General features: G+C 42.3%; 1 protein-coding gene across 1 annotated transcript; it reads left to right on the plus strand.

Moving 5' to 3' along the window:
- Positions 1-2980: 2980 nt before the first annotated feature.
- Positions 2981-7014, plus strand: TSHZ1 (teashirt zinc finger homeobox 1). Its single transcript, XM_050891837.1, is given in 2 exon segments — positions 2981-3064; positions 3066-7014. Coding segments are annotated over 2 exon segments (3285 nt in total). The 3' UTR covers positions 6267-7014.
- Positions 7015-144179: the final 137165 nt, after the last annotated feature.

Below are 144179 nucleotides of genomic sequence, written 5' to 3' on the forward strand. Positions count from 1 at the left end.
ATTATTTCTTTGTGTTATTTCAGATAACAACTGTAAAGACATGTAGGTGTGCACATCATGTAAATTCAGGTTTTTTTAGAATCTGGGTTAAAGTCTGAAATCATAGAAAATCAGAGTCCTGGCCAGTTGTACATTCTTAATTCTTATATTGCAGTATATATTAGTAAGGGAGTGAACTCAATCATGTAGTAATCTCAGCAGAACCTAAGACTAGGAAAGTAAGTGAAAGATGGATATTTCACCCTAACACTCAGTTTCTTTGCTGTGACAGTTTAACACTGACCTTTCATGTAGTTTTAATGTTTCTTCTGTGGTTTAGGTCCTTTTATTTTTATGGTAAAGTGCAAAAATACGAGAATAGAGAAAACATACCGTCATAAATAAATAAAGGAAAATAAAAGATAGGGCAGTGGCTCAACTAGAGTTTCTACTTAAGCAGATATTTAGATGGTTATATATAGCAATTATAAAAATATATATTTATGCAATTTAGAATTAGGTAAAGAGATGTAAGCAGATAATTCACATGGATTCTTACAAAATGCTGCATCAACTATAGCAACATTCAGCATCTTACAGCAGTTTTTTATATCTATTTATTAAAATATTGGGATGTGAAAATTAGAGAAAATTGGCATAGTTCCACTGAGGTTAGTAAGAAGATAGCTGTTGATAAAAAGCTCAGAATGCAGGCCCCCTCAGTTTTCAGCTTCTACTTGGTGACTGTCTGCTGATCATTACTAAGTTTTGTTGTTTGTTGTTTTTTTTTTTTTAAATAAAAATGCCAGATGGTAACTGTCCATTTTTAGGCATTTTAGGCCTCAGAGTTTTTTTATTTTTTATTTAAAAGTAATTTCAGAATCAGAAATTATATTCTTCTATAACTGTTCTGTACTTTTCTGAAACTTAAAAATATATTGTCTTCTGCTGTTATAAATGACTGAAAACAGGTGTGTTTAATGAGAGAGCTAAGAGATCTTAGACTGTAGCTGTGGGAGTGAATTCTACTTGCATACCTAGAGTTCAGAACTGCAGTGGTACTACTGTGCTCAAATACCTGCAGAGTGTTTCAACAGCAGCATTACTGCAAGACTGGGAAGCTGACTGACTTCTTAGTTCTTTTACTATTTCTGTATTTTATTCTTCATTTTATTGACTAAATGCATTTTTAAGATTTTTTTTTTTTTTTCTGGTTTTATTATGCTTTTCTGGCATCTTCCTGACCTTTGGCTCCAGGATGATTTCTGTAGTGACTTCTATTGTGCTTGGTACTCACCAGTGCTTTTAAACATATTAGAAAACACCTGAGGCTGATGCATCTGTAAGGAATTGGGCCCTGCTTAACACTTTTTTAAAAACCAAAAGATTTTTAGTTTTTAATGCTAATTAAAAACCAAATTATCTTCTGAAAGCATTTGACACTTAGAGGACAGATGAAAGATGCAGTGGGCATCTTAAGGTTCAGCACTACTCTGGTACTAGATGGACTACTTTCCTAGTTTATCTTAAAAGATCAGGCTGAAGTAGTTAGGGGCTGCATTAAGACTGAATTGCAAAGGTGAATACAGAATGCAGTACTGGCCATAGTACTGTTACTTTTCTTAAAAAAAAAAAAAGATGTTTCAAAGAGTGTTCATATTACAATGAGAGAAGATTCCTTTATTTTTCAGAAAAGAAGTTTCAGAATATATTAGCAACTGTGTACGAAAAGAGGCTCAACTTGCACTTATGCTCCCCCCAGTTGAAGAAGACCTCAGCTTTGTTAACATGATAATACGTATTTTCTTCATATCACATAGGAGCAGAAGTGCTTCTTTTTCTGGCTTTCTTTCAGTATTGTACCATGGAAGGACATAGGCCACATTTCAGCATCACTTGCTGCTGCACAGTTCACCTGACAAGGAGGCATTTTTTTATTCAATTACTGAAAATTGTTCACAATCTATGTTTTCTACCTTGACATGCTTATAAATGATCTACGTTCCATTATCATTGTGATTTTTTTTTTAAGCTTCTTTTACAAAACTGGAGGGAAATGTGTACAAGTATGTTTTCTGCTTTGCAATGAAAGTGTACATTTATCACTTAGGTACATGCAAGCCACTTCTGTGAATTGGGCCCTTGGAGTAAATGTGTTTTGATGTAATGGCCATCTGCTCATGAATATCACATTTGCTAGTTTATAGATAAACACATAGTTTGGTAAGATTATATAGTTTCACCAGGTAGCAATACAGTAGCAAAGTTTTATCTTTACCATAAGCCAATAATCAAGCTGGGATGGAGGTCTCAAGTTTTTTGTTTGTTGCTTTTAAAAATTAATCTCTAATATTTACTTTTAGTTTCCGACTGCTGTTTTCAAAATGGTAAATGCGGGACCCACATCAGATCATAACAGGAGGCAAAGTATATCCCAGCCATTTCAGAAAATGATCATAGTCTTGCTTCTCTTTTCATCTTGTAAAAATGAAAGCTGTTCTGCTCTCAGATGGACCCAATACGGCCAGCCACCAGGACACCCTGGCTCTGCTGACCTGACACACTTGCCCCATATAGCTCCATTAGAGTCAGGTGTCAGTGACACAGAAATGGCCCTGGAAGCTGTAGCTAAAGCCAGTTAGCCAGAAAAGACAGCACTGATGAGATGGAGTTGGTCAAGCCAGTGGTTCTGAGTGCCTAGATCTGAGGGGTGCAGGTCAGCTGCAATGTGTTGCGCATACGTAGTGCAGTAAATATAGCTCAGTGCTAGGCCATTTTTTAAGTTGATAAAAACTGGTTTAGTAGGCTCTTTGTTTGATTTTGATTTTGATACTGTGGTATCTACTGTGGTCCTGGCACATATTTTACTGCTGAAGTCAAAGTTTATTCTTGGGTAGCACTGATACCAAACTGTAACCAGGACAGAGTATGTGGATTTATAGGTGGAGTGTGTGAGTGATGGTGAGTTTGGTTTCTGGATGTATCTTCAAAATTTGTCTTTATGGTTACTGCTTTTAGTACAGAAGACAGCAACGATGTAAAATGTGCATGTTCGATAACTTTGTCTTGTTTTTCCCCCCCGTCCCCCCTCCTGTATTTTAGCATATGTTCCTGAGGAGGAATTGAAAGCAGCAGAAATAGATGAAGACAGCGTGGAAGATGATGGGCTGTCTCTGGACATCCAGGAGAATGAGTATTTGTGCAATGAAGAAGCGGAGATCAAAGAGGCTCAAAGCTACCAGAACTCCCCAGTCAGCACTGCAACTAATCAGGATGCAGGCTATGGTTCGCCGTTTAGTGAAAACAGCGATCAGCTGGCCCATTTCAAAAGCACTTCCTCTAAAGAAGAGAAAGAGGATCCTCAGTGCACAGACAATGTTTCCTATCCACAGGACAGCTTGGCACAAATAAAAGCTGTGTATGCAAATTTGCTTTCAGAGACTTGCTGGTCCAGTTTAGCTTTGGACTTAAAGAAATCCAATCCAACCACCAGCAACAACGGAATCAGCCAGAATGAAAACTCCACCAGTACTGACACCAATGCCAATTCCCAGAGTACTAGTACTACCAGTACCAACACTAGTACCAGTACAACTACCAGTAATACTAGTAACAGTAATAGTAACAGTGGTGGCTCAGGTTATGACTGGCACCAAGCTGCATTAGCTAAAACTTTGCAGCAGACCTCATCGTATGGACTTCTCCCAGAGCCTAGTCTTTTCAGCACAGTACAGCTTTATCGGCAAAACAATAAACTTTATGGATCTGTGTTCACCGGTGCTAGCAAGTTCCGATGCAAAGACTGCAGTGCAGCCTATGACACACTGGTGGAGCTAACAGTGCACATGAATGAAACTGGACATTACCGTGATGACAACAGAGATAAAGAAGCTGATAAGACCAAACGGTGGTCAAAGCCTAGAAAACGATCACTTATGGAAATGGAAGGCAAAGAGGATGCCCAGAAAGTGCTGAAGTGCATGTACTGTGGGCATTCGTTTGAGTCTTTGCAAGACCTCAGCGTCCATATGATAAAAACAAAGCATTACCAGAAAGTGCCTCTGAAGGAGCCAGTACCAGCCATCACTAAATTGGTCCCTTCTACCAAAAAGCGAGCACTTCAGGACTTAGCTTCACCTTGTTCACCTGAGCCAACAGGGATCACTGCAGAAGCTTCACTGGGTGACTCTGCAAAGGATCAGAAAACTGCCAACCCCTACGTGACTCCAAACAACCGCTATGGCTATCAAAATGGTGCTAGCTACACTTGGCAGTTTGAGGCACGCAAAGCCCAAATACTGAAATGCATGGAATGTGGCAGTTCCCATGACACTTTGCAGCAGCTCACTGCTCACATGATGGTGACTGGTCATTTCTTGAAGGTGACCAATTCTGCTTCCAAAAAAGGCAAACAGCTAGTATTGGACCCTGTGGTGGAGGAGAAGATCCAGTCTATACCTCTTCCACCCACCACCCACACAAGGCTACCAGCCTCCAACATTAAGAAGCAGCCCGATTCCCCAGCGGGCTCCACAAACTCGGAGGAAAAGAAAGACCTAGAGAAGGAAAAGGTGGTGGTCAGTGAAACAGAGAAAAAGATAAAAGAAGAGAATGAGGACTCTACAGAGAAATTTGAGCCAACAACTTTGTATCAGTACCTCAGAGAGGAGGACCTAGATGATAGTCCTAAGGGCGGAATAGACATATTGAAATCCCTGGAGAACACGGTGACAACAGCTATCAGCAAAGCTCAGAATGGAGCCCCTTCCTGGGGAGGATATCCCAGTATTCATGCAGCTTACCAGCTCCCGGGAACAGTCAAACCCCTTCAGCCAGCGGTGCAGAGTGTTCAAATGCAGCCGTCTTACGCGAGCAGTGTAAAATCACTGTCGTCAGAACACAATGCGCTCATCCATTCCCCAGGCAATCTCACACCCCCACCTCACAAGAGCAATGTATCTGCTATGGAAGAACTGGTGGAGAAAGTTACAGGTAAAATCAACGTGAAGAAGGAAGAAAAGCCTTTGGAGAAAGAGAAGAGTTCTCCAGTCAAACCCATGTCACCTGCTGCTAAAGAAAACAAGGACTTCCCAAAAGCAGAAGAAATAAATAACAAACAGCAGCAGAAGAAGAGCTCTGAGACAGAAGTTCAGAAGGTCAAAAAGGATAGTCCAGCAGAAGCACATACACCAAATGGTACAGAGCCACTTAAAACAAAGGTTGCAAATGGCTGTAACAATTTAGGAATCATCACAGATCATTCACCTGAGCCATCCTTCATTAATCCATTGAGCGCTTTACAGTCCATTATGAATACCCACTTAGGCAAAATTTCTAAGCCGGTAAGCCCCTCTCTGGACCCTTTGGCCATGCTGTACAAAATTAGCAACAGCATGTTGGACAAACCCATTTACCCAACCACTCCGGTCAAGCAGGCTGATGCTATTGACCGGTATTACTATGAGAACAGTGATCAACCTATTGATTTAACCAAGTCCAAAAACAAACCTCTTGTTTCCAGTGTGGCTGACTCTGCTTCGTCCCCTCTAAGGGAGAGTGCCCTGCTGGATATTTCCGATATGGTGAAGAACCTCACTGGGCGTTTGACACCCAAGTCTTCAACTCCGTCTACCGTGTCAGAGAAGTCTGATGCTGACGGGAGCAGTTTTGAGGAAGCTCTGGATGAACTGTCGCCAGTACACAAGAGGAAGGGCAGACAGTCCAACTGGAACCCTCAGCATCTTCTGATCCTTCAAGCCCAGTTTGCTTCCAGCTTGAGGGAGACCCCAGAAGGCAAATACATTATGTCGGACCTAAGTCCACAAGAGCGGGTACACATCTCTAAGTTTACTGGTCTTTCCATGACCACGATTAGCCACTGGCTGGCCAATGTGAAGTATCAGTTAAGGAGGACAGGTGGAACTAAATTTTTAAAGAACTTGGACACAGGACATCCTGTTTTCTTTTGCAATGATTGTGCCTCTCAGTTCAGGACTGCTTCTACATACATAAGTCACTTAGAGACACACCTAGGGTTTAGTTTGAAGGATCTGTCAAAGTTGCCACTTAATCAGATTCAAGAACAGCAGAATGTTTCAAAAGTCCTCGCAAACAAGACTTTGGGCTCACTTGGAATTGCCGAGGAGGACTTAGGCTCCACATTCCAGTGTAAGCTCTGTAACCGAACTTTTGCAAGCAAGCATGCAGTCAAACTGCACCTTAGTAAAACACATGGCAAGTCCCCAGAGGACCATCTGATCTATGTAACCGAGTTAGAAAAACAATAGCGTCCAGGTAAGCAGCCAGGTATGCAAGTGACCACAGGAACATTGCACTAAACTTCTTCATAGTACTGCACTAGGCCTGACCTGAGCCTCTGAAATCAGTCTTACTTTTGTTGCTGAACTGCCTATCTGGACCTTGGTTTTTCTTACACTTATTTTGTAGTTATATTTATATGCTCTTTGTCTGATCTGTGCATGGTTATTTTTTGTTTCTGTTTTTATTTTTTGTGAGTCAAAGTCTGACCTTTATTTTCAACATCTGTCCTTGATGTTAAGCTATCTTTTGTAGAATATAGTGGGAGACACTATTGAGAGACATTAATTTAGCCGTAAAGAAAGACACAAAGAACAATGATAAAGAGACATCCTAAAATTACAAAGTTGCCATGACAATAAAGGTCACAGAACCTGGTAGTGTCAAGTTTTAACCCTCTGAGAACTGTAATAGCATTTCTGTGCCTTTCCCAGTGACTAAATAAGTAAATAAGGAAAAACAAAACAAAACAAAAGGCTTAAAGGCATTTCATTCAGATAAAAGCTGTGTCAGAAGCAGAACTTATTTTTTTTAAATGAATGAGCTTCTTTGTTTTTTTTAATGCAGAACTGGTTTGTGAAGAAATTGTGCATGCAGTCCTTGGAAGAAGGAGAGCTGTGTAGTACTCAAGGGGTTAGGAAGCCACAACTGTATAAGTTAAATAATAATTTAAAAAAAAAAAGCAAACCAAGTTGCCACTATGCCCAAACCCTCTGGATGCTGAGAATTGCCACTTTTTGGCAAAAAAAAAAAAAAAAAAAAGTATGCAAGCTGTTATTTAAAACAAGTGTAAAAATGCTCTTTTCTTTCCTTTTTTTTTTTCCTGTAAAATACTGCAGTTTATAGTTATTTACAAATGTTAAGCTTTGGTACAAGCTGACCTTTCTATAGTGTGCTGCATTGGTAAATGAAAACAAAAAAAATGGGGCAAATGTTGGATTCTGTTCCTTGTAAATTGCCAGCATCAGCTTAAAAAAATACATGTTACATATCGTACCATTTTAAACTGTTCAACTTTATTTGTACCTTCTGGCTGTATGCTTTCTCTTTTAACTTTTTATATTGTCATTTTATATTCAATTTCTGTGTATATAATGTAAAACCACACTTTTTGAATAAAATTTAGTTCCTGCAGCTTGATATAAATAGAGGAATTTTACTGGCACCTGCATCTTTCCAGATGCATGTACTTAAAGGAACTATCTGACAAAAAAATAAATAAATAAAAATAAAGCAAGCAATGCACTATGAATTATACATTTTGATGTTTTATCATTAATATTGTACAGTACATTTTGGTTCACACAATTAAATCCACTGTTTTCTCAAGTGTAAAATAAACCCACATGCAGTTCTTGATTTACATACATTGTCATGTCGTCATTATATTGCCTTTGAGGTGTTATTCCAGCAGTAAGAGGCATCGTTTATATAATCAACCGGCAAAAATCTGTTCAGAATCATCTCTCGTGATCTGTATGCTGACGTGTTTCATTCGAAGCCGTAATACTAACAACCTCTTAAAAGAGATTTGCAGTAGGTACGTACTGCGAAAGGTGCAGAATCGGTGGGGCGCCATCAATTAGCAACGGGCATTCTGCTCATCACTGAAGTACAAGAAGGGCTGCAAAGGTTTCGGCCAAGTTAATTTTCCTGTGCTGTATGACTCTGCCCGTAGTCATTTTCTGTGTGCGTTCAAAGACCGTCTCCTCCCTTCCTTCTCAGGCAAAACACCTTTTGTTTTCAACAGTTGCATAGTCCGAGGCAGTGGCTTCTGCCCCTGTAGTCTGTTGAATGCTGCGGTCCTTGCCTTTCTGGCAGCGGTGAAGACCTCTGAGGCTTTGACACTAGTTTTTACTTACAGTACAAGAAGGCAGACCTGTGTTTCTCTGTACTTTTTAAATATTGCATTTTGAGGTAAGCTGAGTGCTATCATATCAGGTGCTTCCCTTAATCTTTATTTCTGTTCTGTTGAATGCAGATGTCATTTAGAATGTAAAAGAGAGCTGTCAGAGCCTTCACTACTCTATCTCCTGAGTGCTTTGACAGTTACAGTGTATGAAAGCCTGGGATCTGCTTTTTGGAGGGGCTGTTAAATATGAGGACCTAGAGGGGTTTGCTTTCACATGGTATTAGTGAAACTATTGTGTTACGTATGCTTCTGTGTACATACGTATATTTCTGCTCCTTCTTCTCAATTCTTCTGAAAGTAATTCGAATGTAAGACCTTTGCTTCCAAATACAGCACAGTTCTACATTTAATCTTTACTTTCGTTACGATCCCAGAAATACCCATGCGTTGTTCTGTTTTCTGCAAGAGCCTAGCAGGTCCAGGTCAGTTACATTTACATAGTATTTCTAAGTAGTGCAGGAAAGTGCCATGAGGTTTTTTTCAAACGTCCCTTACTTTCTTTGCTGCTAACTACCTATGTCCTTCAGGGGATCGAGCCATTTAGACATTTCAGTTCAATTACTGGATGATTATGTACTTCGGGCCCTAGGGGTGGTGAGGAAGAATAACAGTCAGGCCTACGGCTGTAATACAGAGTCTTTAAATAACAACCCTTTGAAGTTTTGTTTACTTTACCACGGGCCTGCAAACATGTGATTATAGAATATGCTGTATTACATTGCAGCAGTGGGTGAAAAGGTTGAAAGGGAGAAATAATAGCTCTAAAGTGAGTTTGAATCTAATGTAAATCCATTAAAACTCATTTTGAAACACGGCATGTAAAGTGACTTCTCAACACCAGGTGACTCCCTCGAGAGGTGTTTATGACATTGCTAAATCCGTTCAGTTCTGATAGCTTCAGAATTGGACAATCACTCATCATCTGTGCCAGTGTCTGAAGAAAGTCCATTTAGAACAAACTAGCAGCTTTACCTGGCGACTATGCTGATGTAACACTTTCTAAGACTGAAATATGAAGTAGATGAAAATTTGAGGGCTCTAATGTTTCACTTGCTTAACAAAATGAGGCACAGCGACAGTATGATCTTTATTCTTTGGATTTTTGCCACTTTTGTTTGAATATCGTATTTCCGAAAAATTTCCTTTTAAAAAAAAAATTGCACAGTTTAAACGGGAGTTATTCTTTTCCTCAAAGTTGGTTTGCAGGTTTATTTCTTCTTTATTTCAATAAGATTTCAACAAAGGTAAGTTTGTGCTGTTCTACTGGTAGCTACTAAAGCTCCTACGTGGAAGAGACCACATAGCCTTTCAGGACTGGTCTTGAAGAAGGGGGATGTAAGAGCCTTAAAACCCGTAGTAGTCTCTGTAAGCCTGTATATCTGTTTTGTGACGTAGTCAAAATCCATTGTGTCTGATTCTTTTCAGAGATGTATAAAGCGACTTTTTTTCAGCATTACATTGCTGGTGTTCACCTGCTTGCTTGTATCTGTTCTCAGAGGGGAAGGTCTCGGTTTGTCTGTTTCACAGATTTGATTGCTGCTGCTGTGCATTTTTCTGTATTGCTGTTTTGAAGCTGATGCAAACCACTGCAAATCTGAGAGATCTGTGTACTGATGACATTAGTCCCGAATGAAATGACTTTTTTTTTCTTTTTTAATAGCATTTGGTGGGATATTCACTAATGTCTTCTGCAACATAACTTTGTTATGGCTTTCTCTGGGTAGTTACGCTGGTAATAATGACACCAAACATAATCTGTCCTGATCATGGAGGCCGCTAAAATGCAATTGCAATTAAGTAGAAAGGCATAAAAATATACACATTATCTTGCATTAGACTAATCAAGGCACGCTGCATCAGCTTCTGCCTGCAATTTCCAACGCCATCTCAGATTTGAGCGTGTGATAGTCTCTGAATAATATGGCAGGGGTCCTGGTTAGGTGACCTCCAAGGAGAGGCCAGTTTCCATGTGGAGTGTTCTCGCAGCTCTGTAGGTGTCAGTCTCCTGGCTGATGCGGTATTGAGTTACTCTCCCAGCATGAAAGTAGCAGGAAGTGGGTTTTCACCATCTGTTCACTGAAATTTAAAAGCAGGGTCCTTTTCTGTCCGTGTATGAGAATAGAATGCTAACCCCAATTTACGGGCCAGATACTAATCTAGATAATACGATTCTTCCAAATTTTTGTTTTCCCTGCTGTTCTGATTGAGTTTCTTCTCATAATGTTTCATGTGGCTTTGCATAGTTTCTCTTCATCACTGTGTAGTCTCCTTCGTCCTACAGGTAGGTGGAGTGACCACATTTTGGGATGAAAGATGCTCTTCTAAGTAAAAGGTGATATCGTAGCTAAGTGAAAATATTGATAGCCAAAACTGGGTGTATTGTAAAAAAGGAGAACACTTTACAAGTCTGTTTAGATGATGCAGATTACCTGAGGTTAGTCTCATATATGAAACGTGCTTCTTTAGCCAGCATCTTCATTAGGTTTGGGTTTTTGACTAGTGATGTAGCAAAACTGATCTTAGAATAGTTGAGCACCAAGAGATCAGAACTGCAAACACTGATACATGGCTAACGGGCCTGTTTATTTTCAGACAACCAATATTAGAACAGGTGATGATTATAAAAGCTGAGAATGAGAAGCTCCAGTTACTCTGTTGTGAAGATCACTTTTTTTACACTCCTCTCTCCAGTCCTGTCTAGTGACCTGCTGAATCAGGGTCAGCATGGTCAAAACATGTCTAGTAAGTTTTTATCCTAACTACTGTAGTTGTTACCTCTGGTTTTTTCCCTTCCCTGTAAAAAATACGAAGTTTAAATTTGATTAGCTATGGCCAGGTTGTCAGGATTTTTATGGTTTTTACTTCTGGATAAACTTCTTAGTGTAAAAAATGCAGGGGAGGATTAGCTGTTAAAATTATTCGTTCTTTTTAAAGAAGCATTTCTCTAAATAAATTGTTCAGGGCACAATGGGGTGACCATCAGTACAGCATAATTCTGAACAAATTTAATATAGTGACAGTGCACTGTACTTCTGTCCAGAGTGGTTGTGTCAGCATTGTCTGAAGATGCAGGTTAAAGCCTGACAGGTGCCTGACCGGGCTTGTCAGATGTAGGACACCTGCGGCTAAACGCCACGTGGTCACTTGAGGAAGGAGGGTTGGAGCCTGGTTGCCTGCAACCCATCTGCTCTTGTAGGAGTCCAGAGCTGATTCATTTGCTCAGAACAGCATACATTATGAAATCCTAAGGGCTGATGGGACGCATTAGGCAAATATAGGCCAACCTTCAGGGTCATGCAGGTGGAAGTCATCTCTCTTGGTACATACGGCAACTTGTCCAAAGCCGCCTCCGTAGAATGTGTGCAAGTTGAAGTTTGTATTAGAGCTTGTCTGTGAAGCACAGAAGTGGGGTGGTGCCCGTAGTTCCTACCCAAAAGATGACGCACGTGATGGTGGAATCCGGAAAGCAGCATGCTAAAAATCATGTAGTCAGAAATAGTGCTCAAAGCTCCTGACCAGCAGGTAGAGGTTTAGCCACTAAAGCATGCTCTCAGGCACAGTTCCTTACTCCCCAGAAAGTTTATAATCAGACTAAGTAGTTGAGTTCAGTCCAATATAATCTGGGATGGACGATCCAATAGCTAAGAGCAAGCAGTTTCTTTCAAGTAAGTTCACTAGTGGAACTCATGGAAGCACTGCTACAGGCTCAGTGTCAAGAACATCCTCTTCTCCTCGCTCTCCCCTCGGTCTCCAGCATAGCAAGGAGAACTGGCAGAGTGGCTCTGCAATTCACCATCGTTCTGCAAGGAGTTTGAGGGCGGTCTGGGAGGGAGAGGAACGCGATAGCAGGGGATTTTGATCTTGATAAAGGGGTACAAAGTTTTATGTTTTCAGACGACCTCTTCACTTCAGCTTAACCCACTATGCCTGGCAAGACAAGAAGCGGCTCTTGAAAACGCTGCCCTTTGGCTTCAGGGTCTTTGACATCTCATTGCTTAGTACTTACAAAGGTGAAAAAGTTGTGTAGTAGATCACTTCTGTTCATCCCGTGTTCCAAGGGAAAGCTAGACCCGTTTTAGGTAGGATGTGAGATTCATTAATGGCTTTTCTCACTGGTATAAGTCACTCCCTAGGCATTTTCATTCTGGACTTTTTTTCAATTTAGACTGAAGTACTGTGGAAGCAATTTAAGCCAAACTGGAAAAAGCCACTTTTATTCTGTAATAAGAAAAACTGCCCAGGGCTGCTGTGGCAGGGAAACTGCCTAATGCTACCAGTCTAACTATAATGGTTTAACCGGAAAATTCTCACAGTAAACAAGCTTTAAGTTTATTAACGTGCAAATGCTGTCTCTAAAAAACACTGCAGCCTCAGACACTGCCCACAATTGGTATATTACTTGGCAGTCCAAGGTCAAACACACTCAGCATGTTTGCAATGGGCATGCTGTATTAATAATTATATATAGTAGTATCCGAGTGTGTAGCATGATGATAAAATGTGGTTCAAGGATGCACTGTATAGCACATTTCTTTTTGCAGTCATGTGTGTCTTTATGTTCAAGGGAGAGTTGTATTCTTAGCTGCCTCTAAAGTGCTATCTTGCTAAAGTTTGTAGCATTTAGCATTAACTGTCTCTACTATTTCTTATCACTACTTTTCTGTGGTGGGATAATGTGAAAAATTAGATAGCTTTGCTCTAAAAAAGGCAGCAGGTCTAGACTTAACATTGCATGGGGATCCTCCGCCCGAGTTTTGGGGGTTGGTGAGTGTCACATTTCACATTTTTAAAGTGTGCTTTGACAACTGGGAATCTGGAAAAGTGCAAAGAAGAAATAAGACCGAGGAACGACTAAGAACAGAGTCTAACGATCAGCAGCCATCAGAAGGGTAAAAGCAGCACAAAAAAGAATTGGAGCTTGGAGATCCACTGTGAGAAGAAGGAAAAGATGGGAGAAAGAAATGATAGCAGAATAATTGCTATTAGCAAGAGCAGACGGCAGGGGTTTTGAAAGCTAGGACTGAGAGGGGTGAAAAGGGAAAGGCTGGAAGGCCTGTTTGCCTGTTAGGAAACAAAAGGGGACCTAGCTAGGTAAAGCTCAAAGGGGCTCTGTGCTGGGAGATAGGAGCATGCCTGAGTGATGTTTGGGAACCTCTCTGACCTCTTGCAAAAAACATGGAATGAGGCTGAATTTGTCTCGGGAAGGAAACAAGGTTTTGTAGTGGACAGCTGAAGTATTCAATGTAAAGACTTCACAGGACTGCCTGTTCAAAAGCTGGAGGATGAGGGAGAAGGAAGAGAGATAAGGAGGGAAGCCTGAGCAAACAGTTTGAATGAAGTGTGATGGTGAGTGCTCTTTACCTGCTGTTGCATAAGACGGGGAGAGGAGCAAAGAGGAAAGCTTTGCATGCGGGAAACTTAATGGTGGTTTTGTGGCTGGTGGTTGGGTTTTTTTCCCACTTCAGCCTTTCTAAGAGCAATAACTACATCCAGTTTGTATTGCAATAGCAATCAGGGTCCAGGGCCCTGAGTATGCTGGTTGCTGTAAAAACACACAGTAACAGTAGCTGCCATCTCATTTAAGACGAGACATAACAAGTGGGTGTAAAAGCCATCAGAAACAGGGGAAAAGATGGTGCAATTTCATAGGCTACACATGTACATAAATTGAGCGCTTGCGAGTCATTTAATTTTTAAAGACATCATAATAGATGTGTCGCAGTCTCTACTGGCCATCCACCTAGCTGCTCTCAGTTGGCAACTTCACTATTGATATCTGGGCATCATTTTAAGTGAGCACTTAAGGTTGAGTATCAAGGGAAGGTATTTATAGTTTCAGCAGAGTGGGTTGATAGCTATTCCAGCCCCAGATGGGAATTGGGTTACATGACAGATCAGGCTGCCTTCCAATTTTATCCAATACTAGCGATAAGGGGAGGGGGGGAGGGAGGACAGCTGCAACTGTATAGTCCTTCTAGGGTTAAAGATCCTAATGCTTTAAAGAGAATGTCTAAAAGAAAATTTCTTTCTGAAATAATTTATGGAAATGCCGTGCTCCCTTTGAAGGTTCCATGTCACTGCATGGCACTACGCAATGTTCTCTTTCTTCACCTGTCAGGCAAGGACCACCTCGAAGAGTCTCACTGCTGATTACTAGTTAATTGTCATTAATAAGTGACAACTGACATTATGGGGGCTTAATGCAGAGAGAACAGAAAAGAGCCACAGATATTCTAATGAGCTGACTCCTACGTGCCCTCTATTGTTGTCGAAAATGAGGAGCTGTCGTCATTGTTCAGGAGATGGGCTTCAATTGCTCTGGAAAAATATTCTCTTTTAATTTCTTTATGCATAGATAATTCCTGGTGCACTCTCTCTCCCTCTCTCCGTCTGTCTCTCTTGCTCTTTCTTTCTCTCTCATACACTCACACAGAGACACACACACCTTTCTATGAACACAGTGAAAACTTCCACTGACGATATACAATATGTATTAAGACACAGTAAAGCTTAAGTACTTTGATTTAGATATGCACATGTGCAAGCATATGTGTACGCACATACACACAGACTATCTACACATAAATGCAAATCACCAAGATGTTTATTTTATTTTAAGACTCAGGAAAGGGGTGGGCACGGACAACTTCACTAAGAAAAGGAACCAAAAGGGGATGGTCAAGACTATGTGAGCTGATGTATGAAGTTAGGATTGAGGAAGTCCTGTTCTGTCCCTAGTGCGAGGAATTTTGAAATGATGGCAATGAGTGCACACAGATTTCAGATATAGGTACCTAAAATTAGGTCCTTGCTCTTAATTTAAATAGTAGCTTAATGACTTGATGATTTTCAAAACTGTCAAACAGGCAGGAGCTCCCTGGGAGGCGGTGGTGGCTGCGGATGCTCAACACTGCCTGCTGAAAGTCAAATCCATTCTTTGCACACTTTCTGAAAATCTCAGCCAGCAGAGGGCCAGAAATCTGGGGGAGATGATTTAATTAGGCATCAAACTCCTGGTTGCATTTCCTGAGAATTTTAGAAAGCTAGGAGTTCTGCTTACACCAGACAAGTATGATCAGTCCAGGATAAACTGACTTCTGCCAGGCCGGATGAAATGTATATATACATATAAAAGAGACTCTCTTACTTTGCAGATTTGGGATAAACAGGGTTGCTGAGGGTGATGCTGACAACCACCACTGAGAACCTCTCCAAATGTCAGGAAATCACCCATGATTCTTGAGGTAAAAATTTAGGTGAAACAAACTGAAGCTGGAGGTGTTGTTATGATGATGCCAGCTTCTCCTACCAATTCTGAAGCAACACAATCACCTGTATCAAATCTCTAAGTATGACTGGTACTTGAGGTCTAAATTGTAGAAGAGGAATTTTCTATTTTTACCAATAAATATCCAACAGTTTCCATTCTGCAACAGTAAATTGCATGTCTGTATTGCTCTCTAACGTTTAAGGCTGTGTGGGTTTGCCTGAGAAGTGGCTTATCCAGTGTCTTTCAACTATCTGCACAAAGGGGAGAGCCCATCATTTTAAGGGGAATTTCATTTCCATTGCACAGCTCAAGTTTAAAACTCAAGACTCACAGGAAAGAAAATGAAAATGAGATGCCTCTCTTATATTGTGCTCGGAGCGAAGACATTCATTAGCATTCTCTGTCTTACTGCCTGCCAAGGCCCAAACAAAAGATACAGTCTGGAACAATGGCCTGAAATGAGGAACACAACCGAAGCAGCCGTGCAGGAAGCCTACCATTTCCCATGGTTTGGGGACCTGGAGCCAATATATAGTGCCCTGAGCACATGTGTGGAAGTGGAAAACTCAAATGACAATAGGTCATCTTTTTTTTTTAATGCTGGGCTTCCCACTGAAGTCAACGGATACCATGTCTTACATTGCCGTAGTGCAACTTGATGGGTCCTAATTCCCAGCTCTGTATGTAACTTTGGATACGACCTCTTTGTGGCTGAACCTACCCATCTTTTAAAGAGATGAGATAATGCCTGCATGGCAGAGAAGACACATGCTGTAATTTGTGGTGAAAGAGTTTGTAATAATGCATAGAAAGCATTTCTTGACATTGCCAATGTCTTTTCAGTTACTGCACTGTCTTCAAAATTTCCTTTTGGAGAAGGCAGTTGAAAAGATCACAGTCCAAGCCATTTCGGTTCCTGAGGCAAGACGTCAGCTTGATGCTCTTTGTGGTGCTTCTCTACCTTCTTACCCTCTGGGTTAGGAAGCTCCCCACTGCCCACCACTAAGCTCAGTCTAGGGTCACAGCTGCCAAGGCAGTTTCATATCCAAATCTATCACAACAGTTGTTACTGTTCTCATAATTCTTCCCTTCTTGCTTCCTTTCTAGCTGCAGCAAAACAGTTTTGGCAGCTTCTGGAACTTCTCTGCCCCCTGGACCCCAGCAAATCTGATGCTAGATACCGGTGATGTCAGCTGAAGTTAGTACGTTGAGTGGAGCAGGTAAAATTTGGGGTCCTAGGTAGACTGGGTGTTTTATTGCTTTTAATACCATTGATCTTATTAATGCTACTGGAACGTAGCAAAAATTAATGAAGTCGTTCCTGAGTGGAGTCGTTCCCTTCTTTACCGAGAGTCCTGCAGCGTAAAATTGAACAATTGCTCTCCTGCCCTATGTACTTCTTCCCTCTCAGATGAGAGTCATTAACCTTATTTTCATTGCGTGTGTGTACTAGAGATTGTCACTCAAGACCTCTTAGACATTTTAGCAAACACTTTCAAGTGACTGGGACTCTGGCTGTGGTATTCTTCTTTAAATAATTTACAATCATTAAAATGACATCAGACTATCTCCAGTTCTGGCATTCTTTCCAGTCGCTGGCTCTCAGATGGCTATGTGGGATGAAGGTAAAGCTGGGTCTGTAATGATGGATGTCCCTTGCAGAAAGTGGTTTAGAATAACCCAGGACACACAACAAAGCCAGAACTGGAGATAGTCTTATCTCACTTTTAGAGCTGTAAATTATTTAAGGGAGCGCTCCAGCTCCAGGAAACTGAGGTTACAGCAAATATTAAGCTTCCTGTATGGCTATTTTTCTTGTGTCAGGTGGGGTGGCAGAGTTTATTCATAGGCATTCAGGGGCTGTGGAAATAATCAGCAAATGAGGAAAATATTTCATTTTCTTTTGCTATTTCTCATGTCAGATTTCTAGAGAACTAAGGTTTGAGGTTTAGGGCCCTTTTTGCATTGAATTCAGATCCATAAAAATCCTCTTGATGGCTGGAAAACATTGTGCCAAACTAATAGATGCATTGTCAATAGGGATTATTACGACTTCACAAAATGCTCCAAGTAACAACGTATCTTTTATCTAATCAAATGCAAGATGCTCCAATCCAGTGACTGTTAATAAATAACTAACTCAAGAAACAAAGCGATGAAGTTGCAATGCATGAAGTGCTCAGTGATAGCTTGTGCAGTCTATCTTGCTTCAGTTGGCATCGAAAGCTTAAACATGCTCCCTTCTTTCCTTGCACATCCTTGCTTGGTACATAAAATATACATGAAAACAAGCCGGGATAACAAATACCTACATGCACTGCTGATACTGAAGAGGAAATTTCTGAATTATCTTGGAGGGGGCTCCTTCACGTGATAGCAGCAGGGGAGGGGGTGCTCCTGCGTGCCCTCCATGGGCAGCATCAGGGGAGAAGGGGCCCCTCCACAGGACAGGGCAGGGCAGGGCAGGGCAGGGCAGCAGCTCCTTTAGCCCCTCTGAAGTCCATACCTCTCTGCTGCCTATCCTGGCAGCTCTACAGAGTAAGCTAAAGCTAGTCTTTCCTTCTCCTCCGTCCCCGAGGCAGCGGTGAAGCCTCCAAAGACACACGCAGCCGATCAGTGAGGAATGGGCACCTGCTGTCTCTCATGGGGGGATGCCTCCGGGATCCTTCAGTCACGGCAGAGCATGTGGGCATCCCTGATCCTTGAAGGAAGCATAAAATCCTGGCTCCTTTACTAACCGACACAGGGACAAGGAGGAAGAAGAAGAAAGGAGGAGATTTGATTGTTCATATCAAAGCATTAATTTCTTGAATTTGGAGGTGGAAGAAGTGTGGCTTTTGTTCCGGTTACAACTCTTGCCTTTGGTTTCTTTTTAACATTACGCTGACAGTAAGTAGGTAAAAATCATACTCATTTGTGAAAAAGCATTTTTACGTAGTGTATATAACAATATCAGGAGATGGGGGTAGAATTTCAAAGTGGTACTTTTCTTTGGTTCCTTCCCTTTCAATAGCTGTTGTTTTGATTACTCTGTGCCTTAGGCTATCATTAGAATCTTTTTGTGTGTGGAAGTATTAAGTCCATAAATATGAAAATAAGCCTGTAATTGACCCATGGACTGAATTTATTTCCATTAGATTCTTCTGCTAGTATAAAAAGCACAAACTGGAAGAGTGATATTTATGTGCATATGAAGCTCCCCAGCTCTGATGGTATATCATATATTTGATAACAAGGTTATGCTCTTAAAGGGACTACTCAGCAAGACAGGGTGGGGAAAACAGGTGTCTTATTTTAGTTTTGAAAGCAAAACTGGGTACAGCCATAAAATACATGCACAGCACATACCATTATTTTGATTAATCGGACTGCTAGAGAACAGCTTATAATGAAAGCTGATCAGCATGTCCCAATCAGTCTCATTAGGTTCCTCTGCAAACACCTGGAGAAAGGCAGCCAGCGGAGGGTACTTTGGAGGCAAGAGGAGCCGAGTGATCTACCACTGAAAGCACCAGGGTTGCCACACCTGCTTGTGTGCTTTAATGGAGCTTTACGGTATGCGGGGAGGTTTCTCAGTTAAATGGGACATAAAGCTCAGCTGCCTTCTGGGGAGGCTGTGTGCTGTTGCCGTGCCCTATGTATCATGCGTAATATTCCAGTTGTTGCCTCTGTTTGTGGCCACAGCTGTAGTTCTGCTGAGCTGCTACATAAAGTTTGCCAGGGTTGCTGTTGGGTTTTTTTTTTCCTTCTGGATTTTTCCCCCTTCCCGCTGTGCGAAGGGACCATATGGCACAGCTATTACATCAGGACCTGCAGGCAGTTCCCACTCAGGCAGTACACCGGAGCAGGGCTGCACGTCGAAGAAGACGACGAAGGAGGGAGGGAGGGAGAGAGGGGAGAAGGTGGGCGAGATTGCTTCCAAGAACAAAATCTCAGAATATTCAGGGCTTGTGTTGTGAGACAGGCAACTCTCCCCCCTGCCCCCATGAGCCCCGTTATTGTCCACCACAGCCTGCTCTCTCTGCGTGGTACAAGATGCTGGTATGGTCACCTAGCCCTCTGTTCCTTACCAAGGTCAGCTTGGCAGGAGGACCGCAGCTTGCAGGGTCCTCAGTGCCACGGCCTTCCTCAGGGAACAACTCTGGGCAGCCTCCTCTGGCTGTAACTTGGAAGGTATATGGCATGGCATGGCATGGCATGGAAGGTATGTAAGTGTTCCTAGATAATTCCCTCCCCCACCCCGCCCAGTCTCTCTCTTCTTTTTTTCCTCATGTGCTGGGGACTGACCATTAATATAGGCCAAAGGGAATCATATGATTAAACAAAGTATAACTGAGACATTGAGGTTTTTGTTTGTCTGACTTACTTAAATGTAAATTTGTATCAAGGGCGTTAAAAGTGGAGACGTCTTTCAACAGCCTTCCCATTTGTTTCTCCTAGTAGCTGTAGCGACCATTATTAGCACTGCTTTGAATTAATGGCCAATTTTCTTATCATAGTTTAAGAAATATGATGGGCTGTGAAACCAATCCCAAACAAGATTCCGAGTACCTAACACATCTAATTAAAAGGAAAGACATTAAATGGTGGCAAATAAAATTGGTATCTGATCTCTAGCCAGTGCTGCAAAAAAAAAGACAGGAGGCTTGGTCGTGAAGTTCTTCCTCCATCATGCAGGAGGTCTCTGTGGTACAGGTTACAAGGATGACCCTACAAAAATTAACTGGAACATCAATTACCTCCTTGGCCACACGTTTCCCTCCATGCAAGACCTTCTTGCTGTTATGTGGGATCTCATTACTTCATAGAGAGGAGAGCCTGTGTGAGGGGTGGTCTCACATCTGCATGTACTAAGTTATGCTTTCTCTCCATGGATGTGGTCCATTCACAAATGATGTCCAACCAGTACTGAGAGGGAGGAGCACCTTCTGCATTGCTGATTTTTTGCACTTCTTGGCGGATAAATAAAAATAAGATTATAACATTGGCTAGATGTTGCCAACGTCTCTTTTTTGAAATGCTGTGTGGTATTGTGACCAAGTTTAAAGAAACCACTGCTCGACCCTACAGACCTCAGAAACCAGAGCAGAACACCTGACTTCATGGTTGGAAACACATTAACCATCAGCCTGGCACAAGTGGACTTCAACCGCACCTGTCAGCAACCCAAGCACTGGAGCCCTCTCAACTACACTTCAGGTCAGGGTGTGATAGAAAGACGGGCTCTTGTTGCCTGGGTGGGTGCGTTCCTCGCCGCAGAGGGCAGCTACACATCCAGTCTTATAACCAAGCATGGGGATGTAGTAATATGGACGGTGTGTGACCAGCTACCACAAAGCTCTTGTGGATGTTCACGCTCTCAGAGCAAAGTAGCTTGCCAGTGCATAGCAACTTCTGGTGTTGCTGACATTCACGATTTTGCAATATCTGGCGTGGTTATTCAGATCCTAGTGCCTTTAGCCAGGTGATTAGGGGAGAAACACATGCAAGTGAAGTTTCTAGCCCTTAGACTTGCTGATAAAAGTTTTAGGATGTCACCCTAAAGCTTAGTTACTGTAAAGAAAATCAGTCCTCTTTTGTAAAGTCTCATAATTATCGGCAAGTTTTTGTCAGTTGTTACCTATTTTCAAACTATCATTTCAACTCATAACCCTCCTGCGCTGGTCTTAGTTCATCATGCTGGAGTCGTGACTGGATGGTTATTTGGATGCAGTGCAGCCAGCATCGCTAGAGAAATACCACGGGGGTAAGAGCTGGAAACAGGCGCCAAGAAAAAAAATCTGTTAGCAGCAAAATCAGCAGAGGCAAGACCCTCCTGCTGTTGGTTACACCCGAGGGAAAAGAGGGCCACAAAGACCCGTTGGAAGGTCTCCGGCACTTAAACCACAGCGGAGACGGTGGCACGTTTCTGGGCAGGGAGAGAGGGAGGCACAGGAAGGCTCACCTGCAGTCAGCAACGGGGAAAGGGCAAGAGCATCACGGATGTTGTGCTTCCCATCCTGCAGTCCTTACAGGCGGGGAGGGACATGCCCTCCCAACGGTTGTGTCAGTGGCGCGATGGGAGGAGAAGACGCAAGGCGAGGGTTTTCTGGGCCACTCTCCATTGCTCCTCTGGGACTGCTGACGGAGAAGAAGAGTGGGAGCAGGAGTGGTCTGCAGATGGTTAGCTTTCTACAGCAAGGGGCACATTTTTAGCACTCAGTGGAAGAAGTAGCCACACAAGTCCCATTAACAATAACACGATTGCGTGTGTGAGTTCCTATTCACTGTACTGAAAATTTACCCCTAAGGGTCCACATAAATTTGAGCTGTTGACCGTGTGAAATGTTCTTTTATGGGCAATAAGGACACTGAGAAGCAGCTACATGTTTTCCTAAGCTCTGGCCACATACCAGTATTTGTCTGCATAATTCTTCAATTTTTCTTCCCAGATTCTTCATACAATGCACACATTGCTTATAGAGCGCAAGCAAAAAATGGTTTTAACAACAGTATACTTTGTTATTAAATTAGGCCTTGGAACTATAATTCCCCATCTCTGTATTTCGATGAGAAACCCTCTACAATGTTATCAAACTAATATATTGTAGCAAATTCTATATCTGCTGCCTGTGCCACGTATAATATGAACTGTATGAGAAAGAGCTAACTTCCTAAAGAATTTTTTTTTCTCTCTCTCTATTTCTCACTAAGAAACAAACAGCTTACTGGCAGGTTGAGTATTCATGCTGCTGAATCTTACCTTTTATTTGATTATGTAAATAGAGAGGGACTGTACTCTGGTACATCTTGGCAAAATTTAATTTCCAGTTTAGGCCTAAAATGCCACTCCCCCCCCCCCGCCCCAGATTAGCAATTGTCAATAATGCTGTGTATTCTCACTCCCTCTCTTTCTCTCCCACTTTCTTTCTTTCCTTCCTTTTCTTTTTCCTTTCCCCCCCCCCCCCCCGCCTTTTTTCCTTGCGGTATTATCAGGCTGTCTTTCAAATAACTAGAGCAAAGAGTTTTGCAAGGGAGGCGTATATCCTCTCAGCAGACACGTTCAGCATTTTGAACTCTACAATCGTAAACAATGGACATGCATATATTTTAAAAAGAAACTTGGAGTAATTTATCTTAATTTAAAACTGACTATTCCTGCTCAGGCTTTTTCTTTTTTTCTCTTGGAATACTATACATATAAATCCTCAGACAATCTCCTGGTAATTCATATTAATACACTTGGGGAAATGGTTTGGATTCAAAACAAATGTTCTCGCAAATGTAGTTATCTCATCCTCCTCATTTTCTAGATCCCCAAATCCAGCTGGTTTAACTGTTTAACACCGGGAAGCAGAAATGGATTTTCCCTGCAATGCTCGGGAGCGGCTGTCTGGACCCAGAGGGCAGAGTCGTCTTCCTGCGTGTGCCTGAACTCCACCGAAGGGACCCGTAGAGGTGGCTGCGGACACCCGCGCTCCCCGAGAGGCAGGCACGCGGGGGGAGCGGCAGTGGCAGGAGTTACAGCAGGGATGCGCAGGACTGCTGGGGTTTGCTTGTCTTCTGGGGTTATTCCCTGCCCTGCCCCCAGGCTGGTGTCTAGTAGTAGCAGAGGAGTTCGGCAGCGAGCAGTTAGGAAGCCTAAACCTACGCTATATCTAGACTGACCTGCTAGAACAGCAACTCTCATTTTGCTTGACTAACACCTCTCTTATTTTCTTGGTGGCTTTTCTTCCTGTTTGTCTTCACTCGGGAAGAAAATCATGTAGAATGGGTTTCTCCTCGTTAAGCCAACTCGTGGTGTGTCAGACAAGCCTGACCACACATCTGCGAACACCAAACGGGATAGCTGTTTCATTCTGGACCTGGAAGGGAGTTTGGAAAAAGCACCATCCTGCCTTTATTTCTTTTGCTTTTCCCCTGCACCGTCCTGGAAATAATAAACCAAGAAATCTCATGTTCTGAAACAGTGCAACAATGAGGTGCGTGCACAGTCTCATTCTGTATAAACCCTTTTACTTGAAAATTAAACTTTAATTGAAAAATAGGTCTCTGAAGAAATCCCCAGCCAGCGTCTGCCCAATTACAGCAATGTAACAGTTGCAGTGGAAAGCTGTTAGCTGCAGTCCATGTGATATGTAGAATATACTTCAGATTTAACATCAGCATTCAAGGCCATGACTATGTTTTGATGCTCCAAGCAGGAGATTTTATGCATTTAACATCAATTTTATGCATTATAGATCTTGCTGTACCTGGGCGCGGAAGTAACCATATGACTCTGTGTTACTCATTCTGAATTAACTGTGAACAAAATGTTTGCATCAACTATTCATACAGTGGCTGCTTTTGCTATGTGTCTCTAGGTGGCAACTGAGTGACTCGGTGTCTTATTTGATTGGCTTTTCGGCAGAAGGCTTTACAGGTACTATAAGCCACGAAAGGAAAGCGCTTGGTTTGGTAGCCGCATTGACTCACTGACAAAACCCTACATTACTGCTCACATCAGTATGGTGTAGGCAGTTTCTTTTGTGATCTCTTGTTTGTCTCTTGAGCGAAATGAAGCTAACATGCTGAGAGCTGTCGTCGGCTAGTCACACTTTGGCATGTATGTGTGGGTTGTTTTTGTGGTCATAAAATTTTGAGTGGTGTAGAGCAGTGAGTGTGTTAGAATGATACCTGATAACAATGCTGCATCTTTACAATGTGTCAGGCTCTGTCTGATAAATTCTCTTGCTTTCCTTTCTCTTCCTCAGGATGTTTTAACTTCCAGAGGAAACACTGATTTTTACGGTAGAGGTGGGGGTGCAACTACTCAGCCTACGCCAGGAGCAATGTCGTACCCCGAATTAAAGCAATCTATAAGGTAAGTAGGGGTTGTAGCAACATGGGAGCTTCCCAAAATAACCGTAGGCACCTTTTTTCCATTTTGCTATTTCCAGGCCAGTTGGGACTTTCTACAAAAAAAAAAATTAAAACAATTTAATCATCAGCACCTGGATGTGCAGGGCACTTCCCACCCTCACCCCCCCTGAAATTTCATAAGAGATTTTAACATGCATATTTAGAAAGCGCCATCACAACAGCTCCAAAGTGGCTGTTACAATATTGATGTTGGTTTATACAGTCAGTTGTAAGTTATAGTCAAAAGGAAAGGTTTAGGGCAAGATATAAAAACAGGATGTGACTGAGTGATTTAGAAGGAAGAAGGGAGGAACTCCTAGGAAATGGCACAATGCTGCTCTAGGAGGAAAAGGAGGCAAAGACTGAGCCCAAAGGTGAAGTCTAGAGCAGCAGAAGAATGAGTGGGTAAGAAAGTAGGTGCATTTTTGATCAGAAGGGTTGTGAAAACACCGTTCATAGTCAGTTTGGGGCTACAAAGACTGTTTTTCAAAGCTGCCCGTTCTGTGAAGAAAACCAGTTGCCACAGTGCGCAGGCTACCTGCTAGATGGATGAGCGGAAAATAGCTCAATGATGGTGATGCAGGATCACAGAAATAACCTTACTTCCCGCCATGGGTAAAAGGACCGTATTTGGGTGCAATCATAGGTTAGGGAATGAGTAAATTGGGCTATCCCTCAGCTCTGCTGTTTATTTCTGTGAAACGCAGCAGTTTCTTATTCCCTACGCACAAAAAGCAAGAGCCCTGCTTGTTCCCACACTGGCTGAACCTTTTCAGCTTTAACGGGCGCCCTAATGTTCTGCTGCACGCTGCAGCAAGTCCGCGTGCGGTGGTCACGGCTTTCTTTGGGCTATGAGGACATGAAAGAAAAACATTGCCTGAACATCTTCAGCACGGTGAGTCTCACAGGCAAAGAGCCAACATGGGAGTCACCTCAGACACAATCCCCCTATCCCCTTTTGTGTATTCAGGAAGATATTTTGGAGTAACGTGTTCCTCTGCTGATTCATTCTTCTAGGAGATAAGCAGGAATGCTTCTTTCAGAGGGAAGTGACAAAGAAAACTGTTTTAATTTCTTTTCCAAGTACTTGAAAAAGGGTACTTTCCTAATGTCAAGCTGGGTGCTTTCAGAGCAGTGGGATTTTAGATGTACGAGAGCAGAACAAGTCTTTTTTATTGGTAGGGTGGTCATGACGGTTCGGGAAGTGCAAAGGCTGTTCCTTCCACACCATGTCCGAGGTGCTCTCGGCTCCTCAGAAGTAGAGCTGCGTATATTTGGAGTTTTCCAGCCATCCCCATGCGCACTCAGCCGCTGCTGACTCATATCTCGTCTCCTTCTCCCTCCATATTCCTGCCAAGCAGATACGTCTTGCGGTTGTCTCATCCACAGATCAGTCCATGGTGTAGGTTTCCAGCACAAAGCGATCTGTGACAGGCTGTATGGTGCGATCACTGCAGGCAGCCTGACTTCACATTAAATGTAATTCTTTCCATAATTCTTGTTGCTTATTAACACGTTGGAGGCCTGATCCTGATTCCTTTGAAGGCAATGACAAAGCTCCCACTGAACGTAGCAGGAGGTGAAGGGCAGCCTTTGCTGCTTGACAAAAACAAAACGTTATGGTGCTGGAGTTGCTTGAGAAGCATAAATGCAGCAGTTCTTAAACTTCGCGTTTTTTTCTTCCCCCACATTTTTTTTTTTTTTTTTAAAGCTACACCTCCTCATTACGGTGTAATTTTAAAAAAACCGTAGAGCTGTAATCTCAACCCTATTCCTGGCCATGCCGGTGACCACCTCCAGGTGGGCCGTGTGTGGTGCCGGGGATTTGGCAGCTGTGGGCACTTGGGCAGCCCAGGGAGGCCTGCTCGGCATCCCCTTCTGGCGATGGTGGGCAGAGGCAGCGTGCTGCCCCAGCTGCAGCCTCCAGTTCAGCCTGGGTGCCGCTGGCCTTTCCCCCTCATGCTTTGCCTCAAGCTTCAAGCTCTCCTGGGCCTGAGGTCTGCAAGCCTGGCCCGAGGCCCCGTCAAGCACCCGGGGTTGGGCGGGCGGCGCCTCCTTGGGAAATGGCCGTGTGGGGAGCCTGGCGGTGGCTGGGAACTGTGTCTCCCGCCGTCTCTGGTGCCACTGCAAGAGAGCCGCGCCTCTGCCCTCGCTCCTTGGCATCCTCTTCGTCCCTCGGTACCCCTGGCCCTCCCTTGCACCCCTGGGGTTTGCTTTTCGAGCAGCCTGCCCGCCTGGCTTTTGCAATTGCCTCGTGCAAGCAGAAGTAGGACTGTAATGTGAGCGAGCCCACAGCCTCGAAAGCTGTCTGCCTGCTTCGCTTGGGTTTCAGCGTGCTGCCACCTCACCTATTGAGCTAAATTTCCCATTACAACTTGAATTTAAATATTCTAATAAATTTGTTTTAGAAACTCTTACAGCTCCCTTGTGCCATTTGCAGGGAAACACTCTCTGGGTTTTTTTCTGGGAGATGGAGATTTCTTTGTGCTTGGGGTGACTGATTGAATTTTACCTGCGCTAAATTATATTTGCACATTCTAGTAATTGCAAAGGGCCACACAGAGAAACAAAGCATTGACTGCCGTTGTACTGGGATTTCCCAGATGTATAATTTCAAATTGATATGAAAAAAACCCTTGCAATGCATTAATAATAGCAGAAAATGTAACTCAGTTGGCCAAGGGTGAACAGAGGCTTTTTTTTTTCTGAGCTGCAAAACAAGCTGTAGACCTCAGGTGACTAGCATTTATTGTTAGAATGGGTTTTCTATCGCATACCTTCTGAAACACAAAATAAAAATTTATACTGACCAACTTTGCTGTATATAACAGATCTGGATCATACCTGGGAAGCAGTGTGGGTTTTTTTGAAGTGAAAGCAGAAGGTTTTTGTCTAATTCAAAGGCACTTTTCGGTTATTCAGTCTTCTGGCAGGTCACCTCTCCCTTTTCTGCTGCTCAATATTATCTCATGGTTGGAAATATTATGACATTGAAAAAGAAATCTTTGGCAAACAGCACATACTTTTCAAGTAATGTCATAGTGCACCGAGAATGAGAGGGAATGATGCTCAGTAAAGATACCAGTGGTGTACTTACATATTTATTAATAAAGCACAAAGATTAGCTTTTTAAAGGCATAGGCCAGTGTCGGACGACTGGTTTTCCCACTCTCCACAAAATCAAAGGAGACCAAAAGCCCTGGTACACATTTAGTAATAATAATACTACATCTAACATGTGTTATAATAAAGTGCTTATGCATACAGCTCTGCCTGGCTGCCTGATTGACTTCAAGGTGGTTTCTCACAGGCCTGGAGTCTACACATATGTCGAGCATAAATACTTCACTGAAATGATGCTGGAGGAAGAAGGTACCGGCTCAGAGGGAGAGGGTCACACAAATTATTAGCACATCGGTCTGAACAGGAACCTCAATATCCTGCCAAGCTGCGGTGGTATTTTCTAAAGGAAGAGAGGGTACTCACAAACCTGAATTTTAGCCTTGGGATAGCGCTACTTTGGGGGTCTGACTCACACCCCGGTGTGGCCAGTCTCTCTCCTCCGTGGAGCAGACTGCGAGCAGCAGCTTAAGATCTCCTTTACGGGCGTCCCTGCTGCATATCACCAGCCTGCATCACATCGCCGCATTGCTCCCCTTAGTTTACAAAGCAAACACTGCAGCCTGGCCACTGGGAAGTTTTGCAGGGCCCTGCCTGAAAGACCTGCTCGAAGGGTGGGAGAAGGACTCCCTGCTTGTGGGTGTTACCACGCCTCCCCAACGCTGATTTCCAAAGGCGGCTTCTGGTGTGCAGCAGGTCTCGGTGGCTGATTGCCGCTGCTGCTCTTACCGCGGCCAGGACGGAGCTGGATCTCTGTTTCTCAAAAAGGGGAGGCGTACGCACCGTTTTCCTGTTTTGTTTTGTACGGTTGGTTTTTTCCAGCACAATACTACCAGCAGCAATAACAAACCTCTGTTATCACCACTATTTTTAATGCTGTGAGCAATTGTAACTGGAAGCCACCTCCTTGTCTGTGCCTTACAAGCACTTCTTCCTTTCCACTCAAACTCTGGGAGTACACAGCTCAACTATCGCTGCCTTCATGCTCTTGCAAATTTTAATGCATTATTAATAATTTTGTAACATATTTCTTCAAGCTCTTTAGCAGAAAATGTTATTTCAGTGCTGCCTCTGATAAGAGTCTTAGTCACCATGTGCACTATTTCCAAGCTACCACACAACCTGAGCTTTTAATTTGTTTCCCCTGTTCAAACACAGGAAGGACCTTCTGAGAATAATATTGCTCATTATCTGATTGCTTTTGTGAATCGTTTCCTGCATTTCTAGGTATGCTTATCATCATATCGTAGACAGTACAGATGGGAGACCTATTAACTAATCTAGCGCACGCTCCCCCTCTTACCCCCACGATGAGACATCATTTAATTTGTGGAACATATTCACATCCAGATAAATCCATATTTGTGCTTCGGAAAAAAATAACAACAATGCCAGGAGGGAAAAAAAAAAACAACCTCAAAGGAGATGTTTCCATAATTGCTGAAGAAGGCAGTCTATCCCTTGGCTCAGGTCACCTTTGCCTATCCATAAATGCCCTTGCAAAAGCAGGGTCCAGAAAGGCGACCAGGGGAGGTGCTGGATGGGGTAAGAGGGTCTCGCTCCCTCCCTTGCCCTCGCTGGGGGGTGCAGGAGGAAAAACACTCAATTAGCTGAAAAACGTTAGCTGGTAAATGATCTTTACTGTGGGCCCAGAAGCTGCTGGATGGCGGTGTAAGGAGCTGGTGAGAGGGAGTCGCAAAAGGATCTGAGAAGAAAAGCAGATTGACAATTTTTGACTGAAAACGTATTTGTTGAAAAATAGTGAGCTGACAAAACTGAAATACTTCAGAATAACATTTCAACTTCTTCAGAATGTCCTGATTTTTCATAAAAAATGTGAAATAGAAAATGCCTATATAATTTTCTGCAAGTGTTAACATTTTTTCAGTTGACAAATCAAATTTTTCTCTCATTTTTATAATTGGATTCTATTTTATTTTCACCAAAAATCTGAAGGGGTAAAAACAGAAAAAGTGTGTGGGAGGAAACGACGCTGGCGCTTTTTTTTTTTTTAAATACATTCTTTCTGGAAAAAAGATGGGGAAAATAATTATTGCCTCACCCTCCCCCCAGGGGAAAAAAAAAAAAGCTTTGTACCTTTGTATTTCAAAATGTTGTGTTCAGACACTGCATGAAAATGCTCAGGAAGGACTAAAATCTTTTGTTTCTTTTTAATACTATGTATTCATGCTCGCATTGGTATATATTATATGTAATATAATAAGTATATGTAATCCTTAATAATTGTAATGACAAATTGCGTAGCAATGGTTGTTCATAGCCCATCTTCTGTCGAACAGGAAGAAAGAGTTTACAGGAATGAACAGGATTTCGTCTGCCCTCCCCAGAAAGTGAGGGGAAGGCAAAAATGCCCCCGCGCCCTGGGGCTGCCTGCAGGGCGCTGAGCAGGGTGTGGGGGGGTGCCCGTCCCTGCGAACCCACGCTCTGGGGGTGGCCAGTCTCAGACTAGCAGAGAGGATCGTTTTGCAGGGTTGGGGTGATATATGTGCCATTCAGGCAGTTACCAGGGGAGTATGAGTCTGTCTGTCTGTCCGTAGTGTGTGTAAGCTGAGGCAGCATCCGGGGGCGGGCAGCAGGATGATTTGGTCAGGATGGCAGCACTTCTGCTGCACTGGTTGCTGTTGCTTGGTAAGGAAGCAAAAAAGGATTAAAAAATAAATAATATTGGTGATGTCCCGCCACTCAGTGCTTCATGAGAGAGCATCCCTTGTTATGCCTAATGCTGCAACATCTTCAAGTCATTACAGTGAGAAAAAACCTGTCATTTTTGAGGTATATTTTTCTTTCTGGAAGTTTCAGAGTTTCACATTTCAGATAAATGAACCATTTTTAACAACCTGGAGTAGGAACCTGTGGGGTCCATGTGTGGTGACCACAGAGCTGATGAAAGGAAAGGGTACTGGACTATCACGGCGCTTCTCCAGCTAAGCATTTTGTCACATCTGGTCTGCTCCAACATCTCAGTTTTTGCAGTCAGGGGATGAAGGGGAACTGTCAGTCTCGGATAACCGGCTTGGCTATATCCTAAGGGGCAGTGCCCATTTTATTCTGTCTTGTCTGTAGCTCAAAAGCCCACCTGCAGACCTTTGCCTGTTCCCTGCCAGCATAGCTAGAGAGGAGCAACCCTTGGGCTATTCCCTTTGTGGATATTCCTTACTGCTCTTTAATTACCAGTGCAGGGCCCTAACGTCGTCCATTTTCATGCTGTCAGCTTGGTGTGGTCATTTTGGTCACAGATTAGCGGGGGTCAGGGTGAGCCCCATGGGGCTTGAACGTTGGCAGGGCAGTGGGGAGCGGGCGGCCCTGGCGAGAGCATCCCAGGATGGGGCAGCAGGCAGCTGCCAGCTCCGGCGGTGCCGTGGCATGGCGAGGACACAGGGAGCAGCCGGGCAGAAAGCAGAAGGGCAGACAGAGGCAGGTGGTGCTCCCAGGGGTATGAGGAAAAGCTCCCATTAACCGCGATTTTTTTTTGTCCTGAAATGGCGTTTGCTTGTCTCGGCCAGATGCATGTGATTGATAGATAAAATGATATTCATAAAATTATATTCATCTCCAGTCATGGCTTCTTGTAGGTCAGGGAAAAAAAGTGGCGATTGCAAGGATAAAGGGAGGACAAGGGGGAAAGAGGAGGGAAAACAGTGCCAGTGGTGAGGATTTAGCCTGCAAATCTGTGTGGCTGGCCGTGACTACTGCAGCAACAGCTACAGTGAGAATACCTTGCACTTTTTTGTTGACTTTTCAGTTTTTTAATTACTGGCAAGTTGGTAATGGCATGCAGAATCAGATCCTGCTTCCTTTCACACTCCAGACACTCATGTCTTGACCACAGGGCCATAAAATTATCAAAGGGAAATATTATTGGCTGTAACCACCTCGGTAATATTTTTACAACTCCTGATTGACCACAAATCTATATTTAATAAGAAAAACAAAGCAAACACACACCCCATTCACTTCAGCTGGTGCTGTACATTTAACTGGGGAAACACATTCATTCTATAGGGAGGCAGGAATTGCAGACCGTGCCTAGGAAAATATGCTTATTATATCCATGACTGGAAAAAAATTATAAATTTTCCTTTTTAGGTATTTTCATAAGTTGTCCCAGGCTTTATCAGCTCAACTGGCCTCCTGCTAAATTATTGCAAATATTGTACTCTACGTATTCATTGTAGTGGCACATTAGAGAGAGACTTTCATGTTTTGAGTACATTACACAATGTAATTCAGAAATTAAGTCTTTACTGGTTAAAAATTCACCCCTTCAGGGATTTGGATTCCTAAGGAAACATAACACAGCCTGAAAGAATCTCATCCTCTCCACTCAGGTTTCAAGGCAGGGAGGTCCTTCTCTTCATGCTTCTAGAGAGATGTTAAAGAACTCTGAGATGATAGCTTTGCGCATTGAGGAAAACACTTGCAACCACTGGGAAGATACTCTGAGGCAGAGCAGAGGCATACAGTTTCTGTCAGGACCTCCATAAGAAAATACATTCCCTGCAGAGTAAGCCTGGGCCTGGACACTGAACTGCACTTGATTCACGTTCAAGCTGCTGCAGGCACTGGGTTTAGCAAGGGCATAGCCTGATGCTCTCAAGGTAGCAAGAGCAGGAGTGTCCCTGGGGGTATTTTACTGTGTGCTGTGGGGGGCACCTGCCTGACCTCTCTGGGTCCAGGTGCAGGAAAGCTCCCCACTGCCAGCTTGCCCACCCAGTACCATGCCCTGCCATGCCTGCTCCTTGCTCCTACCCTCCCAAGGCATGGGTCCGGCATGGGGTGAACTCCTGCCACTGCCGGCTGGTGGCAGCTGGGTGCACAGAGGCTGTGTCAGAGGGGGAGGGCATTTCCACCGTGGCTTGTGATCGCAGGAGGTGGGGGCAGCTTGCTACAGTTAGGAGGTATGTGCTGGAGAGTTGCATGGAAAGAGCTGGCCCTGGCCACAGCTACGGCTGTGCCCCACAGCAGGTTTCCTGGCTGTGGACTGGTGTTTCTGAAACAGGACTAATGACACAAAGTGGACTGGAGCTACGTGGACTGGAAATTACTCTGGACGTTGCATAAGAGTGGACACCTTGGAGAAGCTGTGGCAACTGCCTATGTCAGCCCATGAAGACAAGGGAGGCTGTGCCAGCCCAGGGCTAAGTTAATACAGGTCATGTCTATGGCTAGGAAATTTGATGTTGACAAGTTAACAGATAGTGCATTGCAATTATTTCTGTTGCTAATACACCTGAAATTATAGTGGGTTTAGAGGCCATGTGTAGCAGCTGGCAGGAAGTGGCAATTGGCTCCTGTGGGTCCACAATTCGCTTCTGATCAGGCAAGCATACGCGTCCACTGGAAAGGATGCCACTCCATCACCGCACGGTACTAGGTCAGCCAGAGAGGCAGGTTTCTGGTTAGCGGTGTGGGATACACCGTCACAGACAGGTGGATGTCTCCAGGGGCAGGCAAGAGCCTTATCCCTAACTTCCCATGTGCTCATTAGCAGCCTGCCTCCCCTGGCTCGTTTTCAGGAATTCAAAGTACCTTCTAGCGTGCTGGCTCCTGAAGCCCTAACCTACTATTAGCTACCCACAGCTGATATAATGATACAAGAAATGTTACAGGATAGAAGAAGCGAGCAGTAGATGCAACCTATAAATCTGCTTAGATGGCAGGCAGGACATTCATATGACTCTGGCATGCCACGTCTTGCATAGAGGAGCGGGTTTTCTCTGGGAATGCGTTCAAGACGCTGCCAATATCCACTTTTGTATCATGAGTTCTCTCCTATTGCTACTGGTCTCTGTCCTGGCAAGTGGTGATAAGGACGCCTGGTACGTTCACATCTTTGCAGGGCCAGAGCTCGTGGGTTGCCTGATAGCTCGCCCTCCTGCAGTGGCTGCAGGAGGCATCAGCAAAGCGAGCGTGACGGTACACCGTATGGCACTGGAACCAGTAAAGTAGCTGATACTGGGATTTGTCATACACTGGCCATCTCGAACACTTGCCTTCGCTGCTGCTGGGCCCACGTCCCCTGCTGCTGTTCTCCTTATGGGTATTCGGTCCACTTGGTCTCCATTTGCCTGCTTCTGTCGCTGCCTCCCCATGTCCTTCACCTCCTTTTCCTTCCAGTACATGATCTGCCGCTCTGATGGGTCCTTATCAAAGCAGGTCACTTCCATGTCTTGTGGGATGCTATTTCTGCCCTTGTGCAAGGGTATTTCTCAGCCTATCTTAGTCAGAAGGCCCAGCTAAAAGAGTGGAAAATCATATTGCTATTTCCTGCCTGCACACAGGAAAAATGAAGTCTCTCCCATTTTTCATTCTGTAGCAAAGCAAAGCCAAAAGTTGCTACTTTTATCTAAAACTATGTGCATAACTGACTTTTCTGTTGGCTGGCTGCATTGAAACATTGGAGGGAAACAGTCTTTCTGCTTGATCTGAAGCAACTTTTTTTTTTGGTTTCCTAGGCAAATGGGAAAAAAATCTGAAAAATTTAATTTGAGGCCAAGTAAAACATTTCATTTGACTTAAAATAAACATTTTCTTCACTATAAAATGAGAATTTCCAGTGTTTTCTTTTTGTGAAGGAAACCAAAATTTTTCTTTTTTAGATAGAGCCAAATTTTTTCAGTGAAAAAAACCCTATGATTAATTTTTATCTATGGGATATGCTTCCGTCCTTACCCTCTACCTTCTGCAGGGCTTTTGCATCTTTGGCTTGACTAGAGCTAGGTGAGGACTCTGACAGGAGGGATGTATTTACCTCTCGAAGCAGGAACCAAGCAGAAGAAATCCACATCAACCCCTCCCACTCCCTCAATATCTCATTACGTGCCTTTTCACAATTTAACTCTGCGAATAAAATCTCCTTGAAAAGTGTAAGGGCAGTGTATGACAGAAACAAAATTAAAGGCACATGTTTATGAATGGCTCCCCATCCTTCCTCAATTTAAGTGCTGAAAATATTTTTGTCTTCTGTTTCATGACTTGGACACTGTTAAAAACACTGAAGTACTTTTATTCACACATCATCAACTTATAGGAAGAAAATAAAAAATAACAGTGCCAGCAACTTTGATACCGTATATGTGACAAATACTGTGATGCAGTTAAAAAAGTGCTGTAAAGTATGGCCTGCTGGACCTTACAATTAACCGCTAAGACATGTCCAGCACTGCTTACTGCTGAAAATGAGAATATCTGAGGAACTGAGGCCTCTGAATGTGTCCTTTGAAGAGCAAGCGATGTGCTCCTGATGATAATTTTACTCTGCCCTGCATTTAAGATCATCTGCACCTAGTTCCTGTTAAAAAAGTATTTTCATGTTTTGTCTTTTTGTAAAGGCCAAAGGAGCTTGGCTGCTGCAACTTTTCCTGAGGTATGTTACTGTGATATACTGTGCCATAAAGTTTAAATGCAAATGTGTAGATACATTTGAATATAAAGGTCTCTTATATGGTGAGAGCCACAGATGATCTTATAAATACAGTTAAGTCTGGTTTTCCACTGTAATTTTGTTCCTCTTTAGCTGCATGTGTAGCTCTCCAAGAGATTTGTCTTGGCCCAGCTTCCCGGGGACCAAACAGCACGGTGGGCTAAAGACCCATCCGTGCAAGTGGGCCCGGGCTGCAGTGCCCCTGTGCCCCGCTCCCTTCAACACTGCCTGCGCTGCATCTCTGCCGAGATCAATAAAATGGAAATGTCATCTCTTCATCACCATGAAGGGGAGGTTGGTATTAAGTTTCAGCAGTCAATGTTCGCAGCGACAGAAACTGATACACGTTCCTTGTGTTATTTCAAGGCTTGAAGCTGTTTGCAGCTGTGTCTTTATCAGAAATTCTTGCCTCTCTGCCTCTGTCAAAGGCTTTTAAATTACTTTGTATTTGTAGCTTTTGAGCAGCTGGATCTCTCTGCTCATATCCTTTAATTTGTTGAAGTGCAGCAACAGCATCGCGGCCAAGGTAGCATGCTTGAAAACACCTCCAGCCAGTCCTAGGATGGGCTGAGTATATGATGAAGTAGCTCATAAATATAGCCCCAGATTATTGTTTTACTTATGAAGGTGTAGCCTACTCTGACCAGTTCTGAAAGTAAGATGGGACTAAACATTGGCTGAACAGAAAGCATGGTACAGGGCAGCTGCATCGTCTCTCCCTAAATCTTAGTCCTACCACCCAGCCCCCTTCCTCTCTGCACAAGCTCCCACATGTCCACTTGAAAAGCATTGGTCACCCAGTCTGGGGACAGCAGTAGCACCAGGAGCCTCAGGTAACCCGTTCCTCAGCTGTAAGCATGAGTAGCTACAAGGGGAAGAGAGAGTCTTTGTCGGTAGCTTGTGCACAAACCACCAGCTGAAACATATTCACACAAAGCGTTTGTCAAACAAGTCGGAATAACAAATGCATATATTAAAAAAGCAAAGAATTCATTAACAGAAAAGAAGGCTAAATTAGTCGAATAAATAATTCACCACAAATTTCTCAGTTCTGTTTCATACCAAACATTTACGTTAACCTTCTAATTCTTCAACTTGCTGAAGCTCTGGGAGGAGTAAAGCTGATTGAAATCTGTGGTTATTAACAGAAGTAATAGTCCAAACCCTATCTCTATGGGAAGACTCACAGCTAGGTCTTGTATAATTGTGGGTTTTCACTATTCATACCCCAATGCAGGAAACCACTTCAACACATGCTTAAGTGAAAAGCACATTTATCTATTTTTTCTCTTCTGATGGCTCTGTGAAGAGTTGTAGCTGTTGCTCAGGCAGATATTCTTAAGAAGGGACGTAACTTGTGTTTCAGGATAACTGGAAATATCACAAAATTTTGGGAGAGTTTTTCAAATGACAAAAACCTCACAAATTGAGGGCACAGGACCACTTTATCAAAGTCTTAAGTAACAAAATATTGAAGCCTTTGGTACTTGGGGACGCCGTGCACAGCCTGCAGCATCCTTGTAAGTTTCCTCGCAAAGAGGTTTACTTTGCTGATGGCTGGGTGAAAAGCACAGGTTAACAAAATGCTGTTGTGCTGGTGCTGCCCAGTGGAGCTCCTCAGCAAATGCGCAAATGTTAGCAAATCTGGCTTGGTTCTCATGCCCTGAGCCTTTTCCCTCTTCGTAGGCCTCTGTGTTTCACTAAGACCAGTGCATTGGCTAAGCAATGGTATTTCTAATCATTCGGGTCAATACTGCTGTATCGCCATTGCAGCGTTGATTAAACAGTTAAAATACAGCATTACAAAACCGATGAGAATACAGTACTTTGAAGTTACAGCTCACTACTGCTTCCAGTCACTTCCACAGAAAGCAATAAAAAGTACAATCAATGAATTGGGATTTCATCAGCAAGATTTAAACTCAGCCATCGTCTGTAGCAGCACTGAGGTTTTAAAGTCCACGTTGTGACCCCTCATTATGGCTTGGATACAGAGGCCTTGGCTGAACCAGCGGTCTCTGGTCAGGGATTTGTTTATCATCAGAGAAGATTTTGTTTTTGCCATTACTGAATTCCCAGTGTGTATGTATCTTCTCTTTGTCTTTGCCATTCAGAACAGTCTCCATTTCTTGTTAATTTATAAACAGTGCAATGAAATCAAATGAGACTCCCGTAGGGCTTTCTTTTTATTGTAAACATGGTAATGCTCAGTGAAAACACTGAGGTATTTCAGCTACTAAACCCAGCAGGAAAAATAATAGTTTTGGGGAGGTCGTGGCAAGTCAAATATAGCATTTGTTCAAAGTAGCATCTAAAATACTTAGTTATTTTGCAAGCATCTGACATATTGTTTTTCCCCCAAGAAGGATTTTCTGGCCATATCAAGATGGAAATCTCAGGTAAGCCTCTCTGTGCACAATATATACCAAATGTATGTGTTCCCCATTTTGTGGGAAAAAGAAAAAAAACCAGACAGTAGTTGAGACCTTGTTTCACCTTTTGGACATGTGAGAGATTATGCTGAGTGTCTCTTTCAGGTACTCCAAATAAAACACTGGGATAAAAATGTGCTTAAACACTCTGCAAAGTTCTGCTCCATCCCATCATCAGATGGAACAGCAAATTCACTTTTTTCAAAAATAAAAAAAAAAGCTTTTAAAATATCTGCTCCTGGTGGAACTGAGTGACTGCTTCTTGCTTAAAAAAGGCTAAAAAATAGGAATTAATTACACTGAATACATAAATTCCGATAGAAATCATTTCTGTTTCTAGACATGGGACATTGCTCTTTATTATTTTTATGATGTTGCAGAACTACTGAGGTTATAACATACATTAAAACTAGGCGCCAAGCTTTCTTAAATTAAAGGGTTGGCTATGCCCATGCCTCGCCTGCGATGAGTCAGAATCAATCGCTGTGTGTACCCAGCACCTGTACACCTGAGAGGTTATGGTGGATGTCTCTCTCCTCACTCCATGAAGCAGAAGCACATTTTTTTGTAAAAAGTAGAGCAAAGTGGCAGCAACACAATTGTTCTGCTGGGTGAATCCTTAAACAAAGTGAGACAGAGAGAACTGATAGATTATATTTAAAGTCTATAAAAAGTTAACAGCCTCTTCTCAATAATTATGTATCTATAAAAAAATAAAGATGATACAGGGCCAAAACTTAATGGCGTTTATGTTAATGTGATACTGAACACTCACAGGCTGTAGATATCTGCAAAAGTGGGTCACATATAGCTTAGAAGCTTTATGTTGTATATTCTGTTCAGCATGTGTCTGTTCAAATAAGTTTTTGTGTGTAAAGTGAGCAAGTCACCTCTCGTATTGCACTGCTTCTGTGCATGCTGCCTGCATTTCTGTGAAATCAAGGAAGACTGAAAACCTCCCATTTGTTGCTGGCTGATACCCATTTGTTTAATATTCAAGTGAGGGCAAATCTCCTGGTTCCATGTCCTTATATTTGCCTTTGTTCACATAAAGTCCCATTGCCGACCCAGGATGGGAGCAAATGAAAGCGAGGACTTAATTCCAACTGATACCAGTTCATTGTGTCTTTATACTGGTTTTGCAACAGGCGGGTTTCACTGGGCTGCCCTGCCTTGCCGTTGCTGTGAGTGAGAACTTTCATGTCTGTGTGATTAAAGGATCCCCAAAATCTCTGCAGAGATCAGAGTGAAGGAGCATGGTGGGATGAGGGGAAAATACAAAGACCTTTGGGAATCCAGAGAAATACGTTCTCCTCTGTTTTTTTAACTGGAAACTCTGGTCCTCATTTCCTTGCCACTTTTATGAAAAATTCAAAGTTATATCAGGCATTAAAATGACAAATTGGCTGATTTTGTCTGTTGTTATAAATATGGAGCACTATTTGCTTGTCAGGCAGCTTCATAATTAGCAGCGGTCTATGTGGTATCAAGGCAAGAGATCATCAGATCAAGTTTCATGTTTATTCCACAGCCAGCATCTTCCCTATTGCTAATGAAAGTGTCTCCCAGGGACTGGCGTATCTGAGCCTGGCAGCTATGTAACATCACTCTTTGAGCTTCACTTCCATCCCAACCCTCATTCTCATTTGGGTTTTGATCACATCCCATGCTTATAAATGTGTCCTGTTATCAAATATGTTTTCAATAGTGCTTTTTAAGGCAAAACGAAACAATATGTTTTCTAGTAATTTTTGTTGCTGGTAAGCATAAGCGTGTGTTTGTGGGGTGTGTGTTTATACTATCCTGGAGTGTGGTCAGCTTTGTTATTCTGTGTGGGTAGGGCATGTGCATTCACAAAGGCATAAAAGGCCATCAGGTTCCTAGTAGTTCACAGTTTGCCTCCTGCTTCTTCCCAAAGCTGAAAGATTTTAGTTGGGGAAACTAAAATGTCTCTGAAAAGTCATGATTTAATGAGGAAAAGAATTGCAAATAATGCAAAGATGGAAATGGGATTCCTTAAGAGATTCCATGCTTTCATTTGCTATAATACTCCCTGCAGAAAATCTCCTCATCCTACCTTTTACCAGTGCAGCCTTCATACTGTTGCTGTAACTATTTCTGTATAACGTGAAGAAGCTGATGGTTCAGTATAAGCAATAAGATCACAGGACTTTTGATACTGGAGTATTGCATCAGTTGTCATGTCATGACATACATATTCATAACCTAGCAGGCCTTGTAGTCGATTTATGCATAAGGGACTGATAAGAAAAAAATTGATTTATGATGATCTCAAAAACATGATCTCCCAAGATGTATTCTGCAGCTTTGAGACCTACAGTTTAGGCTCTATTAATTTTACAGGGCTGTCTGGAATTATCCATCTGTTTAAAGGTTAACTGTCTTTACACTTTTGAAATGGGTAGTTCTGTTTTGGTTCTTGCTTTGTTCATGCCACTGATTTATAAATTATTAAATCTATCACTGCACAAAAAGACTGAAATTGGTTGCCAGACTACAACATCTACTTATTTCAAACTTTCTTAAGCAACTTTTTGATATTATCTTAAATACTCCCTGTTAAGTGCTGGGAGGAGGGGAAATGTTGAACCCAATGGCATGTGTTGTACAATTCAATGAACTTTCTGCAAGAAAACACCATTATTATTACACAAATGTCACCATGTGCCCAGAGGAGCACATCAGACAAAGCCTTCAACACAGCACCGTACCAGACAAACTCTAGCATGTGGTCACACAGTGAGAGAGGTGGTGGGGTCTCCTGGTTGAGAAGGAGCTACAGGCAAGACTCATAGATTTTGATCTTTTATTTTTTTGAGTAAAGCAGTCAAGCTATAATGTTTTTTTCCTTTTAGTAGTGTTGCTTGAGTGGGTAGGGCCATGGCCCTGGCTTGCCCCTTTCCCGTCAGGGCAACTGAGCTGGTCTTGCTTGTTTGGAAACTTGTTGGATGAGAAGAAGTGGGGATGGAGCTGTGATGTGCATGGGGTGGCTCTGAGTCCACGTGCCTCCCAGCAGGCACCCACCATCCCTTGCTTGAGAGTCCGACTGTTGTCTGGAGTGAACAGCAGTGTGGAAAATGACTTTGACGTCCATGGTTCCACTCACACAGCCTATTGCTGCATGAGTACAGGTTGGCTTTATGGTGCTTGTTGACAATAATTAATCTATAGGTGACAAACACAAAGTTCTCCATCATCTCTTCTATAGACCACCCTTCTGCCAGTGCTCTTCAGCAGCTGGGCAGTTGGTTTCATTTTTAGCATATGATAATTTGAAAAGCCAATTTAAGTGCATACAGCTCTCAGGGAAGAGCGTCTTAACTTCCACAGAATTTTCTTTTGTGTTGCACGCACATGTGTGGGTTTCTGTACTGCAGCTTCTTGTTGTTAATGCTATCTGAGCGTGTTGATCCGTTGTGATAGGTATCTATCACGGTCTTGGCAACTGTTGGGCAGTGACAGTTTTATTGGAGTTATAATGTCTTGTCTTGTGTCTGTGTATATTTGTTTGTCCAAAATCTTGCAGATAGATCAGAGATTTTTCTGCAGAGCTAAGCTTTAAAAAAATCCCACTATTAATTTTCTAAGTTGATTTTGGACTCTTAATTAACTTTGGCTGCAGCGTACGAGCTCCAGCAGAAACTTCCTTTCTCAAAGCACAGGAGACCTATCCTTACATTCCCTGCTGCTTTTGGACAGATACTAACCCAGGAGAGCCATTTTGCTTGTCTTTCTTGCTGGATCAGCAAAAGCAGAAATATCGCCTATGCAGTATCTCTTGTATATAGAATGACTAGCTCAGCTTTAGCATAGTTCTGCGAGAAGACTATTTCACAGAAAAAATATTCCTTGCAGTATGATTCCATACCACAGCTTGAGAAACTCTGCATGAGCATTCATCATCTGATGATAGTCAGCCATGGGTGAAGAAGTTTGTTACATAAACTGATAAATGTTGAGCAACTACTGTTTCCAGAAAGTCATATTCAGAGGTTCATACACTTAATATTCGGATACTTGGTATTTGCATGTGTAAAACTGGAGAAATTCCCAAGAGAATACTGAATAAATACCTTATGATCTGGTCCATTAACTTCACTCGAGAGGTCAGCTCTAGAACTATTAGAAAATAGCATTATGCCCACATATAATTTGTTTTTCTTTCATTTAAAACTGAAAATGGACAGGCTTTTTCCAAAGATGTTCAATTGTTAAACTAAATGATTTTAGTTTGTGTTGGAAATTGAAGTTCTCAGGTTTGAAGTTCTTGCATTTACAATGTAAAGTTGAAAATTTCTACATAAAAAGACACTTTATGTGAAATAAATTATTTAAATGAACTCCTAATTTTCCAGTGAAAGCCCAATTATGTTGGAAAATTTTTAACCATTTTCTCAAGAGTAGAATCCTCAAGAGAAATGAAATATAGCTGGTATATTCTCACAGAATCATAAAACCCCTCCAAAGTTAGAGGACGCCTCAAGAGTTCACCTAATTTACTTCTCATACTATGCAATGCTACAGATAGATAGAAAAAATGATAATGGTTTAAATGATCGTAATGAAGAGTTTAAATTATTATTATCAATATATTTTAAACAAGCGTTGATTTCCAAACCACTGGCAAATAATTGTTTCAGTGTAACTTCTAATGTGTGACTTTTACCTGAACCAGCCATGTGATTTATTCTGAATTAATATTTCTTTTATCTAGTGCTCAGAGATTCTAGTTAGGAACAGGGTCCTGTTGTGCCAAGGGATGTATGAATATCGAATTTAGCAAGAAGCCCCATGCTGAAGGGCATGTCATCTGAAGAAACCCGTCTCAAAAGTCTTCCTTGAGATCATACTTCTTCCTAGAAGATTTCCAATACAGTCTTAAATATGTTTTTGGCAGTAAATAACATATTCTTTTTGAAGGAGGGTAACATTTGTAATTTCAGTTTTACCAAAGATTGCACACTATGGGTTGAACTTGCCAATGGATAACATCCATAAATGTAAAATGTTAGTCTACAAATTACCAATCTCTTCCTGAAGTGCTGTGGTCTGTGAGCAGACAGGGTTTTGCTTTTTAAGCAAGAGGCGAGTAAGTGAGATGCTGTTGTAGGAGATAATTATGAAAAACAAACCTCATGGCTGTGATTGCAGGAGCTGTTGTGATAAATACAGGTAAAAATTGCGAGTCTGAAAATAAAAATGCATTTATTCAACAGCTTTCTGTGGCCACGATGTAATTGAAAAGGATGCTGAGATCTCATTACTGCTGAAAAGGTCTCCTCACTACGCGGAAATGTGGACATGAAGCAATAGGGGAGAGCTGAACATTAAAAACATTGACCTGCTTCCTTTGGCTCTTGATTAGTCTGGGGATGAGGAAGATCTGCACACCCATCTGGCAATCTCTTGTAAATATTGACTTCTAGGGAGCAATGCCGTCCTGCCAGCTCGCAGCGGTGCCTTCCTTTGTTACTGCCAGATTGTGGCATTTCAGATAATGGCTGCCCCGCACACGCAAAGCTTCATCATTCCTTTAAAGAGCTGCAGATACTTTAGGCACAGCTCATTTGCCTAAACCAAGGTATCTAAGGCCATCTGAGACACCTTGGGCATCCTGCTGGTCCCTCAGCTGCCAGGTCTGGTATTGTCTGGGTCTCCCATAGGTCCCTTGTCATATCTCCCAGCTACCATGTGGATGCCTAGGGCATCTCTAACTGCAGGAGCTACTTATGTCTGGGCAACTAAAAGGTGCCCTTTGTGTCTCTGTGTCTGGGAGCACAGCTGCCACGCAATGGTAGAGCCATAGGCAGTCAGCAACCGGCCCGACTTTGGCATGTGAGCACCCCAAGAAACTTAGAGGCATCATGGTAAAGCTTGTTTCAGTATCATCTCGGCGGAAGTACCCCAAAAAACTAAAGGAATTCAGGACAAACGATGATGGACTCCATGCCACTGGTAAATATTTGGGGCTCTCCTTTAATGATGTTGGAAGCTGCAGTGCTTTGCAGAACGAGATTTGATCCTTCCTTAACTGGTCCCACTGAAGTAGTAGAAATCTGAAAACAGAAGCTAAAGGAAAATAAACCATCAGCTTCCCTAGCAGGGAAAGCGGTGCTGTGAGCACAACGGGAAGATTGCAGGAGACAGGGAGGAAGAGATGGGTGCATGTGCAGCGAAGTGCAAGGCCTTGTCTGCCATTCCTGGCATCCTTGCAAAGGTCTATCGAGCTCTCAGACCGAAACCCTACTGTGAAAAGTGCAGAGTTAAAGCACGTGGCCCCAAGTGCAGCTTTTGAAGTTTGCAAGCGAGAGGTGGAAATTAGAAACCAATAACCACTCTCAGCCCAGACCGGCTGCTTATGTGGGAGGTGGGGTGCAGAGAGAGAGGGACATTTTTGGCTCTAATGTCAAGAAACACACCAAAGCTATTTCTCCTGCATCTGGACTCCAGAAAGTGCTTATGAAAGAGCAAGGAGGACAGGCTGTGCTTGCGGTGTGGTTCTCACTGGGCTGCTGTTGAACTGCCCCTGAGGATGGCTGGCTGGAAAAGAAATCGTGACTGAGCACATGGCATTAGCCTTGAAATTGTTCCTTATGACTTGTATCCTTTCCTGCTTTCAGATAATGCCTGTAAAACATGGCACGCTAATAACAATTTCATTTGTCTGAGAAGTACTTGGAATTACGGCCGCGAGCATCAGCAAACAGCGCCGGTGACCGTGAGCCGTATCCCCTCTGCCTCAGATGCCTGGCTTAAGCTTTACTTACTGTTACTTCATTTGCCTGCCTGTGGAGGGACCTGGGGAGTGGCAGGTCACCTGAAGTGCTTGCTGCTGTCCCAAATTTGGATGCGGCAGCTGTGATGGCACCAGTTATCTACCGTCAGTAGGCAGCCTGAGCACGGCCCCCAGCACTTGCGACACAGAACAGCCTGCTGCTTCTGCTACCTCTGCTCTCGAGGCACTTGCACAGCATTTTGAGTCCAGGTACGCATAGGCAGCACTTTGATATTAGTCGGGAATAAACAGGCACAGGCTCGACTGAAGCCTTATTCTACCACTCTTTCAGTTACTTTATACAAACCTCTTAATAGCTGATGTGATAAGGCCGATGGTCAAAATAAGTTTGACTTTGGGCAAAAAGGCATTAGGAGGAAACTGAGAAAACATGGAATTTTACCACTGAAGCAGACGGCAGCTGACTTGTTATGATACCGTTTACTAACAATAGCACTAGGGGTAGTGACCCGCCTGAGGATATTTTTCCAATTCTTCCACCTTCCCCCTGCTTCTACTCCCTCTTTCTGTTCAAAAAGATGTTTTCTCACTGGATGCTGGTGCAAAACGTCTCCAGCAATCCTCAGAACTTGCTGGGCATGTTTTTTGTTAAGTGCCAGGTGGTGAAATAAAAAAAGACAAGCGCACAGAGACTTTTTGTTACTGTGATTAATTTTCACGTTCTTACAACTCCTGATCCTGGCTGCATCCCGATGTGGAAGATTCAGCATTTAAATAGCATTCACGGGTTACTATTGATCAGGGGGGCTGGGGGGAAGTGCATTTATTCCTCCTGGATTACTCCTTCTCCTGCTTTGTAATTATTTGTTTCCACTTGTAGTGGATTTTGTTATTTAGTGTTTAAAACTAGTTTAATTAATCTCTTCTGTTGTTGTTGTTTTGAAAATGTGACAGACACTCATGAGATAGATAATGGATTGATAAAGAACACTTGAGGGGACCCTGGAGTGCTCATCATTTGCTAGGTAGGGTATGTTAAACATAATACTGGTAAGATCAAGCCCTCCAGGACAAAAAATGAAAGAGGCATTTAATTGGAACACTTAGCAATCACAAAACCAAGACAGAGGTTAAATTGTTTTGAGCAAGAGAAATTAATACATTAAAGGTTACATTTCCAACTGTGAGGCTGCAGAGCCGGGCTCTTATGCAGTGTCAGAATTACATAAGGCAGAAGAAATGGCTCTGAAATGATTGTGGAATCATTAACAAAAGCCAAGGCAGAGTAAGACATTTCCCAGCAGGAGGGTGTGAAGAAGAATAAAGACATGGAGAGAGCTCATTAAGAATGAATTGCAGACCATAAACATTTGAAACCACTAAGTGTGGAGTTCTATCTGTTATCTAATGACTCAGAAATTATAAAACTAGCAATGACTTTCAGAAAAGGAGTTGACTTTGCAGGAGGTTGTTTGCCATTATGAAAAAAAGGTAATTTTTTTTTCTAGTTGGGGGAAAAAAATAAAAATCCTTCATCTTTGTAAATCAGCACAATTTAAGCAACTTCAGCTATACCCCAGAGAGATTTCCTTCTGTATAATTACACATTGTCTCAGATTTAGTAACAAGGATGTTGAAATGGAGGAACTGCATAGAGGATGAAGGAAGAGACAAGAGGTTCATTTCTTACCGTCTGACTGCAAATGATTAACCTCTTCATCTTTGAAAAGATCTAGCAAGTGCTGAGATCTCCCTAATTAGCGGGAATTTCATTTTCTTCATTTTGATTAAGGTCTAGACCAGCCTTTGCCTGATAAACAAATGATAGTCAAAGATACAAGGGTGAATTAAATGCACTGACCAAAATCTGTCTGTTTGGTTTATATGATGCAGCCTCAGCAGATCTACACAGAGCCCAGAAGAAGGCAGATTATCTGGCACAAGAAGCTTGTTTTTCAATAATGATACGTATGACACAACCATTGCACCAAGCTACCAGGACATTCCTCCAGCCTCCCAAAATGGTGTAGAGTGTTTTCCTGTGTATTGAATTTATACTGAAGAGGTTTCCAAACTAAGCATCCTATGGGATGAGTTGAGGGAGGAATAGGACAAAGGGCAAACAAGCCCGTTTAAAGAGTGGCATGAAAGAAATCCCCAGGGGGAAAAGGAGTTAGAGGTTTGAGGAGCAGAACTGTAAGGAAAATGGCTGTTACAGGTTGCTGACAGGTTACAGACAAGTTACAAAAGCAGATCAGTTTGGTTTACCCTGAATTCATTTGGTTTTCAATTTTTCTGCTGATATGAAAGTCTTTTGTCATGAAATAAGATGTCCTGAGTTAAACAAAACATTTCATTATCATTATTTTAACTTTTAATCATTCTCTATTGAAGATTTTGTCCACTCTGAAATAAAAGGTACCTTCAAGGGAAGCTAGTCATTCTTTAGCTGTTAAGATTCAAAAACATCAAAGTAAAATTTTAACAAATGACCCTTTTTAAAAAAAAAAAAGAAAAATTGGTGAGGAGCACACATTCATCCACACATTCATCATAAATTCATGAGTGTTGTGGTTTACTTAAATTTGCATTCTGAGGCAAATAATAAAACTGGCAACCCAAAGTGCCATCCCGCTCCGCTGTGAAAATGGAGAACGACAGGCTCTGGGAGAAGGCAGGCGGGAAAGGTGGGACGACTGCAGAAAGGTCAACAGTGGAATTAGCTTCCATACTGTAGGCACAAAAATTTCTCATTTGTGGTGGATGCAGAGATATCTAAATGCATGCAAGGTCCATTTAATGGATCCGGTTTATGAAATTGGCTGCTACTTTCTGACCAGCATTTATTTTGACTGTAGAATGACTTACAGTTCCAATTAAAAGCAGCTAGATGTCTAACTCGGAGACTATGGCTATAGAAAATAGCTCGCTGATGCACGGTTTTCATTTGTGCTTGTATTTAAAAAGTACACACGTCGGAAGCAGAGTAGGAGCTACGAGTAATTCAGGTGAGCCGAATTTACCCGCTTGCTGGCTGGGCAAGCTGGGCTTTGCTGTCTCCTCCGAGAGGGGAGCTGACCCACCACTGCCTGCACCCGCAACAGCAAATGGGCTCGAAGCTAGAGCTGACATTGAGGCGTCAATCACAGCCCTGCTGCATATCAGCCTGAATGGGAAATACCCTGTCTGCAGCAAGGACCTGGCACGGGAATTTTGCTGCCGGAGAGAGCGCTCCCCGTGCCATCCTGAAGCCACTCACGTGGTTAAATGTTAGTAAACATTTTTCTGCTCCTAATACTTTGCTCCCCTTGGCAAATACCACATCTACCTGTGTGATTAGAGAGACAGCCCCTCTTGCAGTGACAGGGGGGAAAAAAAAAAGGCAGGGAGGAATTATATTAGTTTAAAATAGAGGCAGATGTTGTGGGATAAATTTGGTCCCTTCTGAAAGGAGCGCTCTCCTGTTGTTTCCAGGAGATGTGGCAAATTAAAATCAATGGTCCTGGAAATGACTGGGACATACTGGGGGAAGGTATGCAAGTAAGACGGCAACAAAAGCATACGTCCTTTCTGGCATTGTCCGTCAGCATGAAATAATCCTGTGGAAGTATTCAAAAAGCCGTGTGTTGTAAGGATCTATGTTAATATCACGAAGTTCGGCTTGTCATTCAGACTTCAGAGGGGAGCTCGTTTGTGAACAGAGGAGGAAAAGGTCTGGAATTCATAAGAACGGGAGGAAAAAAAAAAAAAAGACCCTGAAATTTCTTTAATAAATAACCAGGATTGAACAGCTCCAGCAGGCGGACCAGAAGTGACAGTCAAATGTAACGTATCACTCAGGACACCATCAGGCATTTCCCTCCTGCTGCTGTTTGAGGATCTCTCGATGCTGCAGGAAGAGGTTTATTGTGGTGCAGATTTGCTGCAGAGTGTGCAGCGTACTGCAATAACAGAGATCTTTCCAACGGTCTTTGCTGCAATACCATGTACTGTATGTACTTAGCTGAAATCAATGGGACATGTAAATGAGAATAGGCAGAATCCCTTCTATGGCGAGGAACAAAGCATCTGTGCTATCCTAAGCAAATAAAAGGATCAGCTTGTGCAGGATACACAAAGAGCTGTGACCGCACTGTACCGTGAGGGGTCTGTTGTGAAGTTGAATATGTGTAATTTCCTAGTGGCTTGGGCAGGGCGAGGGTAACTTAATACAAAGCAAGCGAGATCTTTGCATGTTTCTAGCAGTGAATATTAGGGAAAAGGCATAAAACAGAGGTTTGATGAAAACCTCTGTGATAGGAAAGCGAAATCTTTAATGGGAGGGAAGAAAAGAAAGGTTGCATATATATAACTACTGAATAAACAAATTATATGTCGAGTCTAAATGATTAATTGCCCTGAAGAAATATATGGAACAGGCCAAACTGGAGAGAAAAGAAAAAGCATATTTCAAGGACAAGACAAAACCAGACCCTAAAAGAACCACAGTTCTCAGAAATCCCCCCCCTTGAAATAAATGTCCTTCTAAACACCCACATGCCCCTGACTAAACAAAATTCAAATAATAGAATAAAGCAAAAAACAGTGACTTAAGGGAGAGAGGAGGGTACGGAAGAGGGAGGGAGGGAAGAAATACACCAGATAAAGAGAAAATATACAGTGTAATATTTCATCTGCTGATATACCACAGTGAAACATAAACTAATCCTCATTCATATGGGAATATTCACTCAGAATTTACTTGTGGCTTTGGTACTTCTTCTTGACTGGTTAGATTCCAGGTCTTCTGGAAGACCTGGAAAATTTGAAAACACAAATGTAGATAAGAATTAAGTGTATCAATTCACTGCTGAGTTACCAGTTCCTCCCTCTCCCATAAAAAAAATCCCACACCTTGCACACTGCATACCTTTGTGCATGCATATAATAAAATAAATATGTTTAATGTAGTCTTACAGCTAGGGGTCATATGGATGTACTTATATACATTCACACACAATACCCGTCGCTCAGTTAAGTACAAGGGGAAAAAGATTTTCTTTGAAGACCAAAAGTCAGACCCAAGGTAACAAAAGTAAAGCGTAATTTACCCTGTAGTTAAAAACCAAAGGAGTCTTTTTACTAGGGGGCTGCTGGTTCTATTCATGCCATTCCAGAAGAATATAAAAGAGACGCTTTGGGATTTTGAAGTAAAAATTCACAACAGTATGTCTTTACTTTTTTTTCCCCTTCAACCAAGACATCTTTTGCTGGAGTCCTTTATCTAGAGCTTTGTATACATATTTTTAATCCTATACAAAAATGATAGGATGTCAAGAAGGATCTATAATAACACCATTTTTTTTATTTCACTTCAAAGACTTGGCAATTTCTGATCCATGTGACATTCACACTCCTTCAGGGTCAAACAACATCTTGCAGCCTTCATAAAATGATTAAATATTTTAAACAGCTCCTGCTTATACCTCCATCGCCCCTCGAGACTGATACTGTTATCGTTTTTGTCAAAGCCAGTTTCCATCCGCATTTGTCATTCCTGCTTGCATTTATGAGTTATCAATCGCCACGTCAAAATGCAAAATAACTGATGTTCTCTGGGCGGGATTGGATGGTCTATCTGGGGCTTTTAATCAATGCTGATTTTTATTTTCCATACCCATACATAAATCTTTACCATTCTGGGCCACATATAATGCGTTTGTACAAAACGCAGTGACAGAAGCAGTAGTTATATTATCAAACATTATACCTCGGGGCTAACTGAGTATCAAGGGCTTTCAAAAGGGAACATTGGGAATTACTGTGCAGGAGAGATGACTGCAGGAGAGAATATAAGGGATTGGTTGTTGCCATTTATAAATCAACATCATGCAAGCTAATCCTTCTCACTTAAATGCAGCCCAAATACTTTTCCTGATACTCTGAAACTCAGCCCTATCTATTTTTTTTAAAGCTTGCATAATGCACACGAACAATGGTTATATGCATTTTCTTATTTCTTGAACTTTTCCCTAGGGATGTATGTAGAAACTGTGCTGCCGTGTTGATTTTTTCTCCCCAAGGCCTACAAGCCAGTAAATATCCTCTTTTTAATCATACCTGAATTATTAGAATTCTCTCCGCCCCCATTTTTTTGCCTGAGCCGCTATAATAAAAGGGATTGCGTTTCATTCATTAAAAAGGGTATCTATCTGCCTCGTTTATTCAATGAAGATTGCAGCCAGCTATAGAAATAGCTCATAGCCCATGCCAAGCAGGCTCCAAGGGCCAGGTCAGGGATAGTTTGGAGTCAGGAGTGCAGAGGAGCTGGGTGCTGGGCTCCCTGGGAAAACTGGACACCTTTGCAAGAAAACAAAGATGAGGGGAAATCTCCCCCCTCCTTTGTAGGGACATCTGCATGTGCTGCATGATGCAGGTCCGGTTACCACACTCCTTGCCAACTGGAACTCCCTCCTAGCTGGAAAATTGTCCGTATTGCTAATAATGGCAATAATTATTTTTACCAGTGTTGAATGAAACTGCTTGGGACTCCCCCAAGCGAGACATGCTTTCAGGCTCAAGGAAAGTTGCAGGGTACAATTGTGCCTGTGAAGTTCTTCCTTCCTGCTTTCAGTGCTGGGAGGGCTGAACTGAAGTCTTGATAAGATCTGCGAGTTAAGGGACTGTAAGTGGTGAGCAGCCTCTTTTCCTCTTCTTTTGTAACTAAGCTTTCTGCCACGGGACCAAAACCTTTTTATCAAGTTTTCAGCAAAACATTTTTCTGAATAATCCACTTCTATTAAGTGATTTCCCCTATTGTGTACACAGGCTTAGAAAAAACATGTTTATAAGCCTTTTTTACTGAACTGCTAAAGGACATTCACTCTGGGCATCTCCCAAAGAAAGGTTACCAAAATTCTCTCCATTACAGGCTAATATGTTTTATTCCTCATTAACTGGGACAAACAGGAGAGTCTTTGAATTGCAGCCCTACTATCTCAGGGGTCACCTTATTTTATGTTTGTGACAAACTACAGTGTTTGCACTACGGCGAAGTAACCTTGATCATCCATTCCTGCTCTGTGTCAGGGTCAAAGAGGCAAGTGTAATGCAAAAATTAGGTTAAGGTGACTGTAAGAGAGGTTTCTGACAACCCTGTGGGAGCCCAGTGCTACCAACCACCCTTTTCCAACGTCTGTGAAACTTTTCCAGAAAAAACCCCAGACAGTACTGTACCATATTGAAGCATAAGAGGCACCAAAGTAAGAACATGGTTCAAAGTTTATTCCGTTAATCTTTCTGAATATCTATGTCAAACCCAAGAAGTACCCAGCTGTAAAGTGTTCCAATTGCCCTGATTCTGCTCTTCAAGATTGGGTGAAATATTATTGACCTTAACCCCCCGCTGCCTTCAGCGCAGATGCACAGCTCGCTTGGCCACCTCCCGAGGCCGGAGTTGAAAACTCCGGGTTGGGTGGGGAGGGCACTCCCGTCATCCCCTGGGAGTCACGCTGGAAATGCTGAACTGGAAGGTAGTGGCAACCGAAAACCTTGTATTTGCAAAGTGGTCTGTAGTCACAAACATCTCTCCGAGTGTTTGGAGAGAAGAAAGCTTAAATGAAGACTAAAACATGGTTTGAGGACTAATAGTTTATATCGCCATGTGTTGAACAAAAATGAATTACACATGGGTGTTTTAATTAAGAGAGGAGAGGTTATCTTTTCTGTAAGTTTCAAGAGGAATCCTTATTGGTACCATCCTTCAGTCTTAATGAATCAAACTCCCTCTGATAATGATACGATAGCATTCACTGCCTCAGTCAAGTTTTAGACCCCCATAGAGCAAAGTATTAGAATGTTGGCTTACCTGCCTTTGAGGATGAACAAATAGCTATCCTACAGCACCAATGCATTTTACACCTCATACCAGTCAGTTTGAAGCTGACTTCAGACATGGGAGTTCTCTTACTGGCTTAACTGAGATGAGTTTTGGTAAATATATGCTCGACTGCTTTTCTAAGGTAGGACCCACAGAACTACACACTTGCTAACAGTGTGGAAAGGCTGGTATAAAACTGAATGGGGTTCAGTGTGGAGGAAACAGCCTTGCTGATCTGGTGATGTGCATAGGACAAGAGTTATGACAGCCTCTTGTCTTTATATCTGCTCTATACCTTAGGGTGCAGGTAGTTCCCAGTATGCGGCCTAGGAGACCTGGAGCCCCAGGAGGCTTTCTGATGGTGGCTGTTCGTGGCAAACCCTCTGGCTGGTGGGGCTGCAGGCCGTACAGGGTTTCCTGCAGCTGTGCTGGGCTGAGGTGCCCATCCAAGGCTGTTGGCCAGCCAAGAGCTAGGAGACCCTGTATTCCAGGTCTGGGCTTTTCCCTCCATCCTTCCTATTTATGACTTTGCACGGCAGCAACACAGCTCTGCTAGATCAACAGGGGTGCCATGTTAGCAGAAATCTCTCCTTTTGCAGGTGGTGAGAGAGGAGGTATCCTGCCCAGTGTGTGTACAGTGGTGCATCTGAAACTGCTCTACAGGTGAGGGGGAACCCAGGAGATACTCCTTGCCCCAAGAAGGGGTGGAAAGGGATTTGTTTTGGGCTAGTCTTGAGCTCTCGACTCAATGTCCACCCGTACCCATTATATGGCGCTGTTTGTGTCATCCATCCTGTGGTGGGTTGACCCTGGCTGGACGCCAGGTGCCCACCAAAGCCGCTCTATCGCTCCCCTCCTCAGCTGGACAAGGGAGAGAAAAAATATAATGAAAGGCTTGTGGGTCGACTTAAGGACAGGGAGAGATCATCCACTAATTACCATCAGGGGCAAAACAGACTCAACTTGGGGAAATTAGTTTAATTTATTAGCAATCAAATCAGAGTAGGATAACGAGAAATAAAACCAAATCTTAAAACACCTTCCCCCCACCCCTCCCTTCTTCCCGGGCTTAACTTTACTCCCGAGTTCTCTACCTCCTCCCCCCAACAGCACAGGGGGATGGGAATGGGGGTTGCAGTCAGTTCATCACATGTTGTTTGTGCCAATCCTTCCTCCTCAGCAGGGGAGGACTCCTCACACTCTTCCCCTGCTCCAGCATGGGGTCCCTCCCATGGGAGACAGTCCTCCATGAACTTCTCCAACGTGAGTCCTTCCCATGGGCTACAGTTCTTCACAAACTGTTCCAGAGTGGGTCCCTTCCACGGGGTGCAGTCCTTCAGGAACAGACTGCTCCAGCGTGGGTCCCCCACAGGGTCACAAGTCCTGCCAGCAAACCTGCTTCAGCGTGGGCTCCTCTCTCCATGGGTCCACAGGCCCTGCCAGGAGCCTGCTCCAGCACGGGCTTCCCACGGGGTCACAGCCTCCTTCGGGCATCCACCTGCTCTGGTGTGGGGTCCTCCATAGGCTGCAGGTGGATCTCTGCTCCACTGTTAACCTCCATGGGCTGCAGGGGGACAGCCTGCCTCACCATGGTCTTTTCCACGGGCTGCAGGGGAATCTCTGCTCTAGTGCCTGGAGCACCTCCTCCCCCTCCTTCTTCACTGACCTTGGTGTCTGCAGGGCTGTTTCTCTCACATATTCTCACTCCTTCTCTTCAGCTGCAGTTTTTTTTCCCCTTTCTTAAATATGCTATCACAGAGGCACTACCACCATTGCTGATGGGCTCAGCCTTGGCCAGCAGCGGGTCTGTCTTGGAGCCGGCTGGCATTGGCTCTATCAGACATAGGGGAAACTTCTAGCAGCTTCTCACAGAAGCCACCCCTGTAGCCCCTCTGCTACCAAAACCTTGCCACGAAAACCCAATACACATCCTCTCTCCAGCTCAGTGTTCAAAGAGCTTGAAAGGAAATTACCACACTCAGGACCCAAATCTAGTGCCTCAATTTATTCTGAATAGGACCTTGTGACTCACATAGTCTTGCTGAAGTCAACGGGATAATTCATATAATATGAACTACTTGGTGTGAGTAAGAATACTGGAATTCAGCTTCTACTGTTTTGCTTGGATTCCTTGCTTGGATTGCTCGGATTTGCTTTGATGATCTTTGCTTGTTTGACCTGAGTAGTCAGCCCTCATTTTTAATTCAGGTTTGGACTCTCTGCAGATGTAGTTAAATTCTCTTGGTTCTCCTGTTTCTGCTGATGGTTGGGATCATCAATGTTTTGGATCTCGTTCGGTTTGTAATGTATTTTATCTGGCAGCTGTGTCTCCTGCACTCTTCTCTGGCTTGCCTAGATGAGTGGGTGGTTCTCTGACTCCTGGCATGCAGAATGATTTTTTTTTTGCCTTCTCCTTTTGGCTTCCCATCCTCTACAGCGGAAGTCACATTAAATTCACTTTAAATAGCTTCTCTCAGTTTTGGCCTTCAAAAAAGATGGATTGTTTTGAATAGTTTTAGTAATAAAGTGCATTTTCTTCCCCCTAGGATTCTGAGTAGCAAATTTCCATCTGTGTAAGAGACCAGTGATGCTGCTAGGCTTCTGGGTCCCTTTGGAAAATATAGGCAAAGATCTCACTAATCACCTTTATATCTGTCTGTGGGACTTGCTTTTCAGTCACTAATCAGCAGATGTTACCTAATGCTTAGATTTTGCTGGTTTTATAGTTAAAATTAGTGTCCAATGGAAAAATAATATGGAGCTTCTTCACTATCTCCTTCTGCCAGATTCATCTACAAGAAAATTAGTAGGAACTATACCTCAGAGTTTTGCATATGGAGTCAACTTTATTTTTGCATGTGCATGGTTCGTGGGTGCTGAAGACATGAATGGTTAAACTAAAGCAGTTATGTTTCGTTGTCACTGCTCAAATTAAATATGAACCTAAAAATTCCAGGATTTGTCAGTCCAACCATCTCGAGGAAAATATCCCAGCACTGAATTTGCATACAGGCTCCTACCAGGACAAAAATAAATTGACCTTCAGACATGTTCTGAGCTGTGTCAAGTCAGAATTTTCTTCCCCACCATGGCCACTCCTAAAAGGATGAGGGTCAAAACTTCCAGGAAATCTTTTTAGAAGGAACTGAGATTTCATAAAAATATGCTTTGCTCATGCTTCTGACTTAAATACTAATAAAGATGTTCTATCTTAGGTCTTTGAGGCAGAGGAAATTTGTAAGCAGAATGAGAGAGAGGTTTACTAGTTTAAACTGAAGTAAGAAATCTCATTGCTAGATTACCAGCAATTTGCAATTTTGCTAAAATGTGTAAAATGACAAGGTTTCTCTTTATCAAAGAAAAAGATCCATCTTGGGTCATTTAGCAGTAGCTATAAATATAGGCATGCTATCAATACCTAATCTGAATAGCTGTTCTTGTCAGTGGACACAGTACTTAAAGTGCTTCATTTTCAGATCCCACTCCCTCCTTCAGTTTAACAACACCTGCAGTGTGCAAACCTCACCGATTTTACAGTCCACTCTTTAAAGGCAAGCCCCCTCCCTCCACCCTGCACCCGCCATCCTGACCGCCCAGTAATACATGCTTGTAGATTAGCGTGAGGGACCTTGATTGTGTGTCACCATCGCTTCTTTGGGAGAGAAACAAGACTTGCGCCAGGGCCTCATTCCTCTGCACCGTACCTGCCCGAACTGCGTGGTGTCCCCCTTGCTTTTTCACAGGCAGGGACTCTGCTGGTTGCAGGGTGTTTGATATTGTCAGGTTCATGCAGAAAATTAGTAAACCTCACATGTCCTACCCATTTGGGAAGAAATAACAGAGTCTCCAGAGACTACACTGTGGCCAGAATTATGATTCTTTATTCAGCCTTTTGGGGCTTTTCAGCTCCGTGATGGGATAGAGGACAGTTAAGTAGCCTCAGCAGTCCAAGGAACGGTCTCTTGATTCCCTCTGCTATGTGATTGAAAGAAGTGGCATGAATAAGCCACTGACTCTACGCTACATGAATCTTAGTGGGATAGGGAAAGAGAAGACTGGTACTAACTTAGTTTTCTGAAGAGGTCTTGGCTCAGTTGTTTTATTCATTTGCATTTAAAATATCATATACTTGCAAAGTAAGCCTAGTAACACAACCAGAAATATCTGCTGTACACCAGAATATGAGAGATATTTTCTGGATTGAGGGATGCAACTCTGAATTGAGGGGTAGATATACTTTTGTCTTTCCTTCTAATTATTATATAGTTTTCCCCCACAAATCACTCCTTTAACCTAAAAATAGCTTTATTTGCTATTAAAATAACAGACTTGTAAGTAGAATGATTCAAATAAATTAAAAAAATAGGATTTCACTGAGTTTAATCCATATAAGTAAGAATAGAGTTAAAGTGAAATTCAGGTCTGTGGCAAAATTCCTCTTCATTTCAGTGGGGTCAGGACTGCACATTTAGATTCATATCCTCCGATGAGATGAAATGTCATAGCACCATTAATTTTTGTTGATCTAAAAAATATCATCATCTGATGTTCTGATCCTGAGCGTCTGAAGGCAAACTCGCATAAGGCTGGTCTGAGTGCAGGAGAGGCATAACATGGGTGATCGTTTTGAACACACCTCTTTTGCAGGAGAAAGGGTTGCCAACATCACATTCCTGGGCAGAATTTACTGCAGAATATTGGCTACATGTAATATGTGACAAAACCAGTTAATTTTACTTGAAAGTGTCAGAATCGGCACGTAGAAAGGCACAAGGACCTTACCAAGATATACCAATGTTTAAGTGAAGAAATACGTTACTGTTAAAAACCAAGGTCCAAACATCTTAAAACTTTAAATATGAAAAATGGAGAGTGTAAAAAAGTAATATGGGAGAACTGCAGTGAGGAGGAAGGGACTGTGGAAGACAGAAGGTCTAAGGTAAGGTGAAGTAAGTCTGATAAATGTGGAAGTGTCAATAGCAAGTAAACAGAAGACAGCCTTGTATGTCTATATATATGTATGTGTTGGGGGATATTAAAAAATCCAAATGAATGCAGAAGCATGGTAAATCCAATAACTTTTGGTCATATACTTTAAAACTCTGAATCTGAACTACACGCAGATACTGTTACAGACCACTGAGAGTCTGACTACCAGGAAATACTGATGTCTCTGTCTCATGGTCCTAATGGCATCTCTTAATGGCATGTAGTCAACAAGAGAAAACCAGCAGTATCTGAAGAGTTTGTGCTCCTAGAGCTTTCTTACCAAACGTATACCTTTTTCTTCATCTGTGGAAAGGACATGACCAAGTCCAACCCAAGGTTTCTCCACAACACAGCAGATAGAAACCTTTTTTCTTCTGAAATGAAGAGGTAGTTATGATTTTTAACACTATTATAATTAGAGGAGTTTGGTGTCTCTGTCAAGTAACATCACCTTCCACCTTTAGGTGGGGGAGGGAACAGCCAACTGCACTTGGGCACCAGAGTGATAGGAACACTGAGGCATTTTAAATAAAATGAAAAACCCTTGTTATGACAAGTGACTAAAACCCACAAATGAATGCAGAAGTCTGGTATTTAATATAGTGTATGCTGATATTTAAGCAGGTCTATATCTGTCAAACAAGCCTCTTTTCTAAGACTGGCACAGACTGTTCTGCGTTTGGTTTCCAGAATCAGCAAATTACATTGGCAGAACAAAGCTGTCATATTTGGTGGTATTTTGTTACATCCATTATCTCACTTAAGTTTAGACATCTCTTAGCAAAATCAGATCCCACTTAAAGACTGCCTTATTTTGCAACATTAAACAAAATGACAGGCTGCTTAAAAAAAAAAAAGTTCATTAGCAAGCAATGAGTTGGTGGAAAAACTGCACGGCTGCTTCAGATATGAAGAATGAAAGCATGAAATGCTGTAACCTTTCCATAGCGGGCCAAGAGCATACATCAGGACTGTATTTGACTAAACAAGGGTATTAAATGGCTTCAATAAACAGAATTAAAGAGAATGAAAAAAATCAAGAATACTTTGGATTTGATTAAGGAGGTGTTACCTCAAGACCTGCTTGGAAGGGATGGTACCATGCACTACTTATGCCTCAGTAGTGACCTATATGGGGCAGTCATAAATAGTGATATTGGAAAGTCTTTGCCAGCCAGAAGACAGCAGGTATACAGCAAGACTGTATGCAGGGCACCCTGCCTTTGAAAAGGAAGGTTATGGCATGGTGTCTATGTGTTTCTTTTTGGTTTTATTTTTCTAAGCCCTATTGAGGGTCAGTTTCTCCTGAAAAGTGAAATTTAGTTTTAACTGACTCTTCAGAAGGATAAAAAGACAGCTGCTATCCTGAGGTTAGGGGTTGAGGGTAATGGTGGAAAGTTGCCACACTCTGGTTTATGTACGGATCAGAGTGATAGAGCCGTTTCATTTTTAAACATCTTCCCATTTCCTTGTCATCTTCTTGGTTTTTCCCTTGGAAGGGTGGACATGTCCTGGTCTGGTGATGAGGGATAATGCACCCATCACAGAGGTGAAGTGATATCACAGGCCGCACAGTCATGACCCAAGAATACCTTTTTCAGCTGGAGATAGAGCATCACTGATACCTTTCTTCTCGGTTGCACTGCAAACATCCGAGCTGTGACAAGCCAGTAGTCTGTAGAGCATGGCCACATATAGGTATGCTACAGAGCAGCTGAGGAAATGTGGGATTTATCACGGGGGTAAAAGCTATACTGCACACCCAGAGGAATGTACTACCAAATTAAGGTGGCCCTGCAAGGCAAACAGTATCCCAAGCACCACCAAGGGCCTTTGCCGGGGCATATCTACATGCAGATACAGGCTTCCACATTTACCTAACACCTACAGAAGCAGGAGTCTGAGCATAGATAGGGTTTTTTGGTCACTTATTCAGCAGTTTTTAACCTCTCAAGGGAAGAAGCATTCTTTGAAAAATTACTGGATGCTCAAAAAAGGTTAATTTCAATGTTCTTTTATTCTCTGCACCTTAAATAGTACAAAGAGTTGCAGTGATATTATGGACCCATAATTACAGGGCTTGGGGGACAACCTGTCTTTTCTGGTGTTTTGAATTCACTTCTGCTGCAATAACACAGACGAGAAAAGAACTTGCTGGCCAACCCTATCATTTTAACGAAATTCACACTTCAGTGTGTGCTCTGAAGAAGTAAGACTCACAATTGCTTACGAGCATCATATGGCCCCCACTCTTGCCACATGCACACACGCATGCACACACAGATGCACGCGCACTTTAGAGGTTACTGAGTTTATAGGCATATAGACAGTACATGTCTACTGAGGTAAGCAGATGATCTAGAGCTGACTAAAATAGTTAATAAAGATTATTTTCAAAGTTTCGGGCTGAACGCATTTACAAATGATGGTTAAAAACTATGCTTGGGTGTGTGCATGTTTATGCACACATGTGTATTAAGGGGGGCAGGAGAGAGAAGTTGCTTTTTTCAGAAAGTGAATAATGTCATCGTTGATTTAATTAGCAAATTCTAGATGTGCTGACAAAGGAAATTTTCTTGGGAGATGCACTGTGTTGTGTCAGTGGTCTAAATGAATAGGCTGAGCTGAGTTCCTGGTAATAACAGATGAACAACACAACTCACCAAACCTCAAACAGTGCATAAATCAATTTGCTGGGAATTAACCACTCGCTTTAAAATTAGGGGTTACTTGACAGGGTTTCAGTGATTAGGTTGTCAGGGACCTGTATTTCTAGCTGGGATTTATCTTTCATTGATATAAGTACATCCCCTCACAGGCAACTGAGTGAGTAGGGGTAGCAATCCAAAGCACCAGGCTAGTTAGGCAGCACGGTTTTATTCTTTGTAAGTACTAGGCGGCATTTGGAGGTGGACAAAGGAGGGCAGAACAGGGACAGTTATCAAAAAGAAAATGTGCTGGCTTTGTGAACTACTAATAATGCCCAGGATATTAGTAGGAGAACTGTGAATGAGGGGAAGCATTTCAGAATCCCTGCACATCACATGGCCCTTCTGTGCAATAAGGAGCTTAACAGTTTGTTAAATGAGATGCCGAAAAATGTTCAATTATACAGAGAAATTAATGAAAAGCAGTAAGCCACTTGGAGGTCACTTCATCTTGTGGAAGTTGAACATTCGTGTAGTATACACAGCCAGGGCCACCATTTTTATGATTAAACTTATATTCCCATATACTTCAAACAATGGCAGATGGTAGACAGAGCAGTGAGATGAGGTACATATGGTAAATGTGGGGGCAGGGGGGGAGGTATGGGACAGACAAAGCAAAGGATCATAGGCTCTGACGGTCAAATCAGAATGTAAAAGATCAATAAAATGTTCATAGAAATTGGCCCAGGAAATACCAGGGGTCATCTGTCAGGTCTATTTATTGCAGCATTCCTGCTTTATTTTACTTAGCCAGTGGGGAATGTCCATCCCCCTCACTTTCCTTTTACTGGTGATCTCTTTCACTGCTCAGGCACACTTATTTTCAGATGGATTTTCTGATGGTTTCCCAGACAGGATGGTTACCCAAGCAGTTCCAGTGCTGTATTCCAGTTAGCATGGTCTCCTTCCAGGCTGCTTCACAGCTTGAATCCTCCTTATGGCAATGGCTCCCAAGTCACCATTTCCTCTCCTTTGGATCTCATCTTGGGAGGCCTGCCGAAGGAAATCACGTACGTACATCCTGCATCTGATGGAACCAGGAGTCTAAGCTCAGGATTAAAATCTTAGTTGCTGCAAAAGAAAAGCAGGCGAGCCCAAAGGCAGTTATTGCAAGGTCTTTCAAGGCAGTAGGTTGCCACTTGCTTACCATTACCAAAAATGTGGCTGGCAGAGACATGTGCCCTCTTTGCGGCTTCCCTGTCCATCCCATCATGGAGAAAAGTCTTTCTCTTCTTTAGTTTTCTCTTTCTTCTCTTGTCCTGCCTTTCCATTCCTTGCCTTGCACAAACCAAACCTGAGCATTTCTGAGCGTTTAGCTGTGCCTTAGTGTTCTCTCTTCTGTTGTAGCTTCTTCTCTAGTTTTGTCCGTCCCTCCTCCGCAACTGCGTTCTCATTTTCCCTGTCCATAGCTTCGATCTCATTGTGATGCCTATTTCATTCCCACCCCCTCCCCACGTGCTGTACGAGTCTCTGCTTTATTTAGCATTTCCTGCTGCTTCGCTTTGATCACCTTCAAGAACGCAATAATTACTTCTAGGTTTTCTGGGCCCTGGATGTTGTACATGCCTTGATCTCTAACTTCTGCCCTTTCATTTGCAGTAACTCATTCTTAGCTGAGTTGCAGGCGCTCGTTTGCAGTCACTAGTTTACCTTCATTTGAACTCGGAGTCCCAGAGCTCCCAGATCAAGCTGGCTACACAGGCAGCTTAGGCAAAGCTAAAATCAGCCAGACACTCAAAAACACATCTCTGCTGTGTATTTAACCCTCCGAAATGTATGACTGTACTCAATGATAGCCTTCATCGTGGTGACTCCTGGCTGGGTCCTGTGAAAAGCACCTAAAGTCCCAGCTGGATTTGAAACGTGTGTTCCTGTGGATACCAAAGCCTATCCTGAAATTTTTCAGTGCTGTTCATCTGTAATTCTTCTGATAGCCTCTGTATAAATATATTTTCCCTTGTTAAGTAGGGAGAAATCTACCAGCAGCGTGAATGAAGTAGTGGTTGCTACAATGAAAGTGGTAAAATCTCCTCCTGGTGAAGTCAGGTGGCACAATCAGGGTCATAAAATCACAACCTTTAAAATCATCCTGAGAATGGATACATTCTGTACTGCTTTCTGTCCTCGTTATGATCTCTGTCACAAGAACAAGTTATCCCTGGATCTCAGTGTCTGAGATGCTGTCTTCTCATTTTCATCAAATAATCCCTGTTCTTGTGACAAAAGATTGTAAGTAACAGGAACAAAAATGGCCCCAAATGAAGCCATTCTCATGACAAAGACTGTAATGAGAACAGAAAATGGCACAAAATCAATTCATTCTCATGACAACCTTAAGATTGTAATGAGGACAAGAAAAACAGTCTGAAATTTATCAATTCTTGTGACAACCCTGAGACAGTAATGAAAGCAGCAAATGGTATGAAATTGGTCCACTCTCGTGATAGACACTGAAACAAAACCAGAAAATAGCAACACGTTTATCCATCCTTTTGACAACCCTGCGAGTGGAACAAGAACAGAAAAGGTTAGGAAAATTAACCCATTCCTGTCACAAACAATCTGATAAGTGTAACAACCAATTGTCCTTTCCAAATGGCATAATTCAGCCATTTGAGCACTGGCTTCATACTAAACTGGAGGAGTAATTAAGTTTCAGAATATCTTTGCATGTAGCTCACATTTGGTTTAGGCATAAACTAGCAGAAACTTCTGGTAAATGGAGAAGGCATGCAAAGTGGGTCCACACCCACTGGTTAGAGAAGCTCTGCCTCTCCAGGGTGCCTATTGCCAATGCTGTTTTTACCAACATCATTTTACTAATTTAATTTCTTTGTGTGTATTCCTGGCATCCAGAGACCTCGGTTAGTGATGAGGTCCTTTTCGAGTCCCTGTTTCTGTGAGCCTGTGAAGCAATTGCCATCCATTGCCATCCCTCTGCAATCACGGATGAGCTGATGACATGCGAATGACATCACACTTACATATTTACTTGTATAAAACGTCAGCAGGGGCAAGTGCACAGGGAGCCAGCTTTCTCCTCAGTTTCTTTGAAGGCAGGCCTGGTTGCATATAAGAAAATGGGAGAGGGCAGAGGAGAATAAAGTCAGGGATGTGGGTGAAGACTTAAGGAATATGAGTATTAGTGGGTAAAAGCTGATCTGGCTGAAGTAACTGGGTATCAGAAAATGATCAGCAGTCGGAAAAAAAAGAAAGAAGCAAGACAGAATTAACAAAGAGTTAGGAAGCAGAAGGGTAGGGGCAGATGGGAATAGGTAAAAGCTACCACTAGGATGAACTCAAATAGGAAAGCAGGTATGTGTGTGAAATGAAGGAGGAGAAAGCAGTGAGCAAGGAAAGAGAAGTGAGTAGCCTGTGGATTGCCAGCTCGTGCAAACAGAAGGAAAAAGGCTGAGCAAGAGACTGATGCACTCAATTGCAAATGGCCACCACAGGGAAAGAAGCGATGAGCAGCTCTGTATTTTCTGGACTGCAAGCTAAAAAGCAATTCCTCACTGAGTGCAAGAAATCTGATTTTGAGGAGGGGGGGAAGAGGGGAAAAAAGACCTCTCTCTCTCTTTCTCTTTCTTTTTCTCTTTTCCCAGCCACTCCAGCTTTCTTTTCCACCTGCAGTTGACTGTGAGTGCAAAAGATATCATTAAGTTATCTAGCTATCTGACTGCACCCACAAGTCAGTGCCTGGAAGGCTAAATCCTATCATTTGCACCCAGGGTTAATGCACTGGAGCGAATTGTGGGTGCCGAGTAGATTCCCACAGAATTGGAGGCTGAGATGAGGCCAATATAAAAATATATCCCAAGCATTTAGCTGGCACTCTCCCGCCACTTGGATGACATCTGACCTTTGCTTCTGTGCGCGTGTGTTTTTGAGCTGCCCAAGCAGAGAGGAAATCATTTTGAAGTCTCCTGCTATGAAAGTCAGTATCTCCCTGAGTGGACTGACTGTCCTCTGAAAAAGTGTAAATGCTTAACCTCAGTCAAGTAGGCTCAAAGGGCAACACACTGCATTGCTGGAGGAGGAACAGAGAGGGAGAAAGTGTCAGCACGTACATATGGGAACTATTCCCTGGCTTCCTCCTGGGCTTTTGCTACCTTTTGTATTCACTCTTCAGATTTACAGTCTATTGGCACCTGCCCTCGCTACGTGAAGGGCTCCCCACAACATGCAAAGGCATGGATTTCATTATGCTTCTTTTTAAAATAAAAAACAGGTCTCCACATAAAAAGAGGTCTATCTCTTTAAAAAAAATCCTAAAAAGAAATCAGTTGTGAGAGTCACTGTTGCCCCAGTGCCAGCTTTATGCCTTCGACTAATGCGCTTCTCCAGGAACAGTCTTTAAATGAGAAGTTACGGCTGCTTTTCTGATTGAAACAAACTAGTGTTGATTGCTGATCAGCCATCTGTAAAGGAGGGCATCTCAGGAAGGATATGAGCTAATGAAAAAATGGACCTGATTTGAAAGTGTGATGTGCTTCATGCCACAGGCCAGTCTGAGTGGCATGAGATTATATCAGTGCAAGTGAGAGGTAGATTGAGAATAAGTAACTTCTGTCTTAAAGATTAAATGGCAAATTTGCTATTAAATGTGAAAGACATAAAATGGAATTAACGCTTTGAGGGTGTTAGCTGTGGTTATATACACTCTGCAAATGGCACTTCCATCCTGTCACTTGCATTGTCAAACTGCACACTCTTCTCATTGCAGCTCAATTAATACTCATTCAGAAGTATCAATTAAAGAAATGAGAAATGAAGTGTTGACCCTTAACAGCCACCCACACATCACCCACTTCACAAGCACATTTCGTGTGGCATTACTTCTCCAAATGACCTTTGTAACTGGTAAAATAATATTGATGAAATCATTAGGTTTCTTGGTAACCAATTGATAATTTTCATCTGGGTTGCTTGGTGCTGATAACATTACCCTTGCTGTAACTAAGAGACAAACACTGTCATGGAAGTGCATGGGGCTCGCTGGGCATTCCTGCATTTTATGCCCTGAATTTCCAAAAATTTTCAGTGCACAGTAAAATCAGCAGGCCTATCAAATGAAAAAAAAAGAGCGTTTAAGTTGTAAAGGTAGCTGTTGCAGTGTTATTGTGTGAGGTGTGTTACACTGTGCTTTGTTATGTTTTGTGTCATTATTACATTGCATCCAGCTGTACGCTCTTGCTTTGTGACATGATACAAAGCGACATAAGTAAAGACTGAGTTGAAATGCTGGATTTGGATCCAAACTGGGATGTTAAACTGAACAGCCAAAGTTTGGAAAGGATTGGATTTGGATTTTTTCGCTTGGGATCGAGGCCAAATACAAACTTGGCTGTGATATCTCATTAATTTTGAAGCACCCCAAAATCTAAAGGTATCCAAATTTGAAGTTTTGGGGTCAAATGCACCTCTAAATGTGAGTACTGAAATACAGATGAACTAAAAAAGTTGAGTGGGGTATTTGATTGTATTTTTGAGTTCTCTTTCTACCCCTACTTTCTTTTCTTTCTTTTTGACAACTGATTCAACCTTTTCCTGAAATTCCAGCTCATTCAAATCCCTGGGATAGCTGTGGATGGAGATTACTTTTGCTATACAACTCACTTGCACAGCCAGATCTTTAGTCATTTGATTTTTTTTTAAATTTCCTTGAATGCTTTTGATTGTGTGGGTGTTGCTGTACATGCCAGTATGCTTTGTGTCAGTTCTTTTCACTGCTTTGCCATTTATGCTTCATACCAATTCCTTTCATTGTAGTGCAACATTAAATATTTTCCTGTAGATCTTAAACTCATCAAGCACATTGTTGGGGGTTTTTTTGTTGTTTTGTGTTTGTTTTTTTAAATTTAGTACACATCAAATGAAAAGACTGTAATCCTGGCTTGGTCCTACCTCAATAGTAGGAAGGTCTCGTTCTGCAACCTTTGCACTGTTGTGCTCACAGGCAATCAGTTTTACTGGGAGATAGGCTTGCTAAATCTCCAGTCAAGCCTAAGTTAAAAGACCAATGCATATATGCTGCATTTCATCATTATTATGCATATCACCACCAAGGCAGACTGTCATAGTTTTCAAACAATAATGCTTGCAAGTCAAGATTGTCAAAGCTGCCTAAGGGATTCAGATACCCCATGGCCATGAAGCTAAGTGGGGCTGTTTTGAGATTCTCAGTGATCGTGTTTACCCTAGGGAGTGCCTGAGAATGACCTTATGTGTGTAATACATGCTTTCCAATGCAGATACCTTGGTGGAGGGGCCCTGCACAGAGGCAGGCAGATGAAAATGGAGAGGCTTAACAGCATCCTGTCGAAAGAAATGATACATGGTGATGGGCTGGATTTTCTAACTCTGCTTATTTTGGTAAAGCTCTGTTTTTCAGTGCAACTCAACTGAAATGGAAAACTATAGATTGCAATGATACCAATGGCTGAATTTAAGGTTGCCAAACATGGTCTATGGAAAGGCTCTCTTGTCAGTTGTTTGGACCTCATCAAGCCTAAACTGTTTATGTTTTCCATGCTGAGAACTGGCTTTGTTCAATCATGGGTGCAAGGCGGGGACAGAAAATTAAAAGAAACTAACAAGTAAACCAAAGAAGTTGGAATTGGGCAAAACATACAAATAAGCCCAAGAACAATGACGTATGCATTACACTATGGCTGAGAACTCAAAAGAAGAATGTCACAAAATGCCAGGCACTGTGTCCCCAAACTTAATCATCATCCTAGTTCCTAATCTGCATAGCACTGTCTCTATGATGTCATTACTTTTCATTTTAAGACTTGTGTCTGGTTCATTGCAAAGGACATCCTGTGCTGTGGTGATGTATCTGAACAATGTGGTGACTGTAGGCGGACATCCTCCTTGCTTATGTGTTGTGGGAATGAAAAGATGTCTTGTGCCTGGGACAAGGAAAGGGGGGAAGAAAAGAGTTGTCTGTAGAGCTCTGTCAAAGGCGGGCGTCATGCAGAGTAACTGGATTCTACTCTGGCTTCATGTCCAGAGTTTTCATCTGATGACCGGCAAGTTGCTTCAGAAAAGGTCTTCCACAGGGAACCTGATTTTCTGCCATCAGAGCTCTGGTTGTTAGAGCTGCAGACTTCCCACAGCCATGCGTGAGGTCAAGATGACCTCTGCTCTGAACAGAGAAAGTACCATGAACGTGCAAAATACTCTAAAAATCAGGCTGTAAGTTTTTGAGTTGGGAATCCCAAATTAAATGACACATTTGAGAATGCTTATATTAATCTCTGTCTCAGTTTTTATGCATGTAAAGCAGAGACAGTGATTTCACATTTCTTCACAGTAGTATCGTGAAGGCAAATTCTTAATGGTGGCAAAAAATCTAAACAACTGTTATGACACCCCCACAAGTAGAAGGGGAGAAGAAAACAATAATTTTGTATCCAGTGCAGAGCTGGACAGTGCATGAAGCCACACACTGGATGATGAGGATAAAACATAATACTGAAAAGCAGCCCAGTTTCGTGAGCCCTGTTCTTCATTGATGAAGATATAGAAGAAAAATAAGACATGATAATGTAATTAAGGACTGAGCCATGGCACATAGGCAGAAAGGGGCCAAAAAAAGTTTTGTTACTGACCCTAATAGTGATTTCTTATCTTTTGCTCATTTTCTGGTGAACCTTAACATTTTTTGATGTGTTCTTTTATTAAAAAATACGTGATTACAGATACTTGCAGATATACCTAGATACTCATACCTAATATATGATTAGATTTGTATTTACATATGCATGGTTTTGTAGGTGCTGAAGGGAAACTTTTCCATCTGGTGGAAAGAATGGCCTGTTGGGTTTAGCATTTTACATACTTACAGTGTGTGTATAATGACTGAAGGGCAAAATTTAGAGGTACTCATCAGTAGAATATGGCATCTGTAGACGATGGAAAATTAAAAGATATTCTTTAGTCATTTAAAAAAAATCTTTCTAAACCACATTTTTTTGTTCCTGGAGGTACTATTGTAGGGCTCTGCATAACCACTGGTATTGGCTATTACTGGGATGAAGCAGGGAAAGGTAGGCTCATAGATGGGTGTAGCTGCATTACAGACATTTTCCATAGTCACCCCTCTGAGGATGAAAGCATAAAAGAGTGTGAAGGTGAAACTTAAAATGTGTATGGATGTTCCTTTTATCCAGGAAAGGACAACTAACAAAGCAGTTGGAGCACTGTATTTTCTTTGCGGGCGCTCCATCAGGCTTATAATGACACATCTTGGAATAGGAGAGTCACAGTGGACTCCCTTGCTTAACTGTCGTCATCACTTACCATTTGCAAAATGGAAGGCTTTCTGATCCTGTGTCGGTGTGTGTGACTCACCCTCGGTGACTCACAGAGAACAGGCGCTCTTTAAAGCAGTTTCGGCTCATACTCGAGCCCCTGTGCACCATGTGGCGTATGAAGTCGAAACGAAGCAGCAAGCTGTGTGCTCCCCTCCGCCCCATGCCTCACCCCTCACCCTCGGTTTTACGGCCAGAGCCGCACTGCAAGTGGCTGTTCTGGCAGACCAGGAATTTAGGAATTATTCAATAATGTTAATTGATGGGCAGATTGCTCCAAGCCCATCTCTCTTTGCTTTTGGGTTGCTTCCAAACATGAACCACAAAGGGAACATTTCCAGCATAAATATTGGGTTTATTTGCCTCATGGCAGGGGATAGCACTCCTGTGAGACCTCGGAAGTTTGAGGACTGTATGGCTGTCTGAGGAGATGCCGAAAAAATTGATTATTCAGGCTGCCCAATTTACAAATCAAACTGGGTTTTGCTGTAGCAAGGCTTATGCACTGTGGAGGAGACACCTGCCTCTGATATCTTCCGTCCTTCATAAAAGTGCTAGATTATAACTTCCAGAACAAAGGGTCATGAGTGAATGGATCGGTTTAGGGAACACACAAGTCAAATTGTCTTACTGATAGAGTATTTGAAATTTGGACTGATTGCCACAGGTGGCATGAAAAGCAAGATCTGCAGGTAGGTGCAGGGAGAAGACATACAAATTTAACAAAGAGGGATTTAGCTGATCTATGCGAGGGCTGAATTCTTTAGGTTTAGCATATTAAGAAAGGGTTGTCCTCACGTCTTACCCACATTATATTACTACGTTTGGTGGATAATAGGATGAGTATTTTGGTGGATAATAGGATGGATACCCAACTCTCTGGGATTACTCCCTAATTGTCAAGTCAAATGTTTCATGAGACATACACTGTTAAATGCCTGAAACTACTGGACTAACAGGGGAACCTATTCCTAACCCTTTTGGAGCACCTGGCCCTGGACTGAAATATCAGTAATTTGTATGTCACTGACTGTTGAAGAAAGCTCTTTCCTTCTGATTTATACTAATGCACAAGATGTTTGCACCTAGATAAACCCTCTGGCACTCCTCCAGTTATAAAGGTCTGTTAGCCAAAGAAGGCATAAGAATGGGCTGAGAACTAAAAAAAAAGAAAAAAGAAAATCAGCAAAATAGTTGCTGGGATAAAACTCTGAATTCTCTTTGCTGTGTTCGCACTCTTGTTCACTCCCCATGAATATTGTAATGAATGAATTGACTCATAAGAGTGCTTGTGGAAACAGCATTTTTAAATGGAGAATGGGTATATCTGCAGAGAGCACATATAAAACTCGTAAATGGGAGTACCCTGCCCAGCAAAGCACTTCTCAGCCAACCTGGAAGCAGAAATGAGGCCATGTGATTTGTTTGTTCAGACAAAACTAGACCAGGCAGCTACAAACTGGTGGTGAAGAAGCTGCAGAACAAGAAATATTAGTATAAATTATTCATTGTGGATCATTTCGAATAATGAGCAAATCTGAGAAAATAATGACCCGTTCACACAAAATCCGCATGGAGAAAAAAGCAGCTAAAATTGATAAAATTCTTTGTTACAAATTATTTGCTCTGCACTGGGTGTTGGCATAACAGACTCTGAAGCCTGACAGTGCCGGAATAATTAAAATATTAAAATGGCTCCATTTTAATCTTTGATCACATATCTAGATCGCATTGCAGAAATGTCATGTTTACTCATGACTCATAATGAAGAAATGTAGAAATGTCATTATTAGAAACCCTGTTTTTACTGCATCACGTATCAAAATTCGCAGGCAAACCATTACATTTCCTTTTTCATTTTGCAAGCATTTGTTTCCCGGAGGAGCTGAGGCCCACATTTTCAAAACCAGAGGACCTCCTTATACAGGAAATCTGAGCCACCAGATGGCTTTCACTTTCCTGCCACCCACCACCCAATATTTGGGATGGCTCCAAACTCGCTGCCAGATTCCTACTTCTCCCCTCTTGCTCTAGAAGCCTGGCTCCCAATTTTATTGCACCCAGAGACTATTTATGATCAGTTTTGTAGCATATATTGAGAAAGAAATGATGAAAAACTTACCGCACCGCACTAGTCTTCTGTTGGTAAAGAGAAAAATTGCCTTCTTCAGCCCAGTTTGACTGCCTTGAGGAATGAGATCAAGTGCAGTCAGTTCAACACAAGTGGAACCGAGGACCTGTGGCAATTAACGGCAATCCCTGCACTGATAGAGGTGGCATCACTTTCCATTTGGAGCAGTATGGCTGAGATCAGCATAGTGATGAGGTCAGGATGAAGTGGGCCGCAACCATTTGCCTCAAGCCCCAAAAGAGCAGCCCCTAAGAAAGAGAAATTATCCATGCTGCTGAAAGTCCTAGTAGTCCACAGAGTTTCTTTTGATATTCTACTGGTCTGGTGGAGTTGAAAGAGCAAAGGCACTGTCCAGGATCGGAAGGACCTAAATGAAACCACGATAACAGGAACAGAAAGGAGAAAAAAATAAATAACTAAAAGTAGGCAAGCTCAGGCGAAAGGAAGCAGCAGGTGTTTGCATACCAGCACATCTGTTCAGAAAATGCTGCTTTAAATCCAGATTAAATATACAATTTTGAAGCCTGAACTTTCTGAGTAATTAAAGATTTCTACTGCATGTCTTTCAGAGACAAGCTAAAAGAGACAAATGAAGAAAATCTTTAGTTTCAGATGAAGGGTAATATTTTTCCTTGTGTTTTCCATTTCACAACTGGATTTTTGTACAAAGTGCCTCACAGTTTGGGACCGTTCGCAGTGGCAAACTAAAATGCTGGAATGTGGAAGAGTAAAACCCTGCTCCTGTAAGGATATAGCTGAGGGGATCTACTGGAAACCCCTTGAAGTAGAGAACTTTACCCATTGTAGAGAGAATAGGGAAGCACAAGCTCAGTCACTCTGCTGTCACAGTTTTTTTGGTTTTGGATTTTTTTTAATGAAGTTTCCCAAGGGGTCACCCAACGAAGAAGCACCTTGTGATGAACTGTCACATTTTTCATTATGGAAATAAAATGAAGCCATGAAACTGAGTCTTGGAAAGTTTTTAACTAGCCAGGGATATCAATAATTGTGAGCTTTGAAAAGAAAAGAAACTGCCTAATCAGCTTGCTACTGTTTAACCCCAAATTGGCTGAATTTTGCTTTATTTTATATCTTGGTGGGAACTAGCCTGATGTATCTATCAATCAGCCCCAGTGTTTGCTCAGCTTCTTCTCTTTCTGACTTCCCAAAAGCAAGTAAAAGCATCCTTCTGCTCTGTAGCTATAAGCTGAAGCAATCACAACAAAACCAAAACAAATAGCAATTTTAAATCTGCAACACGTTTTTCCAACAAATTTTGGCTTCCTGTGTTTGTGAGGATTTTGTGTGATAATGATTCTTGATAATGTGAAATCAGTCATTGGTATTAATGACTAATGTTCTTTAATTACTGAGGAAGGTGAAATTATATTAACTGGAAAGTGACTGTTGAGCTTCTATTATTGTCATTATATTTCCACTGGGTTCTTGAGGTAGACTTAGATTTGTTATTATTATTATTTACAGGAACCCTGGCTAGCACACTATATGACAGTGAAAAGTTCCTATTTCTATTATAGTTGGCAAAAGGCAGTTCTTTCTTATGATAATAATTCACATAAGTGCCCTGGCTGAAAAGTGAAATTTTTTGGCCTTTTATAAAGCTGGCAAAACATCAAGTTTTGCTACTTTTGCTTTCTGCAAGAAATTGTCCTCACAGCTCCACTCAATGATAATTTGTGGCTTCTTACCAGAAAGCTAGATCTGTGTCACTTGTACAAAGGTCAGTGAATTCCAGCTCTAAAACATCTCCAGGAATACAAGTCTGGCAGGGGAGAAGGTATTATGCCAGATCCCATTCTATTACAGTTCATTACTACAGTTTATTCAAGGACCGATGCGATGCAAACAGTAAAACTGGTTTAGCTTTTCATAGGCTCACTTTTCTTTATTGCTCTTTTCCTTGGTTTAAAGCAATCAGTGACCCATCAATTGTAGGACGTGTGCAACATACCAACACACCTGATACTTTGTTGATGTACTTGATGCAGTATATAATGCTGTGTAGAGAAAAGTTTTGTAATAATCTTTGCCTCTTTGCTGCGTAAGAGGAAAGCTGCCCATGCGTCCGCTCTTCTAGAGATGCAGAAAGAGGTGGGGGAATGCTGAATACGTTTTTCAGATGAAATGCTGTAAAATGCTTTTAACAGCCCCTGATTCTGATTAAGTGACATATTTACTATTAGGTTTTCATTACTATTAGAGGAGCTTTTTGAAGTGACTGTAACTGGTTTCATGAACACATTGATTCTCTGACTCTACTGACCCTGTCTGGTAACACTTTAGTTTAAATGTCCATTACTATTTACATTAACTAATGGTTAATTACAATGGGATTCCTGGAGAAGTGCATAAGACAAGTCATACGAACACCAGATGAGTGCATTAATGATTGGTGTTATCACAATGAATACCAAATGATTTCATAATGACTGGGGAGGTAATATATAATGGAAAGAACTGCTCCCTATTTTATATACTCACCACAGAACTAGGACTCATTCTTGGACATCATTCAGAAACTGCAACGTAGCCTGGAGGCCTTTCTTCCAGTCCTGCAAGGAGCTTGCACTGAAACTCAGTCCACACCCTTGCAGAGCAAGACATGTGTTGGAATTTATTTTTTATTGCTCATTGTTATGAATTGCTGCTATGGCCCAAAGCTTTATAGCTCATACTCAATGCTGTAGAGAATCTATGCTTCATAACTTCATTTGGGCCACTGTATTTGAGTCAATACTCAACCTAGAGTACAAGAGGAAATACTTTTACTAGAAGGGGCTGAAAAAATGTGTTTCTGGGCCCGGGTCTCTATTAATGCTACTTACCACAGCCTTTCTACTCTAGTCTGGGGTGGTTTTTGTAGGACATTCATCACAATAGTATCTGAGGACCAGGGTGATAAGCTCATGCATAATATCTGTCATGTGTTTCTTCTCTTCTTTGGGGGACTTCGCCCTTGCCAACCCACCATAGAATGAGCTCCAGTGCTGGGAAGCAGGACAGATCTTCAGGGAGTTATGTACCTGTTTTAATAAGCAATGAGGATATATAAGATTTGTGGACAGTTGATGCCCATGAATAACATGTCCATGAAGAACTAAAGCTGATATTTTTGTTTTAAATTATGTGAAAGGTTTGTTTAGTCCTGGGAAAAAGGGAGTTTTCCATTTGACCTGATAAAAATAGAAGTTTAGAATACTTCTGTCTAACTATCCAAGTAAAACACCAGCTCCTATTCCAGTATATTTGGAAGAATAAATAAAGCAGGTGAGAGACCCAATCCACAGCCCTCTGCAGTCATTTAGAGTCTGTTCTTTGGATGAAACTCTATGTGAAGGACGAAGTGCTGCACAGCATACCCAGGAATTCATTGTTTTAGGAGAAAGGCCAAGCACTAGTAGGCACTGATAAGTGAAGTGGCCTGTAGCACAGTGGTGAGTGTCCCTGGCACCGAATGTCTTGGCGGCGAAGACTATACATTTGCCAATTTTGCATTCAAAGAGCGGATTGACAAAATAATCTGATGGGTCTCTTCCCTCTTTAATTTCTGTGATTTAAGAGGAGGAGTCTGTGTTTAGTAACCAGTGGGCTCCAGCTCCACAGGAATAAAGACATTAAATGCAATGCTTCTGATAACTACAAATTACCCCGTGACTACTGTAGCGCCTGGGACTTTCTGGCGACCCACCGCGAGAGCTAATGAAGATGCCCTTTTATAAAGCGCAGGATTCCTGGCAGTTATTTTTAATGGGTCATGCTGTGTTAGAAAATCATGCCTGCAAGATTCCCTGGAGTGGCAGTTGGGATGATATTACTTTCAATGAATCACAGCAGCCACCATAAGGGCAGGGCAGTATTATGGCAGCAGCACCGAGCAATGGCGCAGCATCAAATGAACAGCTCAGCTGGTGACATCTGGCCCCTCTGATCATAACAAATCTGTAGTGCGCAGTACTCCAAAGAGTCCATCCTTCAAGATGATATGTTAAAATGAGGTGTCTTTTTCTGTTCATCTTGGGTGACTATTCAGGCAGGCACGAGAGATCCTATTAAAAAATGTGGGAAGTAATGGATGAAAGTTGGGCTCCTAGGTTCAGCTCTCCTCGGTAAACAATTACTTTGCACCTTATCATCGCTGAATTTGGTTATGAATGAAAGGTGTTACCTTTGGGAGATGCTCAGAGCAGGAAAAAAGATGCTGCTGTGGGCATGAAGGCCCTGAGAAGCATAGGTAGGCACCAAACAGGGTTTTTGGTGACTTTCAGCTTTCTCTCTCGAGGCTGGGATTTTGCAAAGAAAAATAAGTTAATGTTGGGCATTGCTTTCAAAACATGAAATATTATTACTAATTTCCTGCCTCACTGGTCACTTCATTGTATCAGGGAAAATAACTTTTTTTCATACATTTGCACAGTGCCTTCCGTGAGAGGGAATTTTCTTGGTGATACTCAGGCATTGTGAAGGCAAGAGGTGGAACAGTCTGTGACAAATAATGAGAGTGAAATGCCAGCCTTTGAAAGGGCTTTGCTTTCCCTACACCAAGCGTTTTAAAAAGCCATCTGCTTACTTGAAATGGCTGCAACACATGGTGCTCTTCCCCAATCCAATATGTGCTGCAAATTGTAGGCACATGGACCCAGTCAAGGACACAGTGTCTGCCTTAACTTTGGATCTCCTTGCTGTTGTCAGTAGGAGTCTCATCCTTAAACTTAGCTCTTGTGTGTGTTAATTATTTCCTTTTCATGTCCAGCTGGCAGAGTGCTTCAGCACCTTAAGTTGCTCAATTTGATCTTTGTGCTCAGGAACAAGGTAATTAAGCAAGCTACAATTTAAGGAAACGTATTTGCCTTGACTTGTTGCAAGTCTTCAGACAGCGCTCCATCCTAAATCATTTGATAATGTAAGATGCTCTGTGCAGTTCCCCACTTGACTGAGGGTTAGTTCAACAGGTCACAGAATCAGTAATTGATTCTCAGTGTGTCTCTGTTGGTTTTATTACAATAATGAGGACCATCTTTTTTCATCTCTGCTAATACGTTACCAAAACCATCAGCTTCTCAGTTTGGTGTCAGGATGACTTTGACAGGTTGTTAGCAACTATATGATGTACAGAACATCACAGAGATGTCTCAAACTGTGTTGCTGTGTACCTTAGAGAGCCGTAGGTGGTCATGAAATAAGTGAAAGCACTTCCAAGAAAAAGTTATGCGAACAATTGAAAATATTCCTACAGTTTTGATGTCCTAATGAAGAAGTTCTTTATGCCAGTTTGGATTCTTGATCACCGAAGAATGCTGTGTTTCACAGGAATGGGTGACATTGCAAGGCAGGTACACTAGATTTACCACCGATTAAAAACTCCAGGAAAACAAGCTTCCTCATCTCCTAAGGTTCTATTTTTCTTTTTTTTGATGGGATGCACTTTATAGTTAAGATGTGTGTATCTTGAAAGACTTGTGAGCTTTTCAGATTGAAAACAGCAAACAAATAATGAGATGAAAGTTAAGAAGGCAGCTCTACAGGATTGCCTCTACTCCTTAACTTTCCAATTTGTCTGCAACACTCCCAAATTTTGGGATTAAAAAAAAAAAAAAAGGAAAAAAAAGCCGCCTGCGTGTGAAGGTAAAACTACCTACATCAATGTTCAGTCTGGGTTTCTGTGACCTACAGCTTTTGGCTTTGGGTTCTTAAGTTATGTTGACGCTTTTGAGCTGTTTCAGGTCAAAGCTAGGATAATGTGGATAAGACAATGAAGAGAAGTCTAAACAACTGCTGGAGTAACGTTGCTGAGACATCTAGTTTGCAAAACCAAGAAAAAGTAAGCCACTGTCATTTGAAAACAATGAAGCACAATACTTATGTCTTTATACACTAAAACAGTTTTTATGTACCTGCTACTAATGAAATGGATTCAACAATGTAGTACTTTTATGGTCCATTTTATGAGTAGGTAATTATATATTTTAGCTAGTCCAAATTAATTGCCATTTTACTGTTCTTTGGTTTAAAGGAAAAAAGGTATTTACTAGTATGCTGAAGAAGATTCTCAACACAAATGCAAACCTTTTATCAGCAAGGGGAATGATGTAGAATAAAACTTTACTCTTCCTTCCTGCAGGAAAGTTTTAGCTACTTTCTAGGGATATTTCTCTCTCAAAGCCACTCTAGGCTTTCCTGCCACACGCTATCCTTTGGAAAACAAGTGATTAGCTCGGCTGTGCTCCCCACATCCTGTTCAGAGGCAAAGAATGTTCATGAGGCTGTTGGGGTCTCACGGAGGCAGCAGTAGACAGAGTCAGATATTAACAGGCAGACAGCGAGCCTCAGGTGTAGATGTAGGTCTCAAATTCAGCAACATACACATTGACTCTTGGAGTCGATGAGGATTACCTGCTGTATAATTAAGCATGTACGTATGTGTTGAACTGACAGGCTGGATCAAGTCCCCAAGCCATGAAAGGTGAAAATATTTTACTGAAAAGTATTACTGAATGTTTAGCCTCTACAGGAAACTCTGCCACGTGTGACCTGAGGGGAGTGAAGCACCAGTATTTTATCTATCTATCTATCAGTGGCAGGAGCCTGACAGTTAGTCTTTTTTTCCCAGGAGGCTGGTTAGGTAAAAGCATACTCAAACAATTTTACACCCAGTCTAATATTACAACAGATAAACTGGATGAGAAAGAAATGAAAGAAGCAGCAGATTATCTCCTGTCATTGGACATTCAAATGGAAGAAACGAGAGAATCACATCGGGTATTTCAGGATCACAGATACCTAAATAGGAAAAAAATTATTACGTCTTCTGGGCCGTTTTCCTGCCACTGAGGGATTGTTCCCCCCAAATGACTCTTTTACATTGTTTTGCTACCTACATGTACCATGTAGATGGCTTTTACTGCTTTTCTTGAGAGATTAAGTTGCAACACAGCTATTTTTTTTCACCCAAGTGTAAACATCATTAGTTTTCTAAACATGGAAGTATTGAAAGCTAGCAAGAAGCTATGAAGATTCCAAAGGAGAAAGAAAGCCCACCTGTGGTGTCAGGAAGGAGCCACATGCACTCCACACCCACGCTCTCTGGAGCAACTTGGCTACTGGTGATGCAGCACCACATTGTCATTGCTCTTGTAACTACAACCCCATTTCGTGATGCTTTGCTCTCCATGATACTGTCTTACATGAAAAGACTCAGTAAGAGCAACACAGCTTTCAAAATACTTCCCAATTTACTTCAAATAATCTATCTTAAATCTGATATGGTTTTAAAGTTTTTTTCCTGGTCCCTTAAATCTGAAGGTAGGTTTTGGCAGGGAACTTATAATTTCCTTATCGTTCTTATCCACCTCCCTGTTACTTTGTTGATCACAGCAGCATTCAATTTCTATACACTTTTTCCTTGTTAAATAGAAAAAACAATGCTATGACTACCTTCAGCATTATGCATACTGGACTGGAAGTACAGTATTTAAATGATCCATGATACTTTTGATTTGCAGCTGCATGCAGAGGGAAAGAAAAGAGACTATTTTAAGCCACTGAAGCAGTCACTCTTGGTGTTTCAGCTCACCATTATTCTCTCTCACTCAGCAAAGTCTAGTCAGCCACCATCCCAAGAAAGGCAGTGCCAGCTTCGGGAAGAGCTATTCTCTGTTAAGTCTTCAGATCTTAAAGGGTGGTGGAAAACTTCACATTCTCCCAGCAGGAGAGCAGGGACTCAGTGTAGGTGTAGATCTCTGGCAGCTGATTGTTGGAGCCCACAAGCTGTACCTTGTAAATAATTCACTTAGGCACAGAAAAATCTGCATATGAGGATGAAATGTCATTTATAACTCATAGGATATTGGCTTGGCTGAGAACAAGTTTCCAGCCCTTTCAACTCATTAAGTACCACTAAGGAAGAAGGAATACAGATGATGTAAAAGAAACTCTGCTTTTGGCTTGTAACTAACAGAGAATAGCTAACAATAACCAAGATGAAAATTAAATACTCTGGGAGAGAAGGAAGGGGACATGGTGTTTCTCAAATCAGTCAGCTCAGTATAAATTTTACAGCTTCTTTATTATTAACTCTGTCAGAACCTCATCCTTCACATTATTAGTAGGGTTGGGCTTATATGGAGGCATTTAGCTGGAGGTGAGGTGCTGGAAGGTGCTGGAAGCGTTTCCCTTCATGCATTTTTGTGACTTGGAGTGGTTTGCTGAGAGAAAAGATAATGTACTCAAACAGAGCACCCCTCACTGAAATTCTGTGCTATCAGAGACAAGCTATTTTCATAACTGATCTAATCTCTTGCTTTATTACATTATTAGCATCCTAAACCCCTGTCTGTAATATTCTGTTTTTCAGATGCTTATAATTTTTGTGAGACTTAAGTCATTTACTTGAAATGTTTCACACCACCTCATGCTGAATGCTGTTGGAAAACTGTTCACCCAAATCCTCAGGTGAATCAGTGGGTTTATGGAACAGAAGTAGGGAAAAGGTATGTGCTGTCTGTGTTAAAAAGTCTGGGGAAACTGAAGGGGAAGATGAATGGATGTTTGGGAGGGATGCAGGAAAGGAAACCGAGACTGAGAATTGAAGTAGGGTGCAGACTTGGTATTACTCGTGACCTGAAAACTAAATTAAGAATGCTTGTTATCAGACTGTTCATTCCAAGTGGAATAGTGCCTTCAAAATCCAGGGTATTCATGTCTCTTACTGGTGCACGCAACACTATCTGAGTTCTGCTTGTACAATGAATGTGGTAGGTTTTAATCCTCGCTTTTCCACTAATTACCCTTTGTCCTCATGCCATCTTCATTGAAAATGGAGGCAAAGGTATTAATTTAGGTTTGGGCCATTTGTAGGTTATCTTTAATCTCTGCTACATTCTCCTTCTATAGCAGCTCCATTTCTTCATTCAGTGTTCTTTTATTTAGACAGCTGAGGAAATGGCTGCTATTTGTTTTAATCTCCTTTGCAAGGTTTAATTCAGGTTAATTTTCCAGAAAACTTTCCTTTTGGGGGGATTCTCACTTTGTCCCTGTATTTCCTGCCTGAGGAAACAGCTTTCTTTACCGTTCAGACCTTTTTCTTGTTTTTTTGAGTCCCGGCCTCATTCTAAATAACATAGTTTGAGGTGGTTGCTCATTCAGTTAAGTCTGGAGCCTTTCCTTGCAATCTCTTTCTTTAGCTTTGCAGTCTGTGAGCTCTGCTATTCAGGTGACTTCCTTAAGTAGCTTCATTAATCTCTGAGCACTCGCATTTTCCTACTGAAGATATCTGACAGATAACTCACTTCGAGTGTCTTTCCTAATGAAAACATCCTTGATCTGACAATGCTCTTGGTGCTGAAGATAGGCAGTAGATTCTTCACTTTCCTTTCCAGCCCCCAACCTACCCTACACTCCCTGGCATACAGTTTACTCTTCCAGTTTCTAGATCACCTCTGGAGAGAGGCTTCCTGATTATCCGTTGCAATCAGACAGACCTGCTTCTTCGTGTGGACTTCAGCTCTGTCCATTCTTCCTGAGTACAATTCTTCTTTCTTAACTTCTTCTCACTGTTTACTGCACGTTATTCTCTCTCCTTTTTCTGCTCTGGCTCTCTTCTGTTATTTTACGGTGCAAAATTTTCTGCTTTCTTCCTCGATGCCTCATCTTTTTTGCCTGTTTGGAACTTGTCTGTTATTAATTCTCTCAGGCAAAACTTCTTGCATCAATAGCTCCTTGTGGTGCACAAATAGTCAATGTACATGTACAACGTGCTGTTTGTGCACGTGGCTGTTTTCACTCTCCCCTTGCATTGCCCAAGTCATTGTTAGAGTTGAGCTTCTCCTTTTAGAGAAGGAAGAGGTTACTCAACCTGCCCCACCCACCATCTCCCATGAAAAATCCCTTCTTGTCTGATGCCTAGTTCCCCAGCTCCTCAACTAAATGGCTGCCTGTCATGGTTTAGGCCCAGCTGGCAACAAAACACCACACAGCCGCTTGCTCACTCCTCCCCCACAGTGGGATGGGGAGGAGAAAATACAACAAAAGGGCTCGTGAGTCGAGACAAGGACAGGGAGCGATCACTCACCAATTATGGTCACAGGCAAAACAGACTCGACTTGGGGAAAAAGAAATCAATTTAATTTGTTACCAATCAAAACAGAGTAGGATGATGAGAAATAGAACCATATCTTAAAAACACACCTTCCCCCCACCCCTCCCTTCTTCCCAGGCTCAGCTTTGCTCCTGATTCCTCTACCTCCTCCCCCTGAAGCAGCGCAGGGGGACGGGGAATGGGAGTTGGGGTCAGTTCATCACACGTTGTCTCTGCCACTCCCCCTGCTCCAGCCCGGGGTCCCTCTCATGGGGGTCAGCCCTTCACGAGCTTCTCCAACGCGAGTCCTTCCCACGGGCTGCAGTTCTCCACAAACTGCTCCAGCGTGGGCTCTCCCACAGAGTCACGGCCTTCTCCGGGCCCAGCCACCTGCTCTGGCGTGGGGTCCTCCACGGGCTGCAGGGGAATCTCTGCTCCGGCGCACCTCCTCCCTCTCCTTCTTCACTGACCTCAGTGTCTGCATGGTTGTTTCTTTCACATCCCGCTCCTCTCTCCACTGCAGCTTTTTTTTAAGCAGTCTTTCTCCTTCTTAAATATGCTATCACAGAGGCACTACCACTGTCGCTGACTGGCTCGGCCTTGGCCAGCAGCGGGTCTGACTTGGAGCTGGGGAAGCTTCTAGCAGCTTCTCACAGGAGCCACCCCTGTAGCCCCTACCCTGCGACACAAACCACCACCACACAGACCCAACACGCTGCCTCATTTAAAACCTTGTGTCTCGGGGAGCCTAGATTGATTGTTGCTCATACGTCATGGGAAGAGACATATCTGTTAATAGGCAAAATGTTAACTCCAAAGGCTGACTCCAGTTATGAGTTGTTAGAGTAGCTGTCTGTAGGCACAGAGAAGGTGAGATGTCCAGCTCTTGTTGATGCCACCAGTGAAAAGGAAATCAAAATGGAAGAAGGCAGGATCAGGATCACATCCATCCTCTTTCCAGTCTTTTTATGATTAAAGGTTCCAAACAGGGAGTGGACACTTACTGCATTGTACTGAGAGGTTAGACAGGTTGGTCCCTGATTTAGAGGGCTGGAAATATATGACAGCTGAGTAAATAAACAAATGGGCCAAGGTGGGGAGGAAGGAATCTGGATTTTCATCAGATGGCAACCCTCCTGGCACCAGGAGGCACAGGTAGCTGCTGTCTAATAGCAGAGTCAGACAGCAGCAATTTGTAGGTGTGGTAACAAATGGAGAGAGAATTAAAAACAAAACAAAACAATCCCACAGCTCTTTACTGGCAACAGAGAAAGAAGTAAATAAGTAAGTAAGCAAGTAAGTAAGTAAATAAATAAAGACCACCTTTCCCCAGTCTCATATAAAAAAATAGTACTGAGAAGAAAACCCCTCCGATTAAGGTTTATTAGGACAGCAGGAAGAGGAATGTGTCAGCAATAGCCAAAGGGGTTCAAGAGAAGAAGAAAAGCATATGAAATATATTAGGAGAACAAAAAATACGGGAGAGAAAGCAGACTCATTAATAAATGAGGAGGAAGATTAAATCAATGACGGTTCTAAAATGAGTAAACTACTGAAATGCTTTATAAAAATCTGTTAAACAAGAAAAATAAGGGAAAGAGAAATGGATAATTAAGGAGCAATAATGACTTTGTCAAAGCTATTGATGAAAAGCAGGTAAGAGAATACTTAAAACTTCTGAATATATATACAGATCAGCAGGTGTGCATGCATTTCAGAGTGTTAAGGGAATTAGCTAATGAACTTACAGAAACATCGGCAATTACTTACAGAAAGTTACAGAGTGTGATGGGAAAGTACTAGAGGTCTGGGGGAAAAAAGCAAATGAAATACTGAACTTCTAAAAGGTAGAAAGTAAAAAAATTAAAAAATAAAGCAATCTAGGCACTAAGCATTCAGTGGTCCAATTTCTATCCCTGATAAAGTAATGGCATGTATATTAAGATAGAAATTGAACCATAAGCACAATTAACAGCAAGGGTTTCTACAGAATAAATCATGACAGACAAACCTTATTGCTTTTTCAGGTCAAGTTACACAAGTGGGCAAAAGAAGTAAAGGGAAGGTAGTGCATCTGGACTCTCCTGAAGCATGTAGTTTCAGGGACTCCTGAAATCTTACTTGAAGTATGAATTAACATTGATGTGAATGTCCACATTGTCATGTAAACCAAGAGTGAACTGAAGGACCATAAAATAAGGAAAATGATTAATTGAGGTGTTGAATTATTGGGGGCTGCCTCCAGTGGTGCTACACAGGGTTGTGAGCTAGGTCTAGTTTTATTTAACATTTTTGATAATGATGTGGGAAAGGGTAGAAGAGGACGAGGTGGAGAGTAGGAGATGGTCTGCACTAAAGCAAAGTTGATAAGTGATAACAGTAAATAATAAAGTAATGATAAGCCTTGTAAATGGCAGGCTGGGTGATGGTATGTAGGTGAGTGAAAATAAACCAGCAAAACTTGGTGCAACTGTTCAGATTGGGGGCTATTGCATTCCAGCCTGGATGCAGAACATGTGTACAAATAATATAAAGTATTATTCAAAAAAGCAAAACAGGAAATTATTTCAAAAGTAAAAATTAAAATGCTTCACTCTGAAGATGTCAAATCACAATGCTTTCTTACAGAAAAAAGAGATGAAGCCAATGCCATTTGGTTTCCTCAAGAGTCCTTCTGACAAGCTCCAGCAATTATTTCCTTGTATATAGCACTGTTGAGGCTGCATCAAAAGTACTGTGTACAGTTTGGGACATGTCAATCTCAGAACGCTGTCAAGAAATTGGAGAGAGTCCAGAGAAGAGTAATCCAAATGATTAAGAGTCTCAGGGGATTCATTTATAAAGAAGATTAAGTGAATTATATTTTGATTAGGAGTACACTTTAATGGTGTATAAGTAACAGAAAGACATAAACACCAAGTAGGGAACAGGATGATTTAGGATGGCCCCAGAGGTTTTGATGGGATGAAGATCAAAAGAGAATTTAGACAGGATATCAAGAAACATTCCTTAGCTGTGAGGGATTTTGATTGTATATTTCCCCCTTTTTGATTACAGAATGGGCTTCAGAAGAAATGGAGAACGTTCTCGCTTCTGGAGTTGTCACGTAGGACAGAATAAAGGACTTCTCCAGCTGACGGGGAAGGATCCTGCAGTGTGATCTACTGAGTCTCTGCACCTTTAATTCCTCCTATCTCAGCACAGAGGTGGGAGGCCACCATTCCCAGCGAGCTGGCCCCATGTGGTTTCCATTCCCCAAACCACTCTTCTGGCAGTGTTACCTTAACCCTGACTACTGAGTAGATCAGCCAGTAAAGGAACTCCCAGGGGTGACTGAATGGGTGAGGAGCTGCGTTAGTGGATCACCACTGTCATTTATTTCTTTATAAAAATAAAAGGTAGTCTGCTGCTATTGTGTACATCTGCTGCCAGTGCTTGGCCATGACAGTAAAGACAAAATCAAAAGACAGCAAGGAACGAAATGACAAACGCAAGAAGCTGGAGCTATACTTAATGAAAACACTATAATAAGCCACCTTTCTCAAACTAGTATCTGAGAAAATGCTTAATTTTTTCTTCCAAGATGCACCAGAAACTTAAACAAACTTATACAATTAGAACTGAAAGTATACATGGTCTGAAGAAATCTCATTTTTAGGGAAAATATTCAGTTCCTATTGGGAGAAATAAGAACATTCCTATTGATTTGAGGTCAAAGCTTCAATCATTTGTGCCACCATGTGTCCTACTGTACCTGGTTCTGAGGTGCTAAAGTATTTCTGTAATACACATAATCTAACAACCCACTTAGGTTAAAAGGCCAATAGCTGTCCTGTTTGTTTAAACTGAGATTATTCTCAGAAAATTGGACTGTCAACAAAAGTGTAATCTTAGATTTCTAGTGAGAACCATGTGCTGGGAGTTAACATCTATTTTTATCACCTATACTGGTAGCTGTGCAGCCAGATATCCTTGTTAGAATTAAAGATACACATTACAATCAAATACAGGAATACTTCCTAGTAGAGCATGTCTCAAACATCTCCTTTGATTTAATATTAGCCTAATTCCTATATATTTATCAGTTATGTATTGAAATGCTGCCTTAATATTAGTGTGCCTTAATGACTGCTCCATCGAGGAGGGAAAGGCTGCAGGGTGGCTCTTCCTTGGTGCATCTCCAGAAATGCACAGCCCAGTTCTGCCCAGATGCTCCCTACACTCTAGGTAAGCTCAATCCTGCCGCCTGCTAGGTCCCGTGTCACTGTGGGCAGCCAGACTGGGGCACGCGGAGGTATATTGCTTTGGATACATAGCAGTGATTGGCACCACTGCTGACTGAGAGTGCAGGTGACTGCTTTCTAAATTGGGTGTTAGGAATAGTATAATAGTCTTTTTTTTGTTGCTGTCCCCTTTGTGTCTCATAGTTTCTAAAAAGGTCTCCTCTGCCTTACCCCTTCTTTGCTAATGCATGTAGACCATAGTTTCACTCGGAAAGAGAATTGACATTTTGCATTAAACTCTGAGGCCTGCTTTGTTAATATTAATTATTGTTCATTTGTAAGTGCTGAATATTGTGGACTTCGTAACATATGCATGGCGGTCCTTGTAATACACCCAATTTGCAGGTGTCAGGTGCCGGGCAGCAGAAGACGGAAGAAAACAATGTACGTGCAGACAGTTTCAGTCCTTACAGCCTGAGATGGGAAAGGATCGACCAAAAGTTTAGGCTGTGTTTGGACTCTGGGCAGTGTCTAGTACATGGGTATTATGGCAGGTCATCTTCTTGCTACAGTATGTCAGCCTCCTGCTTGCATGTGCTTCCTGCTGCTGCTGTTCAAAAACGCATCCAGTCCCAAAGAAACTCTCCTCAGAAAAGATGCCTGGATATAGTACTATAAAAAGGATGTATATTTCAATTTAAAATATGCACAGATCATTCACCGAGGTAGCAACCATTCTTTTTCCCTTCCCCCAAGATAAGAGTGTAAATCACATCTTCTCAACAAGGCAGGTAGTGAGGATGACAAAATTCTTACATTCCTAAAGTGTTATTGGAGAAAAAATGTCACCTCCATGCATAATTGCATAACTTTACTACCTGTCATTTTCTATCAATCAAAAAAATGTTATACTTGAATTTGAGGACAAACATGTCTAATAAGATTTTAGATTGACAGCTGAACGGCTGTAGTCAACCTTATTTTAACTTTATTTTTTGTTGTTGTTCACTAGATCAACATAGAGAGTATTATACCAAAGTTAAGGGAAACAAATACTCAGATATATTAATCCCTCATGCACACTTTACCTCAAAAAAATAGAATTTCTTTCCCCATAGGTTTTGTTAGTCAGCTCCCTTCAGTCTCGCCAGTGCTGAAGCGGGAGTCTAATGTTTCTTCCTTTGTATTTCCAGTGCGGTGTTGCCAGATTTTGTTTCAATTATCAGAGAAATGTGTTCGATGACATGTAATCAGCGCCAGTGCCCTTGGCAGAGCACCGGCTCCTCCAGTGGCACCCCACTTGCCCCTGACCCCCCTTCTCCTGGTGCAGGGCTCTGGCTTGGTTGTCCTTTGAGTGGAACGTCTGGTTCCCCACACAACAGCCCACGTCCCTCACCCCAGCATTTGGCCCCCCCTCCCTGGGCCCTGTTGTTCAGGGTATGCAACAGTCTTCAATTCTGCTCATCGGGGATTTGTTCTCCTTCATCCGCGGTGAGTAGAGGATCTCACTTGTTCTCCTTTCAGGTTACCCTGTGTTAAACAGCAGCCTCTTTCCTGTCTCCACATACTGCTTTCTGTCTCTGTCCACCTCTACATCCTTCTTGACTGCCTCCTGGAAATCCCAGGGAACATCTTCCCACCACTGATTTTCCTCCTTGAAGCTGCCTGTGCTCTACCTTGGTGTCCTCTCCATATTTCTTTTTGACTTTTCCCAGACTTCTCATCCCTGAATAGGTTACCAAGAACCTGTTTCTCAGTTTCAGGCCTTTTTCTTCTTTGTGTTCATTTTCAGTCAGCTAAAGTACTCCTCAGATCTGGGATTCATCTTTGGTTGGACCTAACTCAACCTCTAGTGCATTAATTGTGGTCTGGCTCTGCTGAACTCTTTCTAAGCCATCACAAGTGCTCCAGGACAGGCTTTAAAATGACAGAGAGGGTACCAGGACCTCTTCAGTACAGACGCACAGGGAGACAGAGGTAGACATCTAATCTTGGCCATCCTCTGCAGTTTCTTTCAGTTCTGTGTTGAAACCACCATTCCGTCCTTCTGAATAAGGTACACCTGGGTGAGGAGTAAAGTTAAAGAGAGGGTAGGGAAGACATTGCTTTTGGAGGAAAAATGTCTTGCTACAGCTTCTCACAAAGAACACGATTATTTCCCATCAGAGGATCTCAAAGTGTTCACAGGTTAAACCTCACATCCCTCCAGCTCTGCAGGGAGACCATGGTGACCTTCCCATACTCATACTGTGAAAGCAGCTATTGCAGGGATGTCACTTGCTTCCATGAACATCTGGGTGAGCAATGATTAGGATCGGGTGAGAAGCTGGACTCTACCCTACTCCCAGTTGCGCAGTGTGCTGTAATGGAGCAGACCCCCCAGGGACAGGTACTGCAGACTTTATATGGTTGATCCACTTTGTTTCTGCCTTGCAGAAAGAAGCAAAGACCGGATAGGGATTTTGTGCCTACGATTGCAATGAGTGTTGGGAAAGCAGTAGGGATAGAGATTCCCAAAGTTAATCTTCATTCAGCTGACACTGCAGAAACACTGCAGCCGAGGCAGCCTGGGCTTGGGTGTGAGTGACACAAGCCTTCCTAGAAGTCGAGGCACAAGCTCTTGTTCCATGCCCTGCTGTGTGCTCACTGTAGTTAGACATAAGCTTGATTGTAGTGGAGGTCCCAGCAATTCCTGGTCTGCTTCTGAAGCAATACAGTGTACGCTATATGTTGCTCACTGCTTGTGGCAAAGCCACAAATGAGTCTCCAGAGATTTCTCTTGGTGAAGTGTCAATACTGGAGCGATGTTTCTCTTCCAAACTCTTTAATGCATCCTTTCTGAGTTCCTGAAATTGTTTGGCTTAACTTAATGACAAATGAGCAAGTATTTAAAAGAGCCTTCATATCAGCAAGAATAACCAAGGAGCCAGATGTCAAAATGCTATCAGCCAAAGTCACAATTAAGTGCAAGCCACAGTTTCTATAGCAGGCACAATTAATTGCAGGCACAAAACTACGACTACAAACGGGCGGTTATGAAAAAAAAAGAAGATTGAGGCGAGACATTCCGAGCATTCATGCTATTATTTAAATTAACGATAAATAGCAATCTTTTTTGCTTTGCAGGATCTTTCACATTCAATCTTTAAAATCCCTTACAAACCGCAGTGGCCCTGTGTCATAATATTCAGTGAAAGGGAAAATGCTAAGACTCATGGGAAAGTTTAAAATCGAATTCAACTTGTTTAGCCCTGAGATCACACATACTGCTCAGGCCAGACCTTTTCTCAGCGAGGAGAGCAGTTTTCTGACAAATTGGAAGAGGGTATTTATTTTACTATTTCTTCTCTACCAAGGATATTCATATTTCCAAACATTTATGATTTGGATTCAAGGTACTGCCATAAAAGTGATCCATGGCAGGTAGGTTTTCTAGGGTCCCTTTGCCAGTGCAGTGGGTTTACAATGGTGCTGAGGAAGACCTGCAGGACCACATATCCCTGGAGGAGCTGTGTCCTGGCTGGGCCCCCCGATATGCCTTTCCAAAAGCAATTTCCTGTGTCCCCTGCAAACAGTGACCAGAAATCATCTTTCTCAAAGGCGACATGTTGTTAAGGTCTGTGCATGCGAGAAACAGATGGTCTTTGTGCAGCCAGAGACGGAGGGATGGAAGGGGCTTTGCTTTCTTTCGGTGACTTATGAAAACGTTCCACCAGCCATAGCTCCACCTCTCCATGGAAAATATTAGACGATGGGATCATGCCGGCCAGATTTCTCTGCCTGTCAGGCTTCAGGATCAGAAGCACAGTGGCAGAAGCCCAAGAAACGCTCACAGCAGAGCATACCTGCCTTCTTCTGGTCTCTCCCCGGGCTGTCCTCTCACCTCATGAATATCCTGCCGGGGGCTGGGGAAAGGGTAGATGGAGAGGGTGTCAGAGAGACCTCAGGGATGGAGCAGAAGATGCTGGGGATCAAACAAAGTACGGGAGGGAGCGGGCAGCCCTTGCTTGCTACATGACAGGCAGATGCAAGCAGGTGAGCCGCTTTTTCCACTGACAGCAACCTGGCTGCATCCTCCGCCTGCAACCGGCACCCTTCCTCTGCGGAGCGACAGAGAGTTATGGCTGCGCGTTTTATCCCCATCCACGTTTTCCACAGGCTGAGGCACACCAGTTCTCTGCCAGCATGAGCTGGAGTCAGTGCACGTGGGGCTAGGGGCTGAGCTGTGGGGAGAGGTACCAGGGCGAAAGGCTGCTCCATGCAGGTGAACTCCTGAGGCACTCCCACAGCATCGCCCATGCTGCTGCTCAGCTTTGTGCCTGCATTTCGGTGACCATTTTTTCCCCTCTTCAATCCGTTTGATTGCGATGCTTGGGTAGGAAAGGCTTCTCACGGTCCCGCTTCTCTGCTGTTAAAGTGGGACATCTGCCCGAAATGGGATGGTTTTCAAAAAATCTTAATTAAAAAAAAATCAAATCCATGCAATGTTTCTTATTTTGTCCATTACATCATCAGCCCCATCTGTTTTCAGTGTTTCACGGGGTTGCACTGGAATTGATATTGTGGGGCAGAAACCGGTGATCCCCCCACTTTGCTAGTGAATCAGCAGAAGGAAGGAGTCAGCTGAAAGAGCCTTTTCTTTGCCTAGGACTGCTGCAAATTTTAGGCATGAGTGTTTCTGCTGAGCTTCTTCAGCTCCTGTTGACACTGGTGTGGTGAAGGATGCATACAACTGAAATCTTATGATTCTTAATATTAAAAAGCTTTAGATACTGCTCTTAGGACCACACCTGAAACAAGGTCTTGCTACAGCCCGCATGCCATTACACTGCATTTCTTTCATATTGAGACGCCAAAATTACATTGCTAAGTTATAAGTAGTTTACATAATCCCAGAATGCAACATGGGAAAGCTTTCAAAATAAAAATGAATAATAAGATCAGCATTTATTGGTTTTTTCCTCCTACGTTGCCACTGAAAATTCTCATTGGTGTGGCTTTATATGAATAGTTCTCCAGGAGTAAATTATGAGCAAAATTCAAAGCCACCATAAATTAAATGTGCTTTTTTCCTGCTTTGGTGTACAAGACTTTCCATTAAGCTAGCCCCATATAATATACCTTGGATGTGTTCAAGAAAGCCCTGTAAATTATAGTAAGTATTTAAAATGGTAAGTAGACATTGAAAAAGGCCACATTAGGATTAATGAATGAAAGGGTTGATACTGAAAATGCACTTGTAAATAAATAACATGAAAAGTAAAGATGACACACTGTTAGGTTAGAGTTACAAGTGGGAGTATGATGATAAATCACACGGCTGTTTGTCAGAGCTTCACATGTGGGTGCACGTACTCCTTAGTCCCTTTCTTCCCTTCCCCCCGACCGAAACCTCTCCCTCCCCTTGCCCCCCTCACTGCGCCTCCGGGGAACTGATGGAACTTGTCTTTGCTTTCAGCACTGACTTTCGGGGCTGGAGGTGTGCTGGGCTGTGGAGTTCACTGCCTGTTAGGAGCAAAGCATGCCTCTCATGGCTTTGGCTGGGCGAGGGCAGTCCTTCAGGCCTGCTCTATCTATTCTGGTAATAAAATGCATGTTGCTGACAGTAGGTGTCTGCCAGGGGTGTGGCTGAGCCTGGATTCACTGCTGCTGTTCACACGGGTGTTGGGTACTTGGGTGTTTTACCTCCCTGGCAGCTCTCGTTGGCAGCGAGCTCTCTTGGGATGGGAGCTGGGTAGCAAGAGGCGAGCGGGGGAAAGCTGAGGACGATGCGCAATGCGGTGTGGGGGATGCAGGGCTTGCAGCCCGGTGCAGTGGGTGGAAGAGAAAGCTTCTTCCCCCTTCCCACCCCTCCGTGAGTCCTGGGCTTAACGCATGCCTGGTTGTGACACAGCGCAGCTGGGGTTGTAGCAGCAGTGCCACGAGCATGGTCTGAGGTCTGGTCGTGGTGGAAACTTTAACTGAAGCTCTCTGCCTTGGGTTGAGCAAGTTCTCAGAAAATGCACCAAAACCCCAAAACCCAGAGAGGAAAAAGCTTTCCTCCCAGGCAAGATTTTTCCATGTTTTCATTGTGCCAGCCGTAAAGGCCATATATACCAATTGCAGATACTGGTGTCATCACATCTTGTATCTCATATCATGTCATCATCTGTGGGAGCAGTTCTGTGCAGCCTGTTCTGGCTCACCGCTGAAATAGCTCACAGACTGCGATCCAAAAGCGTGGCGCAAAAATGAAATGGGGGGGCTGTGAGACCAGAAAACATGTGTACATCAGTACTTACAGATCACCTGGGCTAAGGAAAGCATCTGGCTAATTACATTAGGGTTTGCATGTCTGAGAAAGCATGTATAAGGTAAGTAGGCCTTATGTAGCTGGGATCGGAAAGTCCACATTAAGGTTACCTGTGCTTAGAAACGATATGATGCGGCTGCATGCAATCAAATTCTGGCTCCTAGTGACACGGGGCAAGTCCAAAATGTGATGTCCTTAATGGAGCTACTCTGGATGCAGAGCGGCACAAGACAGGATCAGGCTGTGGCATGTACACTACATGAAGTGATGGGTGGGTACATTTTTATAACCTGATTTTACTTCCCTCCATAGTATTCAATTTTATCCACATAGGTCCACTGAGAAAACAAGGTTCTGCTCTCAGTGAAGTGTTTATGGGCCCATACAGCCAAAGGAATACCTTTTATGTGCCTGTGGCACTTTGAATATCTTTGAATGGGAAGGAATCTTTGTGGGCAAGAATAAATCCACATACTTTTTGGTCTGCCATGCGAGGAAGGGCAGAGCGGCAGTCAGTGCCACCTAAATCTTTGCCAGACCCCAGGGAAGGATTTAAGTTCAGGTTCCCTATTTGAGTAAGCACTAGGAACAAATGGTAACATAAAGGTTAGTAGAAGATTATAAATAGGATAATAAATGGAGAAGGAAGGATTATACTACCACATTAGAAATCATTTGAAGGGAAGGTAGAAACTCTCATGCTTTGCAATAATTTTTGAGTGCCCAGATTGATGGTAATCTATCCGTGTTATTTATTATAGAGATATATGTTTTGAAATAATTTTTTAAAAGAGCTTTTTTAAATTATTAGAGCTACAAATAGAGTAGAGCACCAAAACTCTAATAGGCTGAAGTAGAATGTTAATGGTGTAGATATAAATATTTGCTGTGGAGATATGTCTGAGTACACCCAGTCAGCTGAAAGAAGAAAAGAACATGTTTCTCATGTGGCCAGTATTAGCTAAGTAATTTGGCTTATATTTTTGAATACTCCTGATTAACTGTTTTATGAAAAACACTCTGTCAGATAAACTCAGATAATTGGTAAAGGGGAAGAAACCACAATCCATCCATAGATAGACTGTGAGCAGAAAGAGGTAAATTAGTCCATCTGCTTTGAACTCTTCATTCAGCTCAGTGCAGTTCATAAAACTGAAAAGTCAAATAGTGTGTAGTAAAAGAAGGGCTTAGGAGTTGAGATGGCGGAAAGGGAGTAACGATCTCTGCTCTTTATTGGTCTCTGTAACCAGAGTCTGCAAGTGCCTCACAGCCTTCAGTTTTGCACTCTGCAGCATAGATACAGTGGCATATAACAAGCAGATGCAAGAGCAAAATTACCAACATCTGCATGAGCTGAGTAGCATCACTTAGGGTTGACCTGATTGGAGCCACTTCCCATGTGAAAAAAATTTCCAGTTTTCAAGTAGAGTAGTATTTTTTGCAACCATGCCATGGTAACTTAACTGTTCAGGGCTAGCTTAGGTGTCTGTGCATGCCACTGCAGTTGAGTTATGCAGAGGTGTCCTGCCATGTGCCCAGCCCCACAGCATTTTATAAACGAGAATCTGAGGAGCTACATGACTTCCATGTGTTTGCAGTTAAACCTGTGATGGAGCAAGGAACACCTCCCCTGCCCCTGGGTTGCTATTCTTCCCCTTTGGATACATCTAGTCAGAAACTTGAGGGTGCAAGCTCTCTGTGAGTTAGTACACATATGGTATTGCCTTCTAGCTAAGACATATACATCTAATATCAAGGCAAGCATAGCAGCAAAGGGTCCAATGTGTTTTTCAGAGACAAACTAATGGGAGCTTTGAAATGCAGCTTCAATGTCACTCGTGTTCAGCCACCCATGGCTGATGTGGGTGACCATAGCTGTGCTGTAATTGCATCCCTTCCTTCTGTTGTGCAGGTAAATGTGGTGAACTTTCAAATGAGGTGTCAGTGAGTGTTGTGGCATTGGCAAAGGTGGCATTGGGTGAGGAATCTACAGCAGCGGTGTCTGACAAAGCAAAGGAGAGCAACCAGAATTGGGATAATGAGCAAAATGGTCATGGGATAGTCCAGGAAGGAGGGCACTAGCCACGATCACGAACAGAACAGGAAAGGGGAGAAGAAGTGCTGACACAGATGCCACTGAAGGTAGAGGAAGATGTGGACAACAGAAGCCCAGGTTTTCATTAATAAACTTGTCATAATGTCACTGCCTGGGAAGGCATTGGAGCAGGAGCCAAATGAGAAGGGAAGCAAGGGCAGCAAAGGGGAGAACTACAACTGCAGTAGAGAGGGCACTGAAGATTTCCAAAGGACAATCTCCATTAGGTGGACTTCCACACTCCTTTTTACCTTAGTGTGGTTGAGAAATCCTGCAAGGAAGATCTCATTACAACTTGTCACATGTTTGGGCTGGGCAGCCAGACTACTCACTGCTTCCAAAACACACCTGAAATGCTGGGAATCCCCAGGGAGCTGCCGGGTTGCGCTGATGAGAAAGGTGTTTGAGGAGCAGCCTTGGCTCTCGGGTCTCAGGGCGTGGGTGCCTCACGGTGGTGAGGATGGCCGTCTTCCGCTGCCTCGTTACCTGCAGTGTTTTTGGCAGGTGATTCTTCTAACCTTGGTTATGCTGGTAACACTCCAGTGGTTTTGTAAGTCACTAAGCAATCTCCATGAAGTTGAGCTCAGCTTCGTATCTGTGCTTTAAAAAGGTTTCATTATATTTTAAGGACACGTTTGTTTCTTTTTGTGAGCCTGAGAGCTTTTCACCTGTTTCTCCCACTCTCGGGCTTTCAGACTATGAGATTAGTTTAGCAATCAGGAAATGACTAGCATCATCCTAATTTTAGTATTGTTCGTACATTGCAAAGCAACTTGCTACACATGAAAAAAAAAACATGTTTGAGCAATATTGGTGCAATATGTCAGACATGTAGCAATATTCTCTGTGATTATCACCCCATACAATTTTCAAAGCGGTGATGAATTGTGACATATCCTCCTCCGAAATAACCCAGCATAGTTTATGAAATCAGTGGAAGTATACCAGCTTACATCAGCTAAGGATCTGCACTACATTTCTAGCTTTCTGCTAATACTTTTTTATGACGTAAGCGAGTACCTGAGATGAACCGAGAGTTAACCTCTCTAGGTGCACTTTATATTCTTCTTGTGAGAAACACTAGATATGTTTCAAACTCACTTAAACAAAGAGATGCAGCCACTGAATATTGAAAATGAATAACGTCTATGGCAAAGTCTGGCATAAATATGATAGAAACTTCCCCCATTTGTAGCAAGGATTAGGGAGTCCAGGAGCAGTGACTGAATTTCTGAACTGGCAAGCAAAGAAACTTTTAGAAATGATGGCAACAGAAAGCAGACTGTACTTGCTACTTTTTTTTTTTATACAAGCAATTTGCTTGTACCTACACGTACACCTCCAGTATGCTCACAAATGTTTTGTAGTAGGTATTTATAATCACAGTGAAATTGTAGTAACATGGGATCTATTACAATACCATCAGTGCCGTTTAAGCTTTACTGTGAAAGACCACCATTTTCTGTGTGTGAATAGCGGAGCACAGGGATTAGCAAAGTGTGAATTAGCGCAGTTCTGCTGACTGGCTAAAAAGATACATATCCCTTTTTCTTGTCATTTAGAGGTGAAGAGGAGTTAATTCAGAAAAGACCAAGTTACTGACACTTTTAATAATAAAGTAACACTTCAGAATGGTGGTGTGAGATGAACGATTTGTAATGACCAGCATAACAATGTGAGAGAGACATGTCATGAGCTTCTCCCTCTGTTAACATGTCTGAGACTATTCAGCAGTTACCATCCTTCAGGAGATTTTCTAGTAATTTCTTTTTATTTATATAAGTGTCTTTTTCCAAATCTGCCAAAAATGCTATTTAAAAAGACCACACAGAGAACTGATCTACCTTACACAAATGTCTGGTGGGAAATAGTCATGTAAATTTTGATTTACTGAATGCACAAAAGAAGGAGGCCACCGCCTAAGAAATGGATGACAGCATCTGAAAGTGGTTCCAGCATTTTAAAAGCAATTATGGGGGGTAGATTTATGCACGAAACCTGCTCTGTACATTAACTAAATTTGTGGGTTTAATCACTGGAAGGAGAAAACCAGCTATGAAATACTCAAAGTAACAGGTCATTGTAGATATTCCCCTGAGGACATAATTTGTGTCGGTGTGTGTAGACAGGACTGCGCGTATGTGTTGCAGAAGTGACAAAGGAAAAAGTCAGTGAACATCCTCAAAAAGCAAATACATGAGAATGCTGGAATATATGGCTTCCTGAATAAAGAAAATAAAGCTGTGACTATGTGAAGATTTCTTAGCATGGGAATGGCAAAGGAGTAACGCATTCTTCACTCCAATGGAAATTAATGGAGCATGCATTCCTCATTCTCAGTCTATTTGAGGCTGCAACAGGGGATATCACATCTGGCAAAACTACTTTGAGTCATGTTATACCACTTATAACATCATCTGGACCTTAGGAAACAGCTTTCTGAAAATGAGGAATGCTGTACAGTACCTGACATTAGCCTTGTTGAAAGGTACTGATAAGTTGCAGAGGCCTAAGAAATTAAGGGCCACATTTACATGGAATTTCCCTGCATTTTATTACAGTCAATTCCCTGGTTTTGCAATTTTAACTGCCCTTTTCCCTTAAGTGCCTTCCCCAGGGTGAGTAGGGGATGCTCGTTTATGAAAGGGAACCAAATCAGTCAGAAAGGAGAGCATCTGGGACAACAACAGAATAACACTGTGTACCCAGAAACATTACAAAATCTGGTATAAATTGAGAGCATTCATTATTAATAGAAATACTATTTTCAAACTATGTTGCACTTTCATCTCCGAGGTTTTCCCATGCTATAGTCCTGATCCTGTGTTTGTAGTCCTAACTCCCCCAGTTAGCTTGATCAGATTTGATGGAATTAGTGGTGTGAGGAGGATGCACACTTTATAAAGCTTTGCAGAACTTGGCCATAAACACAAACAGCTTCACAAAAACTTAACTACTGCTGGGATGGAGGGTGCTGTCCTCTCAATTTTTCCATATATTCTGCAATTACCTTGCCGGAGGGGGCTGTTTTGGCAGCGGATGGTGATTTTTTTCAAAAGCGCCTTAGGACTCGTACAGCATTCACAGAGCAGAGAAGAGCCCTGGTCTGTTAGTACCTGCGAGTGAGAGAAGCTCACACACAGCACTGCATTGCACATGCAGGGTTCACATTTACCCCTTCGTTCCTGCTCTAGAACAAGTGTGAAATGGCAACATCGTGATGTCCAGGAATATCTGAAATGAAAAGAACCGAGCCCCATAGTCCAGGAGGTGGTCAGAGCTGGCTGGTGTTCATAAACCAAGCTGATGGGATATTTGGAAATGCAAAAGGGAGAAGGAAAGTCTGAATGTCTTACCGGAGCACATTAGAGTAAGAAGGGCTGTGGACAGGTTTAGTGTTTGCCTTCAAACCAGAGTGTGATTGTGAGTCAAAATACCAGATCTGTGCACGCCTATGGATGGGGGCCTTTTAAACCAACACCTCCATCCAAATATGTTCACTTGGCATCGTCTGTCGCCTGGCATCAGCTAGCTTAACCATCCCAGGGAGGTGATCATAAACTAATGCGGAAACTCTTGTATTTGTGTGTGGGTGAGTGTGTGTGTGTACGGGTAAAAGGGTTACCAAGTGCTTTGTTCAGGGGTCAATATATTAGTGGCTGAGATAGACAGTTATATACAGTGGTATGAGGTTTACCACCCAAAGTAAACTTACACCCTTATTAAAAATGTACAGGGATGCTAATTTCTGCTATAGGATTATAACGTGCAGATTTTTTTTTTTTTTTTGGATGTTTAGTTGTTTCCAACATTGGTTATAAAAAGTCCCCGGTGTCCCGTCCTGCACCCATGATTATAAAAATATTTAAAGTCACAGAATGGATATATGGCTAGGCAGACACATGTTTTGATTTATGTTATACTATGGTTTAGGCACACATTTGAAGGCAAGGTTTTTGGCTGACAACAGCATCACAATAGCAGTCTTCCAGCCATATATTATAGTGATGACCTCTGAAAATTATCAGAGTTTAATACAAGGCTATAATATAGGGTTTCTGAAAACTCTACATAAGCAATAGACAACATAAAAAGTCATATTACTATTTATGTGCCATCAAATCACATTAGGAAGGATTTGACCACATAAATAGTAAAATGACTTTTTGGGAATATGGAAATTAAAGAAAAATGTTTCAAATAGAAACCATAATTTACAGAAAAATCACAAATATGCAACCATGTTATGAAAGTAGGAAAGTAAGAGAGGGAAAAAGAGAAAGGAAGACTCCTTGGAGTCTTTTCCATATACTTTTGTGTAAGACCTTTTTTTTTTTTAACACACCTAATCAAAGATGCATCCTGTCATGTCATATCATTATTACCTATATTTATTGTATTATATTGTGAGATATGTGGGAGTTGACTGATATCTATGTTGTCAGCTGTTTGCCAGCTGTTTGCTCCTGGGATGAGCAGGGTGAATTTTAGCTTCTCAGAATCATGAAAATAAACAGCATCATTTCTCTTTGTTCTTTCTCTGCTGCGCAAAACTGTTCTGTGGATAGAAAAGCTTCCCAGTCCCAGAATCTCACCCTCAAGATTTTCTTGAAGAGGTTATGAATACATATCAGTATTTATTTGGTTCTCATTGTTTGGTGATGCCAATAAAAACTGTAGAGTAAGCAAGAATAATAATTGTGGCAATTATGGAATATCTGGAGTGTAATGAGTGCTGTAAAGACAAGTGTGAAAGTAAGGGACCACTCCAAAGAAAAGTTTATTACCCAAAGAACGTAGTTGAAGTTGATGGGATTTTTGCCATTGACTTCAGTGTGAACTGGGTTGAACTTTGGCCATGCAAAACTACGGGTAGATGAGCTGTCGCTTTGCCGCAGGTCCCCTCTGCAGGACAGCATGGCGCTGTACCGCTGCAGGCACCGCCTGTGGTGTGCATCATGCACCTAACCCTTCATTCCTCCTTCGTGGGAAGAGCGCAGAGTGGACTAAAGTTTGCCCCCAATGACTGTAATGCACAAACCCAACACATTCAGAAGCAGAATAAAATCGTTACAAATGCTGGCAATTATTACCCTAGGTTTTTGGGAGGTGAGGGTGAAGAAGGAGTTGTTATACTCCCTGTAATCTGACTGGTATCTTTGACGAAGGAATTTCTCTCCTATGGTCCTGATTCGGTAAGTGCTTAACACACGCCTAGCGTTAAACATGTAAGCAGCGCTACCAACTTAAAAGTGAATTTATCTTATGGGATGTGAATAGGACTATTCATTTGCCTAAAGTTTACCACGTGCCTAAGTGCTTTGCTGGAGAGATGGTCAATATTCTTAGATTGTTTTTAAGAAAAAAAGGCTTTTATTTTGAGATAGTAATAAATACTAAATTCTTGGAAGATTAAAGGATTGAGGAGACTACATGTCACTGTTCTGCATGCACAGCTCCCTTTGAAGTCAATGGAACTTGTGTATGCAAAAGGGCAGAGATATAGGGCAGCAGAAGTTCATAATATTGTGGCTTAGGAGCCAAAAAGATCAAGGGATATCTAGAATGAGTATATGAACTTTTAAAGGCTTGAGTGCTTTGAAGTGCTCGCTCTTTCTTTCTTTCTTTCTTTTTTTTTTTTTTCCTTTAAGGAAAATAACCTGGAACTTTCCTTTTTACCTAGAATGTAACAGTTAAAATCCACTTGCAGGAAAATTTGTCTTTCGGGGAGCTTCCCCAAGAGTAAAACAGAACAGCAGAGATTGTTTAGAAAAGTTGGGGAGAACCTTGGGCATATACAAAAGGGACAAGAGGCAATGTAGAGGCAGGAGGCGATGTTGCTGGAAATAGGAGGGTGAGCTCTTGAGCGTCAAAGAGATATACCCAGGAAGCAGAACAATCGTACGCCAAGGGAAGGTGGACAAACCGTCCAGGAGAACAGCATGTCAGCATCTACCTCTGGGAAATCTGTTGAATCAGGAAGGCTGTGATTATTTTGCACCTTGGATTATTTGTGTGTGCTCAAGCAAGAAAACTATACTGCTATTTACTTGCTTGCCGAAAGAAAACAATTAGCTAGCGTTCTTAGTGATGCTCTTAAATGAGAACATTATTTTCGTTTTGCAAAACATTGCTCTTATTTATTGACTTTACTTTGGAAACCTGCAAATGTTGGATTTCTCCTTAGATTAGGGGAAGGCTTAGAGCTCTTTATGATTCTTTCTCTCCACTTCTAGGAAAGTGCTGAGCAAAGAATGAGGGGTGCTTAGTGCTCTCCCACACTGCCTAACATTGCTATAAAATTACACCTTTCAAGAGCTGGGATAAAGACTGTGAAGCTGAACTATTCCATTTCTGGTAACAATAGCATAATATTAATCACTTATTAACAGTCTCAGTCACTTGGCTTATTTCTTTGTTTTCTACCAACCTTTTAAAAATCCTTTTTTGCCCTTGTTGGTCTCTCTCTTACGAATGGCATCAGCAGCTGTATCTTGGTTTGGAAGGATGTGTGTGTGGAAAGGGAAAGGAAGAGGGATGACAGGCTCTAGCCAACATACTTTTGCAAAACAACTGCTAGTTCACCACATTGCACTCTTCTTTTTCTGCTAATTACAGGAAAAGTGATTTATTAATATTTGTGCAATCGTAACTTCTCAGCTCACCCACAGCCTTTTCTAATCCAGCCAATTATTTTCAGTATTACTTTTAAGCTCTGACTTTAATTAATGGGGTGCAGAAGTTTAAAGCATATGGGGTTGCTTTTCTTAAGTCTTGGAACAAGCAGAGTTTAAAAACCCTGCAGATACACTTCTCAATACTGCACTTAAACTCTGTTTCTGAAAATACTACATATAAGTTGTCACATTTTCTTCAGCTTGACATAAAATTCTGTGACGTGTCACATCAAATAGCAACAATCATGAAATTTTTAGGGATGTGTCAGTTTTGAGATACATACTTTCTTGCTTTGATCCATCATGGTTCAATTGGAATATAAAATAATCACTTCCATTTCTCACTACTTTTTTATAAAAACATATAATAAAATGTATATATTTAAAAATTTTCAAAGTATTTGTTCTGAAGTCCCTTTAAACAGAAAACTGTTGTTGCTGCTAAAATCTGCTGCAAAACCAGCTCTTGAGTTGCGGTGATGTTTTTTGCCTGCTCCACAGTACAGCTTGAAAGGTGTCATCATTTACGGGATACCCATGGTCATATCTGGACAGTCTGATCTTCCCACGTCCGGAGCATGATCCCAGCCCCGTGAAGTCAGGGACGGTGGCAGATACTCAGTGCTTTGGGAACCGGGTCCGTTTGAATAAAACTTCAGGTACCTTTTTAAGTGACCAAAGAGATGAGATAACCTCCCAGAAAACCCTCTCTCGCTCGCTGCGCTCCTTTTAGCAACAGGTGGAGCGAGGAGCATGCAAACTTTGCTGGGATTTCACAAGGAAGCCACGTAGCTACAGCATCGCCTCTCCCTCCAGGGTGAGCTCGGGTGAATGAAGCGGCGAGCAAACCCTGGTGCCCTGGGTTCCCCCGTGCCGTCCCCCCGATCCCTCTCGGGGGGTCGTTTGTCTTGGGCACCCGTCATGGCCGCGGTGGGTGGCGGCACACATCTGCTGGGGGGCTGGAGCACAGCTGCGCGAGAGGAGGGCGCGCAGACCGGCAGCCTCGTCCGCAGGGCGATTCATCAGCGGGACGGCTACTGCTGGGAGGAATTCCTCCCCGGTGGGATGAACCTCCAGTGACTCTTCTCGGGGGCCGAGGACGTCCCCCTCCCGCACGGGCAGGGCCATCGCTCAGCCTGGGGCTGAACTCTCCCTCACCCCCTGACCCCCTCTTCAACTCCCACACACGCACCAAGGCAGGAACCGGGCCTCCGCAGGGCCCAGAGGCCTTGTAACCCGCCTCCGCTTCATTTCCAGTCCCACACTGGACGGCTGCCCTCGGCCCCACAGCATCGTGTCTCCCTCCCCTCACCTACAACGCCCAGCCAAGGAGGCTCGCCAGCTGAACCCCAGCGGGAATATTGTCACACATTGGAGGGTGCAGCCGCCTTTTAACAATTTAGTCTTTTAACAGTCTCCTCCTGGCCTGGCCTCTCCTGACCCTCTGTCCTGGTTTCGGCTGGGATAGAGTTAATTTTCTTCCTGGTAGCTGCTATAGTGTTATGTTTTGGATTTAGTAGGAGAATAATGTTGATAACACACTGATGTTTTTAGTTGTTGCTAAGTAGTGTTTATACTAAGTCAAGGATTTTTCAGCTTCTCATGCCCAGCCAGCAAGAAGGCTGGAGGGGCACAAGAAGCTGGGAGGGGACACAGCCACGACAGCTGACCCAAACTGGCCAAAGGGATATTCCATACCATATGACATCATGCCCAGTATATAAACTGGGGGGAGTTGGCTGGGAGGGTCGGATTGCTGCTCAGGAGCTAACTGGGCATCGGTCAGCAAGTGGTGAGCAATTGCATTGTGCATCACTTGTTTTGTGTATTCTAATTCTTTTAGTATTATTATTGTAATTTTATTATTATTATCATTATTATTATTTTTCTTCCTTTCTGTCCTATTAAACTGTCTTTATCTCAGGCCACGAGTTTATTATTTTTTTTCGATTCTCTCTCCCATCCCACTGGGTGGGGGGAGTGAGTGAGCGGCTGCGTGGTGCTTAGTTGCCAGCTGAGGTTAAACCACGACACCCTCCTGGGGGCTCTCCCCCGGAGACCCCATTGCTGCTCTCTGCCCGCCCCTGGCAGCACAAACCAAAGGAAAACTGTGGAGTCACTCTGGGGCCTTGTCTGGTGTCGGATGGGGATGTCCCCTCCGTTTTGGAGGAGCGAACAGTGGCTTTCACTTGATGGCTCTGGAAGGCATTGCCAGGGTTGGGGATCGTGCCGACGTCCCGGGGACATGTGACAAAGGGCGCAGAGGGTGCCAGTTCCCATTTCAGAATCGTCTGGTCTGACTGTGTCATGCTGAGGGAAGTGTTAAGGAAACAGAAGCCCAAGGACAGCAGTTGAACCTTTGTGCTTTTGCTTTTTCTTTTTTTTTTTTTCCCCCCAAGGAAGCTTTCAACGTGCTCGCCTGCTGGGTCCTCAGGGAATAACGTGCTCTGGCAATTTATTACGCTGTCTCTAGGCAGAGCCTACCGCTGCTATATCAGGGAATTACTTAAGGAGTTACTTAGGTCCAGGTGGCTGTTTGAGAACTTATATCAAGAACTTACATCACCTGCTTTCTCTTGTAGTTAAATTTAGGTCCCTTCCTTTGGCTCATTTCTCCTTTTATCAGAGTATAATTTAACCGCTGGTCACTGCCAAAGAGATGCCTGAATAAGCTTCAGAGTACAGCTGAGAAACTCTGCTGGGCAAAGCTAAGAAGCAACATTTTCTTCTGAAAACCAGCGTCCTTTCACAGTGACTCCTGTAGCTTCTGCTGTCTGGGGTTGGCTGAAGGAGCTACTAGACAGGAGAAAAGAAGCAAAAGATAGCATGACAAGAGATATCAGGAAGGTGAAGGGAAAGGAGAAGAAAAGGTATTTGCTCATATCAGAGAAGAAGGGGCAAAACTTACATTTCTTTACATTTTAACTCCTTTGGTATGTTCACCACTGCATTCACAAACTGGGACAGGAGGTATATTGAGAGTGGCATGAGCATGCAGCCTCAGCATCCTGTGTCCCGGACCAGCAAGATGAATGCTCAGGTGCTCCAACACTGTCGTTGCAGGTCAAGGGAGCTGGTTAGGGTCAGGAAGGGAGGATGTGCAGGGACACAGTTCTTGTTAACACCAGAGAGTGCCCAATTCCAGGGGCTGATGGCAAAAACTCTATGGAAAAGCAGCTTGTGCATGCTTTAAGTTTGTATTGCAATGAAATGCATGTTTCAGTGCTTTGGTTGTTTCTGTAAAAGCACAGTGAGGAATATAGAGTACATTTAAGTACATTGGGACTCTGACTGCTGGGGACCGCCTGTATGGGGACAAGTGGTGGAGGTACCTCTTTCTATCCTGTGTCATCATCTGTAGAAATCAGCTAGTGTTTACAGCGAAGCATTTTAAGGCAAACCAAAATCAGTGATGCTTGCAGTGAAAAGTCTGCCCTGTAAACTGCAGTGGTTTGGGAGCTGATTGACAAGCAGCTTAGACATCTGGACACCAGGAGCAGGGTAGACAGCTGAAGCTGCCAACCTTTTCAGCTTGTCCCAAGGTAAAGCTGTCCCAGCTCATCAGTCAGCACCCTTGCATTTCCTAGGCCTGCAGATTTTAAAGAGACTATGCTGACCCATAAAATCTAGTAATATGAATGGGTGTGTTTTATGACTTTTTCAGCTGAATAGTAACTAAGAGGTTTGAAATGTTTGAAGACTTTTCTTTGCTCACACCTTGCAATGTGTAGAATGGGATATTTCATAGCAGTTTTGCTTTTTCCTTTCATTCTGGTGGAATTAAAAGCAATGAGTGCAGCAAGTGCCTATAAGTCATGCAATTATGCTGCTGGTTTTTTTCAAGGAACCTGTAAGCATTGTACAAACTTGACAGCTAAGGCTATGTGATGCTGTAGGCCAGTAGCCTTTCAACTCAGAAAACTTAGGTTCAGTTTTGGAGATGAGATGTTCACAACAGTGTACTAGATTTGCTTCTCCCCTGGAGAATCTTTGTGTACATTACAAAACGCATTGCACAATTTAGCACAAAGTGTAGTCTCTTCTCAGCAGAAGGGGGGAGACCTTAGCAAGCGTATCTGGGACAGAATGAGATGCAATGAAAGACTTTCCAAGAATTCAATGTGTCAAAGAGTTTTGGGGGCCTTCATAACCTATCTCTGAAATGTATCCAAGCCAGCAGCATGGGCAATGTGAGACACCCAAAAACTCAAAGTAAGACTCTGCTGTGACAGTCCCTGCATGGTGCACAGGAGAGGCCACCAGGACTTGTTGTACTCCCCTCTGTGCCTGGGTAAGGGATCTCTAGCATGAAGCAGAATTCTCCCTCCTGAGCAGAAATAAGCCTCTTAAGTGCTCACCTGCTTCATTACACAGGACTAAAAAAGAGGGGTTATGAGCAGAGAATGGGCATATAGATTCAACTGCAGGCTTGACTTAAGAACTGAGGGATAAGCTACATGTTTCTTTCTCAGCCATAAGGTAAAATTGGTGGCTACATACCTCCTCCATCATCCTAGCCGCAATCTTTCTCTGTTCAGTTCTTTATGCTTAGTTGTCTGTGTGCAATAGTCTTTCCTTATGTGACTTGTGAACCAGCCTGAGGTGAGCACAACCTAGAACATCTCTAGTCCTTCTTACAGGTGTAGACATACATGTAATGATCTGACTCTGGATGTACCATAGCCAATTCTCAACAACCTGTTTTGAAACCTGTCTTCCATTTAGTCTATTTAGTAATTAGACTCAACAAATGGTTCTTGGTGGTCCTGACCCATGTCAGCAGGATCAGTCACATTTTTACACTGGGCATTTGCACAGACACCTTCATGTATCATGACCACAGCACTTCATCAGTGTGATACTGTAATGTGAGATGCCTGCAGTAAAGTGGGCATCGATTCTAAGAATGTCTTGAGTGACGTGGTCATCATCCTTGAGTGACTGATCATCATCCTGGTGTGAATAGGTAGTGTCTCAGAAACATATGCATAATATACCATAAGCGTTGGCTATTTGTCAATCTAGTGTCCTGGAAGAGATGGTTCCTAAACCACCTTAAAATAATCCTTTGGAGACAGATCTAGAAAAAAATATTTATAATTGTATTGGCTGGCATAGCTTGAGTCCATTTCCATTTCTGGGCCCTCGTGGGGAAGTTAGATTAAAACAGGGGAAATATTTTGCATAAAAATGGTTTTCATGGAGTAATGAATGAAAGGATAATGTGCAAGCTACGGTGCATCGATCACACAAGTGAAATAACATCTGATGGATTTCATAAAGCTGACCTTCCCTCTTCCTCTTTTTCCTGGAAATATCTTTTTCCATGTGTAAACTCTGCAGCTTCATTATGATCTCCTATCATCAGTGCCTCCTTGTTATCAGGTAAAGTGCAAGCCAAGTGATACTGCCTTTTTCCTTCTTCAGCTACTATCAAAACAGTGCAACAACCCCAGTCACAAACTCAAGAGTCTTTTGACAGCAGCAATTAAGCAACTTAATTAATGAGTGAATAAAAATGATAATATTTACTGAATGGGAGCATCCTGTTTTGCATTTTTATTCAAACTGTGCACCTGAAGAATACCACTGAGTATACTACCTCCTCCCCTTCTGCTTGCAAGCTCTCTTCTTTTTTTTTTCCCCCGCACTATTTTGACTTTGCAAGCACCCAAAAGCTATTGCATGCGTAGACACAGGCACAACGCTGAGGCATCAAAAGTCCCTTCCAGCCAGCTGAGGGGAATACGCTGCTATCTTCGCTATGGTTCTGGCTGACCCTTAAAACTTGGCTCATATTTAAGGGACAATTTCCACGGTGCATTTTTAAACCTGAACTTTACATCAAAGTAGGTGATTAATTACTGATAAAGGGCTAATAAAACATTAATGCATTTTGTAATTAACAAACCTTGGAATGACAGTTCTCTCTGCCCACTTTCTCGACATGGTTCACATGCATATATACGGACTTCTGTTCCTCCATATTCTTTATTTGCCTGTTAATCTGTGCAACCTCCGTATATCACATGCATACATATAAATATATATTTTAGTCTACATGGATTTTCTCAATGAAATATATAACCCATCTCAAGTGCAAGTAAAGCCCCATACATAATTATTTTGGAATGACAGACAGTGAATTCCTTAGCTATTATTTTTGACGACCCTGTCATGGATGCCAGGCATATATTGTGGTAAGAGCCTGAGAAACTTGGGAAAACCCACCTGGGGAGCAAAGTCCTTTTTTCTTTATGGAAAGGTTCCCCAAGTGACAGGCCTGCAATCCTGGGTGAGCTTAATTAAAGTCAATAGAGAAAACTAAAGCATTCAAAATTGCTGCCTTTGGGGCTCCCCCGCTCTTCTTTTTCTTCATTTGCTGACACTTTTAAGGGGAAGGTGTATTTTAAATTCCTTATTTGGGGCTTGGGGCTCAGTTCATCACATTCCCCTTCTGTTCTGTATCCCACATTAAATCTTTCTGACACTTCAAAGTGTTGTTTCCCATGATTTATGGCTAACTAATGCAGGTGCACTGGGCCTCCTGTGAGGTGCTGAATGCCCTCTTTGACATCAGTATTAATGAATGAAGTTTTGGCATACAAAGCCAGGTAAGGGATATTACCTAAGATTACAGATAAAGTAAACTGAGGCACCCAATAAGACATGAAGCTAAAAGATGAACTTAACCTTACCTGGCTCCCAGAGCTCTGCAGTATGTACTAAGCCTCTTGTAAGATGAGGTCTGCTGAGGATATCTGTTTTACTCCTCAGGTTTTTCCAAAATCTGCCTAACCAGATCTCGTGTCCCCGTTCCTACCTCATTCTTTCTCCTCTCCTGCCACAGTTTCCCATCACAGGCCAGAGATACACAGGAGCACCAGAGCCGGGAGCATTCATGGATGAATCAAAAATGCCTTTGTGTAACAGGATCTTGACCATCTGCTGCACCTGCCATTTCAATCCCTTGTCTGTTTTGAATCATACACTTTTAAATGTCACAATCACCACCAGACCTGAAGCTTGGATTAGTTCTTGGGCTTGTAATGCTTGCTTTTGAAATGAATGGCGAAATGCCTACTGACTTCAGCATGAGAAGGGCTCATCAACTGATAGCCACAATCACCTTCATTCGGACCCCACCTTTCCTGGCAGAACTCATTGGAAGTAGTGTCATTAACTGCAGTGGGACTGGGACTGGGGCGTTTGTGACAAACGACCTTTGGGGCTTGCTTTTGGAATAAAATCCTCATTTACCAGCCTCTGGTAATGAGGTGGCCACATGACTTAAGAGTGAAGGCATTTTTATTAGCGTCTAATGCTAGATATACTTAATGAGGTTTGTGGATTAGGAAAGCACTTTAAACATTCAAGTGATCAAAATCCCTGATGATAAGGATGGGTGTCAGAAACTCCCCAGTTCCGATTGTTGGTCCTACAGCATTTACATTATTCACTACATGTTAATCTAGGCTGTTTGTACATTTATTGTAGAGGGAGCGGTATGGTAACATGGTAGTAATTATACATTGTCTCCTCCACAGTACTCAGAAATGTAAGACGTATGCTATGTCAAGAGCAGGGGGAAGTGAAAGTCCAGTGAGTATAGCTCACGGAGGTTCAAAACAGAGCTGCTGGACTTGCACGTGAAGCTGGAAGGGGCCGAGGTGAAGAGATCCACTCAGCTTCATAGTGATAAGGGCTCCGTGCAAAATGCTACCTGGGATCTCAATTCTGCAAACAACCCTTCCTGTTCTGTTTTGGGCTTGTGGGATATCTAAATCCAGCAAATCTGGTTCCAGTCCATTTCTATTTCAAACCATGGCAGACCAAGCATCTCCTCCCTTTTCTTATTCCTCCTTACCACGCTCCCTTGGCAAACAGCTCACTGCTTTACTTCCCTCCTGGAGGAAGGATATCAACGCTGAAAAGGTTAAGTGTGCTGCCTTATGAGTTGGGATGTTGTGAAATTTACACTCATTAGCTTCTCTGGGTGGCCATCAGGAATTTAATTAATCTCCTTGACATGGGTTGTTATAAGTGATATCGTGGCTTCCAGATGCCCATTGCTGAGAGAGACAGAGATTGCACTTGTGAAGAGTGACAGCTTTCAGGAGTATGCAGAGGCTTTGTACTCTGTCTTGCAAGAAGAAAGACAGCTCTGGTTGCCACCTTCTTCCTGTGGGAAAAAAGGAAGAAAAAAAAACGGCAGCCTTTTTGCAGGTAGCCTCACTCATGACAGTAACATCACGTCTGTTTCTGCCCTTGTCAACACATCTCACTGTCCACAATCACTCATCATCTCCAGACAGACAGCACTGGAGGAGATCATCAATTGCCAATGCAATTCAGCAGATACACTTCATAAATTTTAATTACATTCCCACTGAAAATGAATGGTCAGAAAATATAAAACATCTGCCATCCAGATCATTTACATTTTTCGTACAATAAATCATCAGCAACATCCAAAACAATGGATTAAATCATGTGGAGTGTGATAGGTCAAGAAAGAAGGAACGGCACCCATTGCGTGATTACTGTTTGGACCAAAGCCATTACACGGTGTACAGTATCAAGGAAAATAAAAACATTAAAAAATAGTAACCGTTTGGACTTGTCCTCATAAATAAAAGATCCCTGGTCTCAGATAGACCCTGCTAATGGATCTATTACTGTGCCTATGGAAAAATGAGGGCTTGTTTAAGTAAAAGAATATTTAGTTAATTAAGATGGAGGAAAATGAGCATTTATCAATTGAGTGGCTGGGCTATTTAGCTTGTAAATAGAATAAAGAAGTGATGTCAGTGGAAAATAATCTGTTAATCAGGTTTGACTAACATCATGACTCTTAAAATACCTCAATCTACTTTTTCTTTAGTAGAGTGACGTGAAATCGTAGTGTGAGATCACCAAACAATGTGTCCAAATCACGTATTTTACTTGGCGAAGCATCAGACTATAGCCTTGGCAAGCCAGGCATGGGATCCAGAGGGGATCTATTAGGTCCTCTTGGCCCGTGTCTGGCAAGGGAGCCAGCCCTGATGGTGATGGGTGCAGTGATGCTCGATGCCCCAGCAGGTAAGAGAGCTGCATTCAGCTCCCCTTCTCCTTCCAGCTACTGAACTGCTGGAGAAACAGGCCGAGGCAGCAGGACCGTGTTTCCTTCCACAGAGGGTTTGAGGCAATGCAGCCAGAGCCAAGACTGCAAAAAATGACTTTCTGGTCTAGGTACCTCTGATTCCACAAATCTGGTGAGATTTAGGTGCCTCAGACTCTTGAAAGTTTTGGACCATTTTAGCCCTGAATTGTAGCTGCTTTGTGTTGTTCAATATTATGTGTAAATTTTTTTCTTGAGCAAAGATACCATCTTCACGTCGCCTTGCACTACATTTTCCCCCAAATGATGCTTTCTTTAACAATCCTTCTCACTACTTGCACTGTTACCAAACCTGAGACATTGTCCTCTCTGCCTTGAGCCATTCTCATATTCTAAAAACTGCAAGTGATTTAGGCTGGATCCACCTTAAGGCTTGTTTGTTTGTTTGTCTTTTAAATAGCATCAATACAAAGGCATGGAAGTCCACGGGAACAGCAAACTGTGAACACACTCAATCACAAGTTGGTGGATACGGAACATCCTCATCCCTAGAGCAGATGAGAGATTAGTGTGTTTGTTAACCTCAGTATCTTTCCTGTTGAATGAAATGGGTGAAAATCAGGTATACACTGAGCAAATGTTTATTTTGACTGGAAGCCCTGTCACTTTGTGTATTTATGTGAAATAGAGAGATGTATGCTTAGCCTGAGGAGGTATCTGCACTCTTCAAAAAAAGGCCATTGATGAATGGCTGTAAAAGCTATACTTTTATCTGTTTTATGTTCTTCTAATGCTGCTAAATTGTTGTATATTAGGTTAAAAAATAGTTCATTCTGACGTTACATCATGAGCATGTCTTGCAATGGTATGTGCAATATAAGCCTCTTTCATTTGACGATTTACTGCTGTTAAAAGGAAATAAAAATCCTCATAACATATGAGAGAACAATGTAGCTGAGAGATTTTTCAAGGTGTTCAGCTTGAGATTTTAGGCTTGAACTAGGACTAACATTTTTTTGACTCTATGTATCTGCATATTTTTAATTCAGTTACACAAATATCAGAGGGAAAGAGGTAGCAATTTTTTCCCTCATAGAGATGTTTTACTTCATACTAAAATCCTTTACAACAACAGTAATTATTGAAAAATATCACAGAAGTGCTGCAGCACTTGTTATTATTATTAGTTACTATTTATACGGTGACACATATTGCTCTACATTCAAATAAAAACAATGTGGCTTTCCCTCTCTCACAATGATGGTTTAAGGGCTTTTTACTATGAGTTTGGCCAGCTGGTTTGGATATGACAAGTAGTTCTCCCCAAATCTATTCCTTTTGCCCCAACCCCCAACCCAAACAGGGATTTTTTTTAAAACCACAAAGCATTTGTGCCATTCCCCGTCTCATCTTCCCGCTTTGTGCCCCGTCTCCCCACTCCCATTCCTCCTCACACTTCTGTGATCTCCCAACCTCTGCTGGTTTTTTCGGTCCCATTATTGACATTTTCATGTCTACTCAGTCCACGTCTGGAAGCAAAAGCATCAAGCCATAGCGCAAAGTTCACGATATCTCTGCCCAGCCTGGAAGCAAAAGGTATCAGCAGGCCAGTTCTCCCGCTATTTCCAGCCTTTGGCCTCAATGGTGCTCATCTGTGTATGGGAGGATACGGGATACTCCATCGGACTAACCACTTCCTTACAGCTTTGCCCTCCACCGAAGTGCAGCCCCCACATTATCCACCACACATTACTTCCTCCTAGACTTTCACGGGAGTGCCTAGGGAAGCCAAACCATGCTCTCAAGGCACTGGCTGGCCCAGCATGTTGAAGAGGAAATATGCTACACACTCTTAAAGGAAATAATAATTATTTCCAGGGAGTGCTAGGGCTTGCTAAGTGCAACTCCTTTAAGCCTTCCTTACACCTCAGATTTACAGATTTCAAGGCGCCAGCTGAGGGCCTACATTCCCAAGAGCTCCTTCATCCAGACACAAACAGAAAGTTTTAGGCAGTTTGTCCAGTCCTTTAAGTGACTTCAGCTCTTCTTTCTCAGTGTACCTCCAGCATTAAACATCTTCTGCAAAAATTACAGATATTGAGGACAAAATTCAAAAAAGTATGTAGGTGCCCAACGTGCCACTCAGGCAGAATGCAATCGCCTAAAATGAAGTAATCCATCTAATTTCTTACACACCTGAAAATCGGCTCAGGTCAGATACCTAGAAGTTTCTAATTCAGCTTTAGCGGTGGTGACTTGGTTTGGATCAAGTTGACATGTGCCTCCCGATCACACCCACTGGCTGAGCTTCGGTTTGCGTCCTGGAGCAATGTCAGAACGCGCCAGCTGGGTTCCCCTTGGGTAAAATCCAGCTGGGAAAAGCACTCTGGGAGCCCACTGAACATGCTTAAGCCACAAATGGGCGGCTCAGCCTATGGGACCAGGCTGCAGCTAGTCCAGAAAGACTGCCCTGAAAGACGTGCGCTGTGGACTTGCGGTGCTCGCTCCCAACTCTTTCGCTGTACATATCTGCTCCTATTGGTCTGCACGACTAATGCAGGCACAGCCACTATAGCTGTGCAGTTCGTCCCAGAGCTGACTGCATGTGTACATACATATATGGGTCTATGTCACTTAGACGTGCGTGTGCGTGCACATGTGTGTGCACGTGTAATTTATCATTTTTTGTGTGATACACCAAAAATAATGTATGAGCTCCCTCTGCTGCTTTATACAAAGAAATTAATCAAGAAAATTGCTTGCAAAGCTGAGAACATTTTATTCATATCTTGCTGATAATGCTGTATGCGCAAGTAGTACTAAAAATAATAGCATATTATGCGTGCAAAGCACTGTCCAAACATTAAATAATTAAATAAACAAAAGAATCTGTGTTGGCTGCATTGCCTCATAAAATATTCCAAATACATCTATTTTTATTGAATGAAACATGTCAACATTTTGGGTAAAAGATTGTTTTCTGACTTCCAAGAAGCCACCATTAAAAAGAGTGAAAACTCTATTGAGAGATAAGATACATTAAATATAGCTAGGTCTTTTTCTCTTCTTAAAAAGAATAAATAGTTTTCAAATGTTTAATGGTCATATATTATTGTGTGTTAATAGTTTTTGGATGTCTTTTGCATTTTGTTAAACAAGCTTTATATAGTTAAACAATGTGACATAAGCTACTTCTTGAAGTTTATCTGAACTTGTATGACCCACAGAAACAAAAACCAGATTGATTTAGTGATGAAAGCAGAGTCCTGCTGAAGAATGTGGTTCTAAAGACTTAAAGAAGCTCTAAAATATATTGTCGTCTTTTCTTCCTTTTCTCCTTTTCCTAATTCTACTGCTTTTAAAAATGGTGCAAGAGAGGTATCTGAAATACCTTATTATTTTCTGTATTGGAAAGTGTAATTTTGATAAATTGACTTGCAAACAGGTTATTTCCTGAAGGGGTAAAATCAAAAGTGTAGTTCTATGAATGTTTTCAGAGAAAAACTTCAATTAGAGCTGGATGAAAATTTGCAGTCAATTTTTCATCCTGAAAAATATAGATTTAGTTACACAGGAAAAAATGATGTATTTCTATCAATTCACAGAATTGCTTTGAATGACTTCTAAAAGATTTTTTTGACATTCTGAATTACAGAATAATAGACTGACGGTACCCCTGGAGTCATCTGATCCCTGCCCAAATTAAAGTGTCTCAATATTGCTTAAGTGGATGCTTTTCTCCAAAAACGTACTTCATTAAAAAAAAAAAAAAAGATATGCAGAAAAAACTCCCAAAGTTGATGAACGTTTTGAATCACGGTAGACACCCAATTTGACACAAGCAATGCTTGCCTTTGCCTTTCAGCTTGCTGAAAATTCAAAAAATATTTAACCAAAAAAATAAACCAAAACAAATTTATTGTCAGAACTGTCCAAGCACAATCAGGTATATGTGCAGGGCTACTTGAAGTCTTGACCTGAACTGAGAATGAGAGAACGAACCAAATCGGAGAAACCTTTCACTGGGATTGCACCAGCCACGAAGGCTAAGCCAAACACCTGTGGAGTTTGCTGCTATTAATCATTGCAAGAATCTGCAAGTACTGTAAAAGAGGATAAACTACAGCAGTCTCAAGTTTTCAGAAGATCTTCATTATTATGACGGCTACTTCTGCACTTTGACTTACAGGACTGAGCATTTCTTTGGCTTTTGGACTGTTGTCTATTTAGGTTTCTCACAATACATTTGTTTAACAATTATTTGCTGCATTGTCCCCTTACGGGCCAAGTGGGACTATCACCCTTTCCTTAACTTTCACTCCATATACTTCAGCTGTCCCACAACAGACCTGTAACTGAAAGGCAATTCATTGCAGCCACTTCTAGTGTTGGGCTATTATCTCGTTTGTCATAATTTTTTAAACATCTGTAACTTGTTTCTCTATGTGCATACAAAAGCGTTAACATGCACAGACAATTGATACCAGACTAGACTAACCATCTAGCTATCTGTATTTTCTCCACCACTAATGACTTAGCAAGAATAAGCTGCATTTGAGATCCTCCTTTTTCTGTCAAGCCTTGCTCCAGTGAAACTACTGGAAAACAATATCTCTGTCTGATTAAGTGTCGAGCTGGAATTTTGAGCTTTGCTAAGTAACCGGTATAACAGAGTCCTCTTCTATGCCTTAATTGCTGTGTAATATTACTGCACCATATTGCACAGCAGCTATTAGGTAGCTGCATTGAATATGGGTGCACCCCTCACAAAAACTGAGTTTTAATAAATCATTCTTATGTGTCCACATTTACCAGCTGTGCTGGGTTTGTGTGGTGGGGGGTTGTGTCGCAGGGGAGGGGCTACAGGGGTGGCTCCTGTGAGAAGCTGCTAGAAGCTCCCCCAGCTCCAAGTCAGACCCGCCACTGGCCAAGGCCGAGCCAGTCAGCGACGGTGGTAGCACTTCTGTGACAGAATATTTAAGAAGGGGAAAGACTGCTAAAGAAAAAACGAGCTGCAGCAGAGAGAGGAGCAGGATGTGAGAGAAACACCCATGCAGACACCGAGGTCAGTGAAGAAGGAGAGGGAGGAGGTACGCCAGAGCAGAGATTCCCCTGCAGCCCGTGGAGGACCCCACGCCGGAGCAGGTGGCTGGGCCCAGAGAAGGCCGTGACTCCATGGGAAAGCCCATGCTGGAGCAGTTCGTGGAGGACTGCAGCCTGCGGAAAGCAGTTGCATTGGAGAAGTTCGTGGAGGGCTGACCCCCGTGAGAGGGACCCCACGCTGGAGCAGGGGAAGAGTGTGAGGAGTCCTCCCCCTGAGGAGGAGGGAGCGGCAGAAACAGAGTGTGATGAACTGACCGCAACCCCCATTCCTGCCCTCCTGCGCTGCTGGGAGGGGAGGAGGTAGAGGAATCGGGAGCAAAGCTGAGCCTGGGAAGAAGGGAGGGGTGGGGGGAAGGTGTGTTTTTAAGGTATGGTTCTATTTCTCATCATCCTACTCTGATTTGATTGGTAACAAATTAAACTGATTTCTTTTCTTCCCCAAGTCGAGTCTGTTTTGCCTGTGACCATAATTGGTGAGTGATCGCTCCCTGTCCTTGTGTCGACTCACGAGCCTTTCATTATATTTTCTCCTCCCCATCCCACTGTGGGGAAGGAGTGAGCGAGCGGCTGCGTGGTGCTTTGTTGCCGGCTGGGCCTAAACCACGACACCAGCGCTTTGCACCATGGCAATCTCTCTGTGAACACTTCTGATAACATTAGTCTTTATTCCACTTCTATTACTGCACCAAATTTGGGTCTAATAAACACACTATTCACTGATGGAGCTATAATTATCCAATCTGCAGGCTTTACACATATAGGAGTTGATGAATCAGATATTCTAACATAGGGCCTGATGTCTCTTCTGGCAACTTCACCACCTCAGTAGTTTGTGTTTTTCAGCTTTAAATTGGTAACATTAAATGTCTTTAATAGCTTATTACTGGAATCCTTTACACAACAGAGATGTGGTGAATACAAATAGAGTACTTGACAAATCAGAGGCTGTGATGGTTGGCAGATCCCATTGGCAATTTAGTAATGTGCTCAGGATCACAGATATTAGAGTTGGAAAAGACACATTAGGTGAAATCCTAGCTTGACTGAAGTAAATGGCAGAACTTCTGTGGAGTTCAACAGGGCCAGATGCATTAATAGTCTTGTATTATGCCACCTTCCAGTATTGATCAGAGCAATCCTGTCTGCGTGCAGTTCTACAGCGAGCTCCCTGAATCCAGGCACTGAGGCTTGGTAGGAGAGTACGTAGCTGTAAGCTTTATTGATTGCTGTATTCATTTAGCACTGGCCAAACTCCCAAGGCCCTACCTCTGGGCTGATTCAAAATTTACAGAGAAGTTTCTTCTTGTTGTATAATCCTGGTCAGCAATCCAAGGGGATGTCCCTTGGACATTACACAGCACAGCTTGAAGTGACTCAAAACTCTCACGAGATCCAGAATGACTTCTGCTGAGCTTCCCAGATGTTTCCAGCAAGCACAGTAGGCTTACTTAAGGTTGCATGTGGGAGCCATGGGCTCCTTCTTAAGGCTTGAGTCTGAATATTTTCCACTGTCCTCAGAAATATAAATGAAACTCTGAAGAGGCAACTGAGTATACTTCCTGAAACAAGGTCCCCTCAGGTGGCAAACAGGCAGGAGGCTACCAAGGAACCGAGGCAGCTTGTGTTGAGGATTGGGATTAGAAGAGCAGTGTAGGGCACTCCAGAAGTCTATGGCAGAAGGCATCACTTAGAGCACCCTAAACCCTGTTGGCCCTCAGGTTGTCCTAAATATTCTTCAAGTCCATTCTGGGAGTTGAGGTTCAAGATCAATACAGTGGAAATGTGACTTGCATGCACTTTTCTACTTGTGGTCGTGATGAACATAAACCAAGAATTGAGTCCCTGGCATGGTGGCACATAGTTTCACTGTCATTTCTCAAGGCTTCAAGCTTCTGTCCTGCTGAATGGAAACTAGAAATCGGTCTGCAGACATGCGCCCTTGAGAAGAAAAGCTAACAAAAGCTGCAAAACTTTACCTTGTATGTAACCTGTGCACTAATGCATTCTGCTGATAAAATCCCATGGTCATGTATCATTTCAAATCCTTCCACTGGCTTTCAGGCAGTAACTGAAAAGCAAAAATGCAAGGTGATCATTGCCTCAATAAAAACCTTTCAAAGCCAAGTGTAAATGAATGCTGTGAAATACACATTTTTTTCCCCATGCGTCTCACAGATCTGAACTCTGAGGATCAATCAGTTGCACACAGGAGTCATGACCCTGCTCTCATTGCTCTAAGGAACTGTTGTCTCACTGCATGCTATGACCCTTGGTGTGAACCTGGTAATATTACTACTTGTGGGTCTATCAACAACAAGCCCTCTGTGGTCCCAATGTGCTTAAGAAAACTTAATTCCTCTTGTTCCAAACATAGGGATCTCTTTTGTGCCAATTACCCTTTGACACTGCTATTCAAGCTTACTTTTCCAAACACCGGTCCCATAAACACTGCTCCCTTCACAGGGAGAGAGGCTGGCAGTAGCAAGGAGAGCTATTGCAAAAATGTTTTTTCTTGATGTTCCCATTTTGACATGGCTGCTAAATGTATGTTACTGCCTTTTAGAAAGCTTTACGTAACAGCTGGATAGCTGACTTCCTCCTGACTTAATCTACAATTGTCTTGTAGACTTAGCAGACAGGTTGTAAATGCTTTATTGTCCCCATGGTAGTGTTAGATCTTCCTATGAATCTATGGGTGAAATCAGATTCCTAGAAATCCCTGTCTGAATATAACTTAGCATTGACTGCCTTGGTGGTCAGTCACAGTTTCAGCGAAACCTTCTTTGTGGCTATACTTGGAAATACATATTTCAGTTATTTCTACATTTGCAAACTGAAGTCGCTTCCTCCGACAAGGAGGTGAGTCCTGGCCAAGCCAGTGTTGAGATGCTGCAGAAGCAGCAGCATTATTAATGCCTACGGTTGCTCTGCTTGCTGATTCTGTAGAAGGAGCATCAGGGCAATGCACATACGTCTGTTAGCAACCGTTTATGTGAGAACTATCCATCAGGGGCTAGGAAGTGAAAACCTGATACAGAGCACGTCAAAGCATGAGGGGATGCCTTCTCCACTCCACTTCTGCACTGGCAACTTTTGTCTACCACTCTGTTCCTTTACTGAGCAAATAAATAAATTGGCCGTTGCTTTCTGTCATAAGGTTCTGGTGCGTTTTCCAGCTGAGTGGCAGGCTACCCCACCAGCGGGCAGCCGGGCGGCGTAGCTTAGGCTGTTCGTTTGCAAAGTGAGCAGGCTGGTGGCCCTGGGATGCAGGAGCACTGTGAGAGACCTGAAGGAGAGGAAGCACAACTGATGGCAGCTGATAGCTTGACAGCCTGGAGGCCTTTCACAGGCTCATCCGAGGCACAAATGCCACTTCTGGTTCTTGAGAAGAGTAGAACAGGCTTAAAAAGGATGAAGGCTGACATTGCAAGGGGCACTGTTGAGGGAGACTGGGCTTTCCTCCTGGCCACCGATCTGCTCTGGGGCTCTCAGGAATGCACTACCTCTTGTTTAGTCGTGATTTCTGCACTTTGCTGTAACTCGCCGAGTTAGACTGCGCTCCTCAGGGCAAGGCCTCAGCCGCCTGCTCTGCTTCTCAGCAGGGCTCCTTGGCTCACACTCAGCCCAGCTCCCACTGCAGCAGCCCGGCTGCTTCTTGACTCAAGAGGGGAGCAGGGGCAGCTCCTACGTGTCTGCAAGGAGCCCACAGCCAGACCTCAGCTGCGACTGCACGTGGAACAAGCTGGGGGTTCTTCTCATATTGGGGGCTGTGGCTGGGAGCAGATAAGTGCAAATAAGTAACCCTACTCACCTCGCCTCTTTGGCGGTTAAAATTGTAATGAGGTTCCTTCTTGGACAGATGCAGGCAAATGGAGGGGTGAGCTGCAATAGTTAGCAGCAGGCGGGATCTGTTTCTAATGCCTGTCATTTCCTTGCCGAAAGACCACAAGGATGGCCTGTGACCCAGTTCATCTGGCCTGAAGCTTTCTGCTCTAGGAGAGAAAAAAAAGGTTCACTGTCTGCTTTTTCTTTTCCTCTGGTCATTCTGTGAAAATTAATGTTTCTGTTGCTGTTGCTGTTGGCATTTTTAACTGAAAGTTAGCAGCTCGGGAACTGGTGGCCTGCCAAAATAGTCACCACACACCGCAAGGTGAGGGTTGCCCGCACGAGCTATGGGCTGGACAGGCTGTGAAAGGGAGCAGGGAAGAACAAATGAGAGTGGATGAGGGTTGTAGGATCAGGTTCACTTTTCAGGGTTAAGACCACTGGATGGTCTTAATTATAGTAATGTTACCTGCTTCCTTCTCCCCAGGATGTTTCAGTCATGTCCCATGGGGGTGCTCAAATAAGCAACAGTAAATTTCTTTCCCTTAGCACGTGGCACTGGTGAAACCATGCTCCCGTTGCTGGCTGATTTAGTGAAGAAGCTACTGTCCTGGTCTTAGTTTACTGCCAAGCCCCGTTGTGAGCACACAGCAAAAAGGGAGTTTTTTTATATATACACCCTACGTATTGGAGGTGGCAATATTTTTTGCTCAGAAAACTTTTTGCCTAAGCTGAAACAAAGAATGGGGAAACCCTCAGCCCCGAAGAAGAGAGCTTTGGGAAGTTACATGCAAAGGAAGAACAGATATACAGCCTATCCACTGAATTTGTATGGACTGGATTTTTCCTGACATGCTAACTGATGACACTGAAGCTTGAGTGGCCTTTGATCTTTGATACTGATTATAGCAATTCAATTTCAAAAGACTGACTTGGGTCATCTATTATTATTATAGTAGGTTTAGTGTTTTTGTTTGAGCAGCTTGGTTAATTTTAGGTGGAAAAGGCCTTATTCTCCTGTGGTTAGCACTTTGGGTAGTCACTTCCTGAAGAGCTTCCTCTCTGACGGCTCCCTTTGGGTACTTATTTCCAGTGAGTTAAGGTGGGCTTTTGGGTCAGAGCTTACAGAGCTGTGAGTCGGGAGAGAATCAAGGATGACGTATTTTTCTCACTCTCTCTATCTCTGTACTGCTTTATTTCTGGAAAATCAAATATAACAGTTTAATCAAAAAGGAAGTGGGAAACAATATAAAAAATACTGCCTAGCTTTTGCACAAATAAAGAATAAATGAAATAGAAGCATATTCATCAAAATCCAAGTCAATACTGAAATAAAGTTGGCCCCTGTTGGTATATGCATCATAAAAGGAAAAGAAAAAAAGTGGGGAGCAAAGCACTTATAAAAAGAAATTTTTTTTTGTGAAATAGCTGTCTTTCAGAATATAATAGCAGTAATGCACTCTATGCATAAATGTTGCGGGGCGGGGAAACTTTGGGTTTAAATTAGGTATTTTTCTTTCTCTGCAAAGAGAATAGCAGAGAATAGCTTTCGATACAGCTTAGGACTGAGAATTAAGACCTGGGTAATTTAGGGGGGGCTGAATTACAAATATCCAATGTGATCGATGGTAACAGGGCAGATGGGCCCTTTAAAGTCCTGGCAAGGCAGGAGGCTACAGTCGTAATACCACGATGTACAGGGACCGGGAATCCACCCAGGGGACTGGGAATCCTCCCAGGGGCTCCCAGCCAACAGCCTTAAATAAAGCTCTGGTGCAGAAGGAGCATTCGAAATGTTAAAAAAAAAAAAAAAAAAAAAGAAAAAGAGAAAAGGCAAGGCAAAGTAGGCTGCAAAGGGACTATCAGTAGAAATATTTGTCCTAAAGTGTCTGAGGGAAACCGCTGCCTGGTTTTTGTTTGTTGCTCTTTCTCTTAGTCTGGGTTTGGGGAAAAGCTGCTCAGGAGTTTTCCCTGGCAGAGCTACAGTGCTTGGCCCTGTGACCTGGCAGAAAATGAGTTGGGGCTGCCCTCACCAGCTGTGCGGTGGTCCCTAAGAAGTGACCTGATTCCCACTCAGATCAGCAAGCACTCCTTCAGCTCACCTGCACCACCCTCCTACAGAGCTCCAGTGCCTTGATTCACCACCATGCCAGGAGGCATCCAGTGGGGCTAGAAAGGATTTGATCACCTTAGGTGGAAGGACCTATGCAAGAACAGACTCTGATAGGAGACAGTGACTCTGCCATGCCATCACTCCAAGCAGTAGCTTAGAAAAGTGGTTGGGAAAACTAAACCATGACCTGTTCCATCGGATGATCACTGGATGCATGTTTTCCTCTCAGGTTTTCTCATGGAGTACCAAAGTGCTGTCAAGAAGGGCTTTAGGAAATTTTGTTCCTTATAATTTGTTCTGGTCTTGTTCTTTAGGATTAGGAGAAGCTTTTGGGATCAGGGTATTGTCGCAGAAACACTAGACAGATAGCAATGTATTTTAAAACTCAATTTTCTTTAGTGATATCAGAATGTAATGGTCAAATTGAACAGGAACGTTATGTTGTATTGAGATATAACAGCCAGATTAAACAGGTCATAACACTGCGACAAACACAACTTATTTACAGGTTCAGGATGTCAGTTGGGAACTATCACTACACGAACTGTAACCAAATCTAAGCTTAGAATGATGACTCAAAATGCGCAATCACTCATGAATAAGGCGAGCCACTCAACCTGCAGGAGTTTCCGTGGGCGGCATCCTGATCCACTGGGAGAGTCCCTGACTGCAGACCCGCTGCTCCGAGGAAGACTGGCTCAATGTGCCCTCCGGCGGGGCTCCATTTATACCCTAGGTCGGATCAGGGCTCGTTGGTCATATATGGTCAGCGGTCTGGAAACTTCTTTTAACTGAGGGGTTTCACTGGTTGAGGTGGTTTTGGCGGGCTCGGGTAGCTGGGGTGTGTGACTTGGGGCACTCTGTGTAGGTGACTCCAGTCACTGTGCAGCTGGCCGGTTTGACTCCCAAACCGAGGCTTCTAGTTTAACACTTTTCTTCCAGTGGTCGAGAAGTTTTGGCCTTTATTGGGGTGGGTGTGCCTGCCACAGGTGTGCATTTCTTTGAAGAAAAGCTTGGGTCCACTGATGCCAATATAATTCTGCCATGGTTTTGTCTATGTCATCTCAGTAAGATCTCTTGATGCCAAATGAATGATTTCTGGGCAATGTAAGAATAAGGCTGTACAGCTTAAGCCAACCTTACCTTGCATATTGTCCAAGAACCATAACCCTAAGAAAAATACTACCAAAACGAAAGGCCGGAAAAAACAGAAGCTCATCAAATCTTTTCCTTCCCTTTCCATTGATGTCTTTATGATAACCAGATTTCATGAGAAACAAAGACCTGGAAAAAACCTGGGACGCAGCTTCCTCTTGGCCTTGAGTGGAGACCTGAGGAAATTCATAGAACATTTCACAGAGATTAATAAAACCACCTTTGAGTCCTATACAGTCATTGGGGTTACAGAAACTCCAGTTTACTGCAGTTGGGAGGAGGCCAACAAATGGATCACATCATTGCCAAGTCTTTGTGGTGCTGGTAAAATTTCTGTCAAGAGTTTTCAGTTCAAGCACACTTCACACCTGATGAAGGCATTGCTTTTTTAATCAGGTTTTACAATGTGGCTCCTCATTGGATGCAACCTAACTTCTGGTGCCAGAGATATGTGGTCAGTTCAATAGAGGATGCAAAACTACCTTTCCCCGTACTGACCTTTTTATCCAGAAAAGGAGAGAGAGAGCCAGCACCTTCTTCTGAGGACGTTGGTCAGTTAAAAGCGTGGAAACAGAAGCCCAGAGTGCCAAGGAAAGCAGAACAAGACACCAATGCCATGATGCCCTTACATAGTGAATTGCTTCATCTAAGTCCCCCCTACTCTACCCAACAGAGGTCATGTTGCACCTAGTGCCTGTGATAACTCCTCTTACCCCCACTCTCTTTGAATGTGTTTTGGCAGGCCTGCATTTCTGACTGATTTTTTTACCACAGGTATTGGAAAGTCAGATGTGTGGTTTGTCTCCTGAGCGGGAGAGCAACTGCCCGCAGAATGCTGTTAGCTGGGAGATTTGACTGCATAAACTGAAGTGCTGTGAGTGGTGATTTTAGAATTGGCATGTTCTCTTTTCAACTTATAAACCTATTTTGATATTTATATACAGTCATAAAATATAGCAAGAATGTTTTAATATATTTACTTTCATAGGACAGCTACATATATCCTGAAACGAAAGCTGTTATTTTTGTTTTCTTTACTTGTTATCCAGTAATATGTAAATTATTGATCACATCCACTCAGGCTTAGCAAATCTTGCATTCACATGTACCTTTTTAATGACTGAAATAGTGATTTTTTTAAGAGTCTGTGGGTAGTGATGTTAATTGGCATACAGTGCTGAAGAACTACTTTAACCCACCTACCAAACAAATATGTCTGCCATGATGCTGTCATGGTTACCTTTGATGTGAAATCACCATCCTATTGCACAAGAAAGGAGGGGCAACATTACCTGGAAAGAAGAGTTCAGGTGACAATGACACTGATTTCTAAGATGAGATTCTGCTGTTATTGCTGCTACTTTGACTTTCCTGGAGCTGCTAAGATGCAGCTGAGGGCAGAAATAGAAACAGAATGTGGCTTACAAAGGAGTTAAGAGTGTTCCTCATTTGTCTGGCAAAGAAAGAGAGAGAGAGAGAGGGGAGGACCCTCTGAGATTGTAATGTATTTGCTAAGAAAGAGACGGATGAAGGTAGAGAGAGTGGAAAGTTTTGATGAAGTTGGAAGGACTGAATAAAGGAAGTTCCATTCAGGGTGGGAAGTGTGGTCTTCAACATCACCACCACTTTGGCTCCAAGTCAAATTAAATAATGGATGTTTTCCTTGACCTTGTGCTACTTTCACAGTGTGTTATATGATATGTTAAAAAATTAAACTCGCCCTTAATAATACTCCTTACTTTGGTGTTATTATTGGAGTACCACATACAGCCTAATCCTCCAGGCTTCACTTGGACAAAACTGCCAGTGTTTTCAGAGCAGGTTTCACCAAACTGTCCAAAGAAAGCTTGTGAATACAGTCTCATTTCAGAGCAGTACTACACATTCCCAATGCTCGCTGAAATGGTAGCTGAAATGGGTTGGAAATATCACAGCAGCACTGTTTGGAGATATGTCAGCATTGCTTGTTTTCATCGGTCTGGAAATACTATGAGATTGGCTGGAAGCAGAAAGAGAGGAGTGAGGCTGTTCGATGGGAAATAATAGACTTCAGGTTAAGGTGGAAGACACAGACGGGTTCCTCTTGGAAACAGCTTGTTCACTTCTGGCCCCTAGAAAGTGTGCAGTAATGGGCCAACCCTATCAAGGACCTGTAACTGTGAGCTTAGAACTCTTTCAGATCAGCATAAATAGGATCTGCCTGTGCTTGTAGAGATGCCTAGTCTGCATTTTTATAGGTGCATAAATAACTTGGCAAACTAAATTAATGCACAAGCCAGGTTAAGACCTTTATAAAAGAAAAAGATTGTTGCATTATTGGCATTAATGTGATTGAAAGGGTGAGTGCAGAGATGTAATGCCATATGGTGGCAAGCAAGGCCTATGGTAAGCTTTCTGCTTCCCTAGGCACTGGGAAATAGGGTGGCAGCTTGGGGAAGTGGAGTGGAGAGTGACCAGTGTAGCACTCTTGAGGATCTTCCTCAGGTTTTCCCTGTCATCGTTGCTAGTGAAGGCACGGGGGACTTTGCCCATCCTCACCTGCTGTAGAGTCTAGAGTATTTATAGACTTTGCCCTTAGGACAGGAGAAGCATTGCTCTCGTGCACTGCAAAGTACTTTTCCTTTGTTTGTACTTTGCCTGCTGCCTCCAAATGCGCTTGCCATCTTAACCCAAAACAGATCTCTTGTTCTGGAAAATGCTGCCTAAAGTGAAGAATTTGGAAGAGCTCTCGAAAATACACTTGGATGTGATAAAGCATTCAGGTTTCAAACGGGTAATGTTCAGAGCGTGCACAGCGCACCAGAGGGAAGGACAGAGAATGAGGAGGAGGGAAGGAGAGCTCAGTGTTGTCAGAAAGCCACAAGACCTTTGAATTATTACACTGAAAATTGAAACTACTCTATCAAAATTGATGGAAGTGCCATGTAAGGTTGTTCTCCCCTGTACCTTATTTCCAAAGTTTGCACTTTGAAATGTGTTTATCTGTAATTCAAACCTAGGGGTCTGACTCTGACTGACCTCGAGTTATTTTTTTAAGCAGTCTCTATTTACGTGACTCTATGCATGATGACCCTTTGGGCACAGAAAGACACGCTGATGTGCTTTGAAATCCAAATGAATACACCCTCCCTTTCTTTCCACCCCTCCCCATGTGGTAGCTCCTGGAAATGTGTCTTTTCTTTAAGTTTAAGAAAAGGTCACAGAAAAATTGGCATGTTATTGTTAGGAGAATGCATGAAACTAATGGCATAGCTACAGTTTTATGCACATTATTAAAATACAGGTGTGTGTGTGTACAGTCTCACATGCCCATACTGTGCAAACATACTATGTCATGTGAGAGCACTTCAGCGAAATCATTACAATTCATCATATATCATGTCCCCCCACCGCTACTTGAAGATGAAAGTTTTCAATACTAATGCTGCAAAGTGGGTATTATGTTGATTTATGTTAATTGGTTCTATAGATGCTGTCATATTATATTGTTAAGTGATGACATTGGTGAAGTACTGTTGCTTCCAATGTTAACAACCCACCAGTGCTGGTGTGAAAGCAGCATGGGAGCCACCCACCTCTACAGTCTCTATGGTCTGCTAGATGCAGCTGGGAGCTGGGGACTTCTCCAGTTATTCTTTTTGTTACGCCTTTATTGGCACAGCTTCCTATATAGAGGTTACAAAGGTGTTAAAAATGAGACTTTTCTCAAATGCCTTCCAGTTTATTACTGTTTGGCTACAACAGGGCCCATTACAGTGGACTCAAGACCTTCCTTCGGCACCCACCCTAATGTAGGAGCTGCGAATGTTCGTCCGTGCGCCACGTGGTGGAGTAAGGAACCTCCATGCGAGCCAGCAATCTCTGTGCCTGATGAGCAAGAGCCTACCCGTGCCCATAAGCAAGGTAATCTAGCCTCTCTCCAGAAGAGGAGGAGTATGGATGTTGCTCAAGACCTCCCTGCTGTCTGCAGTAGTGGGACTACTTGGAAGGACTGAAGAGAGAGGGGCGAGGGGCAAGGGCCAGGAAGGGCGATGATCGGCTACTCTTCCTTTGCAGCATGGACATGCTGACTCTGCCTTCCCCCTCAAAGGCAGTGAGGGCTTGTGTGTTACTGGGTGCCTCATTTGTTTCCAGAGGAAAAGTCGGCCTAAGAGAACAGAGAAAAATATCAGTCTTAAAGCAGCTGAAAAGGACCACTCTTTATTTGTCTTGTCCGTTTGGGGTATACTCTTAATTATTGGTAATAGCACTTTGCTGTAAGCTGAGATGAAATGTATTGGCATTCATGCATATGTACAGCCAATGACCATTACTCTGTTTCAGCTAAGAGGTAAGGAAGGACTGCCATTTTCATGTCAACTCTGAAAGAGGTGTTTTAATGAAATGGAAATGAGTCAAATTATTTTGCATTCACCTTTTGTATGATTTTGTGTTTGCCATGTCCTGTGCTCAGGTGCATGCAAGACCTTCATATGATGAGTGCAATCTGCGACCAACACAGATGACTTTCACTGTCTGGAGTAGGATATGGGAATGTTTTGTTTGCATTTGGTATTTTGTGTTAATTAGCAGAACATGGAGGGCATATTGGCTTATGGTGAGCGTGTAACAGAGCTGATGTTCAACAATGCAGTAATAAAACATTGCACCATTTTAAAACGATCACTTAGGTCATGCTGTATTGTGGCTAACATAACATGACCTTCACCTATCTACCTGTTGTGAAATTTCACCCCAAAGGATGCATTCTAGCTGTGTAATTTCTCTTCCAAGCAACTCTAGATTTACTACCTAAGCCCAGCCTGAACTCAGTTCTCTGCTTTTGATCACTATATTAATTTAACTGAAGAGCCTCTAAAACAAAAGGAACATTGATAGAATGGAAGCAGAGGATATAGAGAACACAGCAATACAAGCCTTTCTTGCAAAAGAAAGTTGCCCTGAAGAAGTAGTAATAGATCAAACACTCTTCATCTCCAGGCATGTCTATGGTAATAGAAGTTAACATTAGTCCATTCTTCTTATTGACACATCGTTTGTTTAAAAAGTAAACTCAGTTTGACTCATAGACTGTAACGATCAGTTTGTAACATATGGTGGAAAAATTTTAAAGGCTAGCTTGTGAGTTTTTTTAGCAGTATCTCGGTACAAGGAGGGGGTGCAAGGGGGTGAGGTAGGAAAGAGTTGCAGCTATTGAAGCACAGAAGAGGAAACACTAAGCAGTCCTCGGGAGATTGTAAGAGAAAAGTTTCTTGGTTTTCCCACTATTTCATTTCTGAAACTGGTGTGTAGCATGAAGCTCAAAGAAACGTCAGGGATCCTTACGTGCTTCTCCCTGCTGGAGACCAAGCTGGGGGCTATGCCCCCTAGTGCATGGTTTCATGATACGGGGCAAGCGAGCCCCATATCACTGAGCATTCCTGCATAGCCTTGCAGGAGGATAATATATCTCCACACTTCCTAAATGTATGGTAGAGGCAGACATGCTCTCATGCAGGGCCATGGGGCTACTGCTGTCTCTCCCTGCAGACACATTTCTCCTCGGTACCCTGATTACTCTGATGTTTGGATTTCAGCACTTCCTCAGAGCTTGGTGGCATCCTGTTTTTCCATTAATTACTGGATTTCGCCATCAAAAGGATCAGTGATGCAGTGAGGACTGGCAGTAAATAATACTATAATCATCCTTAGCTATCATGTGGGGAATTGTCTCCACCCCTCCTTTTGCCTGGGGCATTTGACACCTCTGGCTATGCACATGTGCGTGCATGTATGTGAGAGTGCGTGTGCTTGAATGTGTGTGTGTGTGTGTATGTGTATCTGTATGAATGAGTGTCCAGAGTTTGCTGTGCACATTTTCTTGCACAAAAGAGGCATAACAATTTGTCTTGCCATCACTAAAAGGAGTAGCAGCAGCTAAGAAAGAGAACACCCTCCTCACCAGTGAAATAGCATGTTTGTGCTGATTGCTGTTATTGAAGCAGTTTATTAAGTATACAAGAAAGTCCAATACAACGAATTCAGAGGTAAAGAAAGGTTGTAAAGGCCAAGACAACAGCTTTCCTGTGAATCTACTCATTATGGAGTCATTTGGGCTGGTCACTACTTTTCAGGGAAAATGATATTTTTGTGGCGAAAAAAAAGAAAGAGAAAAAAAAAGGAATTTACAAAAGCCAAAGTGCTCTATCTCATTCTCCTCCTTTCCCTCAGCTCAATTTTCTGATAATCTCTGGTATTCACTGAATCAAATAGTGACTGCTGATTGTTTTGATGATAAATTGCCTGCAGTGCATGTGGGACTAATTATGAGATGGCACATTTCATTCTACCACCTGTATAAACTAAATTTTAGACAGGCACAATAAGGGAAGTATTCACAACAACACAACATTTGGAAAAGCCGCAGACCTTCTCCCCATTCCCTCCCCCACTCTCACTAATGGAAGGCTTCATAATACAGAGTTGGGTCTTGAGTCTATAAAGGGAAAACCTGAGGGAATAGGAAGATGTGAATAAGGGAGAAATCAACCTGGAGGATCTACAGGGAAGGAGAAATGGGGATCTGGGAGAAAAGAAAGAGAAGGGCAATATGTCCATAGAGAAGGAGAGATCAAAGGGAGGAAAAGACCTGAAAGCAATAAGATTGTTTTGGCACATGAGAGGGAGATGATGAGGCTCAGAAAGTTGGCCTGGGGAGTAGATGCTCGAAAGGTACAGACAAAGAGCTAAGAAGAAAGGGAGGAAATCTGGGTCAGACCCTCCTTGGTGACTGAGGGCTGCTTAATATAGCTTGGAAAAGTGAAACAGAAGGTGAATTGTGACCTTTTCTGAAATCCTGGCATGGCCAGGACACAAGCATTGCAATCCACACGAGGCCAAAAGGGAAACCACAGGCGCTTTTTGCCTAACCTCTCTCTTGCTGCTTCTTGGGGATGAGGTGGTGTACAATTTCTATTAGTATTCTTCAGCAAGAAGGATACTTTTTGTGCAGGAGAAAAACTCCAAATCATGATAAGCCATATTATATCCTCTGCTTGATATTTCTCTCACTGAATGGGGATAAAACAATGGGCCAGAGCATTCAACTGTGTCTTTCCATTTTTGGAACAAGAAGTCCTTATTGCCTATAGCCTTCTACACACAGTTGTCCTGCCCATGCCCTCCGCTCTCCGCAGGTGTCAAGAGAGTGCAAGTGTGCATGCAGGTCGTTGACTATGAGAGAGAAAAAGAGCGTGGAATTGTTATTTCATCCTGTGTTTTACACAGTGATGTTGTCATGGACCCTTACACTAATAAATAAATAGTCTTCCTCCCGTCTTCTCTGCTCCAATACTGGTGCTTGTATCTTCCATCTCGTCCAAGGGTCCCAGTGCAATAGCTGACATATAATAGCACATCACTGCTGCTCATCCATGCATGAATACATGTATATGTATTTACACATTATCATCACATTGACTGGCTGGAGCTAGCTTTCGGTCATATAGTCTTCAAACATTTTAAGTCCCTTGTTACCACTGTGTTTTGTACATTGTATTATATCCCACAGGGATATCACGCGGATATCAGCAATATTGCTTTGTGATATGCTTTTAATCTCCCAGAAGAAGTATTTGTGACCTCATCTGTGTTTATCACTCTTTTCCTACCCAATCGCCATCCTAGCACAAAGACATTATTTCAAGGAGAATTATGTACATGCATATTTGCTTCTCCTCTTGCAAGAGACTGGTAAAAGTCATAGTCATTGTATTAAGCCTTTCCATAACACCATAGCATATATGTACAAAAGACAGCATTTCCAGTGAAGCAGACTCTAACTTTTTTCCTCATTTTCCTGAGGAAAAGAGACCGATCATTGTGAGTATGTTGAATGTCTGTCAGATCTCCCCTAAAAACTCCTGAATGCATTGCCCGTCTTCAGTCAAACTGATATTGAGGTTTTGTGGGTATCAGGGTCCCACAGAGTTTATGCACATATGTCCTGGATAGAAGAAAGAGACACAAGTTAGTACTCCCACCAAAGACTGCTTGAAGAGTGAATGCATCTATATCATTAGACTCCAGAGAATAGACTCAGGAAAGAGTGGGAGAAGGAAACAGTGCTGGGAATGCAGAAACATGATTAAATGTCCTTCTGTGGGCAAACTTCTGCTGTGACTTGCACCTTAGCAAGTACAGGTAGATCTGAATCTGAGGCTCAAAGGCACAGAAACAGAGTTCCATTTCACTGGCAATGGAACTATGCAGAGTTTTTCTTCTGCCATCCATCCGTCCAGCTAGCCAGCCAGACACATGGTTATACTTTGGAAAATCATAGCCATTTTGCAGGTTTTTTTATACTGTAACACGCTGTAATTCTGCCTTTAACTTTTCTTTTGCATAACATTGGTTTATGGACTACCTTTACAGATGAACTATTAGGAGTGCCAGGAAAAAAACAAACCTGCAGAGGCAGCAGGTTGGTAGACAGGTATTGGTATGAAGTCCTGACAATGCGTTATTATTTTATGGTAATACTGTAATCTTGGATTTGATTTGAAGGACTTTTTTTTGCCTTCAGATCTGAGTGTACGTGAGACAACTTCAAGTAGAAAACAGTGCATACATCTTGTGGCGGACCCCTGTGCAGGCACAAATGTTGCCTCCCGTTGAGGGTTGAGCTTGGAGGTGTGGGGCAGAGTGGGCTGCTCCTTAGACACACAGAGATGGGGAGCTAGGGACCTGCAAACTGGACAGTGAGAGAAAAAATGAAAGCTACGGAAGAGTCCTAGAGCCCTCCAGGACCTGGAATCTTTTTGATCCCTGAATCAAACCTCCTCTCCAGTGTCTGCATTTACGTTCTATCTCTGTATCAAATGAAAACAGAAAAATGTGATGGCACTGAAGTTAAATAAGCCACTTTTTTACAGCTAGGACCAATAAATCTGTTTAAAGATGCATTACTACTTTTCTTGAGGGATAATTTAGACTATGTATCAAAAGGAAAATCAATAGTTTTTTCAATTACAAATAATTGCCTGTTTGACTCCTTTCCACTTTTTCTTTTTTATTTATTTTGTCTTCAAAATATTTCTACTGAGAGTGTCTTCTGTCTCAAATCTAAACCAGTAACACTTTCAACACACAAGCAGAAAAAGCATCCCAGGAAGCCTTACCAGTGATCGTTTCAAAGGCTGTTCACGCTGTGCAGAAAGTAGCCAGAGATTCAGGAGATGGCATGAGCTCATGTTCACTGCATGCAGAGGGTGAAACCCACGTGCTGTAAAACTGAACATAAATGCTGTCAGGACATCAGGGAGATGCAGCCAGCTCCCCAAATGCTGTCAGGACATCAGGGAGGTGTAGCCATCTCCCCAGCACTGGGCTCCTTGCTAGCTGGGAAAGATTTAATTTGGGTCAGGTAGGGTTTCTCGAGGAGATGTTATTTAGTTTTCTAGGCAAAAAGTTTCAGGCTATCTGAGACAGAGTAAAAATTAGAGGTGGGAAAATAAAAGACAATTTGAATAACATCACGTTTTCATAACTTCTCCTCAGTAGGTATCTATGAGCAACAAGGTTTTGCTTAGTCATAAGTTTTAATTTGGTAAAATTGGTGTTCTCTTTCCATTTTATTGATGAAACAGCAACAAGCCCTGAAGTTTCAGGGAGGAACAGTAACAAAGAAACAAGTATTTTCTTATGAAAAGGTAATGTTTTGAAGAAACATTCCACAAAGTCAAAGCTGGAAGTAGCTGAAAACCTGAGGGAACCTGTGTGGTGTCCTGTCTTTCCTAGTCTCTTGTGTTTTTGTGAATCTTATCTTCATACATTTAGCTTTGGACTACCAGTAGCTCTCTATCTTTTTTTAGATTTTAGGTCTGATGCAACTTAAAGTGGTTTATTATCAGTGTCATTAAAGTAGTGTGACTTTGTGCGTGGGTGTTCTCAAGGTTACGCCTTTCTGCAATCTGAATCTGTAGCTGTATTTGGGGTAATTACATTCAAGCCAGCTTTTAAATGAGTTAGCTGGGCTACTGACAGGAGCTTAGTGGGTGCTCAGCTTGGACCGAGCCAGAGTGGTTAGCCAGGATGCTGGGTAAGCTGGGGCTCTAACTCCATCAGCTTGCACAACTATCATGGCTAGGCTGGATATGTCAATAGAAATTGCAACCACATGTTCAGGTTACAGAGTAAACGTATTATAGGGTTGGTTAATATCATTCTTATGTTATTTGCAGCGTAAGCACAGTCAAAACTGTTAAAAGTGCCCAAGACAGTTTGGAACTGGTTTAATATATTCACTATTCACTTCATTGAAGCTCAAAGAAAAGCTCATCTGTGAACGGTACAGGTTTGCTCTTCTGAAACTCCACAGGATTTTTGTCAGAGATTTTGTGAGCGGGGAACATGACCAACCCCATTTCCTAGGGGAAGCTTTCTCTTTGTGTGCTTCATTTGTGAAAAAACATGAGCTTCTTGAGCCTTGGACTCACTGGCACTTTGTGTAGCTCCTGTCTGCCAGTGATTTTGCCAACGTATAAAGGCATTCATCTCGCATGGTAAAGATTCAGTTCTCCAAGGGGAAAAAAGAAGCAAATTTTCAAGCCTTAGCATCTTGCATTTCCTGACTGTCCCTTTAAGCTTGCCTTTAGTTCTGGTGAAGGATAAATAGTTGGCAGAAGCACATTCCTCTCACTTTCATGGGGAAAGGCGTGTGGCAGTGGGGATCTAAGGAAATCTTAATGAAAATGCACACAGTTTGAGAAGACATTTCTTTGAGCATTCTTGTTCCTTCTTCACTCCCTGGAAAGTATTTGAAGTGATAAGAGGGAGACCACTAAAAGTGGATGGTGAATAGGAGGCAGAAGTTCTTACATGCTAAAAAGGGCATTTCATAATAGAGAACTACTGAGGGCCCTAGACTCTCTTGAACGTACACATTAATAACACCTTAAACAAGTGCCAAACTAAAACTGCTGAAAAAGGATGGAAAAAAATCCATTCATCTCCTATTAAGATAGGGTTAAATTCTGCTCTTCAAAAATAGATCATAGTGTATGTAAACTTTCTTACGAACAAACAGGAGGTGAATCTGCCCATTCAAGACTAGATATATTTTTATCGTGAAGCAACAGTAACTTCTAGTGCTTTTATTTTTTTTTTCCATAAAAATAAAAAATGTAACTAACAGCAGAGGTTGTTGTAGTGCCAGTTCTGCAAAGCATTTAAGAATGTGCTGAAGTGCTTCCCTATGCAACAAAGCCCATAGCACATGCTTTATCTTAAACATGTGCTCAACTCCCATTGAAAGCATCAATGTTTAAACACATGTCTAAATGCTTTGCTGTACCAGAGCTCTGGGCACAATCCGTTGTCCTTTGAAGCCAACGGGAATCTTTCCAGTCCTTTCAATAGGTATCCCATCAAGCAATAAATCTCAAATGTTAAACAATCAAACCAGAGAATAAAAAGAAATCTGTTAAAGGTAGTCACTGACTATATTCAAATAACAAATAAATATAAAAAAAGCAGGATGTGGTCACAGCTATTCCAAAAGCAGACACAAAGAGAGACGAGATTCACTCAATAAATTCTTTGTTCAGTTATGCATTCAGCGTGTTCATTCTGCTAAGCTATAAACCTGTATTTACATAATTTTTTGATGTTTCAGTTCACTGTGGCCCTGATTCAGCAAATTACTTAAACAGGTGCTTCGCTTTCTACATCTCGAAGTCCAAAACTCAAAGTGGATTCACATGTACTTGTGGCCTATCAATAAACTGGAGCCTAGAAGATGGCTTTGCTGCATGTCAGATCACATAAACCTTCTTCCAAAAAGAAACTACTATCCAGAGAAGGAGTGTATATATAATAATTTTACACCCTGTATCTTCTCACTGTCAGACATTACAAGAAACATTTTGTACAAAGGAAAAGTGATAAAAAGCAAACAAAAACCAAGCAAGTAAACCAGAGCATTGTACTCATTTGGCTATAGTTTCTTTAATTTCTTAGACTGAAAACAGTTTAAGACATAATAACAAAGCTGGTTTGCTCATTGTAGGCTTCCTGGAAATGATAAAGCCATGCCATCAAAGGAATGGACCAGTTAGAGACTGCCAAACTATTGTTCTGGAAGGCAGCAAATATAATACAGAAGAAGATCAGATTGAAACAAATTTTGCAAACTGGATGAAACCAAAGCTCAAGGTTTTCATATTTGATACATACTTCTCAACTGCAATATGCTTTTTTATTGTAATACAGAAAGTGCTAATATGGCAGAAAATTTGTATCTTTGTGTTATAGTAATGCATTCCTTGTCGTATTACTTAACATCTACATCACATTAGAAACCTACACGGTACCTTTATAAAATAAATTGACACGTTACATTAGCCTTCAATATGACAATTTTACATTCTTGACAGAGAAGGCATGACAACGACCCACTTAGCTACTGTAAGGCTGAAAAAAAGAGAGGCATGCTGATGTCTGTTTTGTGAAGCTTCAGTCCTCGGTATTGCATCACCATTGGCACTTGGGCTGGGTAACCTCAACACTGTTCTCCTCCCTTTTGCTGACACCCGTCCTTCTTCCGTCTTCCTGACACGGAAGGGTCACAAATTGCCCAGGTGGCCTGGCCATGGTGGCAGGAAAATCCTCTCAGTGCACACTTTGGGATAAACATGGCAGAACTGACTCATGACATCAGGACAGCTTCAGGCTTCTCCTGACCACTCAACAACTAACTGGTACCCTCAACTTCTTACATAGGATATTGATTGCACATTATAAGCAAAGTCTAGTTAAAATCTGAAGGGTAATGAGTCATTCTTTGTGCATCAGAAGCGTTTTCTACCTTCTAAGCCAGTTACAAAGCTAGAGCAAGTGATTCTGGAAATGTTCGCTCCCATGTACCGGGTTTGAGCCCAGAACACTTCCCTTTAACATTTCCAGACATTTCTCTCTTGCATCCTCTAGCTGTAGGATTTACTGAGTGTACCCAGGAAAGGAATCACCTTACATGAGGGGTAAGGCTTTGGAACCTCACTGTATCTGTTGTTTGTGGTGCTATTGGCATGAGGTTGGCCAAGCTAGTGCATTGCTTCAGTGCTGGATGGTGCTTCAGCTTCTTTTGTCTGTAAAATGGGGATGGAGACATGTAATGCATGGAGAGCTGATGATGCATGAAGCACTACAAAAATGAAGTGCAAAATAAAGGCCAAGTCATTTTATAATTGTTTTCTGACTAAAACTGAATTAGAGTCTCAATGACAGAGCATTGAAGGATGCATTCACATAGATTATAATGTGGCATGCTAACATAGTCACATGTTGGTAAAAGCAAACTGATATTCCTAATCAGTCAACATTATTAACCTCATATAAGAGAACACAGCGAGTAGATATTGCCTTTCCTTTGTATTTGATTAGCAACCTGCTATTGCCGTCATATTATGAATAAAACTGCACTGCAGATAAAACATCTGTTTTGAATAAGCAGGTGTATGGCAATTTCAGAACCAAACCCCAAATCCTAATTAAAGGTTGCTATTCCCATTTAACAAAAAAGTGTTACTGAAAGTTAACCACAGTATAACAGTAGCATATGGATGCACACACTCCTCTGATTATCAGGAGTCACCTAATAAACAAGTACATCCACAGCTTGCACAAGTCCTCCATTGGTTTTGCTTTTTGCATTTCTTAATGATGGATTTTAACATAGTAAACAACATCACATTTTAAACAATTAGAAAAAGGATGTTGGACACCTTTTGTATCTGGAAAACTGATATTTGTAAGCCAAACGCTGACCATTTCATTACTACTAGCGACATTTCCCATTTACACCATGTTAACTTTCTTGAATTAATGAATCTTTCTGCTGATCCTAGCTTTATTAACAGCTGTTCTAAGATCAGTGGAGGATTCTGCTGCTGCTATAAAGTATTTGACTTCTCTTGTCCAACTTGACAGGTGGAGAGTGCTCTGCTCTGTTTGGACGTCTTAGTAATTAAATCTATTTCAGAAGAGTTACTGGCTGGTTTAGAAACATGATTAATAATGCTGTTTCTTAAAAAGTAATTAGGAGAACTAGAGAATTCAGACAAGTCAAATACTTTCCTCTGAGTGTCATTTGGATCTAGAAGGTAAAGGAAATATAGACACAACCTGAAAAAGTCTTTTAGTGTTCTTGAAGGAGAGGGAAACTTAAGGAGAGCTGCCCTGAAGTGGTCTTCCATCAACCCTCTAGATCAACTTCACTGCAAAGTCTGTGAGACCTTGGCAATAAAGCAGTTGAACAGAGGGCTGAAGAGATCGCAAAGGTAGTTGAATCTGGTGCTATGATAGACATTAAATCCAGAAGTTATGAATTATCCTTCCCCTTTTTCTGTAACAACTTGAGACATTTTGTACAAAGGGCCCAAATCCACAAAAACTACTATGTGCTACTGGAAAAGAGGAAGAGAAAGAAAGGGTAGATGATGGTACATGGTACATTGACTGCTTGTACTATAGCCAGATAATATTAAGATCTGAACCCATCTCAGATACTTTAAGAGGAAAGCAAAACTAAATAAATATAAAGTGGAGAAGTCAAGCTTTGAATCAATGCCTAGAAAAAGCTACTCCTCAGCCCTTAAAAATGATGCAATGGAAGATTTACATTGTGTAATTAAATGTAAGTGTGATACAAGTACCTCATGCATCCTGAAAGCACTTCTGTCCTCTCATACAGTTCATCAAGCTTCACCTTCACACTCGGTCGTTCCTCCCACACACACATGCACACATTTGGAGTACTGGTTTAAAACTTTGTTTCTCTCGTGGTTAATGCTTATTCTTGTTTGCAGATTAAATCTACTAATGACCACTTTATACTCCTTAACATGTCTTGTATGTTTAAATGAATACAAGAAACCAAATCAAGTTCTTTCAATATTCTGTTATAATCTTCCAACTCTCAGCTGTTCTAGCAGCTCATGGGAGAAACACCCTTAAAAAAGTAGGGTATTTATGAGTAGGATTTAAAGGCACAATGCCCCACTGATAAATACATTTTAGCAAATTCCAGTAGATATGATATTGAGCTTATTGCTTAAGACCTCCTACATCTGTCTTGCTTGGAGTAAATTCTCCTTCACATGTATGCGGCATGAAGACATACCATTCTAATCCTTGCTGAATACAACACGTTAGAGGTGTGATTCTTGTTGTGCTCAGTGCTGTACAGATGCAGAAGCCAAATTTGGTCTTTCTTTAAACTTCTCACAAACCGTCATTATTTCTTTCAAAGTTAAGCATCACTTTTTTGCATGAATGAGCTGAAAACATGTATATTCAATGTACAGGGAATTATAGCTTGAAATGTCAGGACTGATGGAATAAGGGAAAAGGATAAATGTTCCTGTTAACTACTTTACCATGTGCAAGTGAACAAAGTAGAATGGAAATTACTTATCCAAAATGATGTAGGGTGTGCCAGATTTTATGGCAAGACATAAGACTCATGGCTATTATAGTTATTCTATTTTTATTGTGCTGGATCACAAGCAAATGAAGGGCATGGAATATTTTGTTGGTGCTTTACTTATAGGTGATTCAGTCCAAAATACAATGGATTTTTTTTTTTTGAATTGTCATTTGACTGGCTTTAGAAAAACTACTCTTCAAGACCAAAAAGTGGTTGCAATACCCAGTGTTAGCAAAGAGTGAGCTGGGCTACAAGCTATGTGAGATTTTTCAGAAAACATAATGATAGGCTTAACGGCTTGCTGCTTTTGAGCCTTTGGGGAGCACCTGGCTCACATTTGCAAGCTTTTCTTCATGTTCAGGAGGGTGAGAAACCTACAGTCCAGAGACGAAGGCTGAGATTTGTTTGCTCCTAGCATGGGTCCTTTCCGGAGCACACCTGCGGGAAGGTGCCCGGGTCCCCAGGGTGCTCCGCAGGCACCTGTGTGGGAGGCAGAGCCAGCAGCTCCTGACTCCAACTCCAGATGAGATGGGCTGAGCATTGCACAGTTCAGAGTGCAACTTGTATGCAACAAAATGGGCACACAGCCCCCTTGGAAGACGAGATGCATGTCAGGCATTTGCCAATGCTTTGGCTGGGGGCTGAGTGGGCACTTTCCCCTTCCAGTGTTTGGGAACCTGCCTTGCAGGCAAACCCTGATGCCTACACTGTCTCCCTGCTTATTCAGACCAGGGCTGTTCCTGCTCCTGCTCCTGCTCCTGCTCCTGTGCTAGCATCCCCAGCTGTGTTGGGTTTCTGTGGCAGGGTTTTGTGTAGTGTGGGATGGGTTACAGGGGTGGCTCCTGTGAGAAGCTGCTAGAAGCTTCCCCAGCTCCAAGTCGGACCCGCCGCTGGCCAAGGCCAAGCCCATCAGCGACGGTGGTAGCGCCTCTGTGATAGCATATTTAAGAAGGGGAAAAACACTGCTGAAAAAAAACCTGCAGCGGAGAGAGGAGTGGGATGTGAGAGAAACAACCATGCAGACACTGAGGTCAGTGAAGAAGGAGAGGGAGGAGGTGCGCCAGAGTAGAGATTCCCCTGCAGCCCGTCGTGAGAGGGCAGGCTGTCCCCCTGCAGCCCATGGAGGTTAATGGCGGAGCAGAGATTCCCCTGCAGCCCGTGGAGGACCCCACGCCGGAGCAGGTGGCTGGGCCCAGAGAAGGCCGTGACTCCGTGGGAAAGCCCACGCTGGAGCAGTTCATGGAGGACTGCAGCCTGCGGAAAGCAGTTGCATTGAAGAAGTTCATGGAGGGCTGACCCCCGTGAGAGGGACCCCACGCTGGAGCAGGGGAAGAGTGTGAGGAGTCCTCCCCCGAGGAGGAGGGAGCGGCAGAAACAGCGTGTGATGAACTGACCGCAACCCCCATTCCTGCCCTCCTGCACTGCTGGGAGGGGAGGAGGTAGAGGAATCAGGAGCAAAGCTGAGCCTGGGAAGAAGGGAGGTGTGGGGGGAAGGTGTGTTTTTAAGGTATGGTTCTATTTCTCATTATCCTACTCTGATTTGATTGGTAACAAATTAAACTGATTTCTTTTTTTCCCCAAGTCGAGTCTGTTTTGCCTGTGACCATAATTGGTGAGTGATCCCTCCCTGTCCTTGTGTCGACTCACGAGCCTTTCGTTGTATTTTCTCCTCCCCATCCCACTGTGGGGGAGGAGTGAGCGAGCGGCTGCGTGGTGCTTTGTTGCCAGCTGGGCCTAAACCACGACACCAGGCTAGCTGCCTTTCCATTAAAAAAGAGCTTACTGAAAAGGGGTTCAACTCCTTCAAAGTGTCCCGGGTAACCTATTTGACATAGGTAGGATATACTGCAGGTGAGGTGGCTCTCATTTGTGAAATTGCATTGGTGCAGTGCTTTAAAAACTAATATCAATAATTCAACAGATGTTTTAAAAATTTTTCCTTAAAATACCTTGAATACTGTGAATTCAAAACACTTGATCGAAACTTCAGTGTTAATGAATTCAGGTTCTCCTAATTGAAATCTGAAAGAATAATTGGGAATACAGGCCATTGTATATACCAACCTAGCTACACACATTCATTTTCCTTTTCCTACAAAGAAGCTGCCCTGTCATTAGCAAGAATGTGTATATATATGTATATATATATTCATAAAATAAATATCTATGCTTATAATATATGCACTGTTTTAGCTAAAAATGGTCCCAGCAGAGGAATTTGCAAACTTTTGTGAGTCCCTGGGAATTAAAAATGGAGAAGGCTTTGCCAGCCCGTGAACTCCAGGAAGTTTACTGTTCACTTTTTGGTACAAAACAGTTAATACTGCAAAGGCAGGAGGATGCAGATATGAGGTCATCTGTTGACAGCCACCAAAGAGAAATTAGCTAAATTTTTTCAGGGTGAATTTTCAGTCATACTGAATTTTGTCCTACAGTCTATTTGTATTTCTATCATAATCTAGCACCGCTAAAAATCTCAGCTATGCTGAAGACTGCCATTGTTATAATACACAAACAGTATGGGTTATTTTAATGGACATATTGCCTTAAACTGAGTTTTCACCATCTGTTCTGCCCCTAATTTTGAATGCAAAAGAACATATTTCACAATTACATCTGTAAGTAATGATATAAGTAATTTAAATGCATGTATATGTTCACACAATGCAGCAGACAGCTGGGATATTTTTTTCTTTCAGGCACAAATCAAGGGAAGAAATCCACTAACTCCTCAAATAGCACTTCCCCCCTTCCCTTCTTGTTCCCCCATCTAGTGAAGCCGTTTCATTGCAGGCACGGTCTTTCCAATAAGCTAGTTTTGCTGTACCTAGGAGTTCAAAGCTTGGTCAGTAAACTAATGCGCAAACTCATTTGTACAATGCTTCCCCTGTCTTCATCCAAATCCCCTCTGGCTTGAATGACAGTTTGGCAGATGCAAGGCATTAGATCAATCAGTTTCAATAGATGTTCAGGAGGAGACAGGTCAGGCTGTGTGGGCCAGTCTGTCTATGCTTCTAGCTCTGCTTTCACGCCTTCCCTTTCGCACAGGCTTTTGCAAGAGCACCCTTCTGCAGGTGAATCTTGGACTGATTGGGATGCAAGCTGCCTGGTCAGAGAGTGGGACTCACTACAGCAGAAGCGGAGCACAAACTTATGTGAATATGATAACCACGGCTGTGTGGAAAGCTGTTATGAGACAATACAGAGGAGACCATTTTGGCCTCTATTTGCAAAATGCCCATTTTCAGAGAAAGACCTTTGGCCGGAGTGTCGTTCTTCTGCAGGTGCTTGCAAGGTCATGAGATGTGAATTTCATTACTCAAGTCATGCTAGTCACTACAGCTAAATATTGACCAAATTCCTTGACACTTTGCAGAGAAATCTATTAAATGAGAATTTGAGAAGTACAGAAAAAAATTACTTCTTGAAGGTGCTATTTAGATAAAAGCTGATTTTACAGATTTTGTTCAAAGGAAATCACAAAACCTCTAAAAGATGAATGAGTTTTGCAGAGTATTGGTGTCCTTCATATGTGTCATATGCATTTAGTATACCTGTAAGTACCTGCTGACGCTTGCCACCTCCACTAGCAAACTGAACTGAGATACCAAAAGAACTCACACTAGCAGAAAGAAGAAGACGAGGTTATTGTAAATTCCTAGAACAAAATTTTAACAGGGAGTTTATTCCCATTGTTTAGTGCAAATTGCTAATAGGGATTAGAGAGGCTTTTCTTCTCTGTATTATCACTGCATTTTTTTAGTACTGCACATTTACTACTGCTAGCTTTTTGCAATCTATGAAATAGATAACAGCAGTGGATTTGCATGGGCCTTATATTGTAGTTTGATAGTATTCTCTATAATTGTGCTCTTTGGACCATACTGCACTTCTTACTTTTTAACTGATAACATCTTTTTTATTGTAGAGAGGTGATAGCCAGAAACAATGAAATGCTGATTTATGACAACTGTCCCTAAAAGCTTACAGAGTTGAGAATGATGGAGGAAAATTATCAGTGAATATTTAGGTAAGGTGAGTGGAGTCATGCATTAGGAAAATTGGAACTGTATTGGAGATATTAGACATTCAGATTTTCTTATAGTATCTTTTGAAATTTATTTCATTTTAGCAACTGGCTCTTTTCTCCATGGGGGTTGGGCGATTATGTATGTAACCATGTATAAGATGTAGTCAGACAATAACTGGCTGGTTATTGATATGCCAAGGAAGGAAGAAATGCTGGGGCTGGCCTCTGACGTGGGTCGCATTCGGTGCTGCGGTCCAGTCAGTCCAAAGGCAATGGAAAGAATGTACCCACACTGTGCTCTCTGTCCCTCCATCAGTTTCATAGGATTGAAATATGCCTCTGGATTAATATTTGGCTGCAGGGTTGAGGCATGTACCATCAAGAGAGAAAGGGAAGTTCCCCTGGACTGAATTGAGGGCCATAGGTTGCTATAGAAAGTGATTTTTTAAAAATGGTTGAACAGAAGAACTTGCATGGCAAGAAACTCCAGATTATAAGTAGATCAGTCACAGTGTAAAGAAGTTTTTTAAACTAGTGCTACAAAGGGAAAAGAAGAAACTTTTTTTAAGACCTGAAAACAGGATCTTAAACACCTGAAACCCATAAAAATATTAAGGCTGGAATGAAAAAACTAACTGAAGTCATGAGTGCCAAGGGGCTGCCTCCTACTTGTGACACTAGATGGTATTTCTATGCAGGGCACTTACTTACGTTAACGAACAAAATCCATAGCTCTTCATTTCTAAACAATTAAGACAGTCTGTTTCAAAGAGCTGATGAATTAGTTTTCCTGGGGGAGGAGAGCAGCTGTACTCCTCACAGAACACCTTTCCGGCTTATTTCTTGTAACTTTTCAGATGGGTGTATATGAACGGACTTTCAAAGCAAATTTTTTCAGAAGTAAGTGGTAAAATGAGGGCATCCTTTGGGAAGGAGAGGGAGTGAAAAAATAGAAGCCAAATGAATGAATACGGAAGTAAAATAGAAAAATCCAATAGAAAAAAAAGGAAAGGAAAAATAAATACAGTAGAAAACTGCCAAATAAAGAGGGTGCAGTACATAAGATTCTCTGCCATACGCAACTTTACTGCTGGTTTGGGACGCAGAATCAAGGCCATAAGAATCAAATGCAATTGCATTAGTTTGCTAATTAAACAGCCACTGCAAGCACCTAATATGAACAAGTGCAAAAATTAAGCAAGACAATGGGAGGAAAACAACCTCTTAAAATAGAAGGGTATTGTAACAGGAGTTGGCTATCTCAACACTTTCAGCCTCCTGGAGAGAGGGGTAGACTCCAAACTCAGGTCATTAAACAATGTCCTGAGCCCACTCACTAAAATGGACCATATAAAAAATCAGGATTCAAAGATTTCCGATGTTCTGACATGGAAATGCAACTTTGATCTGAAATTGTGGTTCAGACCCTTGTTCAGTGAAATCTTCATTCCCTAGCTTTATCAGAGACTTTGATGTCTTTTAATATTCTTAAGCACATAACCTCTAAACAGAGAGATATGTTGGAGGAGGAAGAGGAGGAGATTTTGTTTAAAAAATAGAGAACTGGGAATATAAAAGAATAAAACCCAGATTTTTTTTAGTATTAATTATCTATAAATGAAACCTCTATGGCAGATGTGCCAGCCAACTCTCTCATCATCAGTTTCAAGACTTCAATCAGTGGATGACTCACAGTTAGTGAAAGAAAAATTGTTCCAGCTACACAAGGAGAGCATAAATATTATGTTTCACTTGGTATCATAATTAATTGCATGCTTCAGATATTTCTTTCATGTCTGCTTTCACAATAGGTAATATAATTTACCGTTAATAGGATTAAAATGTCTTTTAAAAAGTAAATACTTCATTGGTTTAAGAATGTTTTCTGTTCGTTTTGTGCAGATACATATTTGGCTACAGGCACAGTATTTATACCTCAGTGTAGAAAATAATGAAAAAAATTAAGATAATATGTATAGTCCAGAAGCAAATGCATTTTTCTCTCTTGCTTGGCATAATAATAAAAACATCCTTTCTCTGAATTCCTGAAAATGAATCCTGAAGTCCCAAATCATGTACATTTTTTAAACATTTCATGCTAAGGAAAAAATTCCAAAATATTGCAATGTCAAGACACAAATATTTGTGCTGGGGACTTAGTAGTAGTAATGCCGAAACTCCCAAATTCAGAAGTGCCCTTTTAGTATCGCTTTCTGAATTGAGTCAGAAAGGAAAAACACCAAAAACTCTTCAAGGAAAAGGAATTCTGTCATAGGGAATATCAGCTACTTCCCATTCTAACATCTAAATATACACCCATCTAGAAAATTGAACTGGGAAAATGCAGGCAGGTAAACAAAGAAAAGAGATGGAAGGATGAAAACAGTATTAAAATTATAATTAGCAGCATAAGCTTTAGATTTCAAAACTCAACTAATAAGCGCATGAATGTCCATCACTGAATTCTTGTTGAGTTCCTGTTCAAAAATATTTTTCTAGTATATTTATTATTTTTTTGTTTGATTTATCCTCTCATTTTGCCAGATTTTTGACTAGTTTTTATGTTGGTTGTTTCAAGTGGAATTTCTCTGACTGATACCAGGGTAGGTAAGCCAAAAGGAAAATTATATCTTAAATGCCAGTATCCTATATAATGTATAGTTTTCTTAGTAGGTAAAGGTAGTTTTTATTACATAGGTGGCATCATTACATCTGTTCGTTGTTTAGTATAGATATCTGCTTGGAAGAGATTTGGTCTCCCTGTTCACTGCAGCAAACAGAATTTGGCATAAACATTTGGATGTACTCACTTAACTGCTGATCCATCTATTGAAGTTTCATTAGGGAGCCATGTGCATTTGCAAAGGATGAATGGTTTCATTAGCACTGAGACTAATAAACTTATAAAAGTTAATAATGTGAATATGTTTGATTTGGAATTATGCACATAGACATTAAGAATCACAAAAAGGCAGGCTTAATAATGCCCAGTTTTTTCTAGACTTACACAGCTGGGGTATTTTTCACTTTTTTAAGACCTTTTAACAAAAAACACGCATTGATTTCTTTCACATGTGGTCCTATGATATTATCAACAGGTTCTAGTATTACACTAGGACTTTGATCTAAAAGCACAAATTTGCCCCCTCCAAATATTATTTCCCACATGGTTTGATGTAGGTTTTTGGATTCCTAATTATGGCAATTTTTGTCATTAATAGATCAAGGTAAGTGCATCAAAATTGTGTTATAATCGAAGCACATCCATTTTGAAGTGTCTTTAAAGGCATGGAGGTCATAGGTAGTCTTTACATAGTCCTTTCCTTGAAGACTCCCAGAAAACTTTCTACGATAAGATAACCTCTGTGTTCAAAACCCGCAACTTAGCACAACATGGCTCTTGCATCAGTCCCTGGACAAGTTTGGTTGTTAGCGTCTAAGTCACGTAGCACATTTGATGCCATTTTTCTTCATCATCATCAGAAAAAGAAAATGTTTAGTCTTACTCTCTCCCCAGCTTGCTTTTCTGATGCCAGTGTTACCTGATCACCTCACCCCACTCCACTGTCTGCATTCTGATTTCCATCTCTGAATATTCATGATGAGGTCTGAGTAATCAGCTCTCGCCCTAGGAGCCTGACTCGGCAGCTGATCCCTAATGGTTATCTCCCAAACTTCTAGACATATACCCTTCTGCTTCTTTTAAATGTGGAAAATTAATTCACAGTCGTTGAAGTTACTCGATTACAGGGCGAAAGTAATGAAATACGGTGCAGAAAGCTCTACGTTAGGGCTGCAGCTGGCAGCAGTACAACAGTTTCGGTACAGGATGATGCTAAGATGGCTACAGGGTTTCTAGGACACTGCTGAATTTAGTTCATG

The sequence above is a fragment of the Gymnogyps californianus genome, chromosome 2, assembly GCF_018139145.2.
Source record: "Gymnogyps californianus isolate 813 chromosome 2, ASM1813914v2, whole genome shotgun sequence".
Taxonomy (NCBI): Eukaryota; Metazoa; Chordata; class Aves; order Accipitriformes; family Cathartidae; genus Gymnogyps; species Gymnogyps californianus.